The 141,267-nt window shown below is 34.5% G+C and overlaps 16 protein-coding genes, 1 long non-coding RNA gene and 3 pseudogenes across 56 annotated transcripts in view; 7 read left to right on the plus strand and 13 right to left on the minus strand.

Moving 5' to 3' along the window:
• Positions 1-6,883: 6,883 nt before the first annotated feature.
• Positions 6,884-10,798, plus strand: LOC104758509 (putative serine/threonine-protein kinase PBL3). Of its 37 annotated transcripts, none has more exons than XM_087495183.1 (13): positions 7,108-7,231; positions 7,504-7,733; positions 7,828-7,944; positions 8,082-8,190; positions 8,315-8,362; positions 8,451-8,507; positions 8,606-8,966; positions 9,115-9,203; positions 9,446-9,565; positions 9,639-9,724; positions 9,799-9,864; positions 9,945-10,175; positions 10,306-10,798. In XM_087495183.1, the coding sequence occupies exons 10-13, from the start codon at positions 9,664-9,666 to the stop codon at positions 10,680-10,682; spliced, it is 735 nt and encodes a 244-aa protein (XP_087351309.1). In that variant the 5' UTR covers positions 7,108-7,231; positions 7,504-7,733; positions 7,828-7,944; positions 8,082-8,190; positions 8,315-8,362; positions 8,451-8,507; positions 8,606-8,966; positions 9,115-9,203; positions 9,446-9,565; positions 9,639-9,663; the 3' UTR covers positions 10,683-10,798. The 37 variants fall into 37 exon arrangements, with proteins under 37 accessions (XP_087351325.1, XP_087351328.1, XP_087351321.1 ...); XM_087495188.1 differs by having other exon boundaries at positions 8,606-8,630; XM_087495193.1 differs by having other exon boundaries at positions 7,110-7,231; positions 8,082-8,221; positions 8,447-8,507; positions 8,606-8,630.
• A 6,350-nt stretch (positions 10,799-17,148) lies between these two features.
• Positions 17,149-18,129, plus strand: LOC147924831 (uncharacterized; annotated as a pseudogene).
• Positions 18,130-24,319: 6,190 nt separating this feature from the next.
• Positions 24,320-24,887, plus strand: LOC104758510 (uncharacterized). Its single transcript, XM_087496288.1, has 2 exons — positions 24,320-24,505; positions 24,593-24,887. Exons 1-2 carry the CDS (start codon positions 24,400-24,402, stop codon positions 24,709-24,711), a joined length of 225 nt encoding a protein of 74 aa, XP_087352414.1. The 5' UTR covers positions 24,320-24,399; the 3' UTR covers positions 24,712-24,887.
• Positions 24,888-32,207: 7,320 nt separating this feature from the next.
• Positions 32,208-32,515, plus strand: LOC147924832 (uncharacterized). Its single transcript, XM_087494236.1, has 2 exons — positions 32,208-32,311; positions 32,389-32,515. The coding sequence occupies exons 1-2, from the start codon at positions 32,208-32,210 to the stop codon at positions 32,513-32,515; spliced, it is 231 nt and encodes a 76-aa protein (XP_087350362.1).
• A 477-nt stretch (positions 32,516-32,992) lies between these two features.
• On the minus strand, positions 32,993-33,392 carry LOC104758511 (uncharacterized; annotated as a pseudogene).
• A 7,961-nt stretch (positions 33,393-41,353) lies between these two features.
• LOC147924833 (uncharacterized) lies at positions 41,354-43,750 on the minus strand. The gene is made up of 5 exons (XM_087496982.1): positions 43,438-43,750; positions 42,690-43,391; positions 42,519-42,601; positions 41,511-42,401; positions 41,354-41,398 (listed from the first exon to the last, which is right to left on the minus strand). Exons 1-5 carry the CDS (start codon positions 43,748-43,750, stop codon positions 41,354-41,356), a joined length of 2,034 nt encoding a protein of 677 aa, XP_087353108.1.
• Positions 43,751-48,094: 4,344 nt separating this feature from the next.
• LOC104758512 (lysM domain receptor-like kinase 3) lies at positions 48,095-51,484 on the minus strand. 2 transcript variants are annotated; one of them, XR_015586480.1, is made up of 11 exons: positions 50,579-51,484; positions 50,401-50,487; positions 50,008-50,301; positions 49,772-49,917; positions 49,592-49,681; positions 49,392-49,493; positions 49,164-49,315; positions 48,980-49,077; positions 48,739-48,886; positions 48,542-48,649; positions 48,095-48,452 (listed from the first exon to the last, which is right to left on the minus strand). XR_015586480.1 is itself a non-coding variant. In XM_010481394.3 (11 exons), exons 1-11 carry the CDS (start codon positions 51,147-51,149, stop codon positions 48,288-48,290), a joined length of 1,965 nt encoding a protein of 654 aa, XP_010479696.1. In that variant the 5' UTR covers positions 51,150-51,484; the 3' UTR covers positions 48,095-48,287. The 2 variants fall into 2 exon arrangements, 1 of the variants encoding a protein (XP_010479696.1); XM_010481394.3 differs by having other exon boundaries at positions 49,392-49,497.
• A 3,387-nt stretch (positions 51,485-54,871) lies between these two features.
• Positions 54,872-56,528, minus strand: LOC104758514 (uncharacterized). The gene is made up of 4 exons (XR_762737.3): positions 56,355-56,528; positions 56,171-56,250; positions 55,559-55,646; positions 54,872-55,446 (listed from the first exon to the last, which is right to left on the minus strand). It is a non-coding gene; the product is annotated as an uncharacterized LOC104758514 (long non-coding RNA).
• Positions 56,529-60,334: 3,806 nt separating this feature from the next.
• LOC104758515 (auxin-responsive protein IAA18) lies at positions 60,335-62,700 on the plus strand. The gene is made up of 5 exons (XM_010481395.3): positions 60,335-61,072; positions 61,354-61,649; positions 61,763-61,895; positions 62,099-62,166; positions 62,252-62,700. The coding sequence occupies exons 1-5, from the start codon at positions 60,816-60,818 to the stop codon at positions 62,284-62,286; spliced, it is 789 nt and encodes a 262-aa protein (XP_010479697.1). The 5' UTR covers positions 60,335-60,815; the 3' UTR covers positions 62,287-62,700.
• A 5,311-nt stretch (positions 62,701-68,011) lies between these two features.
• LOC104758516 (protein IQ-DOMAIN 27-like) lies at positions 68,012-69,704 on the plus strand. Its single transcript, XM_010481396.3, has 3 exons — positions 68,012-68,526; positions 68,697-68,900; positions 68,993-69,704. Exons 1-3 carry the CDS (start codon positions 68,173-68,175, stop codon positions 69,485-69,487), a joined length of 1,053 nt encoding a protein of 350 aa, XP_010479698.1. The 5' UTR covers positions 68,012-68,172; the 3' UTR covers positions 69,488-69,704.
• On the minus strand, positions 69,697-72,128 carry LOC104758517 (pentatricopeptide repeat-containing protein At1g51965, mitochondrial). Its single transcript, XM_010481398.2, has 2 exons — positions 71,282-72,128; positions 69,697-71,169 (listed from the first exon to the last, which is right to left on the minus strand). Exons 1-2 carry the CDS (start codon positions 72,038-72,040, stop codon positions 69,967-69,969), a joined length of 1,962 nt encoding a protein of 653 aa, XP_010479700.2. The 5' UTR covers positions 72,041-72,128; the 3' UTR covers positions 69,697-69,966.
• A 1,016-nt stretch (positions 72,129-73,144) lies between these two features.
• On the minus strand, positions 73,145-73,522 carry LOC104759964 (putative B3 domain-containing protein At1g51970 pseudogene; annotated as a pseudogene).
• A 494-nt stretch (positions 73,523-74,016) lies between these two features.
• On the minus strand, positions 74,017-77,563 carry LOC104778123 (putative mitochondrial-processing peptidase subunit alpha-1, mitochondrial). Its single transcript, XM_087494174.1, has 13 exons — positions 77,351-77,563; positions 76,768-77,013; positions 76,384-76,680; positions 76,124-76,291; positions 75,838-76,005; positions 75,674-75,751; positions 75,524-75,590; positions 75,299-75,396; positions 75,009-75,078; positions 74,839-74,909; positions 74,658-74,707; positions 74,429-74,541; positions 74,017-74,336 (listed from the first exon to the last, which is right to left on the minus strand). The coding sequence occupies exons 1-13, from the start codon at positions 77,387-77,389 to the stop codon at positions 74,290-74,292; spliced, it is 1,512 nt and encodes a 503-aa protein (XP_087350300.1). The 5' UTR covers positions 77,390-77,563; the 3' UTR covers positions 74,017-74,289.
• Positions 77,564-77,977: 414 nt separating this feature from the next.
• LOC104758519 (myrosinase-binding protein 2-like) lies at positions 77,978-80,707 on the minus strand. Of its 2 annotated transcripts, XM_087494176.1 has the most exons (7): positions 80,578-80,692; positions 80,095-80,299; positions 79,552-80,013; positions 79,344-79,467; positions 79,081-79,232; positions 78,530-78,988; positions 77,978-78,435 (listed from the first exon to the last, which is right to left on the minus strand). In XM_087494176.1, the coding sequence occupies exons 2-7, from the start codon at positions 80,281-80,283 to the stop codon at positions 78,166-78,168; spliced, it is 1,656 nt and encodes a 551-aa protein (XP_087350302.1). In that variant the 5' UTR covers positions 80,284-80,299; positions 80,578-80,692; the 3' UTR covers positions 77,978-78,165. The 2 variants fall into 2 exon arrangements, with proteins under 2 accessions (XP_087350302.1, XP_087350301.1); XM_087494175.1 differs by having other exon boundaries at positions 79,081-79,467; positions 80,578-80,707.
• Positions 80,708-81,441: 734 nt separating this feature from the next.
• On the minus strand, positions 81,442-92,489 carry LOC104758520 (myrosinase-binding protein 2-like). Its single transcript, XM_010481402.3, has 7 exons — positions 92,298-92,489; positions 91,749-92,210; positions 91,118-91,648; positions 90,115-91,029; positions 89,690-89,959; positions 87,556-88,032; positions 81,442-82,213 (listed from the first exon to the last, which is right to left on the minus strand). Exons 1-7 carry the CDS (start codon positions 92,484-92,486, stop codon positions 81,761-81,763), a joined length of 3,297 nt encoding a protein of 1,098 aa, XP_010479704.2. The 5' UTR covers positions 92,487-92,489; the 3' UTR covers positions 81,442-81,760.
• A 9,892-nt stretch (positions 92,490-102,381) lies between these two features.
• Positions 102,382-103,684, minus strand: LOC104759966 (jacalin-related lectin 8). Its single transcript, XM_019239705.2, has 3 exons — positions 103,470-103,684; positions 102,819-103,244; positions 102,382-102,639 (listed from the first exon to the last, which is right to left on the minus strand). Exons 1-3 carry the CDS (start codon positions 103,665-103,667, stop codon positions 102,382-102,384), a joined length of 882 nt encoding a protein of 293 aa, XP_019095250.1. The 5' UTR covers positions 103,668-103,684.
• A 3,608-nt stretch (positions 103,685-107,292) lies between these two features.
• Positions 107,293-109,247, minus strand: LOC104758521 (jacalin-related lectin 9). Its single transcript, XM_010481403.2, has 4 exons — positions 109,125-109,247; positions 108,627-108,841; positions 108,008-108,436; positions 107,293-107,803 (listed from the first exon to the last, which is right to left on the minus strand). Exons 1-4 carry the CDS (start codon positions 109,168-109,170, stop codon positions 107,549-107,551), a joined length of 945 nt encoding a protein of 314 aa, XP_010479705.1. The 5' UTR covers positions 109,171-109,247; the 3' UTR covers positions 107,293-107,548.
• A 4,754-nt stretch (positions 109,248-114,001) lies between these two features.
• On the minus strand, positions 114,002-115,618 carry LOC104758522 (jacalin-related lectin 10-like). Its single transcript, XM_010481404.2, has 4 exons — positions 115,543-115,618; positions 115,228-115,442; positions 114,637-115,068; positions 114,002-114,478 (listed from the first exon to the last, which is right to left on the minus strand). Exons 1-4 carry the CDS (start codon positions 115,586-115,588, stop codon positions 114,224-114,226), a joined length of 948 nt encoding a protein of 315 aa, XP_010479706.1. The 5' UTR covers positions 115,589-115,618; the 3' UTR covers positions 114,002-114,223.
• Positions 115,619-123,414: 7,796 nt separating this feature from the next.
• Positions 123,415-124,054, minus strand: LOC104758523 (LOB domain-containing protein 9-like). Its single transcript, XM_087493896.1, has 2 exons — positions 123,941-124,054; positions 123,415-123,838 (listed from the first exon to the last, which is right to left on the minus strand). Exons 1-2 carry the CDS (start codon positions 124,048-124,050, stop codon positions 123,574-123,576), a joined length of 375 nt encoding a protein of 124 aa, XP_087350022.1. The 5' UTR covers positions 124,051-124,054; the 3' UTR covers positions 123,415-123,573.
• Positions 124,055-139,888: 15,834 nt separating this feature from the next.
• Positions 139,889-141,267, plus strand: part of LOC104758525 (protein CHUP1, chloroplastic) — a 3,109-nt gene continuing 1,730 nt past the window's right edge. The window contains exons 1-4 of one of the 2 annotated variants that reach the window (XM_010481406.3): positions 139,889-140,298; positions 140,602-140,856; positions 140,959-140,996; positions 141,164-141,267. The exon at positions 141,164-141,267 is cut by the window's right edge and continues 661 nt beyond it. In XM_010481406.3, coding sequence (XP_010479708.1) covers positions 140,700-140,856; positions 140,959-140,996; positions 141,164-141,267 — 299 coding nt within the window. In that variant the 5' untranslated portion in view covers positions 139,889-140,298; positions 140,602-140,699. The other variant, XM_087495969.1, reaches the window with a different exon arrangement.

Genomic DNA, 141,267 nt, shown 5'->3' on the forward strand with positions numbered 1-141,267 from the left:
AAATTATGGATAAGTACACAATGAATCGTGGAGTTCAGTACGACACTTAGTGTAAACATTGTGACTCGGCGGTGGAGATAATTAATCATACTTTTTTTGAGTGTCGACATTCGTGGGAGGTTTAGAATTTGTCCCCAGCTCCATGATAGGGAATTCCCTCTATAACTCGGTGTATTCGAATTTGGATTTTATCTTCTGGAGGGGGTCCTCTCATCCAGATGATCCGGAATAACATCTTTAGTTACCACGGATTCTATGGTCGCTATGTAAAGACAGTAGTAAAAAAAAATCCAAGGAGTAGAGGTAGAACCAACTGATATCATTGATCAGGCTTTGTGTGACAAATTATTATGGGAGGTGGCACACCCGTTCTCAGAGAATTTGTCGGGCACTTCTATTCCCTTGGCTGACCGGGATTCTTCTCCTCGGTGCCAGATTGATGATTCTTGGAAAGTAACAGATATCAATTTAGATTTGGGATGGTGGTGTTGTAATGGTGAGGAGAAGACCTTAATGTTGGGAGCTAAATGTCTTAGACGAAGCCCATCCCCACTCCATTCAGAACTCAAAACACTGTTGTGGGCTATGGAAAGAATTCTCTCTAGGGGATTGAGTTGTCAGAGGTTCGAGACGGATTGTGCTGAGCTTCTCGAGATGGTGCAGACTCCTAAACATTGGCCGGCTTTTTCGAACTCGTTGGATGATTTCACCTTGCTCAAGGAGTCCTTCCCTCTATTTACTCTCTCTAGGATCCCACGTGTGTCTAATTTGAAGGCTGATTGTCTCGCCAGATCTTCGATATCTTTTTTTCTAATTTTTTTTTTTTTTGTAAACTCTTTCCTTCTGATTTGGGCAACCAATCTTGAAATCCTATTTTAATTAATGCTTGGTCGACAAAAAAAAATGTATACAATGGGAGTTTGTGCATAACATGTTAATGAGTGACTAAATAAATTCCATCATAGTTCAGTTTTACAAATCATATATATAAAAGTAGAGTTTCAGTCTCTTCTTATTGGTCCACTTGGCAATGCAATTTTAACAAAAAAAAAAATTTTATATTAAAACACAAATTTAAAACAATTAATTTTCACATTTAACTCACATAATATAAAACTGAAATCTTTATACCTTCTCCCTATAAATTATGTATTAACTTTATTTCTCCACTAAGTTGTATTAATCAATTGTATTAAAACAAAACAATAAATTAGAATTGTAACTCTCATTTTTCTAAATGTAATTTTTCATCATTTCTCTTCCTATAAATACTCATTATTTATTCTCTTAGTTTATCACTCTTTCATTCTCTCATCTTCTTCCACTACTCCCAAATCTTTTTTTTGTTTTGTTTTGTTTTGTTTTATATTTTTTTTTGTTATTGTTGTTATATGGGTTATAAAAAAACAACTCAAATATCATTGTAAAAGCTTAGTTTTAGAGTTTGTATGATATGTATATCTTATATATTTATTTTAATCTTTTAAAATGTTTATCTCCATTTTCTATTTTATATTAACATCTTATAAGTCATTATTTTCATACTTCCTTACAATATTCACCACACAATAAGATCATAAAGTTGAAATGATCCATATGTAATTATCTATTATGTCTCTGGTTATCTCACATATTCATGTATCATTTTTAATAATTTATAAAGATCAATATAATTATCCATTTATCCATTTATAAAGACTATTTTGTTTTGTGATTCAATTGTTAAATCTGCAGATATCAATATAATATATATATATATATATATATTTATGATTTGAGGTTTTTGAAAACAAAAAGAACATAATTAAACAATTGGTTTTTTTGTGTCTTTAATCAAAATAAAAAATGATCCAAAAAACAAAACATATTCAACTGGAACTTAAATATAAAAATAAAATATAATTTTAAAAATATCATTTCACTAAATTCTCTAAAAATGAAACCATTAGTATGAAATCTAGCACTATAAATTAAATTGATGAGTGAAAACCAAAAAAAATATAAGTTATCCTTGGGATTTTAAAAATTATTGAGATTGAAGAATTCATATAATTTTATAAGAAAACTAATTTAGTTTGTCACTTAAAAAATAATATTTTTTATTTTGAAATATTATGTATAAGTGTTGTGTTTATATCAACAAACAACCAAATCATGTGAATTTTGATTCAGCCACTTGGTATTCCTTTTATTTTAGGTTATAAAATATTAAAATATTTATTTATAATTAAAGATATGTAACTCCATTTAACTCAAATGTAACTCCTATCCAATAATTGTACATTAATTCATTTCTCCTACTAACTTATTATCTTTCAAGAGAAATTATTTTTGGTTAAATTTAAATAATTTTTATTTATTTTGGTTGGCTAAACTTATATTCATATTTTGGTTGGCTAAATTAATATATTTCTCATGTAAAATTATTGTTTATAATATGTTTCTCATTTCAAAGTTTAAAGCAATATATCATATATATATAAAAGTAAGGTTTTGGTCTCTCATTATTGGTTGATTTTCATTTAATGTTTTCTAATTTTTTTTATTTGCTTTCTAATTGCTTTAAACAATATTTAAGATCCAATAAACACAATACATTTAACTCACACATTAAAATAAAATTATAACTGAAAATAAAATAAATTATGCATTAATTATATTCTACCACTCAATTTTATTCAAACACAATAAATTACTATTGTAACTCCATAGTTCTAAATGTAACTTCCATCCTTTCTTATCATATAAATAATCATTTTCTCAATCTATCATTCTCTCATATTGACATTCTTTTACTATCTCATTTTCACATTCTCTCATTCTCTTCTACAATACCTCAAATCATTTTTCGTTTTTTTTGTTATTTTTGATTTCTTATTTTTGTTGTATGGGTTGTAAAAAAAATGAAATATCATTGTAAATTGTTAATGCTAAATTTTAATTTTTGAGACTACATGATATATATTTTACATTGTTCTTATTTTAAAAGATTTATCTCCTTTATCTAATTTGGATTATTATCTTATAAGTAATCATTATCTCTTCCTCTCCCACCAATATTAAATGTTGTTATATCTCATATGTGTTGTAAGAGTTTGATTCTATATTTTAATTTAGAAAGTATTATATATATATAGATATTACATTGTTCTATTTTTCAAAGATTCATCTCCATTATCTAATTTGGATTACCATCTTATAGTAAACATTCTCTCCTCCTCTCCTACCAATATCAATATATATTACTTGTAAGAGTTTGATTCTATATTTTAATGTAGAAAGTAATATATATATATTTAACATTGTTTTCAATTTTTATTTTATATATATAAAAAAATATTTCTTTTATATTTCTTGCCTTTCTAATCTATTCATATTTATTTTTTAAATTTGCATAGTTAAATTTAAATTCACATATGTTGGTTTTAACAAAACAATCAACTTTATTTGAGAATTATATGTTCCTATTCATTTTTAAACGATCAATGTGTAACATATAAGCATTTTGTCTTGCAATCACAAGTTCCATTTCCAATGCTTAACTCCATGGTTAAACTATAATATATGTTGTCCTATTTGTAGGAATAACAACATACTTATTTAATTTATTTAAAAAAAGCAAATGATTAAACGAAATAAACATTTCTCCAAATTTTATAATTCAATCAGTGAGTGTACTTATTACTTTGAAAAACTTTTACATTGAAGTTCATAAAATCATATAAGAAAACTAAAATACTATATCACTTCAAATTTGGAAGGAAACACTTGGTATTCCTTTTTAAAAAAGTCAAGACACATATAAAAATTTATTAATATTTAACTCACTTTAAAGACATTAAAGGTAATTTAACTCAAAAATAACTTCTATCCAATAATTTCATACATTCCTCCCACAAATAAAAATATATATATATGTTCAAGATTGTATTTAAATATTACATAATTTTTAGTTAGCTAAATTTATAGTCACATATATACAATATATATACATAAGAATTTATATTACTTATTAACACCATAATTCGACCCATTATTTACTTAACTCAATATTGGTTTCAAAGCCAACTAAAGAAAAACAGAAACGAACTTATTGATATTAGACCAAAACATGGGCATACAAACATAATCACTTACACGAAGATATTTAAAAAAAAATAACTTATTATTGCAACATCAACGTATGAAGAGTTTACATAAGCAGTTAATAGAAAATCTATAATACAATAAATGTATTGGAAACAATATCAGTCAATGATAAGATTGGATCCTCAAAAGCAAGAAACAACATCTTCATAATTCATAAAAAATAAACGCCACAATTATACACATCTGAACGAAATGGTATAAACATATAGTGTATAAATAAAAGTGACGGCAAAGCCCGTATATGCCTAATTAAAACGAAATAATACAAAAGAGAAAACGAAAAAGACCAAAAAAAAACAAGAAAGTGCCAACTACACCACAACCCACGCGTTGCGTGGGGAAGCACCTAGTGAAATAAAAAATACAGTACATAATATGAAGAACATCTAAGATATTTATTATAGAAAAAATTAACTATCGATTAACAAGTTTATAAATTTGAGATTAATGGAGATACCTTCAAATCTGTTATGAATGTCCTGATAAGATTTAGAATTAACAAATCTGAAATGTTTTTGAACAGCGAGAAGATGACCATTACAATATAAGATGACATCTTTTTTTAGATGAATCAAATCAACACAGTATTTTAGGTTTATATCTTTTTTTTAGGGTTTTTCTGGATCGGATTTTAAAAATTAATTGGACCTTTCATTAGGACCGCATAATATTGATATTAGCATTTGGGCCCATAAATAACTCTGAGTAAAAAATATATATATTAGACCTTCCAAGTCCCACTCAAATCGGCGATCTTTAGAATTTGGATGAGAGATTTTACCAATTGAACTATTAATACTTGTCACTTGGTAGTAATAAAAATATACTCTCTCTATTCTAATTTAACTGTCATTTAAGGTTTTTGCACACAAATTAAGGAAACTATTAAATTTGATGTTTTGTCCTTCATTAATATATTTTATAATTTTTTCATTGGTTGAAACTTTAAAGCAGCAGGGATAAGATTAAAATATTCATCAAACATCTGCATTGAAAATCTAAAACGACAACTAGTATGAAACAAAAAATAAATCCTAGAACGACAGCTAAATTAGAATGGAGGGAGTATATAATACGGATGGCGTTTCTTAAAAGTTTGTTTAGGAATAGTGAAAAAAAAAACAACTCAAAACTCAAATAAGAGGGTTTAAAGATGGGCTATATTAATTAATAAACCCAGTTGACTGAAAAATTAAGTATTTACCCTTAGTTATTAATTTATTAGTTCTCTCTCATCCTTCTCTTTTATTAGATCATAATTATCCTTTTTCCAGCATTAATTATAAGAATGCTATATACCATATCCAGCAATACTGTTCATCGGAGATTAAAGTTATTGTTCACCCGATGGCATACCATACTATTCATTAATGATATGGTAAAATATTTTGTAATATTAGTATTTAATTATTTAGTTAACATGCTAAGTAATATATATGACGATAAGTTTACTTATTATATGTTCTTTTTTTTTAACCAAATATTAAATTAAATTAAAAAGAAACTCCTAAATTGGTTGTTCAAACTGGAGGAAAATAGTTTACAAAATAAATTTCAAAAATTAAAGATTTTGAAGAGCGAGCAAAACAATCCGTCCTTACATTGGAAACACGAGGAATCCTAGTCAGAATGAAAAAATGAAAAGATGATCTAAGCAAGGTAAAATCATCTAGCAGATGCGAGAAAGTGGGCCAATCATCAGGAGATTGTATCATCGCAACTAAGGTGTTGACTGGTTCTCCCGCTATCTCCCGCAAACGCTGCGTTTGCGGGTGGTAGCGGTTGCTAGCGATTGGAACCAATCACACAAATTGCTCTTAATCGCTCACAACCGCTCCAAACCACTGAATTCCAAAAGATGCTTCCCGTGAGCGTTTGCGGTTGCGGGCAATTGCGGTTAGATTTTTTTTTTTGTAAAAAAACTTAAAAGAAATCAGTGATAATGAAATTTTTTTTTGTTATATCTTCTATCTAACCGTTTTACTCATTAGGATGAGAGAAAATGAAGTACGGATACGATTGTAGAGATTATAAAATAAATAATTAGAAGAAAATAATATTCCAATTAACAATAATCCGGAAAACTTGATGTAAATTTAATGGCACATCGCACTTAAGTTCAAAAAAATCTAAATAAATATAATATTTCATCAGAAATTTTAAAAAATAAAATTATTTGTAAAAAATATTAAAAAATCACTAGTGACGCTTCTCAACTCTCACTTGCCCATTCCTACCGATGCAACTACTGACCCACAAACTAAGAGAAAAGAGAAAAGATTTACGATCTAAAGCATATGTTTTGTCATTTATCAAATTATTTGATTAAATTTTTGGTGAAAAGCCAAATGCATAAAGGAATAAGTATTTCAATATGAAATTTCTTTGTTTTTTGAATAATTATTTTAGTATTTTTTAAAGAAATTTTAATTAAAAATCAAGTTTAATAAAAATTTTGGTTTTTTAAATATTTATATATTATATATCACATTTATTATGTTCCAACCGCTATTGCACCCGCTGATCAATCAGTCGTAAACCTCCCGCAAACGCACCAATTTTAAACCGCTAAACCAGTCGTTCAAAATGCTTAATAACACTTAAAACCGCAATCGCCCGCTTCCGTAATCTCCCGCAATCACAACCGCAACCGCAGCGTTTGAACCAGTCAGACCCTAACTCTGCATATGTTAACTTAAATGCATATATATTATATGTTAACTTAAATGCATATGTATAGAGTTAAAATTATGAATTATTATAATTTATGTGTGTATGTATATATCAGTTCAATAAAAATATGCATCAGTACAACATTTAGTGTATAACAATTTATTTAATATGCTAAATAATTTGATATCGTGATAACTGGTAAGTTTACATGTTATGCATGTTTGTTGATTAAAAATTGAAATTAATGTTTTATTTATTTATGTATATCCAATAAAAAGATATTATGTATACCGACAGTTGTGTATACCGACAGTTGTGTATACCAAAAAAGTAGATCTTGTTCTTCCTCTTTTTTCTTTTGCATTCTGCGCTTAATTGAAGGCTGAGGATTTGCAGAGAAGATCCAAAAGTGAGCAAGTGACCTCTTATACCTCTTATACCATGTCTCTCTTTCTCTCTCTTTGGTGTAGTGGTGGCTCCGGTTTAATGGCGCAGAAGATCCGGAGTAAAGGCCCATGGTTTGAGGACGCCGGTGGGTTATCTTCGGGGCTTCTCGGCTCATCCGTTCAACTGGTCGCCGTGGCTACAGCAGAAGCCAAAGGGCGAGTGGTGGGGAGTACTGTTTTGTCAGGGTGGTTAATGGCTCAATCCTTTGGATTTTGTTGGTTGTCGCGGATCCAGGTTGCAGGTGGTTTGGGTGAGACGTCAGCCTCTGTAACTGCCGCGAATTGTGTATCATATTTGTCCATCGACATGCCAAAAGGTCATCTTTATTGTATTCTTGCTGTTGCATCTGTTGGGAGGTAGGTTCCAATGGCCTTCCTTGAGAGAGTAAAGGAGGATTTTAGCAAGAAATATGGTGGTGGTAAGGCTACCACTGCTCAAGCCAACACCTTGAACAGAGAGTTTGGGTACTTTAAGCTCTACTATCAGAATGTGGAAACAAAACCTTCCTTCTTTAAGTCTCTGTGATTATGATTTTAGCGAATTTTGTTGTACCTTCAGGTCTAAACTTAAGGAGCACATGTAGTACTTTGTGGATCATCCTAAAGAGATTAGCAAACTTGCCAAGGTTAAGGCTCGAGGTGATGGGTGTTATATATGATGGAGAACATTGAGAAGGTCAGATATGTGTATATATGACCGTCTCATAATTCAGTATCATTAATTTAAGTATATTCCTCATGTCTGGTTTGATCTTTCTTTATCCCCAGCTTTTGCTAAGCTACATGAGCTCCATGTAATTCATTTATTTGCAGGTCGTGGGGTTTAACTTTCAAGCCATGACATTCTTTTGGAGTGATTTCTGATCTGCACACAAGTGAGCATTATCTTTACCAAATTTAAGCCTAACAACAAGTCTTTGAGGTTCGACATTTTTCCTATCCACATATTCTTGGTAAAAACCTTAGAAGAATTGCTCCATGGGTTTTATTATCTTCAAACATATGGCATTAATTAACCTTCCATATTTGATGGGAGACGAAATTAGGAAGGGTGGCCTCTTAGATATTCAAACGCTTCTCTGATGAGTGATGAGGTAAGATAACAAATATGACTCTTACTTTCTATGACAATCCCTTCAGTTTCTTACTAACCTGCTTTAATTTTCGTTAATGCAAAGCTAGAGACAGAGAGAGATAGAGAGACATGGTTAATTGAAGAGATATTTTTCCAGAAAAAAGGTTAGTTGAAGAGATATGCTCAGTATGATTAAACAAATATATGTTGTCAAGATGTGGTGTATGATGAAACTCATTTATTAAACTATATGCTTCCACAGATAAGGATCAAACTTGCAATGATTGGTAGGCTGGTGATCAAGAGTTTTCTAATTTTTGATTCATAGATATCAATTGTGATTCATATGACTGCGAAAGAAATAATAGTCACTGAGTTCCACGCCAGAAATGCTATATTACATGTGTGAAGTAAAAAGTGTTTCAGAGTGGGAGCGACTGTAAGGTTTTCTCGGAAAGATCATGGATGTAGTTGATGTTTCTTTGGTCTGTGTCAACGTATTAATATGGGAGAATTGGAAAAAGGCATTTTTGAAGAAAAATTCATTTCATAGTAATGCATATATTCGACTTGGTCATCCGTAAATATTTCTTTAAATCCATAACTCCATCAGACTTATAAACGTAAGTGATGCTTAACTGTGCCTGGCATTGATTATTACTTGTAATCTTCTGGTTGCCCAATTGACTACTAGCAATGTGCAGCGTACAGCTACGCCAAACAACTTATTCGTGCTTCCAAATGACTCCTCACATTTGAATTTGCCTTCAGATAGAAAGCGATGAAGACAAGTTATGGAAGGCTGATGTTAGAGAAACAATTGAAGAACTTGCTGCTAGAGGAAAAAAGTTCCTGAACTGGTATTTTCTCTTTTCCCTTATGTCCAGAACGTGAAAACTTAGAGAAGCATCCTCTTTGCTTCCTCGACACTGTTAGTTTGATAAGTAGAAGTTGGCATCAAATAGAATCAATCTCTGATGAAAGAAGATTCTTTCAATATACTATTGTTCCATGTAGAATTTAAGTAATCTCCATTAGTCCTGTTGACTTATCGAGAATGCTGATGGGACAGAACTGCATATGGCTTGTTTTGGATTTGTAGGCTATGGACAAGGAAAGAAAAAGAGATAGCTATTGTGACACACAGTGGTTTCTTGTTTCACACATTGAATGCACTACAAAGCGAGTGCCATCCAGATGTTAAGAAGGAAATTTGCGGCCAGTAAGATCCACACCCTTCGTGAGGAATTTTCAAATTATAAGTGAGGTTTTATTAATTTGCATTTGATTTGCAGCTTTGCTAATTGTGAGCTACGTTCAATGGTCATCGTCGTCGACAGGGCCAAACCGGCGACTGCTGCAATGGAAAATAAACAAAAAGGTTGGTTTTCTCAACTTCTCTTGTAAGATTGCATCATCCGAATCTGGTGAAATTGATTGGGTACTCCTTGGAAGACGAACAACGTCTTTTGGTTTACGAGTATATGCCTAATGGTAGTCTTGAAAATCATTTGTTTGAAAGTAAGTAAGAATTAAGATCCAACATTTATGTTTATGTTACTTGGCATTGTTCATGACCTGATGAATCTTATTTATTCTAGGGGGTTCTAATGTGCTTTCTTGGTCACTGCGTATGGAAGTGGCGATTGGTGCTGCTAGAGGGCTTTGTTTTTTGCACGAAGCTAAGGATCAAGTCATTTACAGAGACTTCAAAGCAGCAAATATCCTTCTTAATTCAGGATTCAGCCCAAAACTCTCAGACTTTAGATTGGCAAAAGAAGGTCCAAAAGACAACCGTTCACATGTGACAACCCAAGTCATCGGTACAGAAGGTTACGCAGCTCCAGAATATCTAGCAACAGTTTTCTCTTTGTTTGATGGTTCATTTGTTCCAATTTCAACTAACAAAACATGAAATTTCTAAAAACACATTGATTGGTCTCTGCTTTTGGTCTCTGTCAGGTCATCTAACAATGAAATGTGACGTCTATAGCTTTGGTGTCGTCTTGCTAGAGATTCTATCTGGACGTAGAGCAATAGACAAAACTAAAGCTCGACAAGAAGAATATTTAGTAGAATGGGCGACACCTTACTTGCGAGACAAGCGAAAAGTGTTTAGGATAATGGACACGAAGCTTGTGGGTCAATACCCTCAGAAAGCAGCGTTTATGATGTCTTTCTTGGCTTTACAATGTATTGGAGAGGTTAAAGGTAGACCATCGATGCCTGAGGTCTTGTCTCTTCTTGAGAAAGTTACAATTCCAAGACATCGAAAGAGTAGAAGCAGAGGTTTTGCTACTAACTCTTCTTCCAAACGGTTTCTCAGACACCCTAATTAAGGACTCAAAATCTCTTTGGCTTTTGGATCGTTTCTTTTGTGGAAATGGAATATAAAAACCTTTTTTTGGTTACGTCATTGATAATATAGAAGAATAAAAAAAGCTTGGCCATGATCTATAATTAAGATTTTAACCATACCTCATTCAGTTAGTGGCTATTAATTATACACAGTCATCATGATCATTGTTATGTGTAATGTACGTATATAAGAACATGTACATAGTCTACACATATGTGGATTGTATATGTACTAGTAACTATTTGCATGGAGAGACGAAAAGAGAAGTCTAATCCAAACCAAAACGCCCCGATCAAATTAACCACCACTAATTAACATTAATCATATCTCTCGTAAATCCAAATTTAACAGAGCTATCAATTCGCCGTCAATACCCCACTTCTCCTAATAGTTTCATCATCACTAATTCCACTTTTATTCTCTTTCCATAATAGTTTCATCATCACTAATTCTCTGTCGCTATCACTTGAGTGTAGCCAGTTTTGCAAGTTTAGGTCCCTCATGATTGCTTAAGGTATCCTGTAATATCTACTTAGAAACTATAAGGAGTAGAAGATGGAGCTTTTGCAGAAGATAAAAGAGTTACAACAGAGAGAGATTTGTTTGGTTGTAATTAATAGAATTTTAGAGTGAATGTGAGATCTTATGTATAACTAGATCACTTAGGTAGAAAATTTCAGTATAACTTGAACTACTTGGTGCAACTGTACTAGAATTATTAAAATAAATTTCAATATGGATCATGTGAAAACGAATAAAAAATAGATTTTGGCAGCGGAATATTCATTTAAAATCATCACACTATGGTAAAATGAACCAAAGACAATATGATATTAGTAAAAAATTATTTGGTATACACATAATTATACATAGTTATCCAGTTGTACTCTCATATCCATGGTTGAACTTTTGCGTTTTTTTCGTATTTCCAGTTGGACTATAATATAAATTATTAATTAGCAGTTGGGCACAAGATTTATCAGTATTAATTAGCATATACAAGGTTTTCATAACACAATGTTCATAAAAACTTGGGTTTCACCTCTTTTGCTTCATTTGAGGTGATCACTTACTAAGTCTTCCTATACTATAAAGAGTGTTTTATGTGAAAACGATAGTATATATTAGATAAATTCTTGTATTGTTGATTAAACATGGTTCTTTAATAGTTCAATATGTTTTAGAAATTCTTATAAACCTTAATTATCATTTTCATATTTTAAATATAAATGCAAATCTAAATATATATTTAGTTGTACCTAGTTGAACTGAGTATTATATATTTATGTTATCTAAATATTACCCTCTATAGTTAAAATGTAATTTTGTATGGTTATTGTTCATTACCTCTCGAAAATATGATAAATAAACAATTACGAATTACATAGGTTGTTCTAGTAACATCTCTTACTTTTTCTAGTAACATCTCTTACTTGTTCCATTTCCGGTGAACAACAACGACAATATTAGCTAGGGTTATAGAAGAAGATATGTTGAAGATGACTACAAAATTACAATAATATTGTTCATTAAAACGGATTTATGGACCTACACTAAGCAAAAGAACGTTATGTACGTACTCTAATCTCAAGAACATTATGTACGTATGCGTTCATATGTACGTACACGTTCGATTTTAGGTTTAATGAACCCGAAATTACCAGAATATCCTTGTCTTCTACCTCTAACATACGACTGAAAACCCTAATTTTCCCTGCCTCACTTTATTTTTTCACGACTTATGTCTTTTTTTTTTGTTTCACTTGTGGGTTTTTTACTCAACTATTATAGATTTTCATCTCAACATCTGATTTCTAAATTAAAAACCTATAAAAAGTGAGTTATATAGATTTTCGAACAGATATCTAGCTCTTCTATGTATGAACCCAGAGGAAAGATTAACGAAACAGAGTAGGAAAAAGACGTTTGCTCCGGCCGACAAACAGAATACGATTGATGAATCTGCTACAAACGTTATTACATGAACACCATAGATCGGAAGAACAGCAAACATGTTTAGATCTACCTCCAATAAGTCTATCGCAACGCTAGACTGTCTTTGACAGCTCAAACAAATTCGTGTTATTCTGGTAAGACTTTACAGCTGTCAAAAATGCTTACTAAATCTACCACGGACAAGAAACCTACCATCACACTCCGAAAACTATTTCAAAAAAACAAACAAGTATACCAAAAATATCTGAAACGAGAGAAGGCTGTCGAATAAATCTGTCGCAACAGGCCATTAGTCTACCATAAATATCTTTTAGGTCATATTGACTGTTGAAGGTGTACATCAGATATTTTTGGTACACTTAGTTTTTGATACACATATACGTCCACCGATAAGTGTACCAACACTACAACTAAGTGTACCATCTACGTCGACCGCAAAGTGTACCAGCACTACAACTAAGTGTACCAAAAATATCTGACGTACACCTTTAATCAGTCCACGTGTATAAATCTACTATCAAAGGATCGGTAGACTTAGTCCCAACTTCCAACGTTTTTTTTTCTAATGGCATTAGCCGTAATTACGTTTTTTCCCAACACTAGTTTCAGGGGTAGTATAGGTACAATGGGTTAGTCTAGTAATAACAAACAATTGTATGTTACTTTTGTAATAAGGAAGCTTTTATGCAATATTCTAGTAACTCACCCTAATTTTAATAGTAGGTTACAAATGGGTTATAAAAAATTTAATATTAATTTGCTACAAGATATATGTTAGGTGTAATCCATGTAAACTGTTCATTTTCGGAATATATTTCCAAAAACAACAAACAGAATTGATTTCCAAAAAAAATAAACAGAATATTCCCTTATTAATCGTGATTCCTAATATCTTAATCAACGAAAGTTACTGTAATCACAGAAGAATCTTCAAAACTGCCAATATAAATAATACAAATCACCTCTCACAAAAAATACCTCACTCATATTCGCTCATATTCATATACCTAAAAAAAATGACTATGGTTTCACAATGAAATTACAATATAAATTATAATTTATATAGAAATTACAATATAAATTAAAAAATTTCAACCCCGTGCTCTAGCACGGGTCTTAATCTAATATATATACAGTAATGAGCAAATAGTGTCGAGCAGAGAGAACCAGTGGCGGAGGTAGAGAAGGATTATGGATGTCATACGACACCCATGAAATTATAACTTTTAGTTTAGCTTTTGCTAAAATAATTAATTGTACATGTCTAAGTAACCTGTTGACACCCTTCTGAAATTTTGTTGAAACCCTTCAAATAAAAATATAACTTTGGCTAGTCTATGGTTCTTTCATATCTCGTTTTCTATTAAGTTTTTTCTATAATTTTAAGATATAAACATATGATCATTGGACTTTTTTGACAAACTGTTGGGCTTAGTATTAACAAAATTTTAATCGATTGTATATTTGTATGGTTAAACATAGTTATAATTTGATTAAATAAGCTCCCTAAATAATAACTAAACGACAAAAGCATAATTTTTCAAAAACTTGGACTCTTTCTTTTCCATTGTCATCTTTAGAATTGTTTTATAGTATGAGTGAGTGTAGAATTCATATTTAGCCTGAACTTTTGTGATAACATTTTTTTTAATATAATCTTTTTTTTTGGAAAAAATATTATGACATTCATAGATAATTTTTCTGGCTCCGCCACTGGTTCAGAGAACTAATTTTCAAGTTATCTGGGGTACAGATTGATAATCATATATATAAAAGTAAGGTTTCACTCTCTTCTTATAGGTCAATTTGGCAAGACAATTAAAAAAAATATATTTATTTTAAATCACAAATAAAATATATTTAATCATAAAACTTAACTCACACTTTGATATAAAACTGAAATTGTATAAATTATGCATAACTCACACTTTGATATAAAACTGAAATTGTATAAATTATGCATTAACTATGCATTAACTATATTTCTCCACTCAATTGTATTAAAACACATAATAAATTAGAATTGTAACCCCTAAGTACTAACTATATTCCTCCACTAAATTTTATTAAAACACATAATAGATTAGAATTATAACTCCTATTTTTCTAAATATAATTTTACATCACTTCTATTCCTATAAAACTCCTATTTTTCTAAATATAATTTTACATCACTTCTATTCCTATAAATACTCACTCTTTCATTCTCTCATTCTCTCATTCTCTAATTCTCTCATTCTCTCATCCTCTTCAACTATATCTCAAAACTTTTTTCGTTTTGTTTTGTGTTTTTTGTTGTTGTTGTTGTTGTATGTGTTAAAAAAATCAATTCAAAATTTAAGATTTATTCAAAATTATGTGTAAAAGCTTACTTCTAAATTATATTTTTGGAGTTTGTAAGATATATATATATATATATATATGTTACATTGTTTTTGATGTTTTACAAGGGTTATCTCCATTTTCTATTTTAGATTATCAGCTTATAAGTAACCATTTTTATACTCTTTTACTATATTCACCCCACAAGGTCAAGAGGTTGAAAAGATCCATATCTAATTCATATGAAAAATCTTTTTATTGAAGTTCATATGATGTTATAAGAAAACTAATTTAGTTTTGCACTTACAAAATAATATGAATTTGAAATTTTATGTATGAGTTTATATCAACAAAAAACCAAATGATGTATAAGTTTAAAATTTCATTGGGCCACTTGGTATTCCTATATATATATAAAAAATTAAAAATTTATTTCTAATTAACTCACATTTAATGTCATGTGTAATTCTACATTTAACTCAAATGTAACTCCTACCCAATAATTATTATAAATTTCATTCTCCCACTAATTTATTTATCTTTCAAGAAAACATTTCTTTGGTTAAATTTTCATATTTTTTGTTTTTGTTAGCTATATTTATAGTTATAGACTTATATAGATATATATATATATATATATATATCTTCTATTTATATTTTTAAAAAACTTTGAAATGAGGAATATTTATACATAATATTTTTATACATAGTTACTAATTTTTTTTGGTAACTTTGTTTGATACAATTTTACTATAATACAATCTTAAGAACAAATCTAATATTTGATTATGTTATTGTTAACAGAAAAAGAACAAAATATTTTTTATAAATATTCAGGAATATAATAAAACCTATTATGCATGCAACCACGCATTGCGTGGACTAATACCTAGTACCCTTTAAAGATTGTCAATGTTAGTACTTTTCAGATGATAAAATCCAAAAACCAACATCTAGAATCCAACAACTTTTCTGATTTTGCAAAAATAATAAATGATAAATGATAAAATGAAGACCAACATCTAAAAAATATATACATGTATACTAATATAGTATTGTTGTGAAAGTCAGAAAAAGAAGACGTATACAATGTCAACAAATGATGCGCATGTGTATAACGTTATTATGCGTTTATTATTATTTTGTGTGGAGCTCATCGTCACTATGCACACATAGTAACTTACTTTTTTACCACTATATAAATGATCAAATTCGATCGTTGTAACATACGAATACAACTTACAAAAACTTCAATTATAGAAGAAGTAAAATCTCTCTCTCGTCTCTCTTTTATTCAGTATCCCGATCCTTCTGCGGGTATAAATTCTCTCTATTATTTATTATATTCACCACAAAATCAAACACTTATTTATAACACGTTATCAGCACGATCACTCTATGGTGGGTTATAATTATATATTTATAATATGTATGTTATTATACTATATACGTTATTCTATCGGGCGGTATGTCGCCTCGTTAAAAATATATATATATTTTTCAGTGGTTGTTTCAAAACACCATTATTTATTTATTACTATAGTGGGAGGTATTCCGCCCCTATAAGTAATTATTGTAGTGGCTGCTTCATGCACCATAACAATGGACGGCTCAGCCGCCGATAATGTGGATGACTCCTTCACCATAATTTATTTACTGTTCTTATGTGGATGACCCCGTCACCATAATATTGCTGTTAAATTATATTTATATTATGATTAATATATAAGGAGGCTCAGCTACCTGTATATTAACATATATTTGAAATTGCTAAATTTGAACTGATTGATTGTTCAATTTATGATTTATTTTATGTTTAATACGTTTCACCAACGGTCACAAAGAAAAATTTTTAAAAACCTTACACTTTTCAAACGACTATGAACAGTCATTCCTCGTAAAATTTTCTAAAGAAAGTTGTTTAAGTTTTCATTTTAGAAAATGATTAGCTTGTTTTTAATTATTTGTTTAATTGCAATTATCACTTGTATTTATGGTCTCTTCGTTGGAGAATTTACCCACGAAGAGTTTACCATTAACATTGGTTTACTTTTCTATGCATTTGTGTTCTTTGTAATCGCTTGCATTATTAATATAAATGGTGCATTCTAAAATAAATAAAATTATTCTGCTAATAATATTTATTCGCTTTTGTGTTTAGATAACTAATGGCAAACATTGAGAAGCTTAAGTTTCCGGCTCTCAAAATTACTGGAGTAAACTACATAGCATGGACGACAGATGTGGAACTCTATTTAGAGTCGCAAGAATTGTCGGAGACCATAAAATTGGAAAAAATGTCGCCTGCCAAAGATAAAGCCAAGGCAATAGTATTCCTGAGAAAACATCTCGATGAAAATGTGACGCATGACTATGCGCACATAAAAGATCCAGTAGAGCTGTGGCAAGCTTTAAAAGAACGGTTTGACAACCAGAGAGAAATAACTCTTCCTCATGCATTAGAGGACTGGAAAAATTTGAGATTCCAGGACTTTGAAAAAGTAGAGGATTATAATTCCGCTATGCTGAGGATTGTATCGCAATTAAAATATTGTGGTAAGCCTATTAGCGAAGCTGAAATGCTCGAGAAAACTTACCTCACTTTTCATAAAGAACATCGAGTTCTCCAAGAGATGTATAAAAATTGCGGATACAAGAGATTTTCTGAGTTAATTGTGACTCTCATATTGGCGGAGAAGAATAATGAACTTCTCCTCAAAAACCACAACTCTCGTCCTACGGGAGCAAAGGCATTTCCAGAAGTAAATGCAATGGATGTGAAAAATCCAGAGAGAGGAAGTCAAACCTATCGAGGTCGTGGTCGTCAATTTAATTGCGAACGTGAAAGATCTTTTCACCCACAAAACAAGAGGTCTTATAAATGGGTTTGATCTGAACAAGGTCCTAAGGGAAAAGAATCCCAAGGAAGTAACACACATAAGCATGAGAACATCTGTTATAGATGTGGATCGAAAGGGCATTGGGCCCATATGTGTCGAACCCCCGAACATCTTTGCAAATTGTTTAAAGAGTCCCAAAAGGGAAAAGGGAGAGAAGTGAACCTCACAGAGCATTTTGAGGGTACATCTTACCTCGATGCATCTGACTTCGTGAACGAGTTCGACGAGACCGCTCATGCGGATAACTGAAATGCTTGTAGTGAGACTAGTAGTCTCCAGTAATACCATTATATAAGTATTATGTATTTCAGTTGTTTTAAAATAATGTTGTTTATTAAAATAAGATAATGTATAAGCATTATATGTTTCTCTATGAATGAAATTTACTTATATTATTAACGTTTATGTTTATTACAGAAATGGATGAAGATTCAAACAAAACAATTACAAGGAAAAATATCAAAGAAATTTGTATACCAGATAGTGGAACAACACACACTATTCTGAGACATAAGAGATTTTTCTCTGAGTTAAAACCGACAAAAATTATTGTCAATACAATATCCGGTCCTACAGACTTGATTGAAGGAAGTGGCAAAGCTAATTTTGTATTACCTAATGGAACAAAGTTTTCCATAAAGAATGTCTTATATTCTCCGAATTATAAAAGGAGTTTGTTGAGTTTCAAAGATATATACCTTCAAGGATATGAAACTCAGTCTGCCACTGAGAATGGAAAGAAGTGTATGTATATAACTTCTAATAAATATGGAAAAAGACATGTGTTGGAAAAACTTCCAGAACTTCCTTCTGGTTTGCATCATACTTATATAGATGCAATAGAATCGCACCTTATGATCAAAAGAAATCCAAAAGATTTCACATTGTGGCATGATCGCCTTGGTCACCCAGGCACTACAATGATGCGAAAAATTATAGAGAGCTCACATGGTCATTCACTGAAAATTAATGAGATATATCAGGGGAATAAAATGACATGTGAAGCGTGTTCTCTTGGAAAATTAATCATAAGACCATCGCCAACCAAAATTGATAAAGAATCACTAAAGTTCCTTGAACGAATTCATGGTGATATATGTGGACCGATACATCCACCATGTGGACCATTCCACTAATATATGGTGTTGATTGATGCATCTAGCAGATGGTCACATGTTTGTCTATTGTCATCTCGAAATTTGGCATTTGCGAGATTTCTAACTCAGATTATCAAATTAAGAGCTCAGTTCTCTGATTATCCTATTAAGAGAGTTAGACTGGACAACGCTGGTGAATTCACATCCCAAGCATTTAATGATTATTTCATGGTAATAGGAATTGAAGTTGAACATCCTGTAGCTCATGTTCATACACAAAATGGTTTGGCGGAATCATTAATTAAACGTCTGCAATTGATTGCAAGACCATTGATCATGAGATCAAAACTTCCAACCTCTGTATGGGGACATGTCATCTTGCATGCAGAAGCGCTTATTCGGATAAGACCAAGTGCATATCATAAGTATTCTCCTTTGCAGTTAGCATTTGGTCGAGAACCAAATATAGCCCATCTAAGGATTTTTGGTTGTGCGGTATATGTGCCTATAGCACCTCCACAACGTACCAAGATGGGACCACAAAGAAGGTTGGGTATATATATTGGTTGTGATTCTCCATCAATTATAAGATACCTAGAACCACAGACCGGTGATGTCTTTACGGCACGTTTTGCCGATTGTCATTTTGATGAGAAAGTTTTTCCGGTTGTAGGGGAGAAAATAAACAAGTAGGAAAAGATATCAAATGGTGTGTACCATCTTTGCTACACCTTGATCCTCCTACCAAGCAGTCTGAAATAGAAGTTTGACGAATCATGCATATGCAGAGTATTGCAAATCAACTTCTTGATGCATTTGTTGATACCAAAACGGTAACTAAATCATATATACCATCTACAAATGGTCATGCTATAATTGAAATACCACAAGAACGTGGAAAAGCAGATGATACACGAGAGTCTAAAACACGCTTGAAACGTGGTAGGCCAGTTGGTTCTGAGGATAAAAATCCTAGAAAACGAAAGGAAGCTGAAAAGCATGATATGCCCAAAATAGCAGAAAGCATTTTGGAAGAAACAAATCATGAGTCTAATGAAAGTATTGAGCATCATGAGCCTGAAGAAAATCATGAGATTTCTGTCAACTATATCCATACTGGAAAGATATGGAATCGAAATAAAATCGATGATATTGATGACACTTTCTCTTACCTTGTTTCAAGGGAAATAGATGAGGAAATTGAGGATCCAGAACCAAAGTCTGTATATGAATGTCAAAAGAGACATGACTGGACAAAATGGAAAGATGCAAGAACTTGACTCGCTCAATAAACGAAATGTATTCGGACCTATTGTACTCACGCCTAAAAATGTGAGACCAGTTGGATACAAGTGGGTATTCGTTAGAAAACGAAATAAGAAAAATGAAATTACAAGATATAAGGCTCGCCTTGTAGCTCAAGGATTTTCTCAAAGACCCGGGATTGATTATGAGGAAACATATTCCCCCGTTATGAATGCAATAACGTTTAGATTTCTAATGAGTCTAGCAGCTGGCAAAAATCTAGAGATGCGTCTCATAGATGTCGTTACAGCATACTTATATGGATCATTAGATATTGATATCTATATGAGAGTTCCTGATGGATTTAATATGCTAGAAGCATTAAAAGCTAAATCCAAAGAGTTGTGTGCAATAAAGTTGCAAAGATCATTATATGGGTTAAAGCAGTCTAGACGTATGTGGTATAATCGTCTCAGTGAGCATTTAACAAAAGAAGGATATGTGAATGATCCTATATGCCCATGTGTTTTCATCAAGAAAACAAACTCCGGATTTGTGATAATCGCGGTATATGTTGATGGTCTTAATATAATCAGGGTTCAACATGAAATACAGAAAGCAACAAACTATTTGAAGGGGGAATTTGAGATGAAAGATCTCGGACAGACAAAGTTTTGTCTTGGTCTACAAATTGAGCATATTCAAAAGGGTATATTTGTGCATCAGTCCACATACACTAAAAGAGTGTTAAAACGTTTTAATATGGATAAGGCAACTCCTCTCAGTACTCCAATGGTTGTCAGATTATTAAATGTTGAAAGTGATCCTTTCCGACCACCTGATGAAAATGAAGAGATACTTGGTCCTGAAGTATCGTATCTAAGTGCAATTGGAGCCCTTATGTATCTTGCAAATTGCACTCGACCTGATATTTCATTTTCAATTAATCTTTTGGCTAGATTTAGTTCGTCTCCTACACGAAGACATTGGAATGGGATTAAATATGTCTTTTGTTATCTTCAAGGGACTATTGATTTAGGATTATTTTATCCTAACAATTTAGATGGTCAAATGATTGGTTTTGCAGATGCAGGATATCTATCAGATCCACACAAAGCTCGTTCACAAACAGGATATATGTTCACGATTGGAGGCACCGCTATATCTTGGCGTTCTCAAAAGCATACACTCATAGCTACTTCTTCGAATCATGCTGAAATTATCGCACTTCATGAAGCAAGTAGAGAATGTGTGTGGCTAAGATCGATAAGTCGACACATTAAATCAAATAGCAGAATTCATCAGAATACAGAGCCAACTATCTTATATGAAGACAATGATGCATGTGTTGCTCAAACAAAGGAAGGGTATATCAAAAGTGATAGAACCAAACATATCCCTCCAAAGTTCTTTTCATACACCCAAGAACTCGTGAAGAATAAAGCCATTGAAGTAAAATATGTTCGATCATCCGAGAATTCTGCAGATCTCTTCACAAAGTCATTACCCACGACTATGTTTAGGAAACATGTTCATAACATTGGAATGCGTCGTCAACAAGACTTGTAAAATGTGATCCTGATCAGTCGAGGGGGAGCTTGCGAGGTTGTACTCTTTTTACCTTCCTAAGGTTTTTCCCATTGGGTTTTTCTAGAAAGGTTTTTAGCGAGGCAACAGAAGATATTACGCAAGGGACATAGTGACACTGGTCTCCAAGGGGGAGTGTTGTGAAAGTCAGAAAAAGAAGACGTATACAATGTCAACAAATGATGCGCATGTGTATAACGTTATGCGTTTATTATTATTTTGTGTGGAGTCCATCGTCACTATGCACACATAGTAACTTACTTTTTTACCTCTATATAAACGATCAAATTCGATCGTTGTAACATACGGATACAACTTACAAAAACTTCAATTATAGAAGAAGTAAAATCTCTCTCTCGTCTCTCTTTTATTCAGTATCTCGATCCTTCTGCGGGTATAAATTCTCTCTATTATTTATTATATTCACCACAAAATCAAACACTTATTTATAACAGTTATAATGTTTTATTATTTATAACAGTTATAATGTTTTAGTTTATATAAATGTCATCACGACCCTTACGATGGTATATCAGTCCCTATGTTTTGAGTTTTTCTATACCATCATAAGAGTCGTGTGTGGCCTAGTTGTGATGGTAATTTTAGATGTGGTGGATACCGGATTGGAACACATAAATATAAATAGTATTTGTTGGCTAAATTCTCAAGAACAAAAGCTCAATCGTATACTTTACTATATTTCGTAAGTAGTGAACAGTATAAAAGAGTATAGATCAAAGTATTATTGTATTTCAAATGATTGAAAAAAGGGTCCCTCGATCATTGCCTCGCAGTCCTATATTTATACATCGTAATGAATTCAATTTGGTTAATCAATGTCTTGAAATGCTTTCATTTTGATTATGCATTCATTGATGTGATGTCTTCAGTTCGAATTGATTTGGACTTTTCATGGACCTTCACCCTCTAGGCTCGTCTTTGGGCTTCGAGCTCCTGGATTCTTCACCTCGCATTCCCGAGCTCTCTGAACATTCACCGAGCTTGATGTCTCTGGTTCAAAAATAAATAATGGGCCGTATCTACATATCACATGAATAGCAACGGCGTTTTCTCCTAAGCTTAAGCCTTGCCTCACAAAGTCACAGCAACAGTCAACATTACGTACTCTTCACACATATTTTTTTTATATATTTTTGCCCAACACTATGTTATCTTGCAGCCAACCCTAATATTCTACAAAGCAAACTCCTCTGTTTTTGTAGCTTGAGTTGTAAGTTTCCTCCCTTTCCCTTTTAGGTGTATTATTGCCAATAGGGAATATATTGCAATTCGGAAATACTTTGTTTCCTACAAAATAAGAAGGGAAAAAGTAAAATACTGTACATTTACTAGTATTTTACTTTTTTTAAAAGTGTTAGCTTTCTCTCTCTTCTCTCTCTCAAATCTTTCAGAGAAAGAAAGCTTCTGTAAAATATTCCGGCGACTCTTGTAGCCGGTTTTTTGTTTCCGGCTAAGTCCGAATTTATCTCTCGCTTAGATGCGAGTTTCTTCTTAGCCCTTATGGCTAAGTTTTTGTTTTCTTTCCCTTATGCAGAGCCAAATAGATCTCTTTTTAGATGAAGAGGTCAAAGCCGAGTGGTGATTCAGAGGTTTTGGATCATTGGATTGCTCGATTCCAATCAAGAGGAGAGTAAATCCTCATACCTCCTGTTCTGAGCCGTTTGTATGGCAAAGGATGATGGTTTCTCTTTGAGCTTGTAAATCGTGGTGAGTATAGAATTCAGTGAAAGGTGAAGAACGGATTAGGAGAGCGTGTTTTGCGACTAGTCTGACCATCTCACTTTCTCACGTCTTCCGGAGATTAATGGATCTGAGTTTCAAATTCTCTGTTTTTCATACTCGGATAAAAACTTCAAAAGGCCTTTGGTGTATGGAGTCAAAAGCTGGAATCTGATGGATCCTCGCGGGTTATAAGGCGATTTTCTCGCCGGAAAATTTTTAGATCTGGTCGACGTTTCAGCTCCGGTGTGAAAGGCGGTGATGAAGCGGTTGCGTGTTCTTTCGCACATCTTGTTTGTATTACACGTGTTGCACATGTGTCCTTTAACCTATTTTGTTTTATTAGTTGCAATGTTTTATTTGGTTAATTGTTCTTCGTGTGTAATGGGCTCCTTCACCTTGTAACCCATTTATGGGTTTTAAAACTTTTAATGAAAAAGTTGGCGACAAATAAAAATAAAAAAAACAACTGTCTCCAATCCAATGATCAATAAAGTTCTAACTTCTTCAAGGCTCGTCTCTTTGGACTTGCATATCGACAAGAGATATATAATGTCAAATTGTCAACTCATTACGTATATTGCAAAATTTCATATCGATGTCTCTTGCATAAATAGGGGAACTTAAGTTTTATAGTGTGAAATCAAAAAGATATATACCAGATTAAAATATGAAAATATCAAAGGATAGTCAATGGTCATAACTCTCTATTATTTATTTGTTAGTCTTCTTGACCAAGTTGCTCCAAGTTTTTCCTTGGCCTATAAAAACATCAACCTACCATGGTTTCAAACTGTAATCTGAAACCTTTTTTCAAGTTGTAAGCATTTTTTTTATATCAAAAGTTGTTATGGCAACCGAGCGATCAAGCTCAATCATCCTCCTTTCTGTTCTTGTGCTTGCTTTGGTCTTCTCTCCTACACTTCCATGTCAAGCAGCTCGAGTGCATCTCGATGGTAAGCTAATCTTCTTGAATAAACAATCTGTCGCGATGTTCCTTATACGGTGAATTTATTTATATTTAACTTTTGTTATTGTGATAGCTGAAGGACGTATGTTGATTAGAGCACCACCGCCAATTCGCTTTTGCCCTGCTTGTGCGTGCTGTGCACCAGCTCCAAAAGGTTCTTGCTGCCCTTGCCGATGCACCAACAATCCCTAAAGAATGCGACTCTGCTTTCTCCTAGCCTGCGTATGTGTTTGATATATGTAAACTGTTATATGTGTACTATTGAATAAGCAAATCAAAACCTTAAACTCTGTATTTCACTGATATGGACACAGAAGTGCCGAGTGCGTCATATGTCTTTTGTCTTATAAACGTTTATGGTACTATTAGACTGGGTGGTTTAGTCTTCAAAAGACGCATATAAATATGATATACACGTAAATCCTTAATTCTCTAGTTACACTTTGCAGAAGAAAGCAAAGCATCAATTGGAAAATAATACACCAATTAATAATGTATAATTCACAAGTAAAAGTGGATCTATGGTGTAAGAATGGTAACTATAAATATCCCATTAACTAGTGGATTTAAGAAAAAGAAGAAATATAAAAACTAGTGGACAACGAAAAAGGAAATATCAAAAACTAATTATTTGAATTTCAATAAATATCATCCAACGAGTAATTTGTTGTTTCTTGACCTATATATAAACATCATCCTACTATAGTTTCAAACTGCAATGTGAAATTTTATTAAGTTCCTAAGCATTTTTTTTTATCAGAAAAGCTGCAATGGCTACCAAACGATCAAGCACAATCATTCTCCTTTCTTTTCTTGTACTTGCTTTAGTCCTCTCTCCAATCCTTCCATGTCATGCAACTCGAGCGCATCCAGATGGTACGTAAGCTAATCGTTTGGAATTGGAAATACCTCGTGGTTTTCCTTACACGAATCTTTTACCTTTTTCTGTACAGCTGAAAGGCGTATGCTGAGGCGCATATGTCCTTCGTGTGTGTGTTGTGCACCAGCTCCACCAGGTGCTTGCTGCCCATGTCGATGCCCAAAAAGTCCCTAAAATTTTCAACTTTGATTTCGCTAGGTTTAATGTATCTTAATAACATGTGAATAAGCAATCAAAAGATACGGCTACATATATTAATCTTGTCACTCAGCCATTCTAGCTACATTTTGATTATGATATGATATCCTCTAAGTGGGACACAGAACTATGTTATACGTATGATCGTCAAAAAGAAAAAACTATGTTATACGTACATGTTTTGGCTTTTAGCTTCGTTGAGATATTATTAAAAATAGACGGTCAAAGTTTGAGGGACCTTTTGTAACACCCGTACCGTCACAAAAGACGGAACAACATGTAATCCATCCGGTCTGGCCAAAAACATTTCTTTCTTTAAAATTCACCAACGAACAAACTTCAAACTGTAACTCTTGAACTTACTAACCTGGGAAAAAGGAAAGAAGGGGTGAGTAAACAAGTTTACTCAGTGAGGAGATCAAACTCTGCCCACTGGACATACAGTAATACCGTTCCAAATATAATCAACAACTATTACTTAGCATAGATTCAGAATGTCTATCAAGCAAACAAACAAACAAACATCTTATTTCTCCTTAATAATTCTCATCTTATTTTATGCACTTTTGTGGCGACAACCACACGCAAACATTTCTGTTTCTTTACATTACTTAATAAGTTTTACTTTACTTATAGGTTTGGCCATTAACACTTTTTATGGCTCCCAAACCCCCTTTTCTTAGAAGACCACGGCCCATAGCTCGATTCTTCCCCTGCTCGTCAGCGGTTTATGACCTGCAATGAACCCGTCGGTTCATTACAGTCCAACATCCTCAAGTATCTTATCCTTTCTCATTCTCATTCTCTTGTATGTTCATAATTATATTTATAATATAATATATAAGTTAATTCATAACATCATATCATGTAGCTAAATGTGCCTCACATATATCATGTTACTAACAACCTACTCTATCATGCACACAAATCCACACAAACATGTTCAATTAACAAACAATTCTTGAGTCTATACTCAGCAACTATCGAAGAGTATATAAAGAAAGAGGTTACTGTATATCCGCAAATACCACCCTCACCTTAGCCAGAAGATCCGCTTCAACAACAACCCTCAATCTGCAGCGGTTTAGATAATCTGATCAGAATTTTATATCTAAAATAATAATCCATGATTTAATCTAATATCCAAACCAACTTCTAAATCTTAATAAACTGATTTGGTATTCCCCCAATTAAATTAATTAGACCATAATCTAATAATTTAATATACCATAATTCCACTTTCACGTGTTTGGTTTCATAATCACATCTCAACTCAAACCAATAACAATCCACACTCCCACACGTGACCACCAAACCATACGCAACTCACGTCCACATGAATTAAGTTACGGTTCTCGTCTTACAAGTTATGATTCATTGGTTTATACTGGTTTAGACTGGTTTAGACACGGTTCAATATTCGAAGCAACAAAACGCAACAACACACGAGCTTCGCCATTACCTCTTTACAACTTTTCTCGACGGACATGTGCGGTGGCTCCAAGAGAAGGTTCAGCCCATGGTGGTTACGTCCTCATGGCTCAACAACATACATCAAAAGCAAGCAACAGATCGTGAGACAACGTCATAAACTTCATGCGCAAGTTACAAAATAAATCTAGGGTTTCCTTACCCATAACGGTTGGACGATGGCTACGGCTGTTCCGATGACAACACCTGACATCTCCGGTGACATACGGTGGCGGACTAACCAGCGGTGGTGATAGACGGTGATCGTCAAACGACTTTCCTTGTCCCCGATTACATTATCCTCTCCTTCTTCTCCTTTCCCTCTCGTCCCTTTCTCTCCCCTTTGATCAGAAGTTCTCTCATGGCCGCTTATCTCTTTGCTTGGGATGAGAGCAATACAACAACGACAACAACCACGATGCCAACAAAAACAAGGCAACGATAATGATGGTAAGCTCCGACGGGATTAGGGTTCCCAACTCTCCTCTCTCGCCAGAAACAAAGACGGCGCCATACGTGTGTATTTACATGTACACGAGCATATAAGCAAAACGCAAACCCTTGTCGTTTGTACTTTTAATGGCAATTGGGCCTAATGGGTTCCAATTTCAAAATCGCATACATTGCAATATTGGGGTGTTACAATTCTCTCCAACTTAAAATAAATTCGTCCTCGAATTTGCGAAATAGTTTCTCCTCCACTTAGTTTTCGTCCCAATTTAGGAGTTCTTTCTCTTTGATCTTTAGTGTTTTAGATTATCCAATCCAATTTGAAGTGTCCTTCTCCTATATGCTCGTTTTGACTTCTTTCCAAACTTTTCCGATCAACAATGGACCGCAAGTTTCTACTTGGTTATACTGTAATCACTCTAGTTTCCATTTACTAGAAATAATCCCTTCATGCTTCTCATTTTTTTTTTAGCTTTTTAACCAACGCAAAACTAATTCTTCCATTACTACGATTAGTTCCGACGTTTAGCAATATTACAACATGGAACGTCAAGTGTCACAGTTCCTTAACTTTCCATCGCTTAACATAATACACATCCTTCAAATATGGTCTAAAACTTGAATAGAATACTCCAATTTCCAACAAAAGGTCTTTCCATTACCTTGACTTTTGGAAATAACAAGTTCACCAACATACGACCTACGACCTGGTCTAACAATGTTCTGAAGAAGTGTACACACCCACAATGACCATTACGGTTTTGTGCAACACGGAGCTAAATGATCTACCAAGCTTTTGTTGCGCTCACCTTGTAAAGTTGACATCCCTTTGAATGTTTCCCAATGTTAAATTTAACATAGTGTTTTCCTAACACTCTCTTACGGTTCTGGTTCCTTTTGGGTTTCACACCTCCATGCATTTTTTTTCCTTCTCAAAGTAGTACTTTACATATAATTAATCCTCATTCACCACATAATGACTATTCTGCATTACCCAAACACCAAATCAAAATAATGTTGCCTCCTCATAGTTTTTAGTGATCTCCATTTCGCTATATTTAGTGGATTCCTATACCACCTATCAAACTTCATATGTTGTAGACTTAGCGTTTTTCTCTTCTTCAACCATTTTTCCCGTTTAGAATAACAATCATTGAATCAACCACTTCTTTTTTTTTTAACATTTTTCGTCTTGACTCATCCTGCTCTACAACTACCCAAGTTGCCTCCTTACTGCTAGTCGTCCGCATCAACCCACTAACAATCTCCATTTTCACATACCCTTTCCCATTCGGGTTAAGTCAACTTCAAATTATAAACGCCTATCTCCACTGTCACGACACATTTTTTTTTTTAAGTATCTGTAACGATTACATACAATTCCCTGTAGAAGTCCATAATCTACATTAATGTGGTGTCCTCCCACACTGCTATTTTCCACTTCCTCCGCTGCAATTCCTTTTTGTGCTCTCCAAGCACTAGAATAACCTCGACTAGTGATTTTTTTATACAATACCTCATCTTTAAACTTTGTGGTCCACCTCAAAAATGTCCTTCCACAATATTAACCCCAATATTTTGTCAAATATCCATTTAACTTTTATAAGCTAGTATCCCACACCTTCGTCCACTCGAAGGTCACGTCCTTCCATGTGAGTGAGTAATTAGTTTAGCCATACTAGCATATCATCTACCAAACTTGCGTTTGTGATATACTACTTAAAGAAAACTACCAAAAACTACCGACCTTAATAGTATTTGTGGTCCTCAATGTTAACTTCTCGAAGTCAACTTACATTTCAACTTTTCGAAACAATCCCACACTCCTTTGTCCATTCAGGTTCCAATTAGTTGAGAAGTTTGTTTAACCTTATTGCATGTCGCACAAGTATAAATTTTTGCCAACACCATATTGAATTACATGGTGTTATCATCCATATGAGATTCCTTCCCATTTTCTCCCTTTCTTTTCCTCTACAGTTTATAGGGCTCCTTCCCACGTCACTTTAATGTCGCCACTCATAACTTAGGGTGTTCCGTCCTTCTTAAATTTTTTACTATACTTTTCTGACTATCCTGACGAACTGATCTTCACTTGGAACTTCTTACCAACTCCTTTAAGCTTACAGACAAGGGGACTCAGATTCAATTACAAAAACCAAAAGATGCAAACAAGACTCCCTAAAATAATGAACCAACACGCAATAGATAATTCACTCAAAGAAATAATGCAACAGGCAATTTCAATCAAAGCAAACAAAGCACACAAACATAAAACACAGTTCAAGTCTTCGTCTTCTTCATCACCAACCTTCTCCACTAGAGGAATTATCCCTAGGAATTTCAATAGACTCCTCACTCTTCCTCTTTAATAAAAAAAACATTCATCACACGCTTTTTGTCTTCACGCGCAATTGCGGTTTAGGTTCTTACACTGCTTCTGAGGATTGATTTCCACTCGCCACAAAATCAAGCTTAAGATTAGAATCCTACTAACTTTCACAAAATGAAAGTCAAGAACAAGTTTGTTGTCGGTGAATTCAAAATCTTTATACAAAACAAAACTTGTTTCCGGAAACTTTCTTTGAAAACATTTTTTTTTTTTAAAAACAAAAATCATTTTTGAAATCTTGACCCTCCGGGTCAGCACCGGAGTGGCCTTAACCGGCTCTGATACCAAAATGTAACACTCGTACCGTCACAAAAGACGGAACAACATGTAATCCATCCGGTCTGGTCAAAAACGTTTCTTTCTTTAAAATTCACCAACGAACAAACTTCAAACTGTAACTCTTGAACTTACTAACCTGGGAAAAAGGAAAGAAGGGGGTGAGTAAACAAGTTTACTCAGTGAGGAGATCAAACTCTGCCCACTGGACATACAGTAATACCGTTCCAAATATAATCAACAACTATTACTTAGCATAGATTCAGAATGTCTATCAAGCAAACAAACAAACAAACATCTTATTTCTCCTTAATAATTCTCATCTTATTTTATGCACTTTTGTGGCGACTACCACACGCAAACATTTCTGTTTCTTTACATTACTTAATAAGTTTTACTTTACTTATAGGTTTGGCCATTAACACTTTTTATGGCTCCCAAACCCCCTTTTCTTAGAAGACCACGGCCCATAGCTCGATTCTTCCCCTGCTCGTCAGCGGTTTATGACCTGCAATGAACCCGTCGGTTCATTACAGTCCAACATCCTCAAGTATCTTATCCTTTCTCATTCTCATTCTCTTGTATGTTCATAATTATATTTATAATATAATATATAAGTTAATTCATAACATCATATCATGTAGCTAAATGTGCCTCACATATATCATGTTACTAACAACCTACTCTATCATGCACACAAATCCACACAAACACGTTCAATTAACAAACAATTCTTGAGTCTATACTCAGCAACTATCGAAGAGTATATAAAGAAAGAGGTTACTGTATATCCGAAATACCACCCTCACCTTAGCCAGAAGATCCGCTTCAACAACAACCCTTAATCTGCAGCGGTTTAGATAATCTGATCAGAATTTTATATCTAAAATAATAATCCATGATTTAATCTAATATCCAAACCAACTTCTAAATCTTAATAAACTGATTTGGTATTCCCCCAATTAAATTAATTAGACCATAATCTAATAATTTAATATACCATAATTCCACTTTCACGTGTTTGGTTTCATAATCACATCTCAACTCAAACCAATAACAATCCACACTCCCACACGTGACCACCAAACCATACGCAACTCACGTCCACATGAATTAAGTTACGGTTCTCGTCTTACAAGTTATGATTCATTGGTTTATACTGGTTTAGACTGGTTTAGACACGGTTCAATATTCGAAGCAACAAAACGCAACAACACACGAGCTTCGCCATTACCTCTTTACAACTTTTCTCGACGGACATGTGCGGTGGCTCCAAGAGAAGGTTCAGCCCATGGTGGTTACGTCCTCATGGCTCAACAACATACATCAAAAGCAAGCAACAGATCGTGAGACAACGTCATAAACTTCATGCGCAAGTTACAAAATAAATCTAGGGTTTCCTTACCCATAACGGTTGGACGATGGCTACGGCTGTTCCGATGACAACACCTGACATCTCCGGTGACATACGGTGGCGGACTAACCAGCGGTGGTGATAGACGGTGATCGTCAAACGACTTTCCTTGTCCCCGAGTACATTATCCTCTCCTTCTTCTCCTTTCCCTCTCGTCCCTTTCTCTCCCCTTTGATCAGAAGTTCTCTCATGGCCGCTTATCTCTTTGCTTGGGATGAGAGCAATACAACAACGACAACAACCACGATGCCAACAAAAACAAGGCAACGATAATGATGGTAAGCTCCGACGGGATTAGGGTTCCCAACTCTCCTCTCTCGCCAGAAACAAAGACGGCGCCATACGTGTGTATTTACATGTACACGAGCATATAAGCAAAACGCAAACCCTTGTCGTTTGTACTTTTAATGGCAATTGGGCCTAATGGGCTCCAATTTCAAAATCGCATACATTGCAATATTGGGATGTTACACCTTTGACTTTTTCATTCAACACACGAAGAGAGACTTTGAATATTAAAATGAACTATGGGAAAGTCATCTTTGAAAAGGCATATAAATATGATATACCTTAACCCTCTCTAATAACACTAAGCATAACCAAGATCAATGGCGTTTCACAGTGGAAAATTCATCTTTCTGAAGCTCGTCCTCTTTTCGCTACTTCTTCTTCCCTTGTCCAAAAGCAATGCTACTCGTATCCCACGAGGTAATTCAATTAATCAAATCTATCTATATAACTAAAATAGTTCCCAATGGATTAGTATAATGATATGTATGAATCAATCTTTCTTGGCCCGAGAAGACCAATTTGCCCGGCTTGTGTATGTTGTGAGCCAGCTCCGCTAGGAAGTTGCTGCAGATGTTGTGCATCCCCTATCGTCACTCAAACTCATCACCCCTCTCAATCTCCATGAAACAAAAAATAACATTAAAAGGCTTGAGTCGGTACAAAAGAAAAAAGAATAAGACTATCCTCATTGGTGTTTCTTATTAGAAACTTTTACAATAAAAAAATCAAAAAGTAATGAAAAGTTATGAGAGAGGAGAGAATCGTTTCTTCATCAAAAAACATTTGAAACGTTTCTTGCATTATTAGATTATCCTCATTGGTTCAACTTTTAAAAAAAAAATAAATATAATCAAACAATTAAAATATTAATTTATTTTGTTTTTAAGAAACACTGGATTTTTTTACTGATGAGGATAGTCTAAGAAGAGTCTTTTAAAGTCCATGTTTCTTTGTTTCCATGTCTTGGTCATAAACATTAAAGTCAACTAGAGTTTAATTTTTCAACCATTGACCAAAACTTTGATTAATGCAACAATATTGGTACATTAACCAAAACATATGCCGATATACACTTAGAAATTAATAAATAAAACCTAGAAATCTAAAGACCTAAACTCGTCAAATCAACAGAACGGCGACAACATGGACAACTTCGCTCCCGTGTAAGCCAAGAATCAATACACAAAAGGTGAAACACATGTCCACACTTTTTTAATCGCCTCATCTGATGATCATCCTCGTACTCTTCCATTCGGACAAAAACGTTTGCCACCCCCTTCTTCTTCTTCTCCTCCTCCTTCTTCTTCTTTGATATCTTTGTACACTAGGGCTTTCCTGTGTCCAGTTTCAATATCTTGTTCAGGCTGTGGAGTTTGGTGGATTGTCTCGGGAGGAGGTAATCCCGTTTGAGTGGAACTTACATCACTGCAACAGCTACAACAACAGATGACGATCAACGAGATGATGAAGAAAACAATGAGAATTTTGTCAGGAGTGTCCATCCTCGATCGTCACACTACGTTACTCGTTCGTTCCTACCAGAAGAAAAATATCGAAAAGTGATTTATTTAGTTTATCAAAAGAATTTAGAATTTATCCTATCAGGACTAGAGATTTTATTTTCCTCTTCCTTTTGTTTTTCGGATTCCTAATCATGCGTAAAAGACTGGAGGCGAGAGAACAACATACAGTACTAAAACCTCTATAAATTAATAAGGTCGAGACCACAAAATTTTATTAATTTATAGAGGTTTTAATTTATCTATAAATTAATAATTATTAATTTATCGATAAATTAATATTTTATTAATTTATGAAGATATTCTTTCATTTTCATAACTTTAAAAATTTTCTATTACAAAATAAAATATGTTTGTTATCATTCACATGTTTAAAGAATATTCTTAATTTATAATCTTGCCTATCATATTAATATGAATGTCAATTATTTATTAGATTATCTAAGTAAAAATGATAAATATTAGAAATTTAGAGTTAAGAAAAAATTGCTACTGCTATCCTTCATGGTAATGATGAAGTCGAAGAAAATATCACGGTACCTTTAAAACCAGTTATATGTAAAGAAACAATTATTGTATCTAGGACTCTACACAATTTTTGGATGCTATTTGAGAAAACATCAACTAAAATGATTATAGATAAAATCCAATAAGAATGCAAATTTAAGAATAAACAAACAAAATAAAGTCATATTTCACTAGATTTTTTTACATATACAGTAAACCCTCTATAAATTAATAAGGTCGGGACCACGAAATTTTATTAATTTATAGAGGTTTTAGTTTATCGATAAATTAATAATTATTAATTTATTGATAAATTATGAAGATATTCTTTCATTTTCATAAATTTGAAAAAATTCTATTACAAAATAAAATATGTTTGTTATCATTCACATGTTTAAAGAATATTCGTAATTTATAATCTTGCCTATCATAATAATATGAATGTCAATTATTTATTAGATTATCTAGGTAAAAATGATAAATATTAGAAATTTAGAGTTAAGAAAAAATTGCTACTGCCATCTTTCATGGTAATGATGAAGTCGAAAAAAATATTACGGTACTTTTAAAACCAATTATATGTAAAAAAACAATTATTGCATCTAGGACTCTACACAATTTTTGGATGCTATTTGAGAAAAAACCAACTAAAATGATTAGAGATAAACTCCAATAAGAATGCAAATTTAAGAATAAACAAACAAAATAAAGTCATATTTCACTAAATTTTCTTACATATATATATATATATATATATTAGTTTATTTGATTATTAATTTATAATATTGATGGGACCATATTTTTACATAGGATTTCCAAAACAATTATTATTTTATTATTTTATCGAAATATGTCATTTTTTACTTCGGCCCAACTTGGGACAGAAAAAATTTATTAATTTATAGCGATTATTAATTTAAAGATTAATAATTTATAGAGGTTCTACTGTATATATATATATATATATATATATATATATTAGTTTATTTGATTATTAATTTATGATATTGATGGGGCCATATTTTTACATAGAATTTCCAAAACAATTATTATTTTTTTATTTTATCGAAATATATCATTTTTTACTTCGGTCCAATTAGAACAGAAAAAATTTATTAATTTATAACGATTATTAATTTAAAACGTATTAATTTATAGAGGTTCTACTGTACTTGCATCCCAAACCAATGAGAAACTATAGACGACGTTTACTTTGGAAGTAGGGTTTCAAAATTCAATTTTTCTTGACTTTTGGACAAAACTTTTTTAATTGTGCCAAATTGTATTTATATAGTCGCCTCGTCACTAAGTTTTATATAATTCCACACGGAAAGAGTTGAAAGAGTTTAATACACAAAATCAAGGATATATATTTTTTTGTCAACTTGACAATACTAAAGGATAAATCATTCAGTTTTGAAACGCAATGTATAATTTGGATGTACACTCCACGCAACCACCGCTAAGGCAACCAGCTCTTCCAATCAGGCATTTTTGGAAGTAATCCAGAAGCTCCTGCAGGACTTGTCCAAAAAATCCGACCGTCAGCAAGCCGCCTCCACCGCTCTTACTGAACGATTCGACACCTTGGAGGGTCAGATCTCCGCTCGTCTGGAGGAAGTTACGACGTCCGTAACAGACCTCTCAGCCTCTCACCGCGCGTACGCCAATCGGGTCGATCTCCTCTCCTCTGACCAAAATCCACGTCGACGTGCTTTGGATTTCTCCGATGTGACTCCACCTTCCACCTCGCAGGTGGCAGCAACAGATGTTACTCCGGGAGATTCGTTCCCACCTCAAACCAATACGCAAACAGCGCCACCGCTGGTTGGCGATGGCCACACTTCGGTTCAGCCCGGCGTCGTCCGATCTTCCGAGGTCCCAGTCCGTCTTCCTCTCCCTGTGGATGGAAACATTTCGACTTCGGGGTATGCTACCAATCCCGAGATCTTCCGCATGCAGAGCGAAATCCGGGACATGCGGTCTGTGATGCACAGTGCAACCACTTCAGCTCCAGACATCTTTCGAGTGATCGAGGAATCGAGGCGAACTCCTTTTTCCGATCAAATAGCCCGAGTCCGCATCAAAGATACGGGCAAAATTAAGTTCTTGAGCTACGAAGAAAAAGGAGATCCGACCAATCATCTCAAGACGTTCTTGCTGACAGCTAGCCAGGTGGACCTCGAGCCCCACGAAGCAGACGCTGGGTACTGCAAGCTGTTCGCAGAAACGTTTAGTGGACCGGTACTGCTTTGGTTCACATCTTTAGCAGCTGGCTCCATTTCAAACTTTACCGAGCTGCCGACCTCGTTCGTTAAACAGTATTCTAGCCTAATCGAAACTGCGGTGACGGATGCTTAGCTTTGGAACTTAAGCCAAAAGGCTGGAGAGTCTCTCCGGTCTTACATAACAAAGTTCAAGGAGATCCAGGTCAAGATTCACGGACTCTCGGACTCCACAGCCCTGGCCGCGCTCAAGAACGGCCTCTGGCATGAATCTCGCTTCCGCGAAGAGCTGTCCGTAAATCGGTTCCCAACCATTCAGGACGCATTGCACCGGGCTTCGAACTGGATAGTCACGGAGGAAGACAAACTCGCCGCTGCACAAAAACAAAACGCTCCGCCTGCAGGAAAACCACGGTTCGAATTGTCCGCCAAAAAGACTCCGCCTACGACTCCGAAGTCCGGGCCGAGCACGTTCGCAGTCACTCAATCTCCTAAAAAGAATTCTCCAAAGAATTCACCGTCCAAACCGCCATTCTCACCGCGCTCCAAGAGTGGCGTGCTCCCAAGTAGCAAGTGGGTCCGAGATGAGGATACGTACTGCGAGCTCCACAAAACCAACAGTCATTCCACTCGTGACTGTAAGAAGCTGATGCACCTCCTCGCAGAAAAGTACGTGGCGGGGGAAATGCCAAACGTAACAATCAAGGAGTTAGAGCAGAAATCGACTCCCGAGGTGGACGAAGATGCTCCACCTTCGAAAAAACCTAAGCAGTCCGATGGCAGTGAAACCCCCAAGAAAAGAATCGACGTGATAATGGGGGGATCGCGTCTATTTCGAAACTCCATCACTGCGATCAAAGACCACCAGCGGAAGCTCACTAGCCCCCAGCCGAAGCGAGCTAAGTAGTAGCAAGCGATCTTCCTGAAATTGCTTTCTCCGAGAAGGAAACTGAGGGGCTGGACACTCCGCATGACGACGCACTCGTCATTTCACTTGACGTGGCAAACCACGAGGTCTGCTGAATCCTAATTGACACTGGGAGTTCGGTAGACTTGATTTTCCTCGAAACGCTCACTAGAATGGGTATCGGGAAAGAACACATCGTAGGACCACCATCACCTTTGGTCTCGTTTACTAGCGAGACGTCAATGTCTTTGGGCACGATCACATTACCGGTGTCCACTCAAGGAGTGGTTAAAATGGTGGAGTTCACGGTTTTCGACCGACCTGCGGCCTACAATGTTATTTTGGGAACTCCCTGGCTCTACCAGATGAAGGCAGTGGCCTCAACGTACCATCAGTGCGTCAAATTTCCGACCCCGCAAGGAGTCCGGGAGGTTCTAGGAAGCCAAAGGACGGCAAGGAGCTGTTACCTCGCAAGTCACAAACTCCTGATCCAATAGCAACCACAGCTCGAGATCCCGAAGAATCCAGTTCGGAAGCAGTTAAAAGGTGACCTCACTGAGTCCATTTTCATCAATGATAAGTTTCTGGATCAGGAAATCAAGATCGGAGTGGGATTGGATAGCGAGCTCCGCGCCAGTCTAATAACCTTCCTAAAAGAAAGAATGGCCACCTTCGCGTGGTCCGTAGACGAGATGCCCGGCATCAGTCCAGAAGTTATCTCCCACGAGCTGAATGTGGACCCTACGTTCCGACCTGTAAAGCAGAAGCGAAGGAAGCTGGGTCCTGAGCAAGCTGAAATTGTTAACAAAGAGGTTGAACGTTTGCTGAAGGCAGGACAGATACGCGAAGTAAAATACCCTGAGTGGCTCGCAAACACAGTGGTAGTCAAAAAGAAGAATGGAAAGTCACGAGTCTGTGTTGATTTCACCGACTTGAATAAGGCGTGCCCCAAAGACAGCTTTCCACTTCCGCATATCGACCGGTTAGTTGAGTCCACTTCGGGTCACGAGCTGATGTCTTTCATGGATGCATTCTCCGGCTACAACCAAATCCTTATGAACCCGGACGACCAGGAGAAGACTGCATTCATTACGGACCGCGGGATCTATTGCTACAAGGTGATGCCTTTCGGGTTAAAGAATGCGGGAGCAACTTACCAGAGACTGGTGAATCGAATGTTCGAGCATCAACTCGGAAAGACCATGGAAGTCTACATCGATGACATGCTGGTCAAATCAATGGAAGCCAGCTCGCATCTCGCTGATTTGAAGGTCTGCTTCGACATCCTGAATCAGTTCGGGATGAAGCTTAACCCCAAGAAATGCACATTTGCAGTCCCATCAGGGGAATTTCTGGGGTATATCGTCACAGAAAGAGAAATTGAAGCGAACCTGAGGCAGATTAATGCTTTCCTGTCTATGAGTTCTCCTAGGACCTTGCGCAAAGTGCAGCGCCTTAACGGACGGATCGCAGCTCTCAACCGCTTCATTTCTCGATCTACGGACAAATGCCTCCCTTTCTACCAGCTGCTGCGGAAAGGGGAAAAAAAAACTTCTTATGGGATGCGAAGTGTGAGGAGGCGTTCGCCCAACTCAAAGCCTATCTATCTGAACCGCCGGTCTTAGCGAAGCCTGAGTTCGTAGAGCCGCTCTTTCTTTACGTAGCCGTATCGGATAGTGCGGTCAGCGGAGTTTTGGTTCGTGAAGAAAGGGGGAAGCAGCGACCAATTTTCTATATCAGCAAGTCATTTACTGGGGCGGAGTCTAGGTACCCTATGATGGAGAAATTGGCCCTAGCAGTGGTCACTTCGGTAAGAAAGCTGCAGCCTTACTTCCAGTCCCATACAATCATAATCCTGACGACGCAGCCACTTCGGACGGTATTACATAGTCCGAGCCAATCCGGGCAGCTAGCTAAATGGTCTGTCGAGTTGAGCGAATACGACATCGAGTTCCGGACTCGAACCTGTGCTAAGGCGCAGGTGCTGGCGGATTTCTTGATCGAACTCCCACTAGCCTCTTCGGTTAACAACAATGTCGAAGCCCCGTGGACGTTGTATGTTGATGGTGCTTCTTCCAAATCGGGAGCAGGAATTGGGGTCCGCCTCACTTCTCCTACAGGCGAAGTGATCGAGCAGTCATTTCGCTTGGCTTTCAGTGCGTCCTACAATGAAGCCGAGTACGAATCCTTCCTTGCTGGCTTACGCCTCGCAGTGGGGATTGGTATCCGAAAACTTCGAGCTTTTTGCGATTCGCAGCTGGTCACCAACCACTTTTTGGGGGAGTACGAGACAAAGGATGGTCGTATGGCGGCTTATTTGTCCACAGCTCGGGAGTTGGTCGCTAAGTTCGAGGAGTTCGAAATCACTAAGATCCCACGAAGTGAGAACTCCACTGCGGACGCTTTAGCATCTTTGGCATCCACTTCGGATCCCGCAATGACAAGAATCAACCCCGTCTAAGTTATTCAGTTTCCAAGTATTCGACTAGAGAGCTCAAACGTTGTCACCCGGGCGATGAAAAAACAGTTGGCTGCTGAGGAAGCAGCTCGTAAAGCGGCTGCGGACTCTTTACCCTCGGAGGATCCGGCTCCCGTTATGCCTACTCCGATGGAAGTTCACCCACCTCAAGCTGAGCTAGACGCGAGTTCAACTCTGGAATCATCGAGCTCACCAGTTGACAATCAAGCTGTTATCCCACATGTTGCTTCGAGCGGCACGAATTCTAACAACTGGTGGGCAGATGACTGGCGGAGCCCGATCTGGGCTTACCTGGAAAAAGGGGAACTCCCAGCCGACAAATGGGCAGCCAAGAAGCTCAAGGTCGTCAGTGCGCGGTACTGCGTTCACAACGGAATACTTCTACGCCGAAGTGTAGCTGGTCCTTATCTAACTTGTGTGGCTGGTAGAGAACCCGCGATACTAATGCGAGCTGTCCACGATGGTCCCAATGGGAATCACTCCGGAGGTCGGACTCTGGCTTTCAAAATCAAACGGCAAGGTTACTTCTGGCCTACCATGGTCACGGACTGCGAAAAATATTCTTGGGCTTGTGAGAAGTGTCAGAAGCACGCCCCGTCAATTCATCAACCCACCGAGCTCCTATCTTCAGTGTCCGCACCTTACCCATTCATGAGGTGGTCGATGGAAATCATCGGTCCATTACATCGAGGACCAGGAGGAGTTCAGTACGTGCTCGCTCTTACTGACTATTTCTCCAAGTGGGTGGAAGCGGCAGCCTATGCGAAAGTAACAAGTGACGAAGTGGAGCAGTTCGTACTAAAAAGTATAATCTATCGCTACGGGGTCCCCCACGAAATCGTCACGGACAATGGTCTGCAGTTCATCTCCTCGAAGTTCGAAGAGTTCTGCGTGAAGTGGAAGATTTGACTCAATAAGTCAACTCCGCGTTACCCGCAAGGTAATGGGCAGGCCGAGGCGATGAATAAGGTTATTCTTGCTAACATGAAGAAACGGCTGGACTCTCGCAAAGGGCGCTGGCCAGACGAGCTGCAAGGCGTTCTTTGGGCAATTCGAACAACACCTCGCCGGGCCACTAGTGAAACACCTTTCTCCCTGGTCTATGGAGTTGATGACGTAGTCCCAGCTGACATAGAGGTCCCTGGAGTCCGTACCTCGCTGAACCCACTCCGAGCTGAGGAAAATGAGGAGTTCCTACAGGATACTCTCGATACAATCAACGAGCGCTGGGACCAGGCGTTAGTCCGGATCCAGAATTACCAGAACGCGGTAGCTTGATACTATAACTCCAAAATCCGAGCTAGACCCTTGGCAGTGGGCGACCTCGTCCTCCGGAAAGTCTATGAAAATACCGAGGAGCTCAATGCAGGAAAGCTGGGAACTAATTGGGAAGGACCATACAGAATTACTCGCGAAGTCCGAAATGGAGTTTATCAGCTCGAGGATTCAGAGGGAAAACCAGTCCCGAGGTCTTGGAATTCTCTACACCTTAAACTTTTTTACAGCTAATTTATTTGTATCGAACTACGATTCAGCTTGATCCCGATAAGGGTACGTAGGCAGCCCACTTCGGGTCCAGCTATCCATATTAATAAAACTTAAAGTTTTCTTAAACTTTTTTGTTAATAATGGTTCTCAAAAAAAAAACCGAAGTCTGACTTCGTATCTATCATTTAAAGCCGAGGTTTAACTTCGCAAACCTAAACCGAAGTTCTCACTTCGTACTCAGCTTTACTTTAAAAGCTTATTGTTGTGAAAACTCTAAACCGAAGTATTCACTTCGTTCTCAGCTTTACTTATTAGAGTTGGGGTGCCATTTTTCGAACTATTTAACCGAAGTTCTCACTTCGTGTTCATTTCTGCTCGTCATCTTTTCAAAACCAAAGGTTGTGGAAATTTAGTTCGCATGACACAACAAAATTTTTTTATGGAGTGGTCACCACGACCAAAACACTCCAAAGAAGTCTGAAAATAAATATTACAAACAGGGGGCAACTCGTGTTAAAACAACCCCAAAGTAAAAAATAAGGATTAGGGAGAGCGGGATCTGACGCCGCTTCGGATAGGGTCAGGCCCATCTCTGCGAGCTCCCCTTCCGACCTGATGTTCGCTAGATAGTTGTGCATCCCCTGATTCGAGATTTGCCCAAGGTTAGTACCAGACTCGTCGATCGTGACGCTAAGTGGGTGCTCGTTACACAAGAGATCGGGCATATCCACCAAGAGGTCTGAGAATGTAGCGAGGTCGAAATCACGGGGAGTTACCTTTGAAACCTTTTCATCGGCTTCCTCCTCGTCAGTTTTCAGGAGCCCGAGCTCGGCCTCCATATCTTGGATCTCGCCCCTGGAGATCTCCTCGACCAGCATTCGGTTAGCCCTGATCTCGGCAGCTCGGATCTGGAGCGGGGCTAGCTTCTCCCTCTCTTCGAAAGTGACCTTTACCTCCTCAACCAAGGGGCAGAGAGTTCGCCTCATCGCCTGCCTTTCCTCCCTCCGTACCCTTTCAATCTCGCAGCTGTTGCCAGCTTCGAGTAACTGATTGCGGAGTTCGATCTCGTGCAGTCTATTTTTTGCTGCCTTGGCATCTTCCGCCGCCTCAAAGTAAAGGTCCCCCGCCTTCTTCAGCTTGTCGCGAAGGTCTTCATTAGCAACCCCGAGGTCGAGCACCTCTAACTCAGCCTTCTTCATCCGAGCTCGGATCCGCTCGGCTTTCGCCACGGTGTTAGCATTCTCGGCTTCCAGTCGGGCGTATTCCTTTACCTGAGCTTCTAGGTCGGCAATCCTTTCTTGAAAGAGATGTACTTCGGAAGACGACGGAGAAGCGAACAGTTGCTCCTCATAGGAAGCCACCGAGTAGTTAAACTCGATCATTAGCTGAAAAAGATAGCTTAGTAAAGCGACTGTTTGGCAAAAAAAAATATATATATATATATATATATATACTTACCTCGCCGATTTTATCCACGAAGAATAGAAATTCGCGCGATTGACCTCGGTCATGTCAGCAAATGCCGGAATCTGAGCTCCGGGTGGAATGTAGCTCCTAATTAGATCGGCTGGGGATGCAGGGGGGACTGAAAGATTTTCGAGCAAGTCATTTCAGTCATCAACTATCAAACAGTCAGAGGTATAAAAGTAAGAGCATCTCAGAAAAAATTTTACCTCGGGCGGAAGGACGTTGTTCCTTCAGAGGGTTTCTTCCAGAGGAGTCTCCGGAGTCTTTAGGTGGTGGGGCCTCCTTAGATCTCCTCTTCGAGGAGGGACCCCTGTCTTTCGAGCTGGATCTACTTCGCTCATCCCCTAATGAGCCGGTCCGGGCTCGCCCCTTTTCATGAGAAGAGGAGGCGGTCTCAGGCTCCTTCCTCTTCTTTGATGAATCATTTTGCTGAGAGGAGGCCTCGGCAGAGGTTTTCCTCGGCGCTGGGGGGGGAGCAGCGATCTCCCGTGGCTCATCGCTTGAATCAGCAATGACAATCACGGGAGGAATCAACGGGCCAGCAGGAGCCCTGGTTGATTCTATACCAAGCTCGGGAGAACCAGTTGGAGGTGCGGAAGTCCCGCTCATCTCGGGAATGGAGGAGCCGGAGGAATTCTTGTTAGAGATGCGAGCTTTGCCTTCGGCGAGGGCCATCGCCATCTGTTTTTTTGCTTCTTTTTCGGCAGCTCGGCACGCCCTTTCTTCTCTGTAATTCATCTCTGAAACGCTCAAGGGGGTTGAACAGACGAGAGAACGTCTTCCGAGCCTCGCCGTGGACTCTCTGATCCTTTCGCAAGAAAAAGAGTCCCAAGCAATCTGTCCCTGGCTGCAGAACCTCGAGAAGAACTCTGCGAATGTGGGGCAAAGCAATCCGCGCTCGAAGTGATCTGAAAAAGAAACAGTTAAAAGGTGAGATGGAAAGTCAAGTAACACCTAACTTGGACCTAGCAAGGGACTCCATTCTACCGATTTTCGAGGTCCACTTCGATACGTGCGAACTCACGCGGTGGCCGAAAGTGAGCTCGTTAACCGGGAAAAAGAAGTAGGACTTCCGCCACTTTTCATCCTTCTCTGGCAGGTCGTCAAAGACCTTTAGCCCGGCAAGCGGGCTTACGTAAAGCGTGCCCTTGGTACAACCAGTCTTCACCGTGTACACATGGAGGAAGTCGGCCAATGACAGCTGGTAGTTGAACTCCTCCCCCAGAGTTTGAAGGCACAAGACAGTCCGAACAAAGTTGGGGCACATCTAAGGAAGAGCAAAGCCCAGTTCGAACATCATCTTCACGATGAGTTCGGGAAGGGGGAATGACAGACCGCACGCAGAGAAGAAAATCTCGAACGCGCAGCAGTACCCTGGAGGGGGGTTCTCCGGAGACTCATGAGCCTCCGGGAATTTAATCTCGACCTCCGACGGAATCCCGGTGGATCCTCTAATCTCGGCTATGTTCTCCGCAGAAAGAATCGACGGCTGGTGGGGGCCGAAAACGCCCGGAATCAAGGGTTTTGCGGTTTTTCCCGATGAAGATTTCGGCGGAGACATGCTTTTCCGGTAACATTAGCAAGAAATAAAGGAAGAGCGAAGGGTTTTCCGGCGAAAGTAAAGAAGTTCACAGAGGAAAAGAAACAAAATCGGAGAACGGAAAACACAAACACAATTGGGGATTAAGAGTGAAAGAGAGAGAAGTCGAGTTTACCTTTATACACGGAACCAGGGAGCAATGATTACCTGGGGAAGTGAAAGGTCTCGCACCATTTTCTCTCTCTCTTATTGTTAACACGCCACCTAGTGGGCCCCGAGGCTTGTTCGGGAAGGCAAATCCCATCATTACCACGATCAAATCGTGGAGATATGGGGAATATTCAGTTTCCCGAAATTGATCGCTTGAAGGTAAAAAGTCCCCCGAACTGTTCAGCTCGGGAGACTTGGGGGGCAACTGTTGTACCCACGATCTGTCATCTCGGGCAATAGGCAAGAGGGCCAAGGTCGGGCTTGTCTAATGGGCCAAGAGCGTATTACTGAACGGCCCATCAGGCCCGGAGAAAGGAAGAGAGCGCGGAGATGCTTCGTGCTGGTCAGCTCGCAGCTCGGGCCCGGTCAAAGATTCCCGCATTCAAGAGGATTAATTAGACCGCGCAAATCGCGTCCTATTAATTGTGCATTAATTGGGTAATAAATTGGTCGGTATAAATATGTAAGGGGGGTGTCAGTTGTAAGGGATCGAACATTTTTCCAAAAAAGCAATACAAATTCAAATACTCAAAACTCTCTCAATTCTGTTCGGAACTGTTTAAACGGCGATAAGCTCCTCCACATTCAAATCACTTCGGAAGGAGAAGTTCAATCTCGGTTCTCACAACCCCCCTTTTTTCCTTCTTTCCCAGGTTAGTAAGTCTCAAGAGTTGCATCTTGAAGTTTGTTCGTTGGTGAATTTTAAAGAAAGAAACGTTTTTGGCCAGACCGGATGAATTACATGTTGTTCCGTCTTTTGCGACGGTACGGGTGTTACAAGTTGTGACGGATTTGTTTATTTACGACAGATTTTTTTTTGCACGACAGATATATTTGTGCATGACCGACAGATTTATTTTGAATGACAGATTTATTTGAAGATAGTTACGACAGATTTATAACTAGTGACAGATTTATTTTAAGGATAGACTTATTTATAAAGACATCACATTATGATTGGTTATAATATGTGGCAGATTTATTTTTCACAGTTGTTATTGAAACAAGTAAATACACTAGATTGACCCAAAATTGGTAGATTTATTTTTCACAGTTGTTATAGTAGTTATTTTTACCCAAATTTGGGTCAATCTAGTCTATTAAATAAGATTAACATCTATACTATTAAAAGAGAAGCATTTTTAATAAGTAGACATAGATTAAGAGATTATTACAATGAAATACCATTAAAAACTGAATAGGGATAAATATAATACTTGAAGCCAAACATATTAAATTCGAAATTAATTGAAGCCAAACAGACTGATACTCATTACAGTTACCGAACAAAAATTAAAAGATATTATCTCATAAAAATCGGGTACAAATAAAACCTACCAAAGCATTAATTACTATATTTAAATTGTATCCCTAATAATTAGTAACTACCATAAAATTACCGTATTTAAATCCGATTTTATATTTAATGTGAATTATTAACATAACATCCCGAATCTTTTGAAATATTACCAAATATGCAATCAAATATGAATCATTATCCAAATTATACTTTAAATATTAATGTCTGATTTGAAAAACCAAAATTTGCGGAAAAAAAATCAGTAAACACATCATTAGGAAATCAATCTAAATTTGTATTTCTGTATTTTAGTAACTACCATATATAAACGAAAACATCAACACACCATTAGGAAATCTATACTTATTTTCTAACAGACTTTTATATACTTATATATATATATATATAATTTAGATATTCTCTTAATACCATATTTGGATTGTTAGGAGCATATTCCTATTTTCAAACTAAATATTACGTGATTAATAGGATTGTATAAAAATTACTTCTTATCAAACCTAATAACTATCTATAAATCAGCCGACTTCTTTTAGTATAAATATTGTAGTGATCAATATCATTCTTAATTCACTAAAAACTCTCAGCATCTCTAGATAGAAAAGCGATAACAAAAAAAGCTGGCTACACATTTCAGTCACCTACCTCAAACCATCCTGGTGCAATAAAGTGAAAATACTTCATGTGAAACAATACACTGCACAATGAGAAGACACCTATTTAAGTTGCACACTGCATAATTGATTGTACACCTATTCAATTATATCTCTCATATCACTTACTAATCTTATCTATTTTAAATTTCTTTGTTCTTACAGGTCAAAAATGCATCTTGCAATGAAGAATGCATATGCCAATTGATTTCAGAGATTTCTGAAATTTGGAGAAATCATGGTGTTACGAGAAATTTATTATGGTTCCTAGATCAAAAAAATTTCAGAGCACTAAGCATAGGACATTTTATTACAATAAAATTCAGGTTACAAACTTATTTTAAATAAAATATAATTTGTTGGTAAGTGTTGTTTATACTTAAGTAACAAAATATCTTAGGATTAATTTGAGGTTTGGAGAATACCAGAGAAGTCTGGATATGATCGATTTCTAACTTTGAACAGAGTTTTATAATGTGAGTAGTCTTGAGTAGTGTTCTTCGTTCATATAATTTCCATCCTCATCAATTTTGTTTTCGATAGATCATTGAAGGAAGCATCATGGGACAAACGTTTCTAATTGTTTTTCTTCGGAATATATAATTTGTTGTACCTTTTTAATATACTAATCATGTATGATGACGTCTATATTGTTATTTCACTAAACAAACATTCAAGATTTTAAAAAGAGATCTTACCTTTGTTTTAGAACACTAATTGTTATCGGTAGTTTGGAAAAGCAAAAGTATTGTTAAACCAAAATTGAAATGTCCATAACAAAATACTCCATTTGATAGTATAGATATTAACTAATATTTACTATAATGATAGCTACAAACACAAAAAAAAAAAATCTACTTTAATTTAAACAATCTAATTACTTTTATAGATATATAGGCAATTAGTTTAGGAAATCTCAATAATTCTATATTATTTTGAATATACCAAGAGGTCCAAGACAGTTAATATATTTTCTAAATCTAATATTAACTATATATTCTTATCCCAAACAAAAAAAAAAGTAGTAGAGTAATATATTAACTAAAAATAAAATAGTTCATGTAAAGCTATTTTAATTGTAAAAATATATTATATTTTTACAATATTAGAAAAGAACCTTTTTTACAAATGGGTAGTTAACATTATTTTTAGTATATATCACTAATAAAAATTCAAATTGTATGAGATAAAATATATTTAATATCTGTAGCCAAATTATTTTAATTCAAGCTAAATATATTATTTTATATTTCATTAATTATTTTAATAAGTATGATAGTTTAATAGGAATAGGAATTCATATTTAAACCACAGTTAGGAGATAGAAAATCATATATCGGACGAGACATACCACTTTCTCTTACTATTTTTTTTTATCCCAAACAAGACATATTACCTTTCTTTTATTCTTTTTTTTTTAAATAGTTGCCTTTACAAATAACAAAAGTTACAAAACAAATAGTTGCTTTTACTGAGGCTATATTTTCAAAAAAAAAATTTAAATAAAATAAAATAAAATAATTATAGAAAACAACCCCGCACGTACGGGTCTAAATCTAGTAACATTGTATGAACACAAAACTAAAAACTTTTGATTCCGCATCTTCTAAAGTCATCATGCCTGATAATAACAACACATGGACCAGCATCAAGCAGATACTTTTAATCGCAGCCATGGTTTTATATCTTCTGCGTCTTACACAGGTAAGAAGAAGCAGCCGAGTGTAACAACATACGGATTATGTCCAAAACTTATATGTAACATTATACGGCTCTGTTTCATTTCATGTATCAGCATCAATCTATTGTAAGTAAATAAAGTGATGATGTTTTTGTTGTATAAGAAAAAATAAAGTAACGTTTTGATGTTTTGTTTGTAAGATTGCAACATATCTCAAGCATATAAACTCATGCATCTCTCTTTCATTGATTCTCCAAAAGAATACTCATATAGAGATTTGTCTCTGTAACTAACTACTTAGTTAGACTGCGATCGATCTTGATTTAGATATAAACTAAGCTTCTTCTAGGCAATGACGAATAATCGATAAAATCGAAAAGGGTTTTTAAGGTTTCATTGTGTTTATCTTCCTTGGACAAGACCACTGAAGACTTGGCTATTTCCAGCAAGAGTTGCTTCCCATTCAATAGAAGATAAGAGTATCTGCGACAGTGATATAACCACTTGCTTCATGTTTGGTCTTAGAATCGGATCATCATCTACGCATTGCTTAGCCAACATAGCAATCTGTCCACCAAAATTTGTTCACAATGAAAAAAAACAATCATATCGTTACTACATTTATCAAACTACTAACCATTTGTTTCTTAGCTTACCTTGAACAAACAGTCGTGCGGGTATAACTCCATCATGTTGGGGTCAACAAACTCCTTCAAACTTAACATGTTCATCGGGTCTGGTGAGTTCTTAAGAGCTGCTAACATCTGCAATTGTAAAAGAAAAGCAAATAAGGGCTTTGGGAAATGAATTTTGCATCAAAGAAGCATAATGGTTCAAAACTCCAAGAACTTACAATAGATGCCAATGGACGTCTTTCTGGATTCTTAGTGCCCATTGCCTCTGTTCTTATAACAGCTTCTCTTCCAGATATAATTTCAAAAAGAACAACACCAAAGGCATAAACATCACTTTTCGAGGTGGCACGACCATCACTTAGATATCTGCAAAAGAAGAGACACTCCCAGATGAGAATTCACAAAGGTGTTATTGTATTAAAACTCAACGTAGTAGCTTCAGGTTTTTCAAATGCTTACTCTGGTGCAAGATAACCATATGTACCAACAACTTTAGTAACTGAAATTTCTCCCTCTCCAGTTTTCTCAACCAGTTTTGCAAGTCCAAAATCCGATATCTAGACACATGCAAATATAAGATCAACTACACTTTCCACAATTAAAGTCACAACATGTAATAAGTTTCACAAGTTCAGACTCAAACCTTAGCCCTGAATGCCTCGTCAAGCAAAATATTGCTTGTCTTGATATCCCTATGGACATAATGAGTCTTAGTATGTTCATGAATATATTCCAAGCCTCTTGCTGCGTCTAGTGCAATCTGATTCCTCATTATCCATGACAGTGGGGTATTGCCTTCAAGAACATCAAGAATTATATCATTATCATCATCTTTTTGTTAGTTCTTGTTGGTATTATTAGTCTCTTTTACCTTTGCTCTGAGGATCATGCAAATGATTTTTCAGCATTCCCTTTTGGACATACTCATACACTACGAAAAGCTCGTCAACAGTTGCAGCGTAACCAATCAATTCTACCTTTGACAAGAACAAAACCAAACCCAAGAGTCATAATCTCGAATCACTTTTAGACGCATAATAAAGATTACACACATTACACAAAGGGAATTACCAGATTGGAATGATGAACTTTGCAAAGCACTTTCATCTCTGCTGCAAACTCTTTAGTTTTTGTAGCAGTCATCCTTTTGACAGCAACTTCCTGTGTGATAAGTTTAACCAAAAATTACAACGAGTAAAGCTACTAAGACAACTCAAAACTCGGAAATGAAGATGTGACTTAAGCACAAACCTGTTCTCTAAGTAGACCAAAGTATACTGAACCATAATTTCCATGACCAAGTAGATTAGAATCCGAAAACTCATCTGTAGCCGCACGAATTTCTTCATAAGTAAACACCATAGGCTTTTCAATCTCAAACATTCCGTCACCAAGAGCTACATTCATACAAGAGAAAAACCAATAAAAAAATAACAACAAACTCTTTCAAAAAGAAACCACAGAAGATGGAAACAAAAAAACCAGACCTTTAGGAATAGCAACAACTTGATGATGACTCTGAGTTTCACCATTGGTTTGTCTAAAATCCCCTGATCTGCAGCAGTTATACCGACCAGAACCGCAAAAGAAACCAGATTTTCTAAGGATTTGGAAGCTGTGTCCATTACCATCTTCATCACTGGAACTGCAAATAGATGATCTCAAACAGATACATACAAGTATGCACACCACAAGAAGAGCAAGCACAACTCCAAGACCACCAACAATCCATATATAAGGCACATGACCACCACTCTTTTCAGTGTGATTCACCTGGTCAGCTTTCCAAATTTGGAAACACACATACATACATTCAGGACACTAAAAATAGAAACTTGAGATTCAGATCAGACAAAAACAAGATAACACAGAAACCAAACCTGAGATACTGCCATTGATTGCTGATGAAGGCGAGGGGGAAGGAGCTGGTGGATTTATCTTATTTGTCTCATAAGGCTCTCCAGGTACTTCAACAACAACAACAAAACTCAAGATCACTAACTTGTTCATCTTTAAAAAAAACCCTAACTTTGGCATTAAAAATCGAAACTTTATTACCAGAATCAAGTGGGATGTAAAGGAGATCACCAGCTGTGAAATTATCAGGATTCGACATCCCATTAACTTCTTCAATCCGATCCATACTAACACCAAACCGGCTCGAGAGAGATTGTACACTATCTCCATCCACAGCAACGTAGCTCATAAGATAGTTCCAGAGACCACTAGAGCAACCACAAAGAAGCTGAACAGAAACCACTGCCGCAGCACGAGCTTCTCTAGTCGTATTCGGTGGAAACGCAAGACCAGAGTAAGCAGAGACGACAGCATCGTAAACGTAACCAAGGCTTTGCCTGATTGTGAATGTTGTGTTCGTTGCGTATTGATGAGTCATGGTGAGACAAGAACAGTTCTTTTTAACATAGATGTAACCTCCGGAGGTGTCTGCTGTTATGTCTGCTGGTAACACATCGAACATGCTTTGGATTACTGAGAAAGATTGGTTCTGGTTTGGTTTGAAAGCGAGGAAAGAAGTACAGAGACGAGTTGTGTCAGAGCAATTCATTGGCTTTGAGGATGAGAAATTTGGTAAAAGAGTCAAGAAGAAGATGAAGAAGGTGAGATTCATTGTAGAAGAAACCTAAGTTTAAAAAATCAAGAATCGAAAGAAGGGTTTTTTTTGAGGGATTAAGAAAGAAAGAATCTTGATTTGTTGAGTTTAGTGGTGAAGTGAGATTTGGGTTTTGGTTGGTTTGGTTAATGGAGATGAGAAACAAGTAGAGAAGAGATGAAATCAGCCATGGAAGGAAGGAGTGAAGCTCACACACTCTCTTGTCGGACTGAAAAAAAAAAAAAAAAATCTTAATTGATGATAGGGGAAAATGTCAAAAATTAATAATAATAATTTAATAAATATCCAAAATAAGACCATGTTCTTTGTCAAATTCAATTTTATATTATATTTTTGAATGATCGATCATACTAACCCAAATTTTATATGAAGGAATTTTGTAAAAGTGATTAGACATTTAAGATTTAATTAGGTTTGGTGTTTGGTTTGAGTACCTAATACACTTATGTGTCACACTAGGCCTGGGCAAAAAAACTGGACCCGAAAACTCGAACCGGAACCGATCCCAAAATATGGACCCGAATCCGAACCCGGAACCGGTAAAATACTCTATTGGGTCCTAATCTCCTAAACCCGAAGAACTGGAACCGAACCGAAAACCAAATGGGTACCCAACATACCCGTAATAAAATCATATATAGAGAATATTAGTTATATATATTTTTTATATAACATAGTTATTCAAAGTTACAACTTAAAATTCAAAAATATTATTTTTTCTTAGATCAAAATAATGAAAATACTCAAAATAACCAAAATTATATTAAAATGTTTAGCTATATTTTTTAAAATATTTATTTTTAAAATATTATTTTAATATTTAAAACATTAAAATTTCTGAATAATCGGGTAAAATTCAGATTTTCAGATTAAATTTCGGGTAATCGGGTACAAAAATACCCGAACCCGAATGATATCCGATTTTTTCGGATATTTATAGGTTCTGAAAGATTAGACCCGAACCGACCCGAACCCGGTAAGACCCGAACCGAACCCGAACCAATATTTTCGTTTACCCTACTGGGTCCTAAACTCCTCTACCCAAGAAACCCGAACCCGATCGATTCCTATCCGAACCCGACCCGAGTACCCGAATGCCCAGGGCTATGTCACACTATTGTTATTATCCGGACTTGAGGATGATCAGCGTCGGTTCAAGGTCAAAGAGGTTGCAAAATTATTCATACAAAATAAAATAAAAAAGAGGTGCAAAATTGCTATGGTAAAATCTAACTTGTTTTATTAGTGAGAATTTAATATAATATATCCGTTTAAGATCAAATTTTTTCAAAAAAGTTTCCCATTAATAATTAACTAGGTAGTAACCCGTGCTGTTGCATGGGCAAAAAATTTTCATATAACAATATAATTTAAGTATTTGTAAAATATTGGTATGAAATCTAAATATCGGATTTCAATTTGGATTATTCCACGTATATAACTTGGACGTATCTACTTTGGAACGGCAAACACGTCTCTTCCAGTTCCGTTCCATTTTATCATTCTCCATCCCGTCTCCTCTCATTCCATCTCCTCTTGTCACATATCCATCAGAATATTCTGTCTAATGTTCGTTTTTTTTTAAATAATTACTCGTGAGGCATTATTTTAATAGAGATTAGTTAAGAAATTTAGACGGGATACCCGAATTCTTCTTGAATATTTAATTTTATTTATTTAATTAAAATTATCCAAAAATAATTACAATTTTAAAAACTATCTAACTGTTTTTAAAAAATATCAAAATTCTGAAAATACCCGTTCCAAAGTGGCTTGTTACTTCACAAAATATATAAAGTCTCAATTTGAATATTTAATTTACATTTAGTTAGTAAAAATATAATTTTCAAAAACTCTCAAAATATTTTCAAAAATTCTCAATTTTTTTTTTGTGTGGAATAGTTAGTAATTTATTTGACAATCGATAATTGTGTTGTTTATATGAAAATGGTGATTAGTACTAACTTCTAAAGTACATAAATATAGCTCCCATTCTACTTATTATTTTTTATGTCATAAAAAATGACAGCATTAGAACAATGAAAATGATAATGAATAATAAAGTTTTCTTATCTATATTCTTAAAGTAAAATCACATAAAAAAAATTATTCGAAGTAAACTGACTAAAATATGGTATTGTGGTCTATGTCCCATGTAATCACCATCTCAAAAACTCAATCAAATATAGGAGCAAGATAAGATATATACCTTGATTTTTAATTAAGTATTTTGGAGATTGAGTTGATAATACCCATAGTTTTCCAACTATTTTAGATCATAAAAAGGTTATAAAAAAATAGAATAAAAAAAATTTAACTAAAAGAACTATAAAAACTCAATTGTACAAAAAGTCAAAAACGTTAAACAATATGTATCAATAATGGTTGAAATAATCTTTTCTTTATATAGATGAACGAAGAGTACTCGAGAAGTTTAGCTTAAACAAAAAAAAATCTAAACGAATATATTACGAAAATTGGTAATTAAATTTCCAAGATTCTCAAAATAAAATGAAGGAAATTATAACTTGTTAATTGGAAATTTGGAACTATAACTGGTAAATTTTTAAAATAAAATTTCAAATATGATTTCAACATAAATTGGTAATTGAAATTATAATTGGTAAGAATTAAAGCTATTTTTTAGGGAATTATTCAAGTTGAAATTTTCTGTATTATAAATAGAGATACAAATATAGCAACCACTTTAAAATTTGTATCCCTACTTAATCACATTTCCATAATTTTCGTTTTGTTTTATTTACAAAAATATTTAATACAGTATATAGCAAAAATGTATTCCCTACATTTAAGCATAATAAATCATGTTATGTGGAAATAATTGTAGCAATTAATACTAATTCCCCAAATCTTGTCAACGTCTAAATATTAATACATGAACAAAAATTTTCTAGAAAAGGTTATATAACGGGCCGATTTAAGTATGGGTCTCGTGTTCAATAGTTTACTTATATTAAAAATTAAGATTATTTATGTGATTATTTTTATATTTGTTTATGTATTCATAATTATACATAATCCAAAAATAAAAAGGCGATTTAAAATTATATCTAAAAAATATTATATTTCTTATGAGCTTAACAAATTTATTTTTTATCATTGGTAATTATTATTATGCATGATCATGATATTTTTTGGGTAAATATATAAATGTTTATTTTTTAAATGGAAAATATTTGAATGGTAATCAACTAATAAAAATAACTAATCTGTTAAAAAAGATTGTGCAAAGGTACCAAGCTTTGCAAAGTTAAGAATATAAAAAGAGCTGACTTGAAACCAAAAACTACAATTGATAACTTAGAAAATCAAAGATGTAGTTTGTTTACAAAAGTCTGCAAATTGTTTAACCAAAACCTACAGTTTATATCCTGAGTTAGCAGTGGAGTGTAGTTACGGTTAACACCTTAGTTAATTTTCTTGTCTGTGAAGCCAAATCGTTTTCTGTATATATGAACCTGATAATTTTTGTTAGTGAGATCAAATTGGAGGAGGCTGCTGTCCTACACTACACATATGCAAAGTTTTCTGACTTAACCCAGGCGTGATCGATGTGGCTGCAAGCCTACAAAAGAAGATGTGAAAAGATGCTTTATGTTGGACTTTGATAGATCTGTGAGCATCTTTTCTTAAAATCCTTAGTCATTTCAAATCTCTATATTTCAGTTCCTTTTTACTATTTAATGATACCGTCTCGATAATGAACATTGTAGGCATTTATTATTGCGATAATAAGCCTGGCACTTTGAAGTTCTGTAAATGGTAATAAACTTACATAGAAATAACATTGGCAAGAGAAATATTCTGCAAACTTATCTATCATAAGTTGCAGGAGTGTAAAATGAGATAAGAGAACCTATGTCTCTCAAGATGATCGTAAGAAACACAAACCCGCTTTCTTCACTCTTCTTTGTCCCAATCCCTTCACTTGGCTTCCTAAAGCTACACAGCACTCATATTGAACCCAATATCGATATCAGTGAAAGCGAATACATCAGCTCGGTACTAAAACCTGCTATTCCTCTGTGAAAAATCTAGCATGTTCCATCCCAGGTGGCGATAGAGGAGGGACTGCTGATTCAGCCCCAAGAAAGTGCCTTGCAGAGATGCCTTCAGACTTGTTTTCCTTTGCTGGAAGGGAGTCAAATGCAGTAGACCTAGATGAGTTGCTTTTGTGAATTGATGATAAGAACTTTTTCTTTGAAAGATTTGTAGAAACTGATGAGACAACCGAGCTGAAGACACCATATTCTTTTAATGCTTGTATAACAACCTGCAGTTTACCACCAACGTAATAAAGTTTTACAATTGACTTGCTAGAACCTAGAACTAAGACACTTGTGTTTGGAAAATTGGTATAATGAATTGTTGGGGTATATACTTACCATTGGTGAATAAATGCGAGTTAGAATACCCTTCCTAAGGAGTTTTGTCTTCTCCTCTTTGTCTCCCCATACAACATGTTCACGGTACCTAAACAGGATACATTACTTTTGTATTAAGACCAGATATTTTGTAAAGAGTGCAAAACTATCAAGACCAGATATTTCCTCCATACTTTTCTGACTCGCTTTTATTAACTTGTTTAAAGAATGTCAAAAGTTTTCAATCGCACAAGTCATTAATCGACAACTATAAATGACCTGTAACATTTGAAAAGAAACCATGCAATAAATTGAGTCTGTTCCTCTAAATTGTTGAGCCATTCATTCTTATCCCTAAAAAACTCAGCTTTTCCAAGATTTTGTTGAACATCAATCACTGATTTGATGATCTTCAGAATAAGCTCAGCTTTAAACTATGCACAGACCCATTCAAATCTCTATACAAAAACCTCAGCTTTAAACAATGAACAGACCCATTCAAAAATCCCTATAAAACCTCAGCTTTAAACTATGACCACACACATTCAAATCCCTAGTTTAAAAGAAAGGAAAAAATCAGATTTGTATCGATTAATCAGCCATTTAATTAATCTGAAATCAACCCAATCTTACCTTCTCAATCCCCTCTTCTAAAGCTTCGAATCTATTTGTAGAACTCGATGTAACAGCCGCAGCAGACGCAGCCAAAACCACTACACATCAAGATTCAGAAACAAAATTCCAATTAAACTTGGTTTTAATCATCAAACATATACTTCAAATATAAACTTAATTAAAAGATAAAATAAACTAAAACCTTCGCATAATGGAAATTATTTTCCTTCTTCTCTTCCTCTGCATCTCTTCTACTTCGTCGACAAAAGGAAAAAAAAAAACTTTAAATCCATTTGGTAGAGACGGCGAGAGAGAGGGCAGAGGTGAAGGAAAAAATGTTTTTTTTTTCAGTTCTTTGTTTACAGAGTGATGAGCGGCTAGGATTGAAAGGATTTTAAAATTGACGGTCACGATTTAAAAATAAGTAAAAAATGAACGACTGAGATTATAACATATAACCGGGTCAGATTATCGGGTTATTATGACCCGCGTGTTTATCCGTTTTTTTTTTAGTGTTTAATGACAGTTGTATCCTTACTGAAAAATAATAATATGGTCATAAGACCAATGACATTGTATTGTAAATTTTTACAAAACTAAGGTTTTTTTCAGACAATGTTTTACGATTAATAGTAGGGATATGTTGAATGATTAATATGTCGAATGATCATTTCCAATCAAAGATGAAAATTTTTAAGTTAGTCACAATACTAAATTAATATTATGATATATTGATTTACGTAAATAGAAGTGATAATATTATTATTTATTTGTAAATTTTAACTAGAATTCAATTTTTAAAATAATAGTACTGTACTAGAAATAATTAGCTACTGCATTGAATAGCATTAACTACACACAGTAAAACATATTGCTTTATTGAAAGAAAAAAACAGATAACATGGGGAAAACTGGAAAAGGTTATAACTTACAACTTTACAAGGTAGAAAATGACTAAAAATCTAGTATCTACAAACAAACAAAAAATGATACTATTAGAAATGGATTAGTAGAAAAAACGGTCAACATATAGAAATAGATTAATTAAGCAAAAGGTTTGAAGATTTTGTGCTTTATCGATTCGGAAGTAATGATACTCGAAAAGATTTGAGAAAACGACAGTTTAGGCAAAAAAAATATAAGAAAAATAGGTTTATAATTTAATCAAAGGTTTAAGCAAGTGATGAGTTAAAAAGAAGGTACAGAGAACAATGAGCTGTTACTGACAAAAGACAGTTTGGTTCTGTCCCACCACACACCTCTCAGATCACATTATGGGAACCTTTGATGCTGAGTTCTTCTAAAGAGAGAGTCACAGTTTTTGTCTTCTTTTCATAAATAATTTTTAGTCAAATTGACGCAAGAGAAGAAGATTCAAAAGTCAGAGTTGAGTAAAAATCACATATGTTCTAATTCATCGTAGGACTTCTCAAGTAGTCTAGCTGTCTAGGCACGTACGGTTTATAAATTTGAGACAAAATCTTTGATTGAACTTAAACCCCATTGTTCTAACTACGATTGATATTGTTTTAGTTCGATGCTATCGTAAACAGTACATTTTTCTTGTCCCTCACAACATTATTACCAGTTTTAAGAAAAATAATCACAATTCTTGAGCTCAACGTCATCTTGTACTTGTACTAGTCTTGCCAGTGGTGTATATGCGGATTTTGTGGATTGGACCACAACTAAAAGTCTAAAACTATACAACTTTAGTGTGGCTTTGATTACTAATTGGGCCACCTTATTTTCATGTGAGTCCATGGACCATCATAGGAAGGAATGATTGAAGCCGAAACATTTTTAAAACATAGTTTTACTTGTTTTGTATTGTTTTGACATAGTTTACTTGCTTTTTGGGGACATATAATTTTTCAACTAATTTTGTTTTTTTCGTCAATTTATCAACTTATAGTTTCCAACTCTTTTTTTATAATGCTCTAATCAATTTATCCAGAAATGGAATCTAATCAATACTTTGCATTTAGAGTTAGAATGGTTATTAACTTATTATGTATATGAAATACATATTGTTTGGTAATATTTCATACAGTAATGCAAAGTGTCTAATTTGTTTCTAGATGCTTTAGTTTGCTACATGAAATTAGTAAATGCGACTATTTTTAGAATGCTCTAGTAAAATCATAAAAGTATTTGACATTTTCAGCCAACTGAAGCATTCAAAAAGCGACGTCAGTGAAAAATTATGCATGAAGCTTCCACACAAAAGAAAGAAAAAATAACACTCAGCACAAAAACAATTATCACACGTTGGATATATATAGAAACGAATCTTTTGCACTGTTAAAATGCATACAAATAATTGAGCACACAAAATAGATAACGCTTTTATCATGAGATTAGACTTGACAACACAAACATTTTTATCGATTGGGTGATACAAATAGTAAAGTTCAGAACAAAATGATAATCATTCGTTAATTCATCAGATATACTCAATTTTTATTAGGTGGAGGAGCCTTATCAAACGAACGGACCCATGAAGAAAGAGTCCTAGCATTTATTGATTTTTACCACTACGTACTATTGCTTTTTTCTCAGATTTGACATTAATTTCACGATTTGTTTTATTCCTTACCACTTCCTTTCTTTCTTTTTTTTTTCTTTTTTTTCTGGAGTCGGCTATTTTTTTCGTATGTGTACGATAGTAATCGTGGCCGTTGGTTTTGAGTTTCATCGGTTGTGATTAAAAAACATATCAGGGGGATCTCAAAATCGGAATGAACTGTACAACTTTTGTCTACCGTCCAGATAGAGAGATCAAGTACTGTCAGTCTCAGAGATTCGGTCTCTACATCTCTTTTAGTCTCTGTCTTACTCAACTCTATTGCCACGTTGCTTCCATAATCAAAACGCGCGATCTACCAAACACTGTTTCCGCGTTTTGCTTTTTTCCAAAATACTACAATAAGGTTAACACATATTTTTCTTGTCAAAATGTGTTTAAGTTAAAATATCAAAGAGAACTATTAGTAATAAGCCATGGATTTAAAAAATTAAAAGAAGAGTAAGTATATAAAAAAATGAAGCGTGATTAAGGTTGTCTGTCAGTCTTTGTCTGTAATATTACTAAGCCGATGAAGGAGTTTGTGTAATACGGAGACAAGAAATGACCTCTGATTGATAATCTTTGTTTATTAGAATTCCCACATTAACCCTTCCGTACTTGACCAAAACTCCCCATAAGCGACTCTCTTTTGTTGGTTTGGTCTCAAACGTGGGAGGAGAACTAACCATATCCCATGGTTCGTTCATTATTTTCCTCCCTCAAATCAAAAACCAAGTCAAATATGTCCTTAATTAATGCAACACAATAGTTCTTTGTTTTAACTTTCAACCAATTGTTTTATTTATTAAATTTATTTGTTATCCTCCTTTGTATAGTGGGCAAATAGCGAGAAAGTGACTAATACTATTATAAAGAAAAACCTGAACATAAACAAGAAAAAAAAAAAGCGAAGTTTTTACGATGAAACGTTATTGAGAGATAGGAGAATAAGCTAGTGATAGAGAAAGAGTTTTATTTTATAGTAACATTTATTATGTTTTCCTTGAAGGTTATTAAATTCGATGAAGCCAACAAAATATTCCTCGTATCACTTAGAGTTTAAATATGACCAAGTTGGTAAATTGGTAAATGTTTGAGGGTTGTATACTTGTATCGTATGTAGTAAAAATGATAACGGGAATAAAAGCGACAAAACGAAAGAGAGAGAAAGAGAAGGGGTTTCGTGTAAAATGTCCAAATTCAATTTAACTTTTTTCCAAAACATTGGAATATGTGTAAGTAATGTTGTCCTATGGTGACAGACTGATGATAGGAGTGTGATCCTAACAGAGCAGAGAAAGATCGTAGGATCCTCCATTTCTTCTTATGGCAACCATATTTTAATTGAAGTAATTGGGGCTTGTAATTTTCACTTTCTCCTATATCCTATTATTACAAATATGATTCTCTATTTCCTTGTATATTATATTTTTCAAATAGTTATGTTATTTTTACGATACTACTAGTATTAGGAAAATATAATTAATTTCACATTTCCTTTATATATTTTTTTTCATCCACATCTATTTAAACTCTCATTGAAATTTGAAACTAATAAAGAAATAGTACTATATTTTTTTTCAAAAAGAGGCCTATGAGTATGAGGTTGGAATAATAAGAAGAAAAACAAACTAAAATAGCACGCTTTGCTTCCTCCACTAAAACTTCTGTAAGGGCAGAGAGAGAGAGATAGAAATAGAGATTGCGTGTGTTTCACACCTATAAAATTCTTTTTCTTTTACGATTTTTGTTTTTACTGTTTTTGCTTGGTCACCAATTTTACTTAAATTCTGGTAAAATTTCAATTTGATCCCTTTGTTATCCACTGGTTATATCACTACTGTCTCTCCTTTGTTATATAATTCCCAACTTCTTCTCCTTTTTTCATAAAGTTTGTCAAAGGGTATGTGAGAGAGAAGAAGTGAAGGAGAGAAGAACCCACCATAAAGTTTTTACATTTTTTCCCCTTAAAAAAAGTTAAAAAGCTTTTTGATTTGTATAAAAGACTCACTTAATCACCTCTCTTGCTTCTCATCTCACACACCATTTTCCATCTCTCCCTCTCTGTTTCGAGTCAACTTTTTAAAAACCTACATGAAGGGTTGTCATAGAAACGGTGAAATGGCTCCGAAGCTGCTTGACTTGATGATTCCGCAAGAGGGAAGACCATGGTTTCACGATGACGATAACTCTGTTTTCAACACAGAGGAGAAGAAGCTTGAGCTAAAGCTTGGACCACCTGGTGGTGGAGAAGACGAGCATGGTTCTTCGTTAACAAGACACATCAAGAAAGAACCTAAAGACAAATCTATCCTCTTCTCTCCTTCCACCAAAACCACATCCCATAAAAGGTTTTTTAAAACTTCATCTCTTACTTATTTTTTTGTTTTTATCTGTTTTGTATCCTTTTGACAAGATGATATTCACTTGTTATTAGCCAATAAGGTCCCATCTATCTGCAAAGACTTTGTTCATGTCTGCTTAAGATTAGATCTCGAACAAAAAAGAGTTCTAACCTTTCTGTTCTTTTTTACCCTTTTCACATCTGAAAGTTTCAGTCTTTTTAACTGCCCTTGTTACCTTGAGATTGTTCTTGTTTTACTGACAAGTTGTGTTTTGGTGTGTTTTAAAGAACCGCTCCTGGTCCAGTGGTGGGATGGCCTCCGGTTCGGTCTTTCAGGAAGAACTTAGCAAGTGGAAGCTCTTCAAAGCTTGGAAACGACTCAACAACCTCCAATGGTGTTGCCCTCAAGAACCAAAAGTGTGATGATGCTGTTAAGACAATGGAACCACAGAGACAAGGAGGTATGTTCGTGAAGATCAACATGTATGGTGTTCCCATTGGTCGTAAAGTCGATCTCAGTGCGCATGATAGCTATGAGCAGTTATCTTTCACAGTCGACAAGCTCTTCAGAGGTCTTCTAGCTGGTAAAAATTTGAAACCTTTGAACTTTCTCTCTTGATTATGAAAAAGATATGTTTTTTATAAAAGACACAAAAGATGATTCTTATGACTCTTTTTGTTTATGATATGTTATCAGCTCAAAGAGACTTATCATCATCTATAGAAGATGAGAAACCAATCACTGGATTATTAGATGGGAATGGAGAATATACTCTTACATATGAAGACAATGAAGGAGACAAGATGCTTGTAGGAGATGTCCCATGGCAGTAAGAATCTTTTCTTTTTCCTTTTTCTAAATCCGATTCAGCTTTTTGCTCTATGAAAAGGAGAAGCACTAGATTCCTAGTCACATATTTATTAGTATATCATAAACACACTTTGATCAATTACAAACTTAGTTTGGTAAAAGCTTTTAAAGTTTGTGGACTTTTTTTGGATCACTAATATTCAGTTTTTCTTAAATTGTCAGGATGTTTGTGTCTTCTGTTAAGAGGCTGCGTGTGATTAAAACCTCTGAGATTTCTTCAGCATTAACATGTAAGTGTTGGATTTGAAATCATCTTTTACCTGTCTTAATGAGTCTTTATGTTAAGTTATAGAAATGATTTTTGAATTTTTGCAGATGGAAATGGTAAGCAAGAGAAGATGAGAAGATGAATAAAGAGATCTTTTACAGCTTTTAAAGAAGTAGAGAGATGTTATTATTAATTGCATTTTGCCTTTAAACTTTGATGAGTTTTTTGGTCTTGACAAGTTTCTGATTCAAGTCTCCGATGTACATTCTGGTTTGTTACATCTTCTTTTGGCTTTTGAGAGAGATATCATGGATGGGTTCTGTTGGAATTCAAGACCAAACAACAGTCCTGCCAAACAATGAAATGATGATTTTTTTTGGGTCTTGAGAGTAAATTTACGAAACCCTTTAGGCATTATTCACTTCTGTTTTAAAAGCTTTGGTAATGATTTGTCACACTTGATCTAACACTTTAAAGTATTGTAACTCTCCATATGTCTGTCTGCAACAAAGCATCTTTTTTGAAAAAAAGAAAGCAATCTTTTTCTCTGCCAAAAGCTCTTTAGCTTTTATTAACTCTACTTAAGCCTATATTGTAATGAACTCTTGAGAGTGATAGGTTTTAAAAATATTGAACAACTTTTCTTTAAATGAGTTGTTAGGACAGATATTCAAACCAATGAATCTCATCACATCGTTAGCATCTTTGTCTTGGAGACTTGGGCGACAGAATAGAGATACAAAAGGTGAAGAGTTGTTCATATATATGTACATTGGTGGTGGTGGCTATGGAATATTGCAAAAGAGACTAAATTGAATGAATTTGTAAAGAGTCTTTTTCGTTGAGAGAATTTGCCTAAACTATTCAAAGCAGCAATATGAGACTTTTAATAGTTACTTTTTTAGTTAAATGAATTCTATATTCTTTTGTAGTCTACATGGCCAATTGTGTTGTCCTCAACATTTTAGGACCACTCTATCTTTATTCTAAAAGATTAGCACTCTGGTTTAAGTTCAAGCACTAAGCCCAAAATAAAATAAATAAAAACTTCAGTGCTAACTAAAAACTCTAAATCTAAGATAAAGTGGTATGATGCTGTTGAAACACTTCAAATTCTAAGGGAAAAATGTCCAATGCAAAAACAAAAAGGGTATAAGAATTTATGTTGTCAAATTGAATATTATGTTTAGCTACTGGTTTTTGTTTACCAGACAGTTCAAAATCTTGTTTAAGGTCAAATAGTAAGTCTTGTTTAAGGTCAAGTATTAACCCTAAATTGTCAGGGTTTGTTTTTCTTTTTAGCAAAAACAGTATTTAAGCAAAGCTTAGTATCAGTGATGTAAAATGTTTATTTTTCTTTGAATATAATTTAACATTAAATTCAAAAAAAAAAAGTCATTAAGTCCTGTTTCCAAACAATAAATTTATTTTAATAAACAATACTCATCATGATATTGAAGTTTTTTTTTTTTTTTCTGTTAGGTATTAAATATATCTAATTATTGAATTTACTTTGAATAAAAATAAAATCTGATTTCATTTACATTTACAAAACTAAAATATTATGTGCAGGCACCGGAAGACTGGCCGACTGGCCGACTTTCTCTAATCTGCTGGAGGATTTCTCATTGCTTCGAAGTTCCTTTCCCTCCTTCTCCCTCTCCAGGATTCCTCGCGATGACAATGTCAGGGCCGATTGCCTCGCTCGATCTTCACGAACCCTACCTTCAGTTTCTACCTTTGTAAACTCGTATCCTCCTGTTTGGGCAACCAATCATGGAGTTCTCTTTTAATTTTAATATAGTTTGGTTGAAAAAAAAAAAAAAAAAAACTAAAATATCATGTTATGCAAAAAAATTTACATTTGGAAAAATGGAGTAATGTAGTGATTAAAATCTTTAAAGAGATAGATTTTCCCAAGTTGGTCATGGTCCTCGTGACATAAAACTTAGGTATTGTAAATGTGTATCCATTTATTCGAGATGCTTTTGGTCAATGTCGACAACTATACTCTTTACTTTGACTTATTTATTCACTAAGTAAAAGTCCGCGCATATACGCGGATTGCTGTATTAGTTATGCTAATTAATTTCAATTAATTTAATAATTATAAAGTTTGTCAATGTGAAGCGACTTTAGTGCAGTAGCAGAAGGTAAGTCCATTTGTAGAAGTCACTATCACACCCGGGATCGAGTCCTGGCTCCTGCGAATGTAGGAATTTGGCTAATGGACCGGCCAGTTGCGGCCCAACGGTTGACAAAAAAAAAAAAAAAAGTTTGTCAATATTTTTAGAAATGTTTCTCTCATCTATCTATTTTCAAAAATGTCCATTTTTAAATATGCAAAATTATAAAGTTTTATAAGATTTATTTCTAGATAGTACGTACTACTTAGAGACTCGATCCAAATATTTATAAGGTTTTTTTTTTGTTTTTGTCAAATTTATAAGGTTTTGAAAGGTTTTTAAAAGGTATTTATAAAGTATATATAAAATTTTACACACACACATATATATATATATATAGTTTATATATTTTTCTAAGATTACACGTATTTCAGTTTTTCGTGGCATTTTTAATAAAAATTTTAAAAGGCGTAGTTTTCAAAAGTGGTATTAAAAAAGAGGTTTGAAATTATATATATATATATATATATAACAAATAAATTTCCTAAATTCAATAATCAACTTTTATTTATTCAAATCATTACAATATCAAATTATATAAAATATTTTAATATAACTATACATGCATATTTATCAAAAAAAAATTATTTTTGTATTGTTCAGCCTGCATAATAGACCTCTTTTTGAGATAATGTTAGAAATACCATTTTGTTGATACCCCTTTTCAAAAATACCAATTTTTTGGTTATTTTTATTTTTGTCCTCTTTCACACAATTATGATGTGTTAAATTAACTTCTAGAATTTTTTGTTTTTGATTTGGATTCTCTATTTTAGATGTAGGATATAGTTTTGAGGGGGTAGATCGACACTCCCTCTGCAACTGTGATCCGCGCGAAGTCAAGAGTCGAATCTCGCTCCCAAATCACCACCAAATCGTCCAATACTCGAAACCCAAGCCTTATACATCGGTAGGAACCTGTATCAACCAATCCCAGTAAGAAAAACACACAAACAAGCAACAACAAGCAAGAACAAGGGAATCAAAGGCTTAGATTAGCCGTGGTCATGCACTCACCTCTCTGCAGAAAGATTCTGACCAATAAGAACGAATTCCCCCACTCCTAGCAAGCTTCTAGCTCTTTCCCAGCCTTAGATCTCCCAAGAACAGCAAGAAATCTCACCAATCTCTCTCAAAAACCTTTAGGAACTGATTTCTCCATTTCTCTTTCTCTCAAGCGCGTAAAACAACAAAAACACGACCCTAGGTCGTTTTCCCTCTTTTAAACCTCAGTTCAATGGTTTCCTTAAACCAAACCGGCCAGAAATCGATAATTAAATCGAACTGGTCGAACCCGAAACAGACAGTGTCGATCGACACCCCCACAAATTTACCAAAAATTGGTTTGCGGGTGTTACAGTAGAGGTTAGAGAGAATTAAAGAAAATTAATTTAATTATTGTATTACAATAGTTTATTTTCTTAAAACATTGCATACTTTTACAAATAAAATAAGTATGTAAGAAATAATCAAATATCTAGATAAACAATAAAGATGATTTCTTTAGTGTGAGAACTGAAACCAATTCTCTCCTTCCGAAGTGAGTTAAATGTGGAGGAGCTTACCACCGTTAAGAGTCCCGAACTAAATTGAGAGTGTTTGAATATCAGAATTGTATAGTATAGCTTGAGAGATAAAAATGTTCGATCCCTCACAACGACTCCCCCCTCTACTTATTTATATAGACCACTTTATTACCCCATTAATGCGTAATTATTAAGACATGATTTTTGCGTCCTAATTAATCCTCTTTAATGCGAGAATCTTTGACCGAGTCCGAGCTGTGAGCTGACTGCCGTGTCACTTCTCCGCTCTCTTCCTATCCATGGGCCTGACGGGCCTTCCTGAACTACATCCTTAGCCCACTTGATATGTCCGGCCCTGGGTACAACATTTAGTTTGATTATCTTATTGTGCAATGATCAAAATTAATAATTTTTAGAATCTGCATGATATTTTTTTTTGCCATCAAATTTTTATTATACATATGTAATGTAATTTTTTATTATTATCATATGTTAGTTAAAATTAAAAATAATAAGAAAACAAAGAAGAAAGGAAACAATACATAAAACAAAGAAATAAAATTGAAAACACAATATAAGATATATCTAACAAAATATATAATTAAACACTTACAATGAGTTGTAAAAAAAAACACTTACAATGAGTTTTCAACTCATGCAAAAATATTAAAAAAAAAAGTATTTAGAATTTGAGATATGGTGGAGGAGGATGTATGAATGGTTATTTATAGGATTTGTAGTGATAGAAGTTATTTCTAAAATAATTTAATTAGAGGAGTTACAATTTTTATTGATAGTGTGTTTAATTGAAAATGAATGGAGGAAACAATAGTCAATTCACAATTTATTTAATTTCAGTTATAAATTAGTAGTAATTAGCAAAATTAAAGTATAAATTTTCAGTTACAAATTAGTAGTAATTAGTGAAATTAAAGTATGAATTTATATATATGATTAAATGTGTTGTATTTTAAGTTTAATTAAAAATAAATATTATATTTTAAAACATTAAATATCAAATTGACCAATAAGTAGAGATCAGAACTCTACTTATATATATATGATTTATCTAAATTTGTTTGTAGTAGTATATTTACTCTTACTCATTAACGAAAAAAAAAAGATACAGTACAAGATTGTAGAAAAAAGGAGTAAGTACTAAAGAATTCAAAAAATGGTATCCGTAAAACGTTCAGTTACCCCATTTAAACCGATCAATCAGTACACTGATTATGTTTTAGCCATTAAGAAGAGACAAATCTTTATCTTTTAATCAGCGTTTCAAAAATGGAGTTATTGAGGGAAATGTGACAATTATGGGAATTACGATATAAATTGTGGTAGTCGGTGAAATCTTAAAAACATTGCTCCATATAAACAACATGAATGCATTATTGTTTTTCTTACTCGTGTGAGATGAAAACTTTGTAGGAGGCAGAGAGACCACTTTTGTCATTTGAAGGCGAGTTCTACATTTTATATTTTTCTCTTTTGTAGTCATTGTTTTCTCTGCACATTTCATAATATTTTCGTCTTTTTTTCTTTTCGAGTTTTGTAACGCAAGACGAAGATTATGGATGTTTTCTCGAATTCAATCAGAAACAATTTTTTTTTCTGTCTATGCATGAAATGATTTTTGTCTTCTCACTTTTTTCACGAGGATGTGTCAGATCAAATAATTTTTGAATCTTTTGTTTTTTTCTTCAAAACAAATGTTTTTTTCTTCAAAACAAATACTAGTTTTTTTGCCCAAACTTTTTATTTATTATTACTAACCAAATTATGCTCTCTGTGAATTATGCAACATTCGCATAAATTATTTATTTCCTATCATCCTATTCACGTAAAATTATCACTTTTTAATATTGCATATAATATATATATACTTTTAAATTCAAATAGCATGATAATTTCGTACTTTTTTTGGTCATAACAAGTATTGTCAGTTCATTGCTGTTTCATTTTCTGTTTATCTCATGATTACAGTGTAGGAACCTTTCAAAATACATCCATTTTGTTCATAGTAATACTCTACTTTTAGCTATATTCATGTGAAATCTTTTGGATTTTTATGAGAAAATATAATAACAACAGACAAAAAAATGTGAAATTTTTTAACTAGTGATAAAACCAAAGTTTGAAAGTAAATAAATGCAATGAAAATTGTTTTCTCCTCTCTGCATTCAAAACGTTATGTGTTTGGGTATTTGTGTATTTGTCATTCTTAGCTAATTTTTTTCTTTTTCTTTTTCAGAATCAATCACAGACTACCAAAAAAAAAACACAAGTGTTCTTGATTCTTTCTTCCATATCGAGATGGGTAAAGTAGCGAGATGGTTCAAGGGCGTGTTTGGTATAAAGAAGAGTACAGAAAGAAGTAGCGTTTCCGGCGGCGACTCCGTCAAAGACGGCGATCATTCCGGCGAGTTCAATGCTTCGAAGGACCCTGTTTGGTTGACAACTTATCTGACGGATACAGAGAAGGAACAGAACAAGAACGCAATTGCGGTTGCAACTGCTACGGCCTCAGCCACAGAAGCAGCGGTTTCGTCGGCCAAAGCGGCTGCGGCAGTTGTTAAACAGACCAGTGAAGTAAGAGCGGGAGATATTATCACCACGAAGGAGTGGTGTGCTGCGGTCAAAATACAAAAAGTCTTCAGGGGCTCTTTGGTAGTTTCTCAATCTTCAAAACTATTTTTAAAATTCTTCAATGATCAAAGTAACGTTCTAGTGTTAATATTTTGATTACAGAACACATGTTGTCAGATTTTGAGATTATTTCTTCAAAGATGATATGTTTTCAAATGGATAAATTAACAATTTTTATTTGTAATGGTTAGGCGAGGAAAGCGTTAAGAGCTTTGAAAGGTATAGTGAAGCTACAAGCTCTAGTGAGAGGATACTTGGTAAGGAAACGTGCTGCTGCGATGTTGCAGAGCATACAAGTTCTAATTAGAGTCCAAACTGCTATGCGATCTAAACGGAACAATCGCTGCCTCAACAAAGAGTACAACAACATGTTTCAACCTCGACAATCACTACATGTAAAGAACTAATCTCATTTTTTTTTTTTTTTGGCTCTCTTGTTCTTTAAGCGAAAAAGAACAAGGATTTAAGTGTGTGTTTCTGTTTATAGGACAAGTTTGATGAAGCGAGTGAGAGAAGTCCGAAAATTGTAGAGATTGATGATACGTACAAGAGGAGATCGAGTTCGAGATCGAAGTCCAAAGAAGTGCACAATGTTGGTGCAATGTCTGAATATGAAGATGATTTTGTTTACAAAGAGAATGACTTGGAGTTGAGTTTCTCGGATGAGAAGTGGAAGTTTGCTTCGGCGCAGAACACGCCGAGATTGTCGCGCCACCACGCTGCTAATAATCGCTACTATGTAATGCAGTCTCCTGCTAAGAACGTTTTGTGCGACGATGGAGGCAGTTTGAGTACTCCTGGCTACATGGAGAAAACAAAGTCGTTTAAGGCCAAGGTGCGTTCCCACAGTGCGCCACGTCAGCGAACTGAGAGGAAGAGGTTGTCGCTAGATGAAGTTATGGCCTATAAGAGGAGCGTTACCGGCGTGAATATGCTGCAACAGCAACCGCCACGCTATTCTTGTTCCTATAATCCGTATTGAACTCCAATGGACGAATTTCTCATTATTTTTTCTATAATCTTCCTTTCCTTTTGTTTTCAATCTTACTATTATTGTACATTTTCTTTCTCGTTATTTTTTAAAAACGTTCTCGTGGGTTTAGCAATTTGTTGTTTTGTCGGTTTTAGCAAACTAGGTATGTAATCGTGTTCTGAACTTCTAATTCTACCTAATTCAAGCACAAGCAAACATTGAGCAACCTTCCTTAACCAGTAATTTCAATAAAAGTTTAGTTCTTCTCATTGAGACAATTTTTAAGACCTCATTAATCGTTGATAATAGCCTAAGAGCAAAACCTTCAAACACAATGTGTTATTCTCCTGATTCAAAATTTCTAGTACTGGCACAAACTTGCAAGCAGATTATATAATACTGACCTGATCATCAAAAAATTCAAGAGTCTGCAGTTTCCATTCTTCAGCTAAGGATCACACTCAAACCTCATTTCGCTAATTAACAGACTATAACGGGCTGACCACCCAACCAGTTATTGGATTCTTCCTACGGATACGAGATTTCCCGTGAGAGCCAGATTGCAACCGTTCAAGCACAGTGTAAGTAATTGAATCCGGAGTGAGTCCTTGCTGTTTCATCTTTGTGTACAGATCAACTGCTTCCGCGGTTCTCCCACTCTTCTCTAGACAATCAAGCAAAATGTTGTACGTCACAATGTTCGGTTGACATCCTTTGGCAAGCATCTCTTCGAACAATCTATATGCCATTTCGACTCTCTCTGTTTTCCCAAAACATTCCATCAGAGTGCTGTATGTGACCACATCAGGGTTTAATCCTTTTTCTTGCATCTCCTTGAATCTCACATGGGCTTCATCAACATCACCATTCTTCCCCAGACAATTGATCAAAGAGTTATAAGAAACAATGTCGGGTTTATAGTCACTCTTCTCAAGCTCTTCAAAGATGCTTATAGCGTGATCAACTTCTCCTACCCGACCAAAACTAGAGATAAGAATATTGTAGGTGAATATATCCGGACAAGGACCATCCTTTTTCATTTTCTCGAAGAGATCATGAATATGAGATATTTGCTTTAGCTTTCCTAGTGCAGAGAACACAGTGTTGTACATCATAGTATCAGTAACTACACCTTTCTCATGAATCTTGCTCAACATCTCTATAGCTTCAACAGTTTTACCCGCAACGCACAAACTCTCTAGCATCGACATGTAACTATCTCTCTCTCCTTTCACAGGGAAGCTCCACATATCACAAAATAGCCGGTGAGCCTCACTTACATGCCCTAACTTGCTCAACGTTCTAACCAAATAAGAATATATCCCCTGAGTCATATATCTTTTCGACATCTCCACAATTCCATCTAACCTCACAAGCTGACCTTCAGCTACTAAGAGATTCAAAACCAAACTATAAGTATACTCGTTAGGTCGGCAACCCGTTTCAACCATCCTAGAGAAAACCTGAATAGCCTTATCAACCATTCTGCCTTTTGCTAGAACTTGCATCAGAGTATTGTAACCAACAACATTAAGCGTAAGCCCTTCAGTTATCATCTCATTGAATAAACCAACAGCTTCACTATACTTCCCAACCCTCCCCATAGTCCTGATCATAATCGTATAAGAATACTCATCTCTTCTACAATGCCTCTTCTTCATATCTTCGAAAACTTGACAAGCCTGATCAATCTGACAAAAGGCTGCACACAATTATACATAAAACTCATAACTGATAAATAAAAAAAAAACCAAAACTTTACTTAAAAGAGTTGTGTGAATCCGAGCTGTTCAAAGGAAGTACCTTTTCATCTTTAGCTAAAGCATCAAGCAACATATTGTAAGCGAAGATATCAAGTTTATGCCCTCCTCTTCTAATCTCACAATACACATCAAAAGCTTTAGACGCATCACGAGATCTTAAATAAGCTTGAAGGAGACACTTGTAAGTGAAAGAGTTCATCTTCAAATCCCATTTCTTCACCAATCTTAAACACATTTGTAAATCTTCCGTGTCACCGAAGAAACCAATTAAGATATTCACAGTTGATATATTCCCAGAAACGTTAGATTTCACCATGGAATCAAGAATCGAGCGAACACGATCGAATCTGTCTGGGAGATTTGACCTAGAGAGGATCAAAACGATGCGGTTGTAAAGAAAAGGGTCGTTTTGAGAATTAGGACAAAGAGAAGGGACGAATTTGAAAAACTCTACGGCGAGGAGAGGTGAGTTTAGGGATTTGAGAATCTCTGAAGCTTCGTCGGGAGTGAGTGAGAGTGAGAGAGAAGAGAGGTAATCAGAGAGATCAGAGAAAGCATCGGAGAGATTAGTGGCTCCGGTGATGAGATTGGTGGCTCTGCAGATGAGATGACGGCGAGGTAGAGGGTAGCCACGTACGTCGGCGGGGAGAGGATTAGGAAGAGAAACTTCGGCGGAGAGAGAACGGCCTGAGGGTGATGATGAAGTGACTTTCGCGACATATTTGGTGGCGTAATGCCGGCGGTTTGCTCTGGTGATTGTATCGACGGAGTTTAAGAAACGGCGGCAAAGAAGCTTCATTTTTGCGGCGGAGAAGGAAACGAGTTCTCTCTCTCTTTGATTTGAGTTTTGGAAACTCTGACGTAAAAGAGACGATCGATATTTTTCTTTAAATGGGCCTGAATGGGCCGTAAATTGATTACTTATAGTTATTATTAAGTTTAGTGTTTAATACTCCCTCTCTCTCACAAAGATTGAAGTTTTAGAGAATTTTTTTTGTCCCAACAAGATTGATGTTTTGAATATTTTTAATAAATTTTTGTTTTAATGATTATGCTGTAGAGTGTATGGAGTGTAAAAGTGGGAAGGTGGGAAAGTGAAAAAGTATTAGAAAAATAAATCATATATTCTCTCTGTCTTAATATGTGTGTAAAATCCTAAACTTCAATCTTTGTGAGACAGAGGGAGTATTTTAAAAAAAAAATGTTATACACCGAATGGATTTTGACGAATTCGCTACACTAAATGTTATAAGAGAACTTTTTTATTGTGTTTTGTATTATGATTTTACGTTCTTAAGGCTTAAAATATGTTTTAATCCAATGCAACTGACTAACTCTAAGAGTTTGAGATGTATTTGGAGAGTTTAAAAATTACTTATATCCATTTTGTCCCAAAACAGATTAAAATTAAGAAAACATTGCATAGTATTTTTTTAACTTCTGCAAAAAAAAAAAGATGGTAATTGGATGATTTTTGGATCTGCGTATAATACAACCTATATTTAGTAGTAGGTAAACTTGAAGGAGACAAGGAGTCAACTTTGGGTTTTGTTGATATACTGCGCGATGATTATGATCTCCACCAGATAGACGTAAAGCTTTAGCTAGTACATGGAAGTGCATACCATGGCTTATATATATAAGTTTTGTTTGTTTCATGGTAACATGTTCAGACACCAATTTTTTTTTATGGTAAATTTTGTTATAGATTTTTTTTCAATGAATATATAGAAACAATAATATCTGTGATTTATTACACCAAAAAATATTGTTTCTATTTGCCATATAACTCATATAACTCACATAAAATTAAAATACTGTAATCAAAATTGAAAACTCTTAAATAAATATGTAAAAGTTCTGTGATATTTGAAAAGAGAAAACAAATAAGATAAGAGAGGGACTACTTAATATGGTGAAACAAGAATCTTCGAGACCACTTATCCCACGTAAGTCCAATCTCATCGTTTGGTTTGTAACCTTTTGCTTTAGCAATAGTGTACCATCCTCCTCTCAACATATAACAGCCATTGCCCTTGACCAGCGTTAATGTGTAATCATCAGATTCATGACCTTCCTCTATAATATGGAGTTTCACATCAACACCGTTTCCTAAATTCTCGACCAAACCACGTCCTATCTCCCGAAGTATTGCTTCAAAATCTTGCTTCGGTAGAATAAGCGAACCACCGTGATGGAGATCAGTCTCGGTTAAATTCTTCTTTAGAACCCATGGATCATATGGAGCTAACCCCAATTTCAAATTGAGTTCTTGAGTCATCCTTGTGTATATAAATATTTTTTCAATTGTGAGTATTAGAGATTAAGAAGTATAGCTTTAATACATTCTGTTTTATATATTTAGTTTTCGATCATAATAGTACTTTCCATTTTTCTTCTCTTTTTTTTTAATTGTTTACGATTTTAGTACTTTTCCTTTTCAAGGAGTTCCCACAAGTGTTTTAAACTTTTGCTCTCAAAGTTTACAATCTTTTACTTTCTAATACGAATGACAAATTTACATTTTCTTAAAATTATTCAATTCCATCTTTCTCACCCAAAAAATTTCCTTTGTACGACTATTGTCGAAGTTTTACATTTCTTTTACTTGTCTCGTCTCTTTTTTGAATGAGTGGAAAACAATTAAAAATTGGCAAAACCCATTGTATGCATCCACAAGTCTTTCCCTGATCAAATCTCAACTGCTAGAGCTACTAACATCCTCCGGTTAACATATGCCAAGTAAGAAAACTGAGACACCTTGTAAACAAAAAATGACACCTCAAGTTGTTTGCATTACACGTAGTAAAGTAAAAGATTATTTATTGGAATACAAAATACTCTTGAAAAATTGGAGAGAGACTGACAGTAAAAAGTCCGCCATTTTTTCACTGTAGATGGAAACAAAATCCATTTAAATCAAATTACGACACTGTAATCTTAAAAGAAAATTTTTAATCGGTTGGGTCTTCTTCTGCTCCCAAAGATCTTCTTTATTTTACAAGTCCCAAAATATTGTTGATTTGGTTTTTTGTTTGTTTTGTTGCTTCAATGAAATTTGCTGCTGATGGTGTCGTAGCTCGGAACAGTCAACACTACCAAAAACATAAACAAAAGTATTAAGACTCGAGATCTATAAGCAAAAAGCATTGGACTAAATTAGGAAAAAAGTGAGACTTGTTTTTACCATCTCCGAAGGCACCCATTGTCAAAGGCTTTGAAATAACTTTGCTGGTGAAGTCTGCAATGTCCTTCAATGTTAGTTGGTCTACTGTCTTCAAGAATTGATCAACTGGTTTCCTGCAAGATTTTGTAAAAACAAAAATCGTGATGTCGGAATGGAAGAAAGCTACTATGAATTGAAAGCTAGAGTGAGCTTTTTCTGGTTTTTGAATGAAATGTTTGCGTGTACATACCTCTCTCCGTATGTAAGTATCTGTCTACCAATGTCTTCTGCTTCAATCATCTGGCAAAGGAACACCGATTTAACGAGTTAATAACATCTACTGGTTTGAATCGAGTTAAACAAATTGGCAACATGTTTTTCAAGCAAAACGGTTTTCTATAAGTGGAAGCTGAAAGCGAGAGATAGAATACCCGAGATTCCAAATTCATCAGGACTGCAGATTTTGTGGCTGCCTTGGCACGATCAAGATGTTGCTGGTTAACTGTCAAACATATAAACATGAGGAGAATGTGTCATAGATATATAAGAATGGTTTCAACTTGTTATATTAAGTGAAAATGGAATAAACAAAACTGCAAACCTTTTCCTCCTGCAACATCTTTCAGTTCTTTAGCTGCTAATTCAATTGCTGTTGCCGCGAACTCAGGGCTCTGCACTCATGGATGTAAATCATATGACTTTATTTACAAGAGTACATTTCCGGAAATGAAGTTGTCAGCTAACACAAACTGAACAACGCTTGAAACCCACAAAACTTAATAATAACCACAAAAACTGGAGTCCCTTTTGTACACATCTCATTAACGGAGAAAGGTAGATAAGTGATAAAAAGAAAAACATAGCAAGCAACAACAAGATCGCTGAACTCACCGAGCAACCATAGATTCCAAACAATCCAGTGTTGTTAAAGATGCTAGTGAACGCAGTGCATGATTGAACCTGCTGATATTCGTTTAGAACACGGCGATCTGTAACCAAACATACAAACTTCTATCACTATTACTGATCGTTTAGCAGTGCCAGAGAATGTTTCGTGAACTAGTCCAATAAAAAATATTAGAATAAGCACAAGAAAAAATACAAGATTTAACTTACAGAGCCACGAGTGCATTCCTTTTCCAGGACCTCCCGCAGAGAATGAGCCACCTCCTCCCATAAGCATCTAATAGCAATTAGATTTACATTATATTACTTCTTAACTAGTAAAAATATGATCGAAACAAGTGAAACTTAACGCAATGGCACCTGGAGAACAGTGGCTGTGACTGCTTCTTTCTCGTTATTCCAGCCAGGCACCTCAAAAGCAACCGCAAAGTGTGTAGCCTGAGAATGGAACAACAAAAGCTCAATTAGAACTGTGAAATGTGGAATCTCAGACACGCTTCTGATGGGAAATCTGTCATGAATACCTCTCCACCAGTATGTTGGCGGAAATCTCCACCGACATACTGAGATTTTGGCTCCACTTGGCGTGGTACATTAGGTAGGTCCGAAACTAATGGCTCAGCAACTTTTAAAAGTTCCTCATGTTCTACTCCACTTGCTGCCAGTACCATCCGTGCAGCAGTGAAATTCTCCTGATATTCCAAGATCAAATGAGTAAAAAAAATAAAAAATAGGACACTACTCAAGTAAACGATTGTAAATTGTAATTATTGAGATGTAGATGGTTCTCAAAAGCGCATGCATTCTTACAGTCATAAACTCTTCCAAGAGCTCCCCATTCAATCTATCTAAAGCAGACTCCGGTGCGTACAGAGGACTTGCCAATGCACCAGAGTAACCAGCAGAATGAATGGCCTCCAACAGGAAACCCATAGGGTTCTTTGCAAGTTCCGCTATCTCTACCTTCATCTTCCGTAGCTGTGGAAAAGATCATCAACATATGGCAAAAAGTCACCTAAAAGTTTTCACACAGTTATATCAGAATAGCACAAAAGGAGAAAATAAATTACCTCTTCATTGACTTCCCAGTCCAAGAAAGCAGGGTTTCTCACACTGTCAATAAGAACTTCAACCATTTCAGGGACATAGGTCTTAAGAGCATCAATAGTGTAACTCATTTGCTCTCGAGACGCAGAGGCGGACGTGTTGCCTCCAATGGCCTCTATTTCCCTCACAAGACGAAAGTGGGTTCTGTTTAACGTGCTCTTGAAAGCCATTCTTTCAAGCAAATGAGTAGCTCCATGGAAATATGGCGCCTCGTAAATAGAACCACAATCAACATATAAACCAATCGAAGCTGCCGGATTCTGCACCAAACACAACTTTGTTCAGTCCACATCATGCATTTCCATAGATATTTTAAGAGACATTAACATAAGTTTATTGTTAGTTACCGGAGACATCTCTGAGGCTATTTTGAGACCATTTGGAAGAGTAGTGATCTTAAGTTTGCTTGGCTCGACCTTGTCAGCAAGCGGCGGAGGAAGAGATACGCCTTGTAGTGGCATATCCAATGAAGTAAGAGAACCAGAGGATCCACCACCCAACCAGCTCAAGTAACCTGGCGTGGACGAACTTGTCGCCGCAGCAGCACTAGAACTAGCATAACGTGCAGGTCTCAAACTACGAGTAAGGACTCCCTATATAACAAAAAAAAACACGAATACAACAACACATCACATAACAATAAACAACAAAGGATCACAAATGAACAATTCATGATCCCTAATTAACAAATCATTTCTCTATTAATCTAAATCCAATGGATTGATTGACCTAGAAAAGATCATTTGTAAACCTAAAAACTAATCACAGTTCAATCATCTCCGGTAGTGAGGCGACTAATCTGAATCCAGATCTAGGAATTTTTCGGTAGAGTGTAATGCGAAATCACTGAATCGGACCAAATCGTTGCTTACTCGTTCTATAGAATCTTCCAAAGAACAGAGATAAAAGGAAAAAGGTGTAAGAACGAACCTTAAGAGCCTTGGCTCGTGAAGCTGCCGTACGATACATAGCGATTGAGAAAACCCTAAAATCGGACGGAGAAAAAAAAATTGAGAAGTGAGTCGACGAAAGAGAGAGGCCGAGGCTGATGATTAGGGAGAGAGAGGAGACGGGACGGAGGCTTTTTTTTTTGTTAGTTTAATGATTTGGTTTAGTTTAGAATCTACTTGATGCTAAAGTGCTAACGTACTCGGGTGATATCTTTGCTAACATACATCGGCCTGTCAAATGTAATGAAACCTGACCCAATGTTGTTATGGGCTTGGCCCAAACTTTATAATAGCAAAGTGGTTTTGGAGATGATACAACTTCTTTTTTTTTTTTTGTGCACCCAGATACAACTTCTATTAACGATACTAATCATGTTATTATTATTTTTCTTTAACTTTGCATAATTCGGTGGATGGTTCTTGACTGGAAAGATGAAAAATGTGTGGAGATACTTAAGAAGTGCAAGAAAGAATTATCAAAAACTTGTTAAATAGTAATTGTAATTGAGATGTTTATTTAATGAATGTAAAATTTATACAAAAATATGCATCGTTTATTCGTTTAGTTTAAATTGATGTAAACAAACATAAATAACCAAGATCTAAATTGGATTGAAAAGAAACATCATTTATTAAAATCGTCAAGTTCACAAGACCAAGACATATTAAAAACCAGAACATCACATGATCGCATAAAACACTACTGACACTAAAACACACACACAAATCCATAAGCATGGTCCATGGACCTGGGTCACCTGACCTTATTTTTACGGAATCTTCAGAGAAAAGAAACTAAAGAGTAATTCTATAACTGTTGAAAATGGGCACGACATGGACTCCGATCTGATGAACCACATCACTAGCTTTGCCATGGTACCCAACGATCTTGTAACCTTCCTCCTTAAGCTCGAAATGTTCTCCAGCAGTCAATCCAAACGGCTGAGACGTTCGCTTGTTAGTCTTGAACGTTAGACTGGTCACCACTTCAGCTTCAACTCCGAAGATTTTATCATAGTAACCTTCCACTGAAGTGATGTACTCACTTGGATAATCAAGCTCAAACTACAAAACAACAAGAAGAGGGAAGTTATTAGGACAAGGTCAAGAAATCAATTATTGGGAGAAACTAGAAAGAGATTAGAGAGAAGGATAGAACCGTTTCAGTTCCAAGTAAAGTTTTCTTCCCATGACCATCACCGATGATTTCTTGAGAGCCTTTGTTGTACTCAAACGTGACAAAAGCTACACCATCGTTTCCTTGACCTACAAGTATCTTTTTAACACCATCAAAAACACCATCATCCCAGGAAGCACCTCCATTACCACCTTTTGCTTCTAGCTTCTTAGCAGTAGAAGGAGTCAAGGCCGAATGGTTAAGTACAAAGTAAGTTCCAGGAAAATTGAGATTCGAATTAGCGAATCTAGCAAAGCCAGTGATCTTCTTATCCTTGACATGAAGAGAGAACGGTGTACCATCATCCTCAGAAAGTTTATAACCAAAGAACTCAGAAGTGTTTTTGTCGGTTTTGAACTTGATTCCTTGGAAGACATTGGAAGAATCGTACCAACTCTCGACATAAACGAGATAGTCATCAGGATAATTGCTTACGGCAACCTGAAGGTTTCAGAGAAAACTTAGTTCAAAATGTAAGTAATACATACGTCTAAAACTTTCTCGAGTATAAGAAAAAAAAAATGCTAACGTACCGTGGAGATGACATTTGTACCCTTCACATCATGCAAAATTCCTTCCTTTGTCTCTCCGTTTTCGACAGTATTAAACTTGATTTGCTCAATTCCTCCATTACCAGATGAAATATAGATCTTAGTCACACTCTTTTTTGGAACCTGGGATGGAGCTGGAGCGGGAAGAGGGGCAAAATATGCACCAAGAGAATCAATAACATTACCAGACCGACCATAAATCCCAACAAGTTTAAAACCTGTTTCTTGAAACACAAATTTACTACCAACCACAGTCCCAAAAGCAGGGGATGTTCTTCCTTTTGACGTCTTAAACGTAAGAGACGTAAGATAAACATCGATTGTTCCCTCCACGGATGTAATATGTTCATTAGGATAATCCACCGCAAACTGCCACAAAATATAAAAACTTCTCCGATCAAAAGCGAATATAATAATACTAATATCTTAGTACACAAAGCTATATCAAGATACCTCTTGTGGGGCTTCTTTTCTATCCCCATGAGCATGCGGTATGGTTCTTTGGCCTTTGGCATACTCAAACCTGACATAACCCACATTCTTACCATTTCGTCCAACAAGCACTTTTCTAACACCATCGAAAGCGCCATCGTCCCAAGCAAACCTTCCATTCCCACCTTGAAGTTTAAAGTGCTTAAGAGACGAATCCACAACAGAGAAGTGAGGTCCAATGGCATCAAGAGCTTCACCAGCACGTCCATGGAAACCAATGAGTTTTCCTCCATTTTTACCCTCGAGCATGAACTCTTTCCCAACTGGATTTCCTAATAACGTCATATGACCTAGTATGGGAGATGTTCTTCCGTAAGAGGTTTTGAAGAGTAACGATTTGATCAATGCTGCTCCATAACCGAAAATATCATCGTAGCCTCCACCAACGGCTATGATATATTCACTCGGATAATCCACTGAAAACTAGATTTCATTTGATTATTAGATTTTACATGATTAATAAGAACCGGACTTATGAATAAGAAAGCTATGATATATCATTACCTCTTGTAATCGACCGCGATTTGTTCCGTGTTCACGGATTTCGATTTTTCCGTTCTTTTCGTATTCGATCTTGATATAATTTACATTGAGAATATCTTTTCCAACAATTATTTTCTTAACACCATCCAAAACTCCATCGTCGAATGCTACTCCGTTGTTACCACCCATCGGTCCCACCTTTTCAGACATTGTTTCTATCTGCTTCCTAATGAACAACAAAAACTATGTTTTTTCACTTATATCAAAAAGTCACTTATATGTTCCGAAACGAAGGATGTATCACACACTATGCTATCTTTGCTTGGCCAATTTTCCTTTTGTTTGTAAGTTCTTTGAAATATTGTAATACTCACTAGTTAGAGAGGAAAAACAAAACATTTTAAGACATAAAATAATCAAACTATGCCGTTTTGTGGATCAAGAGTCAAGAAATCTCCAAAAAGAAAGAGAAAGTAAAACCAAAAAGAAGAGAGAAATAGTAACCTGAGTAAAGAGAGTGCGATGAAGAATGAAAGTAACTTTGTTAGATTGGTGGATAGTGATCTTTTTCTTATATAATGTGACAGTAGAAACAACCCCAGCTAACGCTTTATGTTCTTTTAACAACGATAGTAATTTAATTCTCAAAAACGGTTACATTCTTTTTAAATGTGAGGGAAATGCTTCCCACGTTGTCTAACTAACTAATATAAGTCCAAAAAACCATGAATTTGTTACACTAAAGAAAAATAATACGCAACGCACCTAATGGTTACTTTTAAAAGAAAACTACATCAGTACGTATTAACAAAAATATAGTATTCTTGGGGTGATCCTTTTGTCTATCAAGGTAGTTACAACATGTAGATCAGCCTCAACGAAGTTGGTCTAAGAGAAAGTTAAAAAATGTTATGGTCCCTCGGAAAAAAACTATAAAATGGTCAGGCCCAATAGTGCCCCTTTGGAGGGAGCTTCACAGCCATTGTTCACGCTGCCTCAATTCCGATAAGGCATTTCTTAGCTCTTCCGGCGCTAAGAAATCATCATCAATTTAAATTCAAACTGCAGACTGCAACGGTAGCTCAATAAACTCTTCACCATCGAAAGTGTGTAACACTCGGTTTTATAGCCCTTAACGACCTGGGGTCATGTACCGACATCATCTCTTTTTTTTAGTGTGTAGTTAAACAAAAAAAGATTACTTACACCTTTAAACATTTTTCAACATATATTTTCTATTGCTTATATATTATGCACTATGCAAATCAAACACTTTAAGAAAATATATAAAAACTAAAAAGTATTAAAATTTAAAACATGCTTTTATTTTGAAAGTTTTTCTCAGGTAAACGTACATAACCAAGATCTTAAAAGAGATATATTCTTTACTACAATCAACAAATCACAAGACACCATGAGGGCAGAAAATCACATGTTCGCATAAAGCACTGACACTAAAACACCCCCACGCATAGTAGACTTAGACTTCGAGTGAAAAATCCATAAGCATGAACCTTCTTTTACGGAATCAAGAGAAGAAGGAAACTAAAACACACACATACAAACTACAGACAAAATGTAGACAAACCAAGCAAAAGTCTCCAAACCAAATCCCTCCTTAATTTGATTGCAACATACCACACTTGTGAAAACTCACAATTCACAAACTCACCAACACTAAGCGGTCTTAAGCAGAGTCTACACCATAGAAAAAGACGTCATCATAACGACCATTGGTTGGAGACTTCCCTCCATATATCAACAAACCTTTCTTTCCATCAATGCAGGCAGTCGTGGACGCGGACCATCCACGGAGACTATGACCTTCTTCCAGCTTCTCCCACGTTAAATTTTCCGTGTTCAACAAGAAAGTCCCACTGGTCAATTTCCCCGGCCCCAAATGAGCCTTTGGGTCCATATCAATCTCACCTCCAGATATAACAATATATTTCCCCAAAACTGCTATCGAAAATACGCTCCTCCCCCATGGCTTTTCACCACTTGTTTCCACTTTAATCCACTTACCTTCAACAGGGTCATAGCAATGAACATCATCCAGTTCATCGACGTTAAATCCATACACAACCCAAATCTTTCCCTGCACAACTGCGAGCCCTGGTCCTCCTCTCGCTTTGCAAACCTTGAAACAACCCGACCCCCTTTTTTTTTAAAATAAGTACAATACATAATTAAGCATCTCATACTACTTAATTAAACCACCCAAACCACAATTCCTCATTAAACCGATAACAACCAATATGCACAGCGGAAACATACCAACATACAGAACCAACACATCATCAATGCAATAACATTCCTAAGCATTCTATCCAGCAACCTAACATATCTCTATCCAAGGTTCCATCCTAAACAATATAACAAAGACCAACAACACACAAACGAGACCCTAGTTCATCCTCCTCCTCATCGCCATGATTCCACGTCACATACCTGCACACCACAAACAACAATTGAGATGCGTAAGTATTATCATAAATACTTAGTGAGGCCGTCCTCCCATCTACTGGGTTATACACACAAGCATATGAGACCCTCAAGTTTAAGCAAAACAAACAACACACAACAATACATCAAACCAGGGAATCAAGTCTCGACTGAGACCAGTGTCGACCGATGCCTCACGGTGTCGATCGATGCTACAAACAATGGTGTCGACCGATGCTAAACAGTGTCGACCGATGCCACTCCAAATGGTGTCGACCGATGCTTCCTAGTGTCGATCGATGCCTCCTCTGCAGACACGATCTGCGCGAAACCGAACATCGAACTCTCCTTCCCAATCATCTCGAATCCGTCTCAAACTCACCCAATTACCTCAGAAATCACTGGGAATCACAAAAACAACGAACCCAAGCAACAAAACAACACAAACAGCAAAGAAACACACAAACAAGAGAGATCTCATGCTTAGATCAACCATGGTCAAGCACTCACCTCAAGAACAGGAAGATTGGATTGAGAAACGTGGAAAACAACACCTCCAGAAGCTCCCCCTTCGTTTCCAGCAACAGCTAACCCTCCTACAGCCTCAGATCTCTCCAAAAACCCCAAGAACAAACCCAGAAAGTCACAGAAACGTTTTCTCCCTTTTCTCTCTTTCTTTCTCTCCAAAAACACAAACGGCGACAAAAGAGACTTTTTGAAACCCTCAGTTCGTCCCCGACACTTAACAAAACGATTAGGGTTTTAATTGAACCAAACCGAACCAATCAGCAATTAAATCAAACCCGACCAAACCGGAAAAACATGGTGTCGATCGATGCCAACAAGGGTGTCGATCGACACCCACACCAAAATTACAAAAATTGGTTCGCGGATGTTACAATTCTCCCCCACCAATAAGGATTCGTCCTCGAATCCCGCAGTACCGTCCATCCTCCAAGGACCTCCGTGCCACCGTCAACACGGCCCGCACGTCCCCAGACCGGACTAAACACCATCAGCCAAGGTTTCCCGTGCCACTGTCGCAACAGCCCGCACACCTCCGACTGACCCTCGAGGTCTTCCTCTAGTCATTATACTCACATCAAAAGACACTATTTGCTCACAACTCAGTGCTTCCCCCGTCTGTGGTCGCAACCAACGAATCATGCCGGCTCACTATCAGGCCAACCGCCTTAAGCTACGGCATCCAGGAAGTCACTCACACACACACTCCCCCCGCTCTCAGGTCGCAACCTTCGAGTCATACCGGCTCACTGCCAGGCCACAGCCTACAGCTACGATATCCAGGGAGTCTCAAAATCCCGCAAAACCGTCCAATTGTCAAGGACCTCCGTGCCACCGTCAACACGGCCCGCACGTCCCCAACCGGACTAAATACCGTCAGCCAAGGTTTCCCGTGCACTGTCGCAACAGCCCGCACACCTCCGACTGAACCACGAGGTCTCCCTCTAGTCAATATACTCACATCAAAGACACTATTTGCTCACAACTCAGTGCTTCCCCCGTCCGTGGTCGCAACCAACGAATCATGCCGGCTCGCTATCAGGCCAACCGCCTTAAGCTACGGCATCCAGGAAGTAACTCACACACACACTCCCCCCGCTCTCAGGTCGCAACCTTCGAGTCATACCGGCTCACTGCCGAGCCACGGCTCACAGCTACGGTATCCAGGGAGTCTCACATGCCCACTCCCCCCGCTCTCGGGTCGCAACCCTCGAGACATACCGGCTCACTGCCGAGCCATGGCTCACAGCTTCGGTATCCAGGGAGTCTCAAAATCCCGCTCTAAGGTCGTCACCCTAAAGCGCGCTCACGGATCGTCATCCGAAGCAAACATACCACTCCCACTCTCTGGCCACAAAGTCCATTGAGCTATCGGTATCACATGAGTTGGGCTCACACTATCCTGAGCAAATAAGTCCGATGTCAACGAGTATCTCCCGACTAGATCTACCTCAACACTTTCCATTTCTGGAAACTTCTATTTTTAGAAACTTTCCATTTATAGCAATCTTCTATTTATGGAAACTTTCCATTTATAGCAATCTTCTATTTATGGAAACTTTCCATTTATAGACTCCCATGCTATTTCCTTTCCAGTGATTTTTCACAAATCCCAAAACCGAAGAACTCCAACTTTTATTAGAACCTCAAATGCTATAATCGTTTACAACTCCAAATGAAAATACATAATGAAAGAAAGAATACATAAGCTAAAACTAAGTGCCGGAATAGACACCCGGTCCTCCCTTCGGCTGCGCTGCAACCTCCATCATCTGCCTCCTCTTAGGACAGAAAGGCCTGATATGCCCTTCCTCCCCGCAATGATAACACACTCGACGGTACTCCTGCGAATCACCTCCCCTGGCCCCGCTTGCCGACACGTGATCCATGCTCCCACTCCCATAACCTCTCTGGCCACCTTGGTTCGCCACTGTCGTCTCTTCCCGCTTCCTTTTACGCCTTTGCTCTAACTGCCTATCCTTGTTTGGAATGCTCTGCTCCAATGTCTCCTCTGAACGAACCGCTGGACTGACCACCACTAACTGTGACCTCAAGTCATCCTCTATCCCAGCTGCAACCTCAACCAGCTCCGCCCTCGTGGCATAGCTCCTCACTCTGCACCGTGTCCTCAAATCATCTCGCAAAGCCAGCAAGAACCTCCGCACCTGAGCCGACTCTGGCTCCCAAGCCCGGCCTGCATACCCCACAAGCCGACTGAACTCTGCATCCAGTTCCCGCACTGTACGGTCCCCCTGAGTCAAACCCAAGAACCGTGCCTCCATACGATCAAGAGCCTCCTGAGGAAAATACTTGGAGTTAAACTCCCCCACAAAATCTCCCCAAGACATACCCCGCTGCACCCTCCGTGCTGTCACCGACCTCCACCACACACGAGCATCTCCTGACAAGTAAAACACTGCCAGATCCACCCTGTACCGGTCGGGACACCTAAGCGAAAGGAAAATATCCTCCATCCGCTCTCTCCACTCATCCGCTACACTCGGATCGGTACTTCCTGAGAAATACCCGGCTCCCACATGCCGCAACTGCTCCATCATCCGCACATACTGTGCATCCACTACCTCGGCCCCCGACTGCACACCTGCCTGCAAACCCGCCACAGGCTGCACCACTGGACCCTGCCCACCACCCACTGGCGGCACTACTGGACCCTGCCCACCAACCACTGGCGGCACTACTAGATCCTGCCCACCAACCACTGGCGGCACAACTGCTGGAAGTCGCTGCAAAACCTGAGCTAGCAAGTCCATCAAGACATCCTCCCTGCCTGGAGCACCTCCCGCTGCAACCCCCACACCCGGGGCAACACCGTGACCGACACCGGGCCCATCCGCCCTGCCGTCACCCAAACCAGCCTGGTCTCCAGACACACTAGGATGAACCTGTGACTCCGCCACCTCCTCACTGGCCATGCTCTGGGCTACACTCACACTGGCCTCAGGAACCTGACCTCGTCCCCGACCACGACCACGACCACGCCCACGACCATGACCGCGACCCACAGCACCCTCTCTAGCCATCTGCACTACCCAGAACAGAAGGCTAAGCACACAATTCAAAAATCGCACATAGAGTACACATCTTACCGTGGAATCTCATTGAAGGCTCGAAGAGGATGATACTAGGACTCCATACCGCAAACAAATTGACTAACTACTCATAATCAATTCCATCACACAACATCATGCATCAAGCAAAAAGGAAAATAATTCACCCAATTAAATTCCTAACCGCTCTAACCATCCATTTAACCATCCTAGAACCGTAAAGGCTCTGATACCAAAATGAAACAACCCGACCCCCTTTTTTTTTAAAATAAGTACAATACATAATTAAGCATCTCATACTACTTAATTAAACCACCCAAACCACAATTCCTCATTAAACCGATAACAACCAATATGCACAGCGGAAACATACCAACATACAGAACCAACACATCATCAATGCAATAACATTCCTAAGCATTCTATCCAGCAACCTAACATATCTCTATCCAAGGTTCCATCCTAAACAATATAACAAAGACCAACAACACACAAATGAGACCCTAGTTCATCCTCCTCCTCATCGCCATGATTCCACGTCACATACCTGCACACCACAAACAACAATTGAGATGCGTAAGTATTATCATAAATACTTAGTGAGGCCGTCCTCCCATCTACTGGGTTATACACACAAGCATATGAGACCCTCAAGTTTAAGCAAAACAAACAACACACAACAATACATCAAACCAGGGAATCAAGTCTCGACTGAGACCAGTGTCGACCGATGCCTCACGGTGTCGATCGATGCTACAAACAATAGTGTCGACCGATGCTAAACAATGTCGACCGATGCCACTCCAAATGGTGTCGACCGATGCTTCCTAGTGTCGATCGATGCCTCCTCTGCAGACACGATCTGCGCGAAACCGAACATCGAACTCTCCTTCCCAATCATCTCGAATCCGTCTCAAACTCACCCAATTACCTCAGAAATCACTGGGAATCACAAAAACAACGAACCCAAGCAACAAAACAACACAAACAGCAAAGAAACACACAAACAAGAGAGATCTCATGCTTAGATCAACCATGGTCAAGCACTCACCTCAAGAACAGGAAGATTGGATTGAGAAACGTGGAAAACAACACCTCCAGAAGCTCCCCCTTCGTTTCCAGCAACAGCTAACCCTCCTACAGCCTCAGATCTCTCCAAAAACCCCAAGAACAAACCCAGAAAGTCACAGAAACGTTTTCTCCCTTTTCTCTCTTTCTTTCTCTCCAAAAACACAAACGGCGACAAAAGAGACTTTTTGAAACCCTCAGTTCGTCCCCGACACTTAACAAAATGATTAGGATTTTAATTGAACTAAACCGAACCAATCAGCAATTAAATCAAACCCGACCAAACCGGAAAAACATGGTGTCGATCGATGCCAACAAGGGTGTCGATCGACACCCACACCAAAATTACAAAAATTAGTTCGCGGATGTTACAAACCTCTCCAGGATTCGGAAGCTGAATCCATTTTTGATCAACAATGCTATAAGCATGAAGTGTATTGACCCGTGCTGTAGTACTCACTCCACCAAAGACATAGACATTCTTGTCATCAGTAGCCATTGCATGGAAGCTATGGGGTGCTGGTCCTTTATCAACGTGAGTTATGAGTTTCCACTCGCTTTTAACAGTGTCGTAAGAGTAGAAACCGCTGTAGGTACGGTGGCCATCGCGACCACCAAAGACGTAGAGGTTAGTGCCGATGGCTACCATGCAAACGCCTAAGCAAGGGAGGTCAGGAACATCGCCATTAGGAGGAGCAAGTGACCATGTGTGAGTCTTGAAATTGAAGACGTATAAATGTTGATCGATGTGAAAATTTGGCGTTAACTCTCCTCCAAAAGAGTACATTTTGTCTCCAACCATTGCTATAGCGTGCGAGCATCTTGGTCCAGGTCCATTTGACTTTTGCTCCACCTAACAATAATAATGCATATAGTTTAAACACAATTAGCATAATAATAATGTTCACACAATCAAAAAAAAAAAAAGGTTACGTAGAAAGGTATATACCTTAAAGGCAGACACTTCTATATTAACATTTTTGAAACACATTTTGTGTTATGTCCTTTAAGTTTTGCTTATTAAAAATTTTATTTACAACATTAACTCTTAAAAAAATTTCATAAATAACATTGCAGAGAAATTCAAATACAAAACTTTCTTAAATCGACCAACATTTGTTATATTTATTGCCTTAAAATCTTAACAATATCTACACATTCCGATATTTTCAAAAACAGCTCTACCTATTAAAATTTTAATCCCATAAAATCACCAAAACTATCTTTAGAGATTTTGTTTGTATAGACTTTCTATAGAAAATTTTGCTTTACATATTTTGATTGTAAAATGTAGATTTAGTCATCTACATTACTTGATTTGAGGTACTTAGGGGTTGATTACTCAGATTTCTCACATTATAATAAATAAAACTAAATAATTATCCCGTGGTGTTTCTATAAATTAAAGTACATTTGGTGTCTTTTAAGTTATACTTATTTACAAAGTTAATCCTTGAAAAATTGCAGATACAAACAGAATCAATTAGATTCCTAAAATGTCTCTACAAATTTGGTTTATAATTCCCTAAAAAAATTTTTATATTAAGAAATTTATTACACTTAATAACATATGCCAAAAATATCTATACAATATTTTCTTCTTTTAAAAACTCTAATATTCAGTAATAACTATATTGTTTCATATGAACAATTAAAATTTTAATGGTTATTAATATGCTGATAAAAAATACAAAATAATTATTTCACGGGTTAAATCTAATAAATTGGAGTATTTATAATATAAATTAATATGCAGTATACTGCATAATAATTTTTATGAATATAATTCTTTCACGGGTTAAATCTAAATAACTTTAAACTTACAGATTAAATTTAAAAACGCTAAAAATTTAAAAATATAATAATATAAAAATAATTCTTTCACGGGTTAAATCCTCTAAAAAGCAGTAAAAATTTATATTTTTATAACCATAAAAAATTCGATACGGTACAAATGTAACATTAGTATAAATAAAACTAAATAATTGTCGCGTGTTTGCGGTATACAACTGATCAAATTTTATAATTAACAATTAAAATACAATTATACAATCTTAAACACTAAACAAAAGAAACAAAATTAACAAACAAATACAATTTCTAAAAATTTAATTTTTTTTTTTTAATATTGTTCCGCGGTGTTGTCCCGCGGGTTAAAATCTAGCTAGTTTCTTAATGCCCGATAAGTTGCATCATGATTAAATCACACGGACTATGATTACTATTACTAGCTAGTTTTACGTACGAATACGATCCGAACTTTTTTGTAGCGAACAAACTGACCAATATCAAACCACCTAATTCAACGTACAACAATTATACTAAATAACATTACTTTATTAAAGTTCCATATTTTTAGCGTAAAACTATACATCCTTAAAAATAAATTTAAATATATTTTCTTAAATCATTTTTGTTTTTTTCAAATGCATACCAAAACCAAAATGAGTAAAAATTTGCAGACCAAATCAATTAGTAGAACCGAATTTTCAGCCCTACTACATACATACCTGGATCCACTTGCCACGCAACATCGGAGTAGGCGAAAGAGACATATAAGCTCCCATAGAATGAAGAACGTCGCTCAAACTTCCATGAAAGCCGGTAATTTTTCCGCCTTCGAGCAAGAAGAAATCACCTGACGTCATTCCAAACCGCTGAGAGGTTATTCCCTTGAATGTCTTAAATATAAGAGCCGTTATAATTTCTGTCTCCAAGCCAAAGAGTTTCTCGTAGTAAACTTTCACAGATGTAATGTAATCATCTCGATCGATCACAAACTGCCAAATACAAAAAAACATAAAAACGCTCTATTCGTAAGAAATTCATAATCTAGGCCTATGGATTTTGGGTACAGAAACTTTATTATTATAAAAAAAAATAAATCCAAATAATATCATGAAGTAACAAAACAACTATGTAATTAATTAATTACCTCCTCTGTTCCGAGCAATGACTTTTTCCCGTGACCATCTCCAGCGAGAAACTCTGATCCTTTATTGTATTCAAACTTGATAAAGGCCACACCAGAATCGCCTTGTCCTACGTAAACTTTTCTCACATGATCATGAGCACCATCGTCCCAAAAAACTCCTCCGTTTCCGCCTTGTGCTGGAAGTTTAAAGGACTTAGGAGTTGCCGGAGTAGAAGATGTCACCGAGGGAGATATATATGCTCCTAAAGAATGGATAACATTGCTTGCTCGTCCATGAAACCCAACGATTTTGCCTCCTTCGAGTATAGATTTGTTTCCGGAAACCTTTCCAAAAGGCTGAGAGGTAATGCCTTTGAATGTTTTGAAAATAAGAGATGTTATGATATCAGTTTGTGTGCCAAAGACTTTCTCATAGTAAAACTCAACCGATGTGATGTAGTCATCCGAATCAACCTCAAACTCTTCTGTTCCTAGCAATGTTATTTTTCCGTGTTCGTGTGTTTCTCTTTTGCCATTTGTTTCGTATTCAAACTTGATATAAGCAACACCGGAATCACCTTGACCAACATAAACCTTTCTTACATTATCGAAAGCACCATCGTCAAATGTTTCTCCACCATTTCCTCCTTGCGCTTCAAGTTTGTTGAGAGTAGGAGTCAAGGAGGAAGAAGAGGATGAGGTTGGACCGAAATAAGCTCCAAGAGAATTGAGATGAGAGCCGACAAAACCATGGAAACCGATGATCTTCTTGTCTTTAACTTGAAATGAAAATTGTGTACCATCTCCAGAAAACTCATATCCAATGAAAACAGAAGTATAGTTGTTGGTTTGAAACTTGATTCCTTGAATGATATTAGAGGAGTCATACCAACCCTCTACAGAAACGAGATACTGCTTGGGATGGCCTATCCCGATCTGTAGAATAACCGAGATCAAAATGTTATTTTCTCGAATAAGAAATCGAACAATTAGCATGGAAGAGAAAAAAAAAAGTAACACACACCGTAGAAACGACAGCTCTACTAGCTTTCACACCATGGAAAATTCCTTCCTTTCTCTCTCCGCTCTTAACATAATCGAACTTAATGTTCTCGATTCCTAAACCACCAGCTGCAACATATATCTTTGTTACATCGTCGTGATCTGATCCATCGTCCCATTGATTGCTCCCCTTACCTCCTTGTGCTTCCATCTTTTGGGTTCCATCTGAACATGTGTCCAATCTGCTTCCTCCTATGTGAGATCCTGTCCCGCCAGTGCTTCCAATGGGAGTGGGAGCATGAACTGGAACGAGAGCGGGAACGGTGGGAAGAGGGGCAAAATGTGCACCAAGAGCATCAATAACATTACCAGACCGACCATAAAACCCAACAAGTTTAAAACCTGTTTCCTCGAACACAAATTTACTACCAAGCAAAGTCCCAAAAGGAGGGGAGGTTCTTCCTTTTGATGTCTTAAACATAAGTGACCTAAGGTAACCATCGATTGTTCCCTCCACTGATGTAATATGTTCATTAGGATAATCCACCACAAACTGCAACCAAATAGTTTTTTTTTTCCTCCAATCAAAACCCAATAATAATACTAATATTCTAGTACACACGAGACTACACAAAGCTTATATATCAAGATACCTCTTGTGGAGCTTCTTGTTTGTTCCCATGAGCATGCGGTACCTTTATTTGGCCTTTCGCATACTCAAACCTGACATAACCCACGTTCTTACCATTTCGTCCAATAAGCACTTTTCTAACACCATCAAAAGCGCCATCGTCCCAAGCAAAACCTCCATTCCCACCTTGAAGTTTAAATGTCTTAAGAGACGAATCCACAGCAGCGAAGTGTGCTCCAATGGCATCAAGAGCTTGACCAGAACGTCCATGGAACCCAATAAGTTTTCCTCCATTTTTACCTTCGAGCATGAATTCTTTCCCTGCTGGATTTCCTAATAACGTTGTATGACCAAGTATCGGAGATATTCTTCCATAAGAGGTTTTGAAGAGTAAAGATTTGATCAATGTTGACCCATAAATGAAAATATTATCGTAGCTTCCACCAACAGCTATGATATATTCACTTGGATAATCTACTGAAAACTGGATTTCATTTTCCATAAAAAAAAAAACTTATTATTAGCTTTCACCAGTTTGATAAGAACCAATTTAAGAATATTTTTTCATTACCTCTTCTAGTTGCCCACCGTTTGTCCCGTGTTCATGGATTTCAAATTTTCCATCATTTTCGTATTCGATCTTGATATATGTTACCGTGCGAAAATCTTTTCCAACAATTACTTTCTTAACTCCATCAAAAACGCCATCATCGAATGCTCCTCCCTTGTGACCACCTATCGCTCCCACCTTTTCAGACATTGTTTCTAGCTTTTAACGTCAGAGAAAATCTGAAAGATTCAAACGTCTTTCAAAAACACACTAAGAAACAAGAAACAACGAACCGAATGGTTTTTTTGGTAGTGAAAAACAAAGGAAACAGTTTCGTCTATTTACTTATCACAAGTGTGGAAAAACGTACGATATATTCCCTATTTATTGGCACTTCTCTTTAGTTTTTGTTTTTGCCATTTTAATATTTATTGTACTTCCTAATAATTGCATTATTGATTCTTTTTATAAAGGTTTTAAATAAAACGTTTTTAAAAAAAAAGTTTTTGATGGCCCTATTCTTTTTATTCGATTAGCATGACAACTAACGAAGCTACACCTTTCAGAATTAAAGCCAACAGAGATGAAAAAAAACAATAATGGCTGATACTGAAATAGCTTATGAACAAAATAATTAACAAAATCAAATATCATATACTATTTCGCGACATATAGATCTTATAGACAACAAGCTAAAAAAAGATAGAAATAGCTTAATAACGAACTATCAACCAGTATTATACATAATTTGAACACAATTTCACGACCTCTATTTAAACTCTTAACCAAACCTGTTACATTTCCAACAAAATGAAAATTTAAAACCAATCTCAAGTACTCTAAGGGGTGTTATTGAATTAAGGTTTTTAATCGATTTGAATTAATATGTGACAATAGTGGATTTTAAAATCCAATGTATTTGTGTGGATTTTAGAATACATATAACGTGGATTTGAAAGTCATATACTCATATATTTTTGGTGATTGTTATGAATTCTTTTTTTGAAGTTAAATATTAAAATAAATTATAAAAAATATATCGATGAGTTCAAAAAGAATCCAAGTCTATCTTAATGAGTTCACTAATCTCAGAGTGCTCCTCCAGTGTCCTTCGTATTTCCTCCAGTACCAGCACCAAGAGACGACGTAACTCGTCATTGAAGTGGTCCTCGTCTTCTAAATTCCAGAATACAAAGGGTGAAGGAGTTTAGTGCGAATAAGAGACCATCGTCAGAGCTTGAGGATTCTTCTTCGTTCAAGACGTAAGAGCGGTGAACTGCGAGGTTGAATAGATCGAATATCATCTAAACCATGAACAGCATCAGCGTGCTCATGGGTTAGAACTATCTACACAAACCATACAATTCATTAATCAGCATAGATTTCAATTCAGACTGCAAGAATTCAAGAAAATAGCAAATAAAAGGGCTTAACAGAATGGATTTGGGGAATCTTATAGAAGGTGAACCAACGAAGAACTTGCTCTCTAAAACACTATTACATAATTAAATCAATAATTATGTAATAGTGTCTACCATCTTCTTCCTCGCAGTAACTCAAAGGTCTCAGTCTGTTATAATCCTCCTGACCTGTTTACAACAAACCACATAAACCACATCTTCAACGACCACTTTTCCAGTCAAGGAAGATGTAACCTACAATCGAAATGAACAGCAAGAAACAAAAAAGATCACCCAACTACTAAATTTTGCCAATAACGAAACAATGACGATATGCAAAAAGCAAGAAATGAAGCAACAACAGATAACAGCTTTTTAAGTGGCTAATTGCATATATCTATTACTAGTAATAATACCTCGTGGACAGTATCACGCTTTTTGATCCTGATATATCATGGTTTTTAGGTGTTTTTAGCCATGATATAAGTTTTGTTTATAGAGTCTTTTTGGTATTTTAGAGTCTTTTGAGTCTTTATAGGATTTAATATGGATGAGAGCTTAATGGAGCTAAATAGGAGGATTTGGAGCTTAATTAAGCATTGAGGCTGAGCTACAAAGTTGGGAGACGAAATTCAGAGACTTGCATCGGTCGATGCAAGTGATGTGTCGATCGATGCAGTATCCACAAGAAGAATTGGAAGTTTTCCCACAAGTTTTGAAGATTTACAAAGTTGCTCCAAAGTTTTCCCTATTTGCATCATTAGTCACTGGCCGTGTTTTAGGAATATAAATAGGATTTTTAGGTCATTGTTTAGACCTAAGCTTTATTTTTCCCTGCAACTTTTGAGAGAAAAACCCTGAGAGATTTTTAGAGAGCTTTTGGAGAGAAGATCAAGACTCTTTCAGAGAAGATTCAGAACTCCTTTTCTTCTCCCTTTAATCTCTTAATGCTATCTATTTTATTCATGATTTGTGTTCTTACAATTATGTCTGAGTAGATATGCTTGTTAGGTTTAAGGTTTCTCATTAGGGATTTCATGAATTATTAGATCTGTTAATTTAGGATTCATTATCTTTCTTGTTCTTCATCATTGGTTATTTTTAATGCTAGATCTTTGATTAGTTATCTGGATTTAGATCTTAGGATTATTAATTGATATGAGAATATAATTGATTTTCCTGATAAAAACCTTTGGTGAGCAAAATTACTTTTTACAAAGAGATTTGAATTAGTAATTTTGTAAACTTATCTAAACCTGATTTTATTGCTGGTTTTTAACTTGAATTTTGCAAAGAGATTTAGATTTTTTAGTTTTAAAACTTAGATAATATTTACAGTGAGAACTGATTTATTTTACAATTGTGTTTAGAGTTCAAGAACGGTGATTAATTGTTGAATCCTGCTAGTTTAATTAATTGATCTGATTTTCCATGCCCTAGGCATATCATTTATTCCATCTGAATTTACATCTCTTTTATATTCTGTTTTATTTTGCAATTTAATTAAAATATTTCTGTTTAGCATAAGTAAAAGATTATTAAATCTATTGTGTGAATCTAGAGTTCTTGTTGATTCGATCCCTAAGTACTATAATTAATCTCTTAATTTGAGAGAGTAGCTCATGATTAAATTTGAGCATATCAGATCCCATCACTTGCCATCATATACCTGTAGCACCAATTCGATATAGCTAAAAATAAACAAGCGATAATGGGGAAAATAGTATGAGTTAGGATTGTAAAACAATTAAGAAAAACTGTTACATCAAGATATGGAGAAAGTGATGGGATCTGATATGTGATATGCTCAAATTTGTTTATATTCTCATACCGCGAGTACATGAAGGAGAATACATATTCTCATACCGCGAGTACACAAATTTGTTTAGCTCCCAGGGTTAAATTTGAGCATATCAGATTCGAGCTTCTTCATCATCGTTTCTAGGAGCTAGTTGTGTCACCATGGGAGATAAATCAGTCTGAGGTGAACAATTTTATAAGATAAAATTAATCAATAAGTAGACAACATAATGAATCAGACAATAAAAAATGCAGATTGTACCTGGATATCCTCCATGGTAGCGCTATTATGGCTACTGTCAAGAAAAACCTTACACAAGGAAATAAAGATTTGTTTATATTCTCATACCGCGAGTACATGAAGGAGAATACATGGTGAATATAAAGAGGCTTTACCATATAAAGCTTACTGAGACGAGCGGCCTGAGAACTCTCGACAACCTGCCACTGTCCTTCCTCTGAACAGAACAGCCACTCATGAGCACGAGTCTGAAATTTAACACTCCTTTTAATAGTTCAAACAAAATTAAACTAAATATCCACATCACTTTTAGCGAACTAAAATTTTAAGGATTTATGGTGCTGAAAAAGCTTATCTTGGGAAATGTCTATGTTTCAAAGACAATAGAGATATGTAGAATCAAATGGCTAAGTAAAGCAAAAGCAGAACAGCTAGCACTGGAGGCAATGGAAGATCTGAAACAATAATACCACAAAAATCTTCGATGAAGTTCTACACCAAAAAAAAATTAAATTTAGGTCTTGGTGTGAACTATGAGTTCCATGAATTTAATAACGGAGAATCAAAAGTTAATCCTGATTCCTGACAAATAAACAGAATACCTCGCCATTACACAGAAAAATACATGAAAGATGATTCCTTCTCACTGAATGAGTAAAAGAAACAAAGAGAAGATAGTTAAATCCGATTGAGAAAACTACAAAACCAAATCCAGAGATTTTCAATCAGAAACATGAGAAGTGAAGGAACAAAGGGAATCACGCTCTCAAATTCCAAATCAAACACGAGTAGAGAAAAAAAAATTTCAAAATCAAACACGAAGGCTATGAGAGAGGGAGAAAAAAAAATTTCAAAATCAAACACGAAGGCTATGAGAGAGGGAGAAAAAAAAAATCCCTCACAAAAGTATGGTATTGTGTTTGTTCACATTTTAGAAGCAGAATACGTTCAAATCCAAACTAACACAAAATCCAATGGAAATTGAATAACGCTAGATTTTAATAGATTTTTTTAAATACACGATTGAATAACACTGGATTTCTAAATCTATCAGATTCTTTTAAAAACCACAATCTAATAACACCCCCTAAATGTAAGGATACAAATAATACTGATGAATATATTCAACTGAAATCGATAAGAGAAACATAGAAGTAAGCTGAATAAAAAAAACCTTTCAAAAATCTAAGAACCCAGATACTTTCCATCTGACCTACTATTTGAAAAACATAATAAATTCCCAACAATAAACTTTTACATTGTAGAAGACATATATGTTGAATTTGTTTATTTGAATGAGAATTGCTAGATTAGTTTACAAAGTTAAAAGAGGATAAATAAGCAAGTATGCATCCTCGTAATTTTACTGGGACAATGATTTAGACATAGCATCACAAGGTTTTATAATAGACCATACTTAAACTTGAAGAGCATAAGGAAGATGGTTTTTTTGAGGATATACTGTAGAATTATTACTTCATACCCTGACGACCAAGCACTTTCTAGGATACTCGTATGAGAAACTTATAAGTAAAAAATTATTTTAACAAATTTTAGATGTCAAACTATATGAAATTTTAAATGGTATGAAGATATATCTATAACATAAGAATTCCAAGATATTTATAACATAAGAATTTCAAAAGGCTGATAACATGGGGTACAAAACCTATGTCCAACCCTTCTCGATAAAAGTTTTTTTGCAGAAAAATTCTGGAAAACGTGATAACATGGGGTACAAAACCAAAAATCAATTGCTAGCTTTCGTTTTTTTAAAAAGGGGAATTGTTATTATGATTCACCGTTGGTTGGAAGACCAGAAGAATATGTTAAATTTGGGCTTTACTGTGGGTTTCTAACTTAAAACCAATTGGTAATGAGTGGGTTGACCCTAATCCTTTATATATTACTTAATCCCTTCACATCTATTCAATGTGGGATCTTTCTCCACACGCCCCCTTGAGATAATGGCTTTTCTAGCCATTAATCTCGACAATCTATCACGCCCCCTCGAGATAATGCTCTTTATTTAGCTATTTTGATGGAATTGGGCCATCTTTTGGGCCATCAATTAATGGGGTGATCGGGCCTCTGTCCGGGCCGGATTAAATTTACGAGTCAGCGTGTAGGTTCTGATACCATGTTAAATTTGGGCTTTACTGTGGTCTTCTAACTTAAAACCAATTGGATATGAGTGGATTGGCCATATTCCTTTATATATTACTTAATCCCTTCACATCTATCCAATGTGGGATCTTTCTCCACAGAATAACAATTGATATTCCAGAAACAAATGTCGCTGAGAGAAAGCCGTTGACGACGACTGCTTTCGTGATGAGACGCCCATCCCACTCTTGTTTCAAACTATATGATGTGTCGACCACGGAAAATAGAGAATCATCTTTCTGATCGCCCTAAGAACGAAAAAAAAAAGAAGCATAGCTTGTATGATTTTTTGTTACTAAATCTAATAATTACGATTTTTCTTATGAACATCGATTTTTTTTTTCTTTCAGAAATCCTATTTACAAAAGCTATAATTAAAAAAAAATCATCAAAATAATATGTCTTACTAGAAGTATGCTCGCGTGATACGCGAGATATATTTCATTTATAGTTTTATTAATTCTTATATATCTTAAATCTAGATATATAATTTTAAAATATTATTGTTCAAAATTTTTTAACAATATTTAATGTGTTCTTCAAGTTTTGACGCAAAATAAAATAAATAGGACATCTCGGTAAAAAGTTTTGGTTGAAGTAATTAAGTAGTTATTTCTTATTCATTATCTCATACAAAATTTTTTTGATGTTTCTAAATTTAATACATAATTAATTATATGTGTTTTATCATCATTTGTATTATGCAGATTTTTATCTAGAGGGTATATTTTTTAAAATAGATAATTAATAATACTTTAATTTAGGAAAACAAAATTTATATAATATCTTAATTTTTATGTGACAACTTTAATCATCAATTAAAATTAACAAAAGGATATTGTAAGAGTAAGACTTACCATCTTAAATCACTGCTAACAACTTGTGCAAGCTTGTAATTTATACAAATCTACTTCAAGTTTATGCACATGCCATCTTCTTTCTCTTGTTCAATACAATCGATACTTATGTAATGTTGCTTACTTTTTCCTTAAATATTTGCAGGTTTTTAAATTTTTTTGTGTGTCTCTCCAAAAATCATATTTTCTAATACTTGACACAAATTAATATTATAATAATAAAACATTAACTTAAAATTAATATTAATTCATAGCATTAAGACTGAGGAAAATATAGTTATTTACATATACAAAAAAAAATGTAGCTGAACACAAATATTGTGTGCTATTAGTTTATCTAGAAATCAACTATATAGGATACGAAGAAAAACGTTTTCTTACTCTCCTTATTTCCTCCAAATCAACTATATAACGCAGGTCTCTTGTTTGATGTTAACACCATTTTCCCTAATTGAGAGCAATCTCTAACAAAAATCACATACACTATTGTTCTTTAACCTAACACCCCATAACCCAAATAAAACCCCATTTTCTATAGTTTTTCTCTCTGATATATTTTAAGTTTTCCACAAAACACATCAATATTTTTTCATATTATATCTCTTAATATTTGTCTGTTTTCCCCCTTTTTCATAATTTGATTACCTTAATTTATTCTCAGGCATTATAATTTGCTAATTTATTTTTTGAAATCTAATAATTAATTTTAAATTACATAATATTTTAAGATTCTCACAAATACATCTTCAAATTTTCTAATCTATCTCTTGAAAATTTGGCAATTTAAATTTATCCCTAATTTCTGTCTAGTTTAAGTTTCATCAGTTTTTTGTTTCTTTGGAATTTTGCAACTCCAGTAGTAGTGTCTCCAAATAAGTGATCCACTTCCTTATGTAGTGAAAAGAAAATCCATCAAAAATTACAGATGTTTTGTAACGGAGTTTCTTCATTGTTTTATCTTTTGTATTTATTAGTTACATTTTTAACTTTTAACTGGATAAACTAAGGAAAAAACATAATACAATTATTTACCAGATACTTATGAGCCACTAAATTGGTATAAGTAATAATAAAAAGAGCCCTGTCATTGGTCTCATACAATCGATTATAAAAAAAGTACTATCGAATCAGAACCCTGTCATTGGTCTCATAATCATACTCATATTTAAAACAGATTAGTGAGAAATTACGAAGAGCCCAAGCAAATAAGAAACAAAAAATGATCGTAAACCATTTTCACTTGATAAGAATAGCGGATAAATTGATCATTTGTTTGATGCATCTTCATAACGATACAAATCTGAAATATATATATATATATATATATATATATTTTGCTGAAAATATTTATATTAAAAGGAAATGTAGGAATTTTTTGTTTTTGCTTTGTGGGCCTATAGTTACTAAAGTCCAAACTACAAATAATTTATGTTAATTAGGTCCAAACAATAAATAAATACATGTGTCAGATATATAGCATGCCAAGTGTCATCACCTCAGCAAAAGTTGAGGAAAACATTCTCATACTAGGTTCTCATACCTCATAAAGTGCCATGTATTTATTTGATATATTTTGACAAAAATTATATATGATTGATGCCGTAATGAAATATTATATTACAGAAAACTTTAAATTACTATTAAGGAAAAAACTAAATTTCATATACACAATTTTTTAAAATATAAAAATTAGTTCTGTTTTAAAATTAAATCTGATTAAAAAATCATGAATCTAACTCGACATCAAGGCAAGACGGATCAAACTGGTGTCCTCACATATCTTTACAATTTCTTTGGCCACCAGAAAAACGAAACAATTTTATAATCATGAATTTATCTCCTTTTTCATATTTAATTGATCGCTATCACCTATGTTTTCGTGTTTTTTTTATTTAATGTTTTCTTATTCTTCATATTCTTTCTTGTCATTTTCATTGTCAAATTTTATGGTAATTGTCATCGTTACTTTTACCATCCAGTTCTTTGTTATACTCTTCTTTTTGTTCTTCCTCGTCAACTTTTTCACATTCTTTCACTGAAAAAACCTTTTTTTTTAGACTACCACACAACTTGTTAACCCATCAAACTCCAAGACCAAAATCATTTTTTCTCAAAAAAATTGTGCAATTCATGAAAACCAGCATAGTCAACACAAGCACCCAATTTATAAATTTTAATTTTTTGAAAAGCTTTTAAATGTTAAGAAATTTTTAAAATATAAAATTATAATATTTTGAAACCTTTTTAAAGCTAAAATTTTTAGAAGTTTCAATATTTAAAGTATTTTAAACTTTAAAAGGTTCGAATATAATATTTGAACCTTTTTAAAAAGTTTCAACATTTATAATATTTTAAACTATTAAAATTTTAAAATTATAATATTTAAAAACTTTTTAAAAGCTAAGAGCTTTTAATATTTTCAATATTTATAATATTTAAAATTTTTAAAATTTTAAATATTATAATATTTTTTTGAAACTTTTTAAAGTTTTAGTTTGATCAAATAAAAAACAGGATCAAACCGAATAAAACTTCTAAACTTGGACGCCTGATAAATCAAGCTTTCTTGCTCATTCGTTGTTGGAAGCATATTAATCTTATTTATACTGGTTTGAACCATTGTCTAAAAGTTTTCTAGCCAATGTGGGATATTGTACATAGTTTTTTTATTTCCATACATTTTAAATTTTCCTTAGTCTAAAAAATTCTGGAAATTTAGAAAATGTTAATGAATGACATGTCAAATCCTGATAGGTTGTTCAAAATAATTCTTAATATATAAAATTCTGCAAATTTCTAAAAATGTTAATTAGTGACATGTTGATTCCCTATTGGTTGTTTTAAAGCTTAGGTGGACAGCCAGCTTATAGCTCCTACTTTTATTTAATATAATTATATAAGATATCTAACTAATTTATAAACTACGATTAATAATAATTATTAACATTTATTATTAAATTTATGATTATTCGTGATGCATATATTTTGTGTCAAACATATGACGTTTTCAAAACATCGATGAGAAAAGTATAATGCAAAATGAGCTTTCATTTGTTGTCGTTGCCAAGTAAGTTCGTTTACTCATCGCTGCGATTAGCTTGAGCTACTACAGTTTGTCTCTCTTTTTTTCTAGTTTTCTTCACCACAATCGCTGGTGTGGAAGCAGCGACAGAAAAGTTTAAAGAACGGTAGATTTGCAGATGTTGCCGGAAAACTAGTGATCTCCATCTGTTTCTAATTTTCTATCGGTGAATCCTTAGATTAGAGAAGAAGCCACCTTTGAAACCTATCCATCTCCATTTTCCTTTATATTTGGTGTTGCTGAAATCAGACTCTGCGACACCTAACTAAACATACTAGGCCTATATATACATATGTCATTTTATGTTTTTAGGGAAGAGATTTTGGTAATTTTTTATTTTTACTTTTATCATCTAGTCCGTTAATTAAGTCTTAACTGGAATTTTGTAGATCAAACTTTTTTTTATTACATCCTGGAGTAAGATTTTAAAAACCCAACAAATTAACAAGGGAGTCAATAATTAAGTATTCTAAAAGTAGTAAAAGATACGAGAGATCATGATGGAAATATGCGAAACTTTTGACAATATAGCTTTTTTTTTTTTTTTTTCCCTGGAACTTTACGAAGATATAACTGGAGAAAAATAAACTCCAATAGCATCAAAAGAACCACCATCCCTTCCATGGAACCCGACGATAACATTATCTTTACTCTCCAACACAAATTTGGTACCAATGACCAATCCAAATGTCTGAGAGATTCTCCCTTTTGATGTTTTGAAAGTCAATGACGTAAGGACTAAATAGTTACCCTCGTGGATGTGGTCGTATGTACCCTCCACAGATGTCATATACTCATTCGGAAAGTCCACAGCAAACTAAAATAAATATACAAACTGTTAGGAATCATTTAAAAAAAAGACCTAGCTTCTTATAATTCAATTCGTATACCATTTCGCAAAAACAGTACTCATGATTGATCGATTTTAAAACAGATAAACATTGTACATCTTACTGTATCTAGACGAATAATGTATAGGGATATAGAGATATTTACCTCTTGTGTCTCTCCATTCTTCATCCCGTGATAACGTGTTACCACTTGGCCATCTTGATCATAGTCGATGTTCATACTCCTTATATGAGTTTCAGTAAAAGTAACATACACCTTTCTTACGCCGTCGTAATTAGGACCATCATCCCAATATTCGCCTCCCGTTATGCCACCTTGGAGTTCCGATTTGGTGGGAGGAGTCTTCATATATGCTCCAAGAGAGCGTAGGTTATGCAACGCAGATCCATGGAAGCCAATGATGATTTTTCCTTCGACTCCTAGTGAAAACTTAGTACCCTTTTGATATCCAATAAATTCTGAAGTCTTGAGGTTTGTTTTGAATTGTAGTGCTTGCATCACACCGGTCTTTTCATTGTAGTAACCCTCAACAGATACTATTTGCTCATACTTGAGATGGTCAATCTCCAACTGGAAACAAAAGAAAAATTGCAAAACTTGACAAAATTTTTAATTACGCCTATGACATAATTATTAGGATTTCTAGAATAACCTTTAATAACGATGCATTTTTGGTCGTAAGATAAATATAATTTTATACTGGATATTATTGTTGGTTTTTGAAAGTGTAGTTGCAATAATTTTTTCCTTCCGTAGCTTTAATATACCGACATGAAAATATGAATTGAAACATACCGTCTGTGTGAAACCATCGGCTGAACCACCATGGACTGATCCATTAATAGATTGTCCATCCTTGACATAGTCGATTTTGATGTACTGAATCCCTTCATGATCACCTCGTATATAGACTTTTGCTACATTATCATGGTTGGCTCCATCATCCCACAACTTCCCTCCTTTCCCACCTATTGCTTCTACCTTTTGGGCCATTGCGAACCCATTTGAATCTTTAACATATAATTGAATTAGTCTATTTATTATGTTTTATCATCTCGTAGTCATTATTACTTTATTTATGCTGGGACTATATATAAATAACTGAAATTAAAGTACGTCGTTATTTAAAATCAAATCAGCAACTGTGTTCAGAAAAGAAGGAAGAACTTGTCGCGGTCTCGTTTTAAGTTCTTTGGAAATCAAACACAAATTTGAGGTTGCCCAAAAAAAAAAAGAAAAGAAAAAAACAAAATTCAAGTCGGTCACAGAAATTTATTTGGAGCTTTATAGGACCAAATAACCCAAGGTCTTAATGGTTATAACAACATAAAAAAGTGTCAATCTACTATATATATATATACACTACGATTATATATATTAACTAACATCCAGTTCAGCTTGATACTGGTTGGGATCAACACTGTTTTGTGGAACGAGCAGATTCCATGGAGCCACGTTGTCCGTCAGAGCGTTCATCCGCTCCACGAAAACAGTGGAGGCGTTGGCTGGATGGGAATGTTGATACCAAGGTAAGTAGTTTGCACTGTCTTCGGGGTTGTTAACGTCGGGAATGTGATACTGGTAAGGGTTCTTACGGTAGGTTACCGATGCCGGAACAGGTCCGCGGGGTGGAACGTTGTTGTCCTCGGATCCGGAGCTTAGGCTTTGTATATCTTTCAAGTATTGATTGTTCTCGTCTTCGCTCATTTTGCGATCGCTCATTTTGCGTGTTTGAAAAAGAGATCGGGAGAAAAAATAAGTAATTAAAAGAAAATTACTAGATTTTCAAGTTATATATACATTTATAGTATTAATCATTTTTTAAAGTAGGTGCATGTAGTACTCTTTTGTTATTTTTATTTTTTTTACTCCTTTGTTATTACTTGTTACTAGAATAAATTAATGTGTTAATTTATGCTTTATAATGGAAAATACATGAGATAAACTAATTAAAAATATCAGATTTACCGTTCAATAAATGAATAGTCTTGGCTTGTTATCCTCAATGGCGTGTCTCATGTTTATTGAAAAGGGCATTCCAATGCCACAAAATAGTAAAAAATTGTAAAACCACATATATTTTTAGTTAGATTATGTATTTAGTTTGAAAATATGTTTACATTTTTTATTTTAAAATCCATGAGATTTTGTTTGTTATTAAATCTTCTTATTTCATATTTCTTAATCTTTTATTTATATTAACAGAATATTATATAATATATTAGATGTTTGAAAGTAAAATGAAAAATCACATAAAAGTTACGTTAAAAACTTGTATTAAAATTTTATATGAGGATATTTTTAATGAACTAACAAAACGTTTAAACAATAAAAAAATAGATGATATGGTATCTGAGAGTATATTTTATGTGTTATGAAAAAATATACATAAAAATATTTTACTTATGTTTTGTTCATATTTTACATATGTTTTGCTTATTTTTTTGCTTATTTTTTGTTTATTTTTTACCTATGAAGATCATTATGTATGCATAAGATCTCTAATAAGTTAACGTTTCATTTTTTTATTTTAATGAGTTGTTTTTTGTTTTTTGCTTGAGTTAACTAAAGAAGAAACCTACTGAAATATAGCGTAAGTGGTTAACTCTGATAGTTGTGTATTTTTATAGAGAGTAGCTAGAGACTAGAGACAATTTTTATGTGAACAATTATAAAAATACATAAAATATATATTCGGGTCACGTAGTGGAGCTTCTAATTCTATGTGAACAATTTGTTGTTTTCTTAATTTACTAAAGTAGATGTATATCAGTATTGGCAATTAAAAAAGAAAAAGTAGATGGATATCAGTGAAGTAATTATTAGTTTAATTAGGCATTTAAATCGATTTTTTAAAAATGTTGAAAAATCAGTGTCAGAACTCAGAATTTTATTTTGACGAAGTAGCTAATGATTTTATTACAAAAACATTAATGTTCTAGTGTTACATTCATACGTACGGATGGATAGAAGAAGACAGAGAGATCTTATTAATTACCTATAATGGCAGATAAGAGAAAGAGAAAAAGATAGATGATGACCATGATCGAACTGCTATTAGTGATTGATGAATCCATAAGTTGGGGATGAAGAGGCTTATTTATACATTTTTCACATTAATTTGTATATTGGCGTGTATATATAAATCTCTGTCAAGCGGCCCATGAGGCATTATAGAAATAATGTTCCTAAATTATCAAGTTTTCATCGTTTTCAAGGTATGTACAGTCTGTTTTAAAAACACCTTCAATGGTTTTGACTTTTAATCAGTGTAAACTGAAATCTAACCTAAAACCATCGTAACTCAAAAACGTTATGTGACTCTGAAGTATTACTTTGATTTAGTTATTGAACTTTATCATTGACCAGTATTGTATTAAAGGAATTTTAATATGTTGACATCGTGAATTACTATGTAGAATGTCTAAGATCTAGAAAGTTAGATCATCGTTCCGTTATCACATGAAGTTTGATATTGTATTAGAGTGTTGCTCTAGTTTGTTGCTGCTGAGCTGGATTAGTTAGATGACTTAGCATGAGTTTGCAAATTGGAGAATTGTTATTTATACTATCTCTCACAAATCTTGATATCTGGATCAAGATCTATTTGGTCCGTGCCTAACGTCTCATGCATTCCATACCTCTTCAGAGTTGACTTATTTATTGTTAGTCCAAATTAAGTAATTAATTAATTAACTGTTGACTTAAACATACATGTACAGTATATATATATAGAATCTTGATTATTATTATTATTATTATTATTATTTAGATGACAAAAGAACATTAAATATTTGGAACAATTATTAGAGTCAATTATTACGCAAGACGGATTATTTTTTTTGATAAAGCGTATATCTGAATCGATTCCTAACTACGAAAGTTATAATGAAAACTAAACCTACTTGTATTTAATCTAGTTCAATATCAGATCTGGTATATAAATAAGAAGGACCATGGATGTAATTTGGTCACTACGTCTTCAAAAACTATCCAAAACTTGGCAATAGGAAAAAGCTCACTTCTCTAAGCTTATAAGTGTTGATGTCTTAAGCCTAAAGTATGTAGGCCTGGGGGAACTCTCTTTGTAATCTTTGAGCTCATCATGATCAATTAAGAAATCTCTTTTCTTCGATCGCTTGTCTTTAAATTTTAAGTTAAATTAGTTGTGTGAGTTTGCTCGCACACTAGATATTATATTTTAAATGTTACTTGTTGTAAAAAAGTTTCGTTCTTTCTAGCTTTCTCGCAAATTAAAGTTGACGAAATAGATGTAAGAATATAGTTTTTGTAAACTCTAAATCTGGAGACTGGAAAACATTTTTTTAAAAATCTTAATTTTTGATTTAGCAATATGATTGACAAAAAAAAAAAAGAAAGCTATTAATAACAATCTCTTTTACTAACCGCTAAAATAAAAATATATGTTTTTTTAACAATGAATCTGAATTTACTTTTGTATAAAACGTTTTTTTTTTTTACCAATGATTCTGAATTTAATTTTTCTTGCTAAATTACATAAGTCTGCCAATATTTAACATTTGGAAGTGTTATCCATTGTTTCACTCATTGAGTTTGAACTTGAGAAATAAACATACATATGCACAAACAGACAATATGATACAATATTTTGTTTTATATAAGTAAAAATGATACAATATGAAATTCTGAAATAGGGCATAATTATCCCTTGTTTTATTACATTAGATTTGCAAACTCAAAAGACAATATGTGATTTAAATAAGGTCGGAAACAAGTACAGTAAAGTTAAAACATTAAAAGATACAATGGATGATATATAAGCGGCCTTTTACAGTTTTTAAGTGAACCATTTACGTTCCGATAACCTTTTGCAGTTTCGAATTACGAAGGAATCATATCGGAGAGAAATAAACACCAATAGCATCGAAAGCACCACCATCTCTCCCATGGAATCCTACAATAGCATTACCTTGACTCTCCAACACAAATTTGGTACCCGAAACAACCCCATATGTGGGAGAGACTCTCCCTTTCGATGTTTTGAAACTCAACGACGTAATGACCAAAACGTAATGATCCGGGAATAGGATATAGTTGTGCGTACCCTCCACTGATGTCAAATATTCATTTGGATAGTCTATCACAAACTGCAGTAAAGAAAACTAATGTTAGTACTGAGAAAATAATAGAAATAATCCAAATCTAATATTTAATGTATATATAAAGACTTCTTGACTCATTTGGCTACTAATTTTGTTAATAAGTTTTGGCGTATCTAAAATTAGCAATTCAAGTATGCGAATGGACAATATAATGAATATTAATTTTAAGAGTTAATAAGATTTTAGGACCTCCTGTGTCTCTCCCTCCTTGTTCCCATGGTGACTTGTCACAACTTGTCCGTCTTTTTCATAATCCGTGTCGATACTCCTTATAACAGTGCTAATAAAAGTAACAGAAATCTTTCTTACGCCGTCATAATTAGGACCATCATCCCAATATTCGCCTCCCCAACCACCTACGAGTTCTGACTTAGTAGGAGGAACTTTTGTGAAATATGCTCCAATGGAATTTAGGGCTTTATCTGCGGATCCATGGAAACCAGTGATCATCTTGCCGCTTACCCCACCAAGTGAAAACTTTGTATTACCCTTTGGATATCCAATCACTTCAGAAGTTTTCTTGTTGGTTTTGATTTCAAGTGCTTGCATCACACCGGATTTGTCGTAGTAACCGTCCACGGATACAATATGTTCACCGTTTTGGTAATCAATATCGAACTGCCAACAAAAATGGTTTATACTTTGATAAGGTTTTCCCAGACAATAAGCTAAATATGTGACATGGGGGATCTAAAATATCAACAAAATTCACCTTTGACTTCACTGGCCATTGCAATTAAATTGATAGATTAATAGTTTTGAGAAATTAGATTATAAATAAAAATCTATATATATATTTAAAACATACCATATGTGTGAAACCATTACCCAAAACACCATGGATTGATCCATCTATAGATTGTCCACTTTTGACATAATCAAATTTGATGTATTGTATGCCTTCAAGACCACCTCGTATATAAACCTTTGCTACATTGTCATGGTCACGTCCATCATCCCACAGCTTCCCTCCCTTCCCACCAATTGCATCCAACTTTTGGGCCGTTGCAAATCCATTTGAATCTTCATATATAAAATTGAATAACCTTCGATCTTGTCACTAACTTATATTGAAAACATTATTTTCTAGCAAAGCGTCAAACGAATTAAAAGTGGAATAATGAAAGTTGTAGCTATTATCTAACTTAACAATTGGAGCTATATATAATTTATGTACATAATATAGATAAGAATTAATATAGGCAAAACCCATGAAAGTGGCGTGTGTATATGCACTCTGTTCTCTTTACTATCACTAAAACATATATGTTGTTGTTTAGAACTGTGCATAAGGAAGCTTAGTTACCTAAAAAGGCTGAGGAGAGGAATAGAAATATATAAATGATAACCATGATCGCTGTGCTATGGTGATTGATGAAGAAGCTGAAGATCGGAATGCTTATTTATACAAGTTTTGGTTCTTTCACAGATGCATATTAGCTATATAGTATATATAACTAGCGGCCTCTAAGTCAATATTTGGACAATACTCAAGTTTTCACCATTTTTTAGTATTTTATTAAGTATACTATTTTTTAAAGAAAGTTGACTAACCAATAGACTCCTAGATTTAATCTTGAAAGAACGTGGATTATAATGTTTGGGCATCAGAGTAAGTCTTCAAGGAATACATGCAACCACAAAATGTTTTTTTTTTTTTTTTTTTTTTTTTTTTTTTTTGAAACAAGATGAATATCCTTTAAAAGAAAAAAATATTGCTCACAAGTTACAATCTAAGATTTTTTTAAAAAATAAATCATTGAAAATAAGAAAGAAAGAATTTCGATTATCCACTAAAGCTAAACCACTTATCCAATATTAAGGTGAATGTGCATGTGCTCCTTACATGAGATTCTCTCATTAAACAAACTCCGAGGGTTTCTTTACACCTTATGAAATATTGCATGGACGTCCATCTGATTACATCAATATTAGATTTGGATCCGTGCTAGAGCACGGGTTAAATTTTTTTTTATATTATAATTTTAGAATAAAATGTAATTTATATGATTTTTTAAAAAGTTTTTTCGGATAAAAAATCATGCAATAAAATCATATGCTAAATATGATGGATTGAAAAAAACACATATTTTGTAAATTTTATATTGTTAATTTTGTAACTTTATGTATGAGAAATGATTATGTTTGTTGTTTGTTTTTATTTTAATTTTTGAACATGTTTGGTGAAACTGTTTTAATATGACTCGTGTTTAGTTAAAATTTTATTCCTTTTTATGTCTAACAGTATATATTTTGTAATAATATATAGAATATTAAATATTTTATTTTGGAAATTGTATAAATCATTGGAATATTCTCTTTAAGAAGATTATTTGAGATATTTTTAAGTGTATTCATATATCTCACAGATTGATCAATTAATTTATAACTTTTTTTTGTAACCAATTTATATTTAATCTATAACATATTTTGTAACCAACTTATAAAAATTATATAGTTTACAAAAAAAAGTTGTGTACTTCCGTTTTATTATATAGGGGATTAGAGTTTTAGTTCTTCTCTATTCAAACTTGAATAGTAAAGGAAAGAATGGTTGAAATTTCTGTAATTTTGAAACACCTCTATTTGTGTCAAGAGATGTCATATATATTTGTTGAAGATATGTTAATTTTTCTTTTTGGTATTTTTTCACCTGAACTATGTGTCAGTGATAATTGAGTTTTAGAATGTGATGCGGACATGCCTACACGAGATACGTCTACACCCCAAAACGTAAATCTGAATCTTTTTTTTCTTTACGAAAGAGAAATATAATACCTACTTGTATTTAGTTAATTCACACTCGGATCTGGTGAATGAATATTGAACCATGAATTTTGACTTTTGACATATTTATATTGTTTTTGTGCAAATTGACAGCATATATAACTAGTTACTCACTTTTCTCGCTTTCTTCATGTGTTGAATATTTCATTGTAAGATTTAAGTTTCTTAGCTCAAGATTGATATTGACGTCTTGTTTGTTTCTTAAAGAGTAGGAAAAATAGTTGTTAATGATCATAAGTATCGCTGTACGAATGGTAGCCACTTTTAGAGGAAAAAAATCGGATGAAAACTAGATTAATTTACAATGTTATTATTTGAGTTGAAAATAAAAAATTGATTAGTCATTTCATTCATTTGAAGTGTAACTATTTACCACCTATGCATAATTATCTTTTTTATTGGGTACGTTTGGATGGGTCACGCCTGAATTTAAGTGGAACAATATCAGATTCTAACCTGTGATATATACACCAAAACAGTGCCAAAAAGATGGATATAGAGTTATAGACTTACGGTGTTGACACATTAGTTCTCCAGTTTAGGTAATAGATAAATTAGTTCATGTTTCTCATATATAAATTACTAGAAAGTTACCCACGCGATGCATGGGTTATAAAATCAAATATTTTGTATGTAAAATAAAATTTCATTAAACTATATATAAAATGTACATGAAGTTATTTATATATGCATTGAAAAGAATTTAAATACATACATTTATAAGTTTATAATTATGGAGTGTGTTAAAAGAAGAACAATTTTTACATATTGTATATTGGTTTTAAATTTAGCAAATTATTTCTAAAATTCTAAAAATACTAAATTAGCATCATGCTTTTAATCTTACATTCTAAATACTAAACCATATATCTTCAAAATTATACCCTAAATGTAAAATATAAAATTCAAACCAAAAAAATATAGATAACCATTGGAAATGGTGTAAGCTTTTTTCAGCATAATGACGGATGGAGTAAGGGTTACAGGAAAATAGACATGAGGTATGATTGGTAACTCAAACAATACCAATGCAATATAAAAGTAGTATTGCTTTTGTACAAAACATAAACTTAGAAATATATTGTTGTTGAAGATCAAAGGACTTAAGAGGAGAAATCTAAGGGACTTACAACTATAATATTATGAGTGAATGTTCAAAGCCAAAGAGATTGTACTTTAGGAGTCAAGCATTAGGCTCATCTTCATCACTTAAGACTTCCAACTATAGTTTGAAAGTTAAAAAAACCACATTACAAAACAATGCAAAAACTTTAAATCATGACTATCATAAAACATAATCTTTTGAAAGAGGTTAATAAATATTGACAAGACTCTGATACAAAAAAAAACATTGACATGGCTTTGTAAACGATTTCTTCAAATAGTCATAGATAAATTAATCTGTTACTCATCATACTGCAAGACATCATGTTTTTTTTTTTAACTTCATAAGCAAAAATAAAATAAAAAATACCATGGGAAATGATGGAAAAAGAAGGACATATAGTGAGTGATCGTTTTCTTCGTTATTAGTCATGTGAGCATTAAATCTTATATAATACACTAAACATTGTTTGAAGTTTGTAAGGAATTCGACTGACACATTATTCTGAGTAATCACATTCATGGCAATAAATACAGTTATAAAGCATATTAATTGTAATTAATTTGGTCATATGCATTATTGCAAAATGAACCGTTTGAACAAAAGAAATTAAAATATCCACCAATAATGTCATAAAGGTAACTGACTGAGAGAATTAAATATAACCTAAAGAAATTGAACAAATAAAATGTCCCAAATTAAAAAAAAAAAAATGTGTAGACAGTTTAGTTAGATTAGCAATAATGTGTCTTTTTATTTAATTAAAATTGAAAAAATGACACATGTTAAAAAAATAGAGTGATGCCAAATGACAATTTCTCACAACTCTACTTTATTATAGTTTAATGTATAGTAAATATTGACATGTGAAACCGATAAAAATAGTTAAGTAATAAAGTTACGGTTGTGATAAAAAAATAAGTGAAAATTTTATAAATTGTAAAAACAAAATAGAATAAATATATTTTTTTAAAATAGATTACTTTTTATTTAACAAAAATAAACTATAGAAATTTTTACTATGAAATAATACTAAATTAAAAATAAAAAATGATTAAAGATTTGTTAGACAAAGAGTAAAGAAATTTAAAATTAGTGAGGAATTTACAAATCGTATATATTTAATTATGAAATATATTCTTGTAAAACGTTTTGTTTTTACCAAAGTAAACTATATAGATTCTTGCTATGAAATAATATTAAATAATACAAACCAAAGATAATTAAAGATTTGGTAGAGGAAGATAAAAGAAATGAGAACTTTTCTAAATAAATAAATTTAAAAGATCAAACTTCAAATTAATGTAAAGTACACGTGTCGCAAAAATAGAACACCAAATATCGCATTGATAGGCAAAGTTTTAAAAAACCTTGTCATATTATATAAGATTTGAGTTTCTCTCGTTTTGAATTCTTTTACTATATACTGTACTGATTTAGTTTTTTCTCGGATCTCATATGACTGAGGAATTCGACATCACCTAGGTGATTTATGATTTTGGCATTTTGGTCTATCTGAAACTAATCGCATGACCAGCATGCAATAGCCTAGTTGGTTACCTTATATGTTTTTTTGGAAATAATATCAATTACATAATATATATCCAAGTTTATAAACTTTTAACTTAGCACCAGTTATTAGTAAATGGATTGATAAATACTTATATAGCTTTAGGTATTCTTCTAATTAGTTCTCATTTTTCTTCAGACGTGCGATTCTTTCTTAACGTATATTTTTAAGTTTTACGTACACTCGTATGCAGAAACACTGAGTCAGTACATGGAAACAACTGTTGTCCAAAAAAAAACAAAAGAGAGAAACCAACCAATTAAAGGTCTCAAGTCTTTCTTAAATCTAACAACAATGTATATACCCTTTGATCCAGCAACATATAACTATAAGTTCAAAAAGGAACAAAGTCACCAACGTACACTTCTAAGCATCATGCATTAAGGAGAGTCTCCGGTACCGATTTAACCTCCAGATATTAATGTATCTCCGGAACGAATCTAAAAATGTTTAGAGCTGATTCTTATATTCTCCGGATCATATTTTAATCACTTTATATAGTGGAGTACTAGGAGTATTGTAATGAGCTTACAATAATTACTTTAGGCACAAAAAAGTTAGACGGGACCGGTTTCATGTAATGTGACCACGTTGGTCCATACTCTATACTACATCCGCCCTTACCCACAAAGAGAAAGATCACGTCAAACACGTTGCGGAAAAGGTGCCATGGTTGGAGCTTGAAAACGAGAAAGTTTTGTTTGGATCTAATTCAGAATTATAGTAATTAACTGTAATTTATTTTATTTTAAAATACTAAAATAGAGGTTTAATAATTAAACCATGTTTTATTACAAGAGATTCAAACTCGGAATAGATTACTAATTAAAGAAACATCGGAGTACGTTGTACGAGAGCCTTAAAGCAACATAATGAAACGAGAGTGAAGTTCGTGACAATTTCCATCGAACCCCATTGATTTATACTCTTTTATTGTTTTGAATTACAATGGAATCGGAGAAAAATAAACCCCGATAGCGTCGAAGGCACCACCATCCCGCCCATAGAATCCAACAATAGCATTACCGTGGCTCTCCAACACAAATTTGGTACCTGACACAAACCCATACGTGGGAGAGATTCTCCCTTTTGATGTTTTGAAAATCAACGACCTAATGACCAAAACGTTATCATCGGGGAGTATGTTGTAGGTACCCTCCACTGATATCAAATATTCATTTGGATAGTCTACCACAAACTGCAATATAGAAAAACAAATGTTAGTAAACCTAGATTGAAATACTAATAAAAATTAAAATCTAATATATCTATATGTACATATAGACTGTTTGGCTTATATATTAAAATAAACAATTTAAAGAATGTTATGTTACGAGTCAAAAAATGATTTGTTACCTCCTCTGTATCTCCATTCTTCATCCCATGGTAACATGTTGTAACTTGGCCGTCCTTTTCGTAGTCGATATTGATACTCCTTATAAGCGTGCTAATGTAAGTAACAGATACCTTTCTCACGCCATCATAATTAGGACCATCATCCCAAGGTTCGCCTCCGGTTAGACCACCTACGAGTTCTGACTTGGTAGGAGGAGCTGTTGTTAAATATGCTCCAATGGAGTTTAAGACTTTCCCAGCGGATCCATGAAAGCCGATCATCATCTTGCCATTGACTCCACCTAGTGAAAACTTTGTGGTACCCTTTGAATATCCAATCACTTCAGAAGTCTTCCGGTTGGTTTTGAATTCAAGTGCTTGCATCACACCGGTTTTGTCGTAGTAGCCATCAACAGATACAATATATTCACTGTTTAGATAATCAATCTCAAACTGCATGCGAACAAATATATGTATTACGTACATTAATAAAGATATTGCAAACAGCACACAATAACCTAAATATGTGAAATAAAGATCCACGACATAACAAGATCCAACTAAATTTGAGTTTCACTAGCCACTGGAATAAAATTTATATATAAAACGTACCCTCTCTGTGAAACCGCTACCCGCAACACCATGGATGGATCCATTTATAGATTGACCATCTTTGACATAATCAAATCTGATGTATTGTATGCCTTCAAGACCACCTCGTATATAAACTTTTGCTACATTTTCATGGTCTGCTCCATCATCCCATTGCTTGCCTCCCTTCCCACCAATTGCATCCAACTTCTGGGCCTTTACAAACCCAGTTGAATCTTTCAACATAAAATTTGAACTCATGAAGGAATTGTGTATTGAAGTTTGAACATTAAAATGCTATAAATTAAACAATGTGGATAAGGAGAGCTTACTTACCTATACTGGCTGAGGAGAGAAAAAGAAAAATATAGAAGATAAACATGATCGTTGTGCTGTGGTGATTGATGAAGAAGCTGGGGTGCTGGAGATTGCTTATTTATACACATAGTTCTGGCTCGTTCGTACATATGAAAATTACTAGTATATAGCTAGTGGCATATGATGCATTATAGAATAATGTTTCTCATTTCGTAAGTTTTCACCTTTTCAAGTTCTTAATATACCATTTCTTAGAGAACGTTGACGAGAAAGATATAGATTTAAAAAAATTTGAGTTTGAAATCAAAGGAATTGTTTTGACTTATACAATTGATGTACTGTGTAACATTATAAATCTTATATAATATGAGAAGGTTTTTTCTAACTCTTACTCACATTGCAACATTTGACATTCTATTTTAGTGACACCTGTCATCCTTTATTTCCATTTTCTTTCCAACAAATTTATATTATTTTCAATTTCAAATAATCATACTGCTCTTATCCAGTTGGTATAACTGACATATATTTTTAAATATACTTTTATATCTTAAGTTCTTTTGTCAAACAAAATCAGATTTTTTTTATAATAAAATCTCATATTATATATTTAATACAAAATTTAATATTCTATACCATTTACTAATAAATAACTGATAATTGATACATATGTTTTACACATTTTATTACATTTTATTTAATTTGTCTTCCATCTTTTAAAGTGAAAAATACACACTATTTTATAATTAAAAAAAAATATCATAACAAAAACCATATTTTGGATGAGAAATGAAATAGTTTAAATACATGATTATGATTATGCCTCTATGTAATTTTATAAACCTTAATTATTACACATTTTAAAATCATATAATTTTTTTTGTTAATTAATTGAGTAGGCAATAAAGTTAGTCAGTTTAAATCCTATTAAATTTAGATAAATTACATAATAATGTATAAATTACACAATAATAGCTTTTCCTTTCATATCAATGCATATATCAACATAAAATCGATCTATCAAGAGCTAATCAGAATTGTTGTCATGTTCAAAATCATTTTTATATATATATATATAAGAAAATTTTGATAGATGTTGATTTTCCTTGATTTTCTATCTATTTATTTCATTACACAATTGTAAGTGAAATATTTAAAGTAGCATTAATTCAATCATTAAGTTTGATTATTTCTTATATGGAATATATATTGAAATTTTATATTTAATATCATGTAGCGGATTACAAATTTCTTTAACCATGAATTAAAGAGAGATGCGTTTTTATAATTTCAATAACCATGCATTGAACTGTATTTAATCTAATGAAAAGATTTCCGTTGCAAATATTTATGTTACAAAACTTATGACACCAAATTCCATAATTCTCAAATTTGTAACTGTCAATAAAATATTTTGAACCTAAGAGTAACATCTATCTAACATTCAAATAGTACTGTACGTATATATAGCCATAGGTAGACATTTACTTAAATACTTGGACTCAAATTTACTCTCAAATTCTAGACCTGTTCTAACATATCATCATCGTTGCAAGAGGAAAACAGATCGTCAAGTTTCTTGATATGATGGTACTCTTCTCCAATCCTCGATGATCAAACAGAGGTTTGATGTGTAGCAAAGGGTCCTTATAATTATTCAATATATATTTACTCTTTTTCTCCATAATCAATATATATGTCATGTGTTCTGTGTTTCACAAATGAGAAGAAGAGTGAAAAACATGACCAAGTCTTTTTCAACTTTTATAATTACGTAGACGTAATTTATTTTGGTAGAATAGTTACATAGATGCATTGACAAGGTATATTTTGTTCCATTAAACAGTATGTTTAATTTTCCTCACTAAAATCTACTCCATCTATTCCTTATTAATCAATTTTCTAGAGAGAAAAAATGTTGCACAAAAAAAACAAATTTTAGGTTTTCTATATATTTTTAATAAGTAATTAGTGACAAATTGTAAACTTCAAAAAAGAAACTGAATATTATTGATTGAAACTTGTTAATCGAAAAAAATAATGCAACTAAAGTCAGATTCTATTATGATTTCTTAATATGTTTGAAAATCCTAAAATATGGATTAATCAGGAACAGAGGGAGTATTCTCTAATATAACCATTTAATACAGTCCCACATAATTTTTAAACTAATGTACTGTTTAAAATTTTCAATGATAAATGGAAAGGAGACCGAATTATGATTTGTGGCAACATTTTCATTTTGTTGGATGAAAGGAATTTTGTTTCATATTACAATATTGGCCAAACTAGATTGTGGAGAATCCCTATCCATGAAGATGGAGGCATATCAAAGGCACTTCAAACATTTGGACCGAGCAAAATAAAATTTAATTATACAGAGGTGAGTCGTAAAAAAAGCAAGCAATAGAAAAAATGGTACATCAATACTCCATGGTATAAAATTTATAAAATTCAAATTTTTATTTACGAAATCATTCACAAAACAAAAAAAGGTTGAGGCAAGTTCATTCAAGAGTGATGGAGAGATAATGTTTAATATTTGAAGTTTAGAGTTTAGAATTTAGTTATTTTGTATATATATAAGGATATTATTGAAAATGGATTACAAGAGAGAGTATTTCTTTTAAAATTATTTATTGTTAAGTATTAATTTTAGATGATGAAAGTAAAAATAATATATAGAACAACATTAAATTATCTATCAAAGTAGTTATATAGTAAGGTCTTACAATTTTATTTTTAGACTACTAATTAGTTTTTTTCCAAAAAAAGACAAAAATGTAAATAAATATAATTTATCTTAATTACTTAACGAAAAGACCAAATTAAATTGATTTTTTGGTAACTAAAACAATAGTCCTATTATTATAGTAACATATTATCTAAATATTTTCAACGATTCTGTGTAATTTAACTTTTTTCTCTATCTCAAAATGACTCTTTTATGAAATATTATATAACATTTATATATTAAAATATTATATTAAATCATTATATTATGAAAATTAATTTTCAAGACATATATTAACAATTACATGTATATTTCATATACAATTGAATAGACACTTGATTTTTTATTTCAAATTAATAATACATACATAATCCACGCATAGTGTGGGCTACTTTCTAGTTTATTAATATTGTTGACTTATACAATTGATGTTATGTTGTCTCATGTGTGGTAGATCTATTAGCTTATGTTTATACATGATTTTAGTTCAGATAAACTAATAAATTTCGATGGCAATGTTCCAAGACAATTACAACAAATCAAATAAGATTTTCTTAAAAGAATTTTATTTGGTGGTTGGTTTTCTAAAGACAGGAATAAAAGTAAGATGCATCCACTGTTTTTTCTGGTATGTTTGTGCCATGATTTTATTTCGAATGACTGGATAGTCCAAATTTCGTATTTATATAGAAAAGCTAACTGTCGAACAGACAGGTTAGCAAACTATACTTTCTCCTTAATGCTTGAATTTCACCTTTTGACTTGGTTCAGCCGTGTGTGGCGTCGGTTTTGATTGATCGATGTTATCGGGTCTAAGAGCCCTAGACGAGTTCGTGTGTAATTGTTTACATAATAAATGGGAGCTTAGCCTCCCTCCAATTACAAAAAAAAAAAAGAATCATTTGCATTTTTTTCGAGTTTTAAGAATGAATATTATAACTGACCGAATTGATTAATACGATTGAACCAGATATATTCAAGATATCTACTCCCCTGGATATTCACTCCCCTTTCGTTCACACTTGATTTAATAACACTTAATTACTACTTCTTCGCCTCACTTCACCGTAAAGTGGAGCCATTATATTAGTATAACACTTGCCAATATTATATTTGATTGGCAAGGAGAGGAGGTTGGCCTTACTAACTACGGGATCATAATCTTAAATTTCTATAAGAACCACAGGTTTAGTCAATGCACTTTCTCATGTGAACCTGTTTTTCCTATACAAGTATACTATGAAACATAAATAGACGAACTCTTTTGGATCTAGATGTCCATTCCTCCCCCTTCGAGGTCTTTCCTGCAATCCACAATGGGCAACAAAGCAAATTTCTAACTTCTGACTTGACTCATGGAGTCATGGTCGAGAGCAAATAGTGTAGTATCTTGATAGAACAAAGATATTATACTACCGCCAGGATGGTTGTGGATTTTTTAATGGCTTTTACATTATGGTTTTTGGTTTTTAGCTATTTTTTGGTTTTTGATTTTTGAGTTTTTAGTTTCTGCAAGAAAAAAAAGAAGAAGAGAAGCGTCAAGTGTGGTAAGTGTTTGCTTAAAATCTCAAATTATGTGGATTTTTGTTTTTATTATAAATTGTTAAGGAATCCATTTAGTCTTAAATTTTGAATGGAGAAGAAATGGGTTTTTGGATAACATAATCCAAAACTATTGTAGAATCACCTACCATTCAAAGCCTAAGACTTTTAATCAGTTTCTTCCGTCGTCTTATGGAACCAAATTAAAAGAAAAAAAATTTCTCAATTATATAGGTATTAGAATATCTACATATAGATCAAAGTATGTTATACTCACGATCAATACAACTAAACTTTTACAACACAAAGCTTGGAATTTACATATATAAACACAAAGTTTGGAAACAAAAAAAAAGAATTATGCAATTTCGATGAATTTAATGGAAACATGTAGGTTTAAAAAGTAGAGAGAGAAAAAAAATGAAATGTAGGAGTTTGATCGTTAGATCAAAACTTGAATGTAACATGCTATGAAACCATGATAATGTGATCAGAGACTAAAATTGACATAATATGTTATTGCTCTCGTGAAAATGACTTTATATGGTAGATGAACTTAGGGAATGACCTAATATAGTTTATAGAATCGTAGAGATATATACAGATCTCTAGAATATATTAACACTCTCTCTTTGATCATATATATGAATCTTCTAGATCTTTACCAAGCTATTCTTAGGGGGCTCATGGCACCGAAATACCGGATGCATCACACAACGATGAGTTAAAAACCATATGGGTAGCTAATATTGTGGTTAAACATTCTTTGGTTACATGCCATGCACAAGATATAATTAATTATCTAATATAATAAAGTAGGGTTACACCCTCTAAGAAACTCTATTTATCTGCCACGTGGCACTTCTAAATCCTCTGTTTTTTTAATAATATTTTATCTCATGTTTAAGCCAATTGATAATAGGCTGTAAATCATTAATTAATGGGCCACAGAATTTTGTTGACTTCTCAAAGAAAAATCGACGGAATCTCTGAGTTCCGACTTCTCCTCTTCCTTGCCTCTCTCTCTTTCCCACCCCTTCTCCTTTATCTGTTCAATTCCACGAGATTTCGAATCAGCCGAGTCGAAGGGAATCTCGACATCTCCATTCTTCCACAGCTTGACATATGGCTACTGTAAAACTGACATCTGTCCAAAAAAACTTATTCACCAAAATTTTAACTAAATTACCAATAAAACATATTTAATTAAATACATATAACTCACATTTTAAATATAAAGCTAAAAATATATATTTTCAAATAATCAGACATTTAATCATACACTTTAAAATTAAACTTTCTTATATAATAAAATAGCATACCTCCTAAAACTTTCTTCCACACTTTTCCATTATTCACCAAAAATTCAACTAAACTACCAATAATAAATATTTAATCAAATAAGTATAACTCACACTTTAAATGTAAATCTAAAAAAATATATTTCAATTAATCCAAAAATAAGACATTTAATCATACACTTTAAAATTAAACTTTAATATAAACCTAAAAAAAAAATTTCAATTAAACCATAAGTAAAACACATTTGATCTTATACATTTAACTCACAATTTAATATAAAACTTAAAAAAACATTTCCAATTAAACCACAAATAAAACACATTCAATCATTTAAATTTAACTCACCCTTTAATATAAAGCTAAAAAGGTTCAATCAAAACAATAAATAAAACACATTTAATCACATACATCTAACTCACACTTTAATATTACAACTGAAATAAAATAAAAAATATTTCCAATTAAACCATAAATAAAACACATTTTGTCATATGATACTAAAAACCTATTTCTAATGAAACCACAAATAAAATACATTCAATCATATAAATTTAACTCACACTTTAATATAAAATTGATAAAATTATTTCCAATTGAACTATACATAAAACACTTTTAATAATATAAACTTAGCTCACACTTTAATATAAAACTAAAATAAAATAAAAGAAAATTCAATCAAAGCATAAATAAAACAAATTTAATTATATACATTTAACTCACACTTTAATATTAAAACTGAAATAAAATAAAATTGCATTAGCTTTATTTCTCCACTCAATTTTATTCAACACACAATAAATTAGAATTATCTCTCATACTTTTTGTTTCTAAATTGTAACTCCCATGACTTCCCATCCTTTGAATACTCATTTTCTCATTATCTTTCACTCTTTCTTAAATATTATACATTTTTGAGTTTTTTTTTGGTTGGTTGTTATTGTTGTATGTGTCAAAAAAAAAAAAATTTAATATTATTAGAAAAGCTTAATTCTAAATTTGAACTTTAGATACTATATGATATGTATCTTATATTTTTTTTTTAAGATACATCTCTATTGTCCCTAAAACAAACATTTTCAAAATCAACCTATTGCAACTTACATGCAACTATCTTAGATTTTAAAATTAAAAAGTTTTCTCTAATGGCATCTATGCTTAATTGAAGTCATACCTTATTCTTATCTCCAAAATAAATTACCAAAGATTTCCTCCTAAACTAACACTTTAATATAATGCTCAAATACCGACAAAAAAACAACATCAGCTACACAATCCACATTTCAGAAACATAACAAATTTTTATATTACATTTCATGAATAATTTGACAGATTTTATACATGCATCAATCCTATTATTTGGACCAGCCAACCCACAACCACTCAACGTCTTCTTTGAAAGCGAATAACAATCCAAATGCAACAAGAACATTTGATGTGGAAATTGTAATATAAGACCTAGAAATAACATAAAGGCAAGCCACCCAATATAAAGAAGGATAATGTTCAATTTGTCTTCAGGATCTACGAGGAATTCAAAATATCAACACTCTATTTTGCAATCACAAATTTCACAGTAAATGTATTGCATTTTGGTTACATCACAAAATAACATGTCCTAATTATAAAATATAAATAGTATTAACTATAATACAATTTAAAATTCAATAAAAACATTAATAATATAATAATTTAAACTTTTAAAAAGGTTTTTTAAATTGTTCATAATTTAGAAAAGGATAAGCTGATCATTTAAAATTAACTATATAGTTAATGAATACAAATAAAAAAATTCCAAAACCTTAATGAATTTTAACCAAAAAAACAAAGTTTCTCGATATAAATAGACTTTGTTGGTATGATTTTCAAATTAAAAAGTCTCTCGAAAAAAAAATTTAAAAATTAATTTAGTCCTAAAAACTTTTAACCAAAAAATAAATTAATGTAATAATCTCGTGCGTTGCACGAGACTTACCCTAGTAAATATATAACTTTGAGTGATTCTGCCACATGTTCACCTAGCAATTTCAAATACAACATAATATACAAAAGTTTGAGCGTTTTTGGCTTAATGTCATATTTTGCATATGTTTACGCATTTAGATATCGTATATTAGTTTATATATTTGATTTCAGACATAAAATTACATGTATACAAGTTCGAGCATTTCCGCCATATGTTCACTTAGTAATTTCAAAATTTTCAAATTTTATAACGTTGGCTTTTATGTGTACAATATGTCTTTCTAGGTTTTGAATTAAATTTTTCATTTTAGGTTTTGAATTTATGCACAAAAACTAATTCACATCAATTATCCATTAGAAATAGTATTATTAGTCATATATATCAATATCAATACATTTTATTTCTGATTCACATCATCATAAATATTTAACAAATAAGAAAGATAGATAAATGATATAAGATATGTGATATCCATAAATGATATACAACATATTGTATCATAAATTTAAAGACTGAGTTTGGTTTCTTCTTCTACAACTTTAATCTTCTCCTTTAGTTCATTGAGGTAAAGTTTACGTTGTAAAATTTTCCACTTTAGTTGTCGGATCTTTTCAAATCCACCTTTCGCTTGATCATCTGTCCAAGCGTTACCTTCCATGAGTATAGATGATGCCAACATGCATTTTTCCTCTGTTGTGGGCGCGAATCGCATCATCTTCATAATATTTGCGGTACCAAATAATTCATGTGCATTTTTATACTCAGTTTGTCTGTAAAAATAATCAATATTGATTAGTATTAATAAATAACTTAGCTGATCAAATTTCTAATAATAAATCTATCAAAAAATTATATATAAGATAATATAATACTTTTCTGCAGGGAAATAAGGTGCAAATTCGCAATTTTGAGAGCAGGTTTTGTTTTTGGTGGTACACAAAGCACATGGCTCACGGATAACATTGATTATCTGGTCGTCCATTATGATTTTCTGTGTAAACAAAAAAAATTCAAAAAATTGTAATTACAATAGATGAATAAAATTATTTTCGAAGCAAATTTATAGATAAATCTTTGGAAAATAAAGTCAAAACTTTTACTAAATATCCAGAAAAGATAAGCCTAGAAACTTACCAACTCGTTCTGTTTTTTTTTTTTTAATTTTGAAAATAACTTGAGATTTTGTTTGACTTAATTTTTTTGTTATATATATTTCTGTAGTTATATATATATATATATATATATATATATATATATATATATATATTTATATATAGAATAATTTTCCAATCATTGAAACTAAAATATTTTATTAATGACTTAAATAAAGAACCTATATTAGGCCGATAAATGTTTCATAATAATTAATAATAAAAGTTTTCACATCATCTTTTATAGATATTAATAATATAATTATTTATATATATAGACTACTTTTCCAGTCATAGAAACTGAACTATTTTTAATCAGTTATATGAGTAAAGAACACATATTTTTTTGGGGCATTCTCAAAATTACCCTTTTTTTCAATTCCCTTTTTAAAAATACCCTTCCATGTTGACCATTTTAAAACTACCATTCTTTTTGAACAAAATGACCAAATTACCCTTTCTTTAAATGACAACAAGAATGTACAGTCACCAAAATCAAAAAAAAATTTCCCGCCAAAAATAAAAAATTTTCCCACCAAAAAAATTTTTTCCGCCAAAATCAAAAATTTTCTCGTCAAAAAAAAAAATTTCCCGCCACAAAAAAAAATTTTCCCGCCAAAATCAAAAATTTTCCCGCCAAAAAAATTGAAATTTATACCTTATAAAAATATTGTAAATCCTTTTAAACACCTTGTAAAACCTTGTAAAAGTATTTACAAGGTGTTTAACAACCTTTTAACAGCGTTTACAAGGTGTTTAAAAACCTTTTAAAAGCGTTTACAAGGTGTTTAAAAACCTTTTAAAAGCGTTTACAAGGTGTTTAAAAATCTTTTAAAAGCTTTTAGAAGGTTTTTAAACACCTTTGAAAGCGTTTACAAGGTGTTTAAAAACCTTTTAAAAGCGTTTAAAAGGTGTTTAAAAACCTTTTAAAAGAGTTTACAAGGTGTTTAAAAACATTTTAAAAGGGTTTACAAGGTGTTTAAAAACCTTATAAAAACATTTTAAAAGCATTTACAAGGTGTTTAAAAACCTTTTTAAAAACATTTTGAAAACCTTTTAAAAACCTTGTAAAAGCGTTTACGAGATGTTTAAAAAACCTTTTAAAAACCTATTAAAACCTTTTAAAACTCTTTTAAAAATCTTGTAAAAGCGTTTAAAAGGTGTTTATGGTTTTTATAAGGTTTCTTCTACCTTATAAAACCTTTTAAAAACCTTGTAAATTTTTTTTGGCGGGAAAATTTTTGGCGGGAAATTTTTTATGTCGAAAATTTTTATCAAAATTTTTTGGACAAAAAAATTTTTGGCGGGAAAATTTTTTCGAAAATTTTTTCGAAAATTTTTTGGCAGGAAAATATGTCGGAAATTTTTTGGCGGAAAAATTTTGTTTTTCTTTTTATTGAATAAAATATTTTTCATTTAAGGGTAAAATGGTCATTAAAAATTAATGGAGGGCAAAAATAAAAATTGCCAGAAAAGAGGGTATTTTTGAAAAGGGGTATATCAAAAGGGGTATTTTTAACAAATTCTCTATTTTTTTTAGTGAAGAGTAAAGAACACATTACATTGACAAATGTTTGCATAACAATTAGTACTATGTAATAATAATAATAATAATAGCTTTCACACAATCTTTTATTTATATTTCTTTAATTATTTATATATATGGTAACATACTTTTAAGACTTTAAAAATGTTTAAAGCCTTGAGATCTTTCTTTTGCTTTATTTTTTTTTTAAGTTTGAAAGCCACTTTTTTTTTTTCTTCCTTCCTTTCTCAATTTTTTTCAAAGCTTCAAAACACATGATTTAAAGCAAAACAATTATAAAAGCATTCTTTTTTCTCTCCCCATTATATTTAAAAGCCCTCCAAAAGTACATATTTATACTTATAAAATTAGTTATTCTCATTTTTTTCTCTTTCTTTAAAGATCCCTTTCAATAATAATTTTTATTTTTTCATCATCATCATTAATAATGGGAGTAATATTATCATAGAGTATTAAATCCATCATTAATAAGATAATAACATTCAAATAAGAGAGTAACATCATTATTTCTTATTCTTATACTTGTTTGTTTTAATTATTTTTCAAACAAAATCACATATTTGATTGACTTTTTAAAAATTTTAATTTATCATTAGTAAATTTTTTTTGTCATTAAATTGCTTTTCTAACATAATTTCTATTTATTATATATATAATAATAATAATAATAATAATAATAATAATAATAATTAAAAATAACAGCTACAATTTTAAAAATTGTTGGTAAAGAATCAGATTTTAGTAGTCAAAGTTTCTACCATCAAAACATCTACCACTAAATTCTCTAAAGTGAAAATTTTAAAGTCAAAATCTCTACATACAGCTAAAAGTAACCGCCATTACCAATCAGTGCTATAAACTTATTTTTCATAATAAAAACTAAACTACTTTAATCAATTATATGAAAACAACAAATATTATGCCAACAGATGTTCATAACAATTAATACTCGGGAAAACTAACTAAAATATTACAATCCAATTTTTTTTATAACAAAAATACCATTTTTAGGAAACTTTACTAATTCACCACTTTTGCAAAAAGAAAAAACTATTTTGTCATATGTTTTGTCATGTCTTCATTCTCCCCACAATACAAAGAAAATACATGAAAAATGTCTAGAAAACCCCAACTTTCATCAAATTGTGGACATTTAATTCTTCAACTTTCAAAATATCATTTAAGTGTAAATCCTTTGTTGTGAGTGTTTTTCTTTTGTTAGTAAGTTCATAAGTTGATACTTGCAATTGTTTGATTGGTGGAGAGTATAAAAATCGTATAAACATATTGGTTAGTAGATGTGCCATATATAACTTTTATCATGAAGGCATACAATAACGAAAGTTTATACAAAATATATTTATTTGAGATATAACTATAACATGTTATCCCATAATCTCAAACATATACGTTTATAAGAGACAAAAACACTAGCGTTACTTAAGATTTTTACTTGACGAAAAGGGTAACTTAACTATAGCCAATGAATCATGGAGATATGATTATGTTTTGTAAAGATTCAAGAGATATTCTTAGTGACGTCTTGAATGAACTTTAGAAGAGCAACATGCGAAGATCCACCGTCCATTAAAGCAACGTGGCTCTTCTCACTAATCTCCTTCACTCTATTCATCACGTCACTATCCTGTTCCATCAAACAATTGATTCCTCTCTCTATCTCTTCCGCCGTCATCAACTCCGACTCCACCGCCATAAAACCCAACCGGAAATAGCTTTTTTCTTCTCTTCTTTGATTTTTCTCTCAAAAACACGATCCCTTCTGTTCACCTCCCACTTTCGCCTATCTCGGCGTGGGTCACCTCCGCCCCTCATGGGTAAACAAAAAACAAAGAAACCCCCCCCGGTGGTATCCCCACTGGATCCGCCTCGACCAATTCGTCTCCGGTGCCTTGTAATCCGCCTGACTCTCCAGACTCAGCTGGTGCCGCATCGTCCGCCACATCGCCAAATTTGTTGCCTGACTCCACAAGGAACTCAGCCAGCCAGACTAAGTCTGATTCCTGCAAATCAGTTACCCCAGTGACTGATGAAGTAGCAATCGAAAACCCTAGATCTGAAATCCCTAGATCTCATAATTTGGGGGAAGCAACTACAGTTATCAATGCTCCGGTTAATGTACCTGCTATCTCGCCCGTGAAGCCCAATGAAGTTCAGGATGATACTACCGCAGAAAATCCTTCGGTGATGCCAGCCAAAGTCTCGACCAATGCTGCCATATCCGAGCAAACACCACAGTCTCCCTGGCGAGACTTGGTTAAAGGTGACACAGTTCAAATGGAGAAGAAGGGTAATCCTTTCACGCTTGACTCAGGAAAGGTATGTGTTACCATACCAAAATCTGTCCTTGAGAAAAACAAGAACTCTTGGGAGAGTTTCATCCTGGGTCAATTTTATGAGGAACCCCCTCACCGTGCAGCCGTTCATGCCATTGTTAATGGCATCTGGAGCAGACAACGCAGAGATATCATTGTATCCAAGATGGAAGGACATTCGTTCATGTTTAAGGTGCCTTGTCCGAATGCAAGACGCAGAATTCTGAGTCAAGCTCTATGGCAGGTAGATGGACAAACTATGTTAGTTGCCAAATGGTCGCCGGACATTGTTCCAAAGAAACCAGAACTATCAATGGTTCCCGTGTGGTTAGAATTTCATGGAGTTCCACTGGAATTTTTCAATAGGGAAGGTTTGGAACACATTGCTGGACTTGTTGGGCACCCGGTATGTCTCCATCCACAAACTGAGAAGCTTATAAACATTGAGGTAGCCAAAGTATACACGGTCATTGACCCTCGCAAGCCCCTCCCTGAGGCTGTAAACGCTCGCTTTGAATCTGGGCAGATAAAGAGAATTCCTGTCACCAGTCCCTGGTTGCCCTCCTTATGTAGTCACTGTAAGAGTGTTGACCACACAGTCTCCCGATGTACAAATGCTCCACCGACCTGTGGATTCTGTGGGTCCGTGAAGCACGCTTCTGAGGCTTGCCCTCGCTCTGCTCAAGCTAAGAAGAATGGGAAAGAGCCAACCCAGAGTCAGCTCCCTATTGTCGAAGTTACTGCTACGGCGACTCGATCTGGTCTCCAATCAAAAACAAATGCAGTGTGGCAACCCGTTAAATCTGGAAAGAAGTTAGAACGCTCCCTGCAGTAAGGAGGCTTGTCTACCTTGGTGGCGCCCAATGCTACTGTCTCGATGCCACCTCCACCTCCACCCGTGAACCTCCAGCAGAAATTTGATGTAGGTAAGCTCTGTGTGGATCTGTCGTCAAATTTATTCCACAATCTGCCACAACCTAAGGTTGGAGGAGGATTATATCAGACAGACTCTAATCCTGACAGCCTGTCTTGAGATGAAGACAACCCGGAAGAAGATGCAGATAGGTTTCTCCGGGTAATCTCAAAGAGAATGCAGAAAAAAAGGAAACTCGCGCCAGGGCTGGAGGCCCTCCAATCCTCTAAACCAATATCCCCTAAATGTATATTTTTTGTCATAATGTAAGATGTCTAAATGATCCTGTAAAGAGGAGAAGTTTTAGGAATTGGATTAAGGTTTATAAACCTTGTTTTGGTGGGATTATAGAAACCCACGTTCACCCCAAGAAGGCGCATCATATAGTCTCGCGTGCTCTCCCTGGGTGGCTTTTGGCGAATAATTATGAGTTCTCTCTCAGCTTGGGAAGATCTGGGTGGTCTGGCACCCTTCGGTAAACGTTACTATCTTAACTAAGTCTCTCCAAATGATCACTTGTCTAGTGAAGCTACCTTTTATGTCTCAAGACCTGGTGATCTCCATAGTCTATGCCTCTTCAGTAAGTAGGGAGGAAATATTGGATCTATGGTCCGAGCTCCAACAAGTTGCAGACTCCACCAACGTCACGAGTAGGCCTTGGCTAGTTACAGGAGATTTCAACCAAATTTTATCCTCGGAGGAGCACTCTAATCCTAGCCCAAACCTGTCGACAAGAGGAATGCGAGATCTCAAGCATTGTCTAATAAACTCTCGACTCTCAGACCTACCTTTTTGTGGTAATGCTTTTACTTGGTCAAACAAGCATGCCATAGATCCGATCTCGAAGAAGCTGGATAGAACCTTAATCAATGATGAGTGGATGGTAGCTTTTCCAAACTCTTTAGGAGTCTTTGGCGAACCTGGTTTCTCGGACCACAGCCCTTCCTGTGTCTTCTTGGACACGGGTAAACTAAAGATCCACAAGCCCTTCAAATTTCTAACCCTGTTGAACGATAATGAGGAATTTGGGCCTCTAATAAAGCTATGGTGGCAAGCTCTGACTTTTGATTGCTCGAAGATGCTTCTGGTATCTAAAAAATTAAAGGCGCTGAAGAGGGTTATCAAGGATTTCTCTCATGACAACTACTCAGATTTAGAAAAGCGGACTTCTGAAGCTTTTGAGAATCTTCAGACTTGTCAGCAAACTCTTCTGGCTTCCCCATCTGCTCTCTCGTCGCAACTGGAAAAAGAGGCTCATATGAAATGGTGCATTCTAGCCTCAGCGGAGGAATCATTCTTGAGGCAAAAATCCAGAATCTGTTGGCTGGAAAATGGTGACAAGAACTCGAAGTTCTTTCATAGAGTTGTGTTGTCTCGTCAAGCACAGAACCACATTCTTTTCTTGCTAGATGACAACGATCAGGTGGTGGAGTCGAAGCTTGGGATACAACAACTTGCGGTGGATTTCTACAAAACCCTCCTAGGAAGCAAAGGGCCTGTCCAATCTCCATCTATTGATGCGAATGAAGACATTATAAGTCAACGATGCTCTGCCTCTGCGATACAGATTCTCTCTAGACCATTTACTCCAGAGGAAATAAAAACAGGTTTCTTCTCCTTACCAAGAAATAAAGCGCCGGGGCCAAATGGCTACAGTGCAGAATTTTTTGCTACAGTGCATAATTTTTTACTGCGCACTGGGACACAGTAGGAGCTGACATGATAGCAGCGGTTATGGAGTTCTATCATTCAGGACAGATTCTCAAGAAATGGAACGCCACACTGCTAACTCTGATACCTAAATCGCCAAGTGCCTCCAAAATGACGGAGTTTAGACCTATTGCCTGCTGCAACTCTATCTACAAGGTGCTGTCGAAGCTTCTTGCAAATCGACTCAAGAAAGTGCTACCAGATCTCATCTCCAACACTTAATCGGCTTTCATTCCGGGTAGACTTCTCGTCGAGAATCTGTTATAGGCAACAGAGCTAGTGCAGGGCTATAATCAAAAGAATATCTCGGAGAGAGGCATGCTAAAGGTGGATTTAAAGAAGGCTTTTGACTCAGTTAACTGGGATTTCATTATCTGCATCCTCAAGGTGATGGGATTTCCTCAGCATTTCGTTCAGCTCATAACCAAATGCATTACTACGACATCTTTCTCTGTCTCCATAAACGGAGAAAGTTGTGGCTTTATCAAGGGAGCCAAGGGTTTGCGACAAGGAGACTCAATATCCCCTTATCTATTCACTCTTGCAATGGAGGTTCTAACTCAGATGCTGAGCAAACAATACAACTTTACTTCCTCAGGTAACTCACTTGGCATTCGCTGATGACATAATGATATTTTTTTATGGCAAGAGGGCTTCACTTCAGAACATCACAAAAGTGCTCCAGGATTTCTCAGTTTTGTCTGGTCTGTCCATGAACAAAGACAAAACGGATTTATACTTGGCAGGAGTGAACCAGGATGAAACCTTACGCATTGGCACGCTTGGTTTCAACCTCGGTTCACTCCCTATCCGCTATCTTGGTCTTCCATTGATGCATCGGAAGCTGCAAATATGTGACTACAGTCCTCTGTTGGACAAGATATCAGCTAAGTTTTCCTCTTGGTCAGCTCATGCCCTATCTTATGCGGGGAGAAAAGCTTTGATCACCTCGGTTATTTATGGCGTGGTAAACTTCTGGGCATCAGCTTTCATACTGCCAAAAGGATGCATCAAGAGCATTGAAAGTATGTGTTCCAGATTTCTTTGGTGCGGTGATATCACCAAGAAACCAGCTGCTAAAGTTGCTTGGCAGGATTTGTGCCTGCCGCTTGAGGAAGGAGGCCTTGGTTTTAGATGCTTTGCTCGGTGGAACAAAACTCTCTGTCTTAAGCTTATCTGGAGAATGTTAACTGCCAGGGATTCCCTATGGGCGGATTGGATGAGGAATAACAAGATAAAAGATGGGGTTTTCTGGCAAATTGATGAGAAGAAGCAAACGTCTTGGACCTGGAAAACTCTATTGCATCTACGACCCCTTGCTTTGCAATTCCTACGATGTCAAGTGGGAAATGGCAGGAAGGTAAGTTTTTGGTCTGATTGGTGGTCTCCCTTTGGTCCCCTGCTAGACTTTATGGGAGCTACTGGACCATCGCAGAGTGGCATTCCTCTTCAAAAAACTGTGGCGGATGCATGCACTCCCGAGGGGTGGCTCTTACGTCATGCAAGATCTCCACAAGCTGAACTTCTACAAACTTACCTGACAACAGTGCCTCTACCTTCACTAAGCTGTGAGCCGGATCGCTATACCTGGAAAACTGACACTGTGGAGCTGGATCAATTTAGCACAAAGAAGACTTGGGACATCCTGAGACAAAAACATAACCCACGGAGCTGGTCAAGACAAGTGTGGTTCAAAGGGGCTATTCCAAGACACGCATTCATGATGTGGCTGATGCACCTAGACAGATTACCCACCCAAACAAGACTTGCCTCTTGGGGAATGGAAGTAGACACAAACTGTTGCCTCTGCGGACTGCAACCGGAAAACAGAGAACATTTATTTTTGCAATGCAGCTTGGGTGAGGATCTATGGCTTCAGGTAACGAGGAGACTGGGTTATAGGCCGTTTGTCTTTCACACCTGGACTGCTCTTTCAACATGGTTAGATATTCAGGACTCCACTACCACGACAACTCTCAAACGTCTGGTGGCTCAAGCGGTTCTTTACTCTATCTGGACTGAGAGGAATGCTTGCCTCCACAACAACACAGCAACACCCGCACATATCCTCTTCAAGCAACTGGACAGGTTAATTCGAGATGCTATCCTTGCAAAGAAGCTTCGAAAGAATTTTAGGAATTTATTGCATGATTGGTTGAGATTTTTGTAATGTACCACTGCTAAGTTTTCACGGTACGGGTAGATTTCCCTCTACTTTTTATTTTTTTTGGGGCATAGGTTATCTTTTGCATTCCAAGCTATTGTAATCAGTACAATCCGACTTTCAGTAATGAAAATTCACAGTTATACAAAAAAAAAAAAAAACCCAACTGGAAACTATTTCGGATCTCCACAGCTAGACCTAACTCATCAACCATCTCGAACGCGTTAGCTTGTTGCTCAGCGTAAAGCGGCCACGTGGCTATTGGAACTCCGAGCCAAAGACTCTCTAGTGTCGAGTTCCATCCACAGTGCGACACGAATCCTTGATTTGATATATCCTCCATGGCTAGGACGTTGTAGCGTAGTTGATCTGTGGACGCGGTGGAGAGAGAAGAGATGTAGGAGGAAGAGTTTTCGGTGCCAATTCCTTGCATTGAAGGGATGATGACGACGGTGATGGAGAGACGGCCATCGCCGTCGACAAGGAGCTTAGCCAGCTCCACTAATGGTCGGAGGTGTCCGTCACCAGGTGATGGTATGAAGATTAGTTGGATACGTTATAGATACAACCAAAATGGTGCAATCGTAACTGAGGCTGCTCGGATACGTTGAGTACCGTTGCTACGTTGATACCATTTTGTCACAGACGATTCTCTTCCCACACTTTGATGAGCTTTGTGATGTATTGAGTTTGACATTTTGAGCATATGATATATATACAGTGTGACGTATTCGGGTTATTATTAGTATTGGTATAAAAAATTCATTTTTTATTTTGTTTTCACAGCAAATTCCCATTGAATTTGTCAACATTGGTAGGCGTGATACAATATAATAAAGGAGGTGACGTAGTAAGATATAAATTTACAATTTGTTGGAAAAGGAAATTTGGCTATTTTGGCTCTGATTGGTACCAGACTTTTAACACTTTAAAAAAAAATTAAAGCTTTGACAGCTATTTATTAGCCAATCATATTTTTTTGACTTTAATTTTTTTAAAGCTTTGTAAGTCACTTAGTTTTTTTTCTTCCTCGTTTTCTTAAAACTTTTAAAGCATCAAAACTAGGCTTTAAAATTTAAAAAATATAAAACTTTATTTTTTTCTCTTCCATTATACTTAAAAGATCTCCAAAAATTTATATATAAATTATTTTTACGCATTAATTATTCTTATTTTTTCTCCTTTTTTTAAAATCCATTTTAATAATAATTATTTTTCTTTTCATTATCATCATTTTAATATATTTTAATAATAAAAGTAACAGCTTCAGTTTTAAAAGTATTTGTTACCAATCAAATTTTAACAGTTAAAGTTTCTATAGTAAAAACATGTACAACCAAATTCTCTACAGCTAAAATTTTAAAGTTAAAGTCTTTATAGCCATAAGTAACAACCTTACCAATCGGGGTAAAAAAAGGTTAGAGGGGTGAAATTTTTTTTTTTTTAATAGAATAAAAAATGTAAAATTTAAAAAGTCAAAATGAAAATTTTTATGGAGTAAAAATGCAAACTTTTCGAAAGATTAAAGTGCAAATTTTGTTTTAACAATGTCAAAATGTAAAATCTGTAAAACTCAACATAAAAAATTTATTTTTAATAAGGTCAAAATACAAATTTTAGAGGATCATTTTGTTATTTATAAGTTATAATTAACACATACCAAAAAAAAGTTTTAATGGGGTCAGCTGACCCCTCACACTTTACTGCCTCCGCCCAAAAACTCAACTAATATTTTACTATAAACCACGTTATATGTAAATATGGAAAAATAAAGAATTATGCATATATATATTTAATTGTGTTTTTGTAATTTGTTTTAGAATTTTAAAATTAGAAATTACTAAATAATATTATTATGACAAAAAAAAGTAACGGGAAAAATGTTACAAAAATCCTTACTTTACCAAAAGTGTTGAAAAAAAGTATGAACTTTTTGTGATGGATTAAATAGCTAACTTTAGTTAATTTTCTAATTAATGGAGACTCAAACCCACCCATGGAAGAGAACGATATATTATTAAACCACTGGACTGGAGTTATTTTGTTCATTTTGATACACAAACAAATATATATATATATATATATATATATGTATATACATTACAAAGCAATTGTAGAGCAGATTCGGTGAAAGCAATTGTACAGCAGATTCCTCTTCATATCATAAATATGAATCAGCGAATCCATCAACGGTTTCCATCGAACATGTCCCGATGATTTAATTTAACAAATTCTAGATCTTCTCCAATCAATCAAAGAAGAAAAGATTAGTCAATTGAATTCTGTGTTTTAATTAATGAAGTAATTGAATTCCAGGAAATCAGAAGGAAGAAGATTTATTGCCACGATCTCGAAATCCAAATTGATTCGTGAAGGATTATTAAATGGAAACTAGAGTGATTACAGTATATATCCAAGTGGAAACTTGTGGTTCATTGTTGATCAGAAAAGTTTGGAAACAAGTCAAAACGAGCATATAGGAAATTGGATTGGATAATCTAAAGCGTTAAAAATCAAAGAGAAAGATACTCCTAAATTGGGACGAAAACTAAGTGGGGGAGAAACTGTTTCGCAAATTCAAGGACGAATTTATTTTAAGTGGGGGAGAATTGTAACATCCCTAGTTTTAATTAGTGGGCTATTTGAAGTTTTACCCCATTAATAGCCCAAGTTAACCAAAGTTAAAACGACAAAGGGTTTATGGTGTAAGTGTGGATGCACTCATATCGCCGTCCTTATTTTGTCGAGAGAAGAGAGTTTGTGAACCCTAATCCTAAGTCTCTCTCAACGTCGTAGTTCACCATCATCACCGTCTTCCTCATGTTGTTGTCATTGCCATCGTTGAGAAGGAGAGCAAGAGTTCACGGGGATTTGTTGTTCGTCGTCGTCGATCACCACCGTTAGTCAGCAACCCATCGTGAATCACCGGAGTTTGAAACCATGTGTTAACCACTGTCAGCAGAGATGTCAGCCGTTGTCTCCGTAACAGCCATAGCCATTGTCGAGGCCGTTAAGGGTAAGGGAACCCTAGTGTTCTTTTGTAACTTGCGCATGAAGTAAATGATGTTGTCTAATGATCTGTTGTTGTTGTTTGATTGTGGATCATGAGAACTAAACACCACCGTGAGCTTGAGCCACTTTGGATCCCTGTTGCCGAGCAGACTCCGTTTCTTGAATCATGGAGCAAACTCGTCCGAGTGTAAACGCCGAGAAAGGTAAACGGCGAAGCTTAGTCTCGTGCGTGTTTGTGTTGTGTTGTTTTGTTGATTATTGAACCGACAATTAAACCAGCCTAAACCAAGAGATCCTAAATGTAGTTTGATTCCTAGAACCGAGACTTAATTATCGAGAACGAAGGAATTGGTTTGTGGTGTTGTGCGATTAGTGTTATTTGGGATTGTCGAACCGGAACGTATGTAATACGTGGTCACGTGAATTGAGTTGGTGTAGTATTACATCTTGTGGTGGCTAATATTAAATTGTTAGATTTGGTTTAGTTTAATTATTAAATCATTCTAATTAATTTAATTGGAGGAATATCAAATCAGTTTATCAAGACTTAGAAGTTGGTTTGGATATTAGATTAAATCATAGATTATTATTTGGAAATAATCATTGATCGGTTAATCTCAACCGTTGCAGCTTCAGGATTGTTGTTGAAGTGGGTCTTCTGTTGATGCTAGTTATAAACTAAAGGTTTAATCTGATGGCTAAGGTGAGGGTGGTATTTGCGGATAACAGTAACCTCTTTCCTTATGTACTCTTCGATAGTTGCTGAGTATAGACTCAAGAATTGTTTGTTATTTGAATGTGTTTGCGTGGATTTGTGTGCAAAGTAAAATAGGTTGTTAGTAACATGATATATGTGAAGCACATTTGGCTACATGATATGATGTTATGAATTAACTTATATATTATATTATAAATATAATTATGAACCTACAAGAGAATGAGAATCAGAAAGGATAAGATATTTGAGGATGTTGGACTATAATGAACTGACGGGTTCATTGCAGGTCATAAACCGCTGACGAGCAGGGGAAGAATCGAGCTATGGGCCGTGGTCTTCTAAAAAAAGGGGGTTTGAGAGCCATAAAAAGTGTTAATGGCCAAACCTATAAATAAAGTAAAACTTATTAAGTAATGTAAAGAAACAGAAATGTTTGCGTGTGGTAGTCGCCACAAAAGTGCATAAAATAAGATGAGAGTTATTAAGGAGAAATAAGATGTTTGTTTGTTTGCTTGCTTGATAGACATTCTGAATCTATGCTAAGTAATGATTGTTGGTTATATTTGGAACGTGATTATTGTATGTCCAGTTGGCAGAGTTTGATCTCCTCACTGAGTAAACTTGTTTACTCACCCCCTTTTTCCTTTTTCCCAGGTTAGTAAGTTTAAGAGTTGCAGTTTGAAGTTTGTTCGTTGGTGAATCTTAAATAAAGAAACATTTTTGGCCAGACCGGATGGATTACATGTTGTTCTGTCTTTTGCGACGGTACGGGTGTTACATTTGGTATCAGAGTCGGTTAAGGCCACTCCGGTGCTGATCCGGAGGGTCAAGGTTTCAAAACAATTTTTGTTAAAAAAAAAAATGTTTTCAAAGAAAGTTTCCGGAAACAAGTTTGTTTTGTATAAAGATTTTGAATTCACCGACAACAAACTTGTTCTTGACTTTCATTTTGTGAAAGTTAGTAGGATTCTAATCTTAAGCTTGATTTTGTGGCGAGTGGAAATCAATCTTCAGAAGCAGTGTAAGAACCTGAACCGCAATTGCGCGTGAAGTCAAAAAGCGTGTGATGAATGTTTTTTTTAAAGAGGAAGAGTGAGGAGTCTATTGAAATTCCTAGGGATAATTCCTCTAGTGGAGAAGGTTGGTGATGAAGAAGACGAAGACTTGAACTGTGTTTTATGTTTGTGTGCTTTGTTTGCTTTGATTGAAATTGAGTGTTGCATTATTTCTTTGAGTGAATTATCTCTTGCGTGTTGGTTTATTATTTTAGGGAGTCTTGTTTGCATCTTTTGGTTTTTGTAATTGAATCTGAGTCCCCTTGTCTGTAAGCTTAAAGGAGTTGGTAAGAAGTTCCAAGTGAAGATCAGTTCGTCAGGATAGTCAGAAAAGTATAGTAAAAATTTTAAGAGGGACGGAACACCCTAAGATATGTGTGGCGACATTAAAGTGACGTGGGAAGGAGCCCTATAAACTGTAGAGTAAAAGAAAGGGAGAAAATGGGAAGAAATCTCATATGGATGATAACACCATGTAATTCAATATGGTGTTGGCAAAAATTTATACTTGTGCGACATGCAATAAGGTTAAACAAACTACTCAACTAATTGGAACCTGAATGGACGAAGGAGTGTGGGAATTGTTTCTAAAAGTTTGAATGTAAGTTGATTTGAAGAAGTTAATGTTGAGGACCACAAATGTTATTAATGTCAGTCGTTTTCTTAGAGAGTTGGAGTAGTAAATCACAAACACAAGTTTGGTAGATGATATGCTAGTATGGCTAAACTAATTACTCACTCACATGGAAGGACGTGACCTTCGAGTGGACGAAGGTGTGGGATACTAGCTTATAAAAGTCAAATAGATATTTGACAAAATATTGGGGTTAATATTGTGGAAGGACATTTTTTGAGGTGGACCACAAAGTTTAAAGATGAGGTATTGTATAAAAAAATCACTAGTCGAGGTTATTCTAATGCTTGGAGAGCACAAAAAGGAATTGCAGCAGAGGAAATGGAAAATAGCAGTGTGGGAGGACACCACATTAATGTAGATTATGGGCTTCTACAGGGAATTGTATGTAAGCGTTACAGATGATTAACAAAAAAAAAAGTGTCGTGATAATGGAGATAGGTTGTTTATAATTTGAAGTTGTCTTAACCTGAATGGGAAAGGGTATTTGAAAATGGAGATTATTAGTGGATTGATGCGGACGACTAGCAGTAAGGAGGCAACTTGGATAGTTGTAGAGCATGATGAGTCAAGACGGAAAAATGTTGAAAAAAAAAAAAGTGGTTGATTCAATTTTGGGGCTTTGGAGAGAGCTTTATAGTCAATGGTTGTTATTCTAAACGGAAAAAAATGGTTTGGAGAAGAGAAAAATGCTAAGTCTACAACATATAAAGTTTGATAGGTGGTATAGGAAGCCACTAAGGATAGCGAAATGGAGATCACTAAGAACTATGAGGAGGCAACATTATTTTGATTTGGTGTTTGAGTAATGCAGGATGGTCATTATGTAGCGAATGAGGATTATATGGAAAGTAATACTTTGACAGGAAAAAAAAATGCATGGAAGTGTGAAACCCAAAAGGAACCAGAACCATAAGAGAGTGTTAGGAAAACACTATGTTAAATTTAACATTGGGAAACTTTCAAAGGGATGTCAACTTTACAAGGTGAGCGCAACAGAAGCTTGGTGGAAAACTTAGCTCCATATTGCACAAAACCGTAATGGTCATGGTGGATGTGTACACTTCAGAACAATGTTAGACCAGGTCGTAAGTCGTATGTTGGTGAACTGGTTATTTTCATAAGTCAAGGTAATGGAAAGACCTTTTGCTGGAAATTGGAGTATTCTATTCAAGTTTTAAACCTTATTTAAAGGATGTATATTATGTCTAAGCGATGCAAAGTTAAAGGAATTGTGACACTTGACGTTCCATGTTGTAATATTGCTAAACGTCGGAACTAATCGTAGTAATGGAAGAATTAGTTTTGCATTGGTTTAAAAGCTGAAAATGAGAAGCATGAAGGATTATTAAATGGAAACTAGAGTGATTACAGTATTTCGATATGGGCTGAATTTTTGTTGGGCCAGATTATCTCCACATGGATTTGGATTTGGGTCATCAATCTAAATTGTTCTTGTTCTCTTCTAATTGTTTTTGTTGACTACTGAACATGTCGCACGAGTTAATGACACTGACATGCATCTTTTATTCTTTAGTAGTATAGTAGTAGTATTAAAATATCAAATTTAATTTAATAATAAACACACAGCGATACAAAACTGAGTCACACACACACAACACATTAAAGAGCCGGTCTATATGAAATAAATTAATAAATTATTAAATGATACCCCAAATATGCATCTGGCGATGTTTCGTGATCGACTTCATCATCATTCAATCCTCTGTTCAATATTTCCCCAACGCATCAAAATACTCGCCGTCAAATAAAAATCTTTGCTTCTCAATTTGTATAGAAACATCACATTCCGTGTTAAATCATCAGACGACGATATATACCCACCCACTCAAAAGAATCAAAAACCTTTTTTTGTTCTCTCTTTCTCTTAATTGCACTACAACTTTCGTATCTGCTAACCAAACTTACCTCGACAAAAAAAAAAAAAAAAACCTAAACTCCTTAGTTTATGTTGTTGTTTAATGGCGTTTCTGGTAAGTCTCCTTGAAGTTAATATGTTGTTCACTTCGATTACTTTTGTGTTTTGACTTCAGTTTCTAAATAAGACAAAGATTTGATTTTTTTGTTTGTTGGGTTCTTCCCAAAGTTGTGTTTTTTTTTTTTTTTTTTTTTCAATCAATCTAAAAGGAAAGGGAGAAAAAAAAAATCCAAACTTTTTCTAATTGATCAGCTCTTTAGTTTCTGTAATGAGTAAGATTACTGTTGATCCTTGGTGGGTTATTTGATCCCATCATCAAAGGTTTTGTCTTTTGATTAAAAATCTCAAATTTTTGCAGATGGAGGCAGAGGAAGAAGAAGAAGAGAGATGATCTAATAATCTCTTTCTTCCAATTGTTAATTATTTTTGGGGGCGGTGGGTTTTTAGTTGGCAGTCATGATCATTACCAAATGCAAAAGAGACATAAACCTCTTTGTGCTTCAATTAGGAGCAGCTCTTGCCGTATCTTTTGCTGGATTTCTCTTTTCTCGATTTAGAAAGAATACAAAAAGAATCGGACCCACTCTGCCTCCTCTTCCACCTCAATCTTCTGGTTTGTGTTTCTGTCTTAATTGTTTCTTTTTTTTTTTGTGTATTATACCATTTTGATTGATTTGTGCAGTCAATGAGTCTAATTCGTTTGTTGAATTTTCAGATAAGGGATACAGAGAATGTTCCAACAGATCCGATGATGTAAGTATATAGTTTGTGGTAGAAGTTGCTATTATTAGCCTTGTGATTTATATAATCTGTAGATTGTTCATTTGGCCTCTGGTTTGTTTAGTTACATTAGTTGTGGTCAATAGTGTTTGCTGTTACTGAAATTTTGATCTGATTCTGTTTTTTTGTTTGGTCGGTAGAGAGGAGATGTTGAATCTAAGAAGAGTAATGAAGAGACTGTAATTGGTTTGTCACCACGAAAGGAATGTGATCTTGATGATAAAGATGTGTTTTTATTACCGGA

Source organism: Camelina sativa, chromosome 17, assembly GCF_030686135.1.
Source record: "Camelina sativa cultivar CO46 ecotype springtype chromosome 17, ASM3068613v1".
NCBI classification, from domain to species: domain Eukaryota; kingdom Viridiplantae; phylum Streptophyta; class Magnoliopsida; order Brassicales; family Brassicaceae; genus Camelina; species Camelina sativa.

Excerpts from the sequence above, each read along its gene's own strand:
- LOC104759966 (XM_019239705.2), bottom strand. The coding sequence starts at position 103,667 with ATGGCCCAAAAGGTAGAAGCAATAGGTGGGAAAGGAGGGAAGTTGTGG. Across the intron at positions 103,245-103,469 it reads CCGATGGTTTCACACAGACG|TTGGAGATTGACCATCTCAA; the intron begins GTATGTTTCAAT and ends TTTTGTTTCCAG. Across the intron at positions 102,640-102,818 it reads AGAATGGAGAGACACAAGAG|TTTGCTGTGGACTTTCCGAA; the intron begins GTAAATATCTCT and ends TATTTATTTTAG.
- LOC104758512 (XM_010481394.3), bottom strand. The coding sequence starts at position 51,149 with ATGAATCTCACCTTCTTCATCTTCTTCTTGACTCTTTTACCAAATTTC. Across the intron at positions 50,302-50,400 it reads AATCAATGGCAGTATCTCAG|CTGACCAGGTGAATCACACT; the intron begins GTTTGGTTTCTG and ends AAATTTGGAAAG. Across the intron at positions 48,887-48,979 it reads TATGGTTATCTTGCACCAGA|ATATCTAAGTGATGGTCGTG; the intron begins GTAAGCATTTGA and ends CTTCTTTTGCAG.
- LOC104758516 (XM_010481396.3), top strand. The coding sequence starts at position 68,173 with ATGGGTAAAGTAGCGAGATGGTTCAAGGGCGTGTTTGGTATAAAGAAG. Across the intron at positions 68,527-68,696 it reads AAGTCTTCAGGGGCTCTTTG|GCGAGGAAAGCGTTAAGAGC; the intron begins GTAGTTTCTCAA and ends TGTAATGGTTAG. Across the intron at positions 68,901-68,992 it reads AACCTCGACAATCACTACAT|GACAAGTTTGATGAAGCGAG; the intron begins GTAAAGAACTAA and ends TTCTGTTTATAG.
- LOC104758521 (XM_010481403.2), bottom strand. The coding sequence starts at position 109,170 with ATGGTTATCATTTATATATTTCTATTCCTCTCCTCAGCCTTTTTAG. Across the intron at positions 108,842-109,124 it reads CCTCTCCTCAGCCTTTTTAG|ATTCAAATGGATTTGCAACG; the intron begins GTAACTAAGCTT and ends TTATATATGAAG. Across the intron at positions 107,804-108,007 it reads AGGAGGGAGAGACACAGGAG|TTTGTGATAGACTATCCAAA; the intron begins GTCCTAAAATCT and ends TCTTTACTGCAG.
- LOC104758509 (XM_087495180.1), top strand. The coding sequence starts at position 9,664 with ATGGTCATCGTCGTCGACAGGGCCAAACCGGCGACTGCTGCAATGGAA. Across the intron at positions 9,725-9,798 it reads AATGGAAAATAAACAAAAAG|ACGAACAACGTCTTTTGGTT; the intron begins GTTGGTTTTCTC and ends ACTCCTTGGAAG. Across the intron at positions 10,176-10,305 it reads CCAAGTCATCGGTACAGAAG|GTCATCTAACAATGAAATGT; the intron begins GTTACGCAGCTC and ends GGTCTCTGTCAG.
- LOC104758523 (XM_087493896.1), bottom strand. The coding sequence starts at position 124,050 with ATGGACGACCAGATAATCAATGTTATCCGTGAGCCATGTGCTTTGTGT. Across the intron at positions 123,839-123,940 it reads CCTTATTTCCCTGCAGAAAA|ACAAACTGAGTATAAAAATG; the intron begins GTATTATATTAT and ends TTATTTTTACAG.
- LOC104778123 (XM_087494174.1), bottom strand. The coding sequence starts at position 77,389 with ATGTATCGTACGGCAGCTTCACGAGCCAAGGCTCTTAAG. Across the intron at positions 76,006-76,123 it reads TCTTGGAAGAGTTTATGACT|GAGAATTTCACTGCTGCACG; the intron begins GTAAGAATGCAT and ends TTGGAATATCAG. Across the intron at positions 74,542-74,657 it reads ATACTTACATACGGAGAGAG|GAAACCAGTTGATCAATTCT; the intron begins GTATGTACACGC and ends AAAATCTTGCAG.
- LOC147924832 (XM_087494236.1), top strand. The coding sequence starts at position 32,208 with ATGGCGTTTCACAGTGGAAAATTCATCTTTCTGAAGCTCGTCCTCTTT. Across the intron at positions 32,312-32,388 it reads ACTCGTATCCCACGAGGTAA|TCTTGGCCCGAGAAGACCAA; the intron begins TTCAATTAATCA and ends TGAATCAATCTT.
- LOC104758519 (XM_087494175.1), bottom strand. The coding sequence starts at position 80,283 with ATGTCTGAAAAGGTGGGACCGATGGGTGGTAACAACGGAGTAGCATTC. Across the intron at positions 80,014-80,094 it reads ATCGCGGTCGATTACAAGAG|TTTTCAGTGGATTATCCGAG; the intron begins GTAATGATATAT and ends AATGAAATCTAG. Across the intron at positions 78,989-79,080 it reads GTACAAATGTCATCTCCACG|GTTGCCGTAAGCAATTATCC; the intron begins GTACGTTAGCAT and ends TGAAACCTTCAG.
- LOC104758510 (XM_087496288.1), top strand. The coding sequence starts at position 24,400 with ATGGCAACCGAGCGATCAAGCTCAATCATCCTCCTTTCTGTTCTTGTG. Across the intron at positions 24,506-24,592 it reads AGCTCGAGTGCATCTCGATG|CTGAAGGACGTATGTTGATT; the intron begins GTAAGCTAATCT and ends TTATTGTGATAG.
- LOC104758520 (XM_010481402.3), bottom strand. The coding sequence starts at position 92,486 with ATGTCTGAAAAGGTGGGAGCGATAGGTGGTCACAAGGGAGGAGCATTC. Across the intron at positions 92,211-92,297 it reads ACGGTGGGCAACTAGAAGAG|TTTTCAGTAGATTATCCAAG; the intron begins GTAATGAAAAAA and ends AATGAAATCCAG. Across the intron at positions 82,214-87,555 it reads AGCTTCCGAATCCTGGAGAG|GTTTGCAAAGCGAGAGGAGG; the intron begins GTTTGTAACATC and ends GGTTGTTTCAAG.
- LOC104758517 (XM_010481398.2), bottom strand. The coding sequence starts at position 72,040 with ATGAAGCTTCTTTGCCGCCGTTTCTTAAACTCCGTCGATACAATCACC. Across the intron at positions 71,170-71,281 it reads CTTTAGCTAAAGATGAAAAG|ATTGATCAGGCTTGTCAAGT; the intron begins GTACTTCCTTTG and ends GCCTTTTGTCAG.
- LOC104758515 (XM_010481395.3), top strand. The coding sequence starts at position 60,816 with ATGAAGGGTTGTCATAGAAACGGTGAAATGGCTCCGAAGCTGCTTGAC. Across the intron at positions 61,073-61,353 it reads AAAACCACATCCCATAAAAG|AACCGCTCCTGGTCCAGTGG; the intron begins GTTTTTTAAAAC and ends TGTGTTTTAAAG. Across the intron at positions 62,167-62,251 it reads GATTTCTTCAGCATTAACAT|ATGGAAATGGTAAGCAAGAG; the intron begins GTAAGTGTTGGA and ends GAATTTTTGCAG.
- LOC147924833 (XM_087496982.1), bottom strand. The coding sequence starts at position 43,750 with ATGTGCCCCAACTTTGTTCGGACTGTCTTGTGCCTTCAAACTCTGGGG. Across the intron at positions 42,402-42,518 it reads CATTTGCTGACATGACCGAG|CTAATGATCGAGTTTAACTA; the intron begins GTCAATCGCGCG and ends TATCTTTTTCAG. Across the intron at positions 41,399-41,510 it reads ACACGAGTTGCCCCCTGTTT|ATGACGAGCAGAAATGAACA; the intron begins GTAATATTTATT and ends GGTTTTGAAAAG.
- LOC104758522 (XM_010481404.2), bottom strand. The coding sequence starts at position 115,588 with ATGTTTATCTTCTATATTTTTCTTTTTCTCTCCTCAGCCAGTATAG. Across the intron at positions 115,443-115,542 it reads TCTCTCCTCAGCCAGTATAG|ATTCAACTGGGTTTGTAAAG; the intron begins GTAAGTAAGCTC and ends TTATGTTGAAAG. Across the intron at positions 115,069-115,227 it reads GTAGCGGTTTCACAGAGAGG|TTTGAGATTGATTATCTAAA; the intron begins GTACGTTTTATA and ends GTTCGCATGCAG.